Raw genomic sequence first — 144,179 nt, 5'->3', positions numbered from 1 at the left:
TAAGCCTCCCAGATGGTGTATACATATTTTTTATTTATTTATTTATTTTGTGGTATGTGGGCCTCTCACTGTTGTGGCCTCTCCTGTCGCGGAGCACAGGCTCTGGATGCGCAGGCTCAGCGGCCATGGCTCACGGGCCTAACCGCTCCACGGCATGTGGGATCTTCCCGGACCGGGGCACGAACCCGTGTCCCCTGCATCGGCAGGCGGACTCTCAACCACTGCGCCACCAGGGAAGCCCCAGATGGTGTATATTTTGAACACAAAGTATAAACAAGTATCTTTGAGGTGTCACTGGTTTCTCCCTTTCATGGTCTCTAGCCAGGAAGTCACACCACCTTGAAGAGGCACTCAAAGGGCACTGAAAGAATTTTCTAAAATCTGTATGTCAAAATAGGTTATAGGTAAGCATGTCCTTTAAACACACTGTTCCATGCTTAGAGGAAGAAAAATTCGGATGTCCATTTTAACCCCCGCACTCCAACAGCTAGCACATTAAATCAGACTCCCAGCAACCTCCGGCAGGCTGAAGATAAAACATCAAGGAAGAACCTGAGCTCAAAGTCACGACGTGCAGACACAGACATTATTATTATTATTTTTGTATTTATTTCGCAACCGTTAGGTTCAGTTGCCCAGAGTCAGGTCACCAAAGACAAATTTTCAGCCTCCCAATGAATCCCAACCAAAGTTCATGCTGTTTGGCCACTTTAGGATGGCAAGGGGAGCAGAGGCTCACCTAGGTAATCTGTACACGAGCCAGAGAAAAGACACCCAAGTTAGGATGGATCCATTTCAGGGACTAAGGGTGCACCTAACGTGAAGCACACCACGTGACCACGAGAGGCACACGCAGGGCACTTGAGCAGCCCCACCCATCCCCTCGTATTTCTCTCCAAACCAGTGCACAGTCACAATGACAAGTGACAGTGAGAGAGAAGAGCTGAGTGACACGTCTCAACTCAACAACATTTAATATTTGTTTGTTAAATAGGTGATTAGGCTTCAGTGTGGCACCCCCCAGATGTTGGGGGTTGGGGCCATTCCATCCGTTTTCCTGCGCTTTGGTCGTTCTGCTTTTCTGCAGTGGATGCCATGTCCGAAAGAACCACACTCCAAAACCCACTGAAGAGAACTGAAAAACAAAAAGAGTAACTTTCAAGATCAAGTTGCCCCCGTACAGAAAGGATTTAGAGATATAACTTCAACACCAGAGCAGTCTGCCTCCACCAGCTCCCTAAACCTAGAGCCTTGAGCCCTGATTTATAGGCTCCACAGAAGACTTCCTGCTGCAGAGGAAATGACATTTTAAAAAGTTTTCCTCTATTTCTTTGGAAACCCAATGACTTTCTCTGATACACATCCCAAAGCTACCTTCAGCCACCCTCCTTTCTCTCTTCTTTGTGACTGATCTGTGTTTGGTGCTAGAGGAGGAAAGATAAAAGTAAATATCTTTTTACATAAAAAGACATAAAAAGATTTGGAAAGTGAGAGCTGTTTGTGGTTGCTGAAACATATGGTTATACAGGGGACAATGGCAGGATATGAGGCAGGACAAACAGATTAGGGATGGATCATGGCAATCCAGGGAGTTTGGGTTTTCTTTAGACAACAGGAGGCCAAAAAAAAGTTTTTAAGTAGAAGAGTGACACAGTCAAAAGCACAATCAGATTTATAGATTTTCAAAGACCCCTATGGCTACATATAGGATGGATCAGAAGGAGGAGAAGAAGAGAGACAGAGAAACCCATCAAGCTCTTACCATAGTCTAAATGTGAGATGATCAGGTCCTGAATGCTGGGTATGGTACTGATAGGACAGATTTGAGAAATATTTCAGAGGTAGCACAGACAAGTCTTGCTGACAGATAAGATGTGGAAGATAAGAGGGAGGAATCTACACTGATGCTGAGGTTTCTAGCTTGGGTGACCAGGTAGATTTCTTAATTCATCCAATGAATATTGTTGGAGGACTCACAAGCCAGGCACCAGATACGATGAATAAGGCAATCATGGTTCTAACTCTCAAGAAACTTACAGTCCAGCAAGGGAAACTACAGAGTAAACAAATACATAAAACGTTATTTATGTAATTACGATTATAAGGTACCATGAAGGGTATGATAAAGAACCTAACCTAGTCTGAAATCAGGGGCGATGTGGGTGGTAGTGCCATTCACTGAGACAGGAAAATGAAAGAGGATCTGGTTGTTGGGGGGATGAGTTTAGTTTTGAACATAATGAATTTGAGGCATCTGTTGGTACACCTAGTTGAGGATTTGCAAGAGACGGGAACTTGGAAAAAGAGGCTAGAGATACGGTGAAATCCAGGGGAGGTTAAGGAATGTGGCAGAGAGGGGTCCCTAATGCATGGCCTTCCCCCTAAGAGAATAAGCCAGGCCTCCCTGGCGACCTCATCGGGGGAAACATCACAATCAGTGTCAGCATTTAAGCATACCATGAAGGTGAGGCTGAGGCAGGGGAGATCTGCCTAAATCCACTGGCTCTAGAAAAGGGAAAAGTTGCCAACAAAATAGCTGTGAAAAGTGGTTGGAGAAGGGTGGATGCTGTAATTTGCTGGAGTGAAAGAACCTAAAGTCCTGATTGGCCTTCTGGTAAACATGGGCTCCGGTTTCTGAAATGCTAAGGAAAGGTAGGGACAAACCAGCCCACAGGGCAGGCACTAAAGATTTATTTTCGTAAATATGGAAAGATTTGGCCCACAATGTCACCATCAGCCAGGGCTCCCTCGCCACTTCCAGGCCTAAGACCTGGGTAAGGCCTCCCTGGCCACTTCTGGCTCCCCACCACGGTGGCCCCCTGTGGCATGCCCTACTCCCTTCCTGGCCCCACCCCTGCAAACAAGCCTGGACAGTATCACCATTGCCTGATCTGGGGTGTTCCAACCAGAAGTTCCCAAAGTCATGATTCTCTTTTTAACTCAGCAAGGTCTGCTAGTCTGTGTGATGCAGGAGATATAAAGTTGGGCTGTAAAATCTGGGAAGGTAAGAACCTATCTCCATTGTTCACCAGTAGCCCAGCACCTAGCACAGAGTAGGTCCTCAATGAATGAACAAGAGTTTCCAAATAGCTTGGCAAATGATCCCAGGAAAGTTTTGAGTGCCATATGGTATGTATATAACCCTTGCTTGTTCAAAATCAAGCTTTCCCCAAATGCCTGCTGAGTGCTGGGGCTATATTGGTAAATAAATCTCTGACCTCAAGGAACCCTCAGTCTATGAAGTTATGGTTCATAAGAAAATGGCCACAATAGAGAAACATACAAAGAACTGTAGCAGAGCCCAGAGAAATAAGTAAGTAATATTACCTGGAGAAGTAAAGCAAAACTCCACCAAGGACAGAGTATCTGAAGTAGGCCCTGAAGAATAAATAGGAAGTTTCTAAGCAGACAAGGGAGGGAAAAGCATATTCCAGAACTTAAAAAAAAATCCTGAAAGATTTTGTTTATTTATTTTTTATTATTTATTTATTTTTTATGCTGCGCCTCACGGCTTGCGGGATCTTAGTTCCCCGACTAGGGATTGAACCTGGGCCATGGCAGTGAAAGTGCAAAGTCCTAACTACTGGACCACTAGGGAATTCCCTTCAAAGATTTTAAAGTAACATTTCCAGTAGTTAGAGGTAGTTTGGTACTTTTACTACTAGATCCCTGTAAGTGCACAGTGGGATAAAACAAGTAAGTACTTATGTGATAGCCCAATTCGATCATTGATGGTGTCAGTGAGAAATGAGACCCTCAGTACAGGAGAAAGGAGATATGAATATAAGATACAAGCAGTTTAGTACTGTACTAAACAGGAATTGGAAGTATCAGTATGAACTCACAACATATGTTCTATCAAGCAAACAACAATCATATCTCCTAGCTCTGAACATTGAAAAGGCCTGAAAACAATGACTAAGCCAGTTGCAGTGAGCACCACTAGCATCCAGATTGTGACCTGGAAATACTATTTCCCTGAATGGAACCAGGACTGGACTCCTTAGAGAAATGGCTCAGTCTGGGTCTGGGACAGGAAAAGTCCAAAGTGAGCCTAGAACATTTGGTCATAACAGATAACAAGGCAGTTACCAGAGACTCCTAGGGTCGTGCCGACAGCACTCGGGGGCCAACCTGAAGAGGCTCCCGGTGGCCAAATACAGGACAATTTGAGCATCAATAAGCATAGTATTTGCAACGGACTGAAACTAATTGGTTATTGCTGCAGATCCTAGTGAGCCAACTACTATTTTGAAAGCAGGTAAATAAAGAGAAAAAAATCATTTATCTTGCTTTTCTAATATAAACTGTATCACCGGAACCACACAGATGAAGGGAAATTTTTAGTAAAGAAGTATTCTAGTAAATAAATAAAGAAGAAAAGATAGAACTGAAATATCATCATTTTGAAACCCATACTGAATTAATGGGTCTAGGCATTGTTTATTAATGGCTACTAATATCAAAAAGACAGAGAGATAATTAGACATTATGAGTTTATGGATGGAAGGGTTTTACAGCACATATCAAGTAATTTTGCCAAAAGAAAAATCAATCTGAATCCGATCAAACCTTTGGATACAACCAGCAATTCACAGAAAACAGAGGACAGAGCTATATGTTAAATGATACCATGGAGAAACAATCAGCAAAATCCAAACAGTGAAAAACTATAGGATAAATGATTTTTCAACAAATAAGTGGCAAAGGGAAAGAGAAAGATGGAGTAGGACTCTATAATTTAAAAGGCATTTAAGAGGTACAACACCCAATTGCAATATGAAACTCAAACACTGAAATGTATTTGATATTAGTTATTTCTTTTTTTTAATATTTATTTATTTATTTATTTTGGCTGCACTGGGTCTTAGTTGCGGCACGTGGGATCTTTTAGCTGCAGCATGTGGACTCTTAGTTGCGGCATGCGGACCCTTAGTTGTGGCACGCAAACTCTTAGCTGCGCCCTGCAAACTCTTAGTTGCAGCACGTGAACTCTTAGTTGCAGCATGTATGCGGGATCTAGTTCCCCGACCAGGGATCGAACCTGGGCCCCCTGAATTGGGAGCATGGAGTCTTACCCACTGGTCCACCAGGGAAGCCCCAAGAGTTATTATTTCTTAAGATGTGATTATGGCACTATGGTTAGGTTTTGAAGAGTAATTTTCTTTTTTTTTAAAAGGTTGTTTTAGCCTCTTATTTTAAATATTTATTTATTTTTGGCTATTCCTCATGGCTTGTGGGTATTTTTTTTTTTTTTTCGGTATGCGGGCCTCTCACTGTTGTGGCCTCTCCCGTTGCAGAGCACAGGCTCCGGACGCGCAGGCTCAGCGGCCAGGGCTGACGGGCCTAGCCGCTCCGCGGCATGTGGGATCTTCCCGGACCAGGGCACGAACCCATGTCCCCTGCATAGGCAGGCGGACTCTCAACCACTGCACCACCAGGGAAGCCCCCGACTTGTGGGATCTTATTTTCCGACTGGGGATTGAACCCGGGCCCATGGCAGTGAAAGTGCAGAGTCCTAACCACTGGACCGCCAGGGAAGTCCCTGAAAAGAGTATCTTTTATAGATACAGAATTTAAGTATTTATGGATGAAATAATAGGATGTTCTATATTTGCTTCCAAATAATACAGGGGAAAGAGGTGGGGAATATACGGGTATATGGATGAGACAAGACTGGCCATGAGTTGACAACGGTTGAAAGTGAAAGAGGGGAGGGGTACATAGGGATTCACTATACTATTCACTCTACTTTTGTCTATGTTTAAAAGTTTCCACTAAATAAGTCAAATAAAAGAATAAAAAGTTATTGTGTTGACCCACTTACCATCCCGGGGTCTACCAATTTTCCTCAAAGAAAGGGAACAAAGAAGAAAACTGAAAAAGAAATAGCTCAGGAACTGAAAATGGATTCTCTGGGAAGGGACATTTCCCGACATGGTGTGGAAAAGAATAAGGGGCTGTAGAAAACAGTGTTAGCTATGGTGTGAGATCATGCGGTTTGGACACTGTGTTAAAGGGGATTACAGCATTCATTGAGTTAAAGCTGATTTCAGAATAAAAGAACTGATGTGTATAAACCTAGTAAGAACATTTGAAGCTTTGGCTTATAAAATGAACTCTTGACATGAGTGAGTGAAAGGATAATTGCATATAAACCCTGTGTATCGAATCAGGAGGGTTTTAATTACAAAGGAGTCTCCTGAAGCCCTCTGCTAATCCCTTATTAAAGCCCTTATCACACTGCGGTATATTTACCTGCTGGCCGTCCTCCTCTGGACAGAGCCACTTGTCATTGCCCCTGGGAAGGTAGCCCCAATCTGAATACAGTCCTTCAGATACTCCATCCCTCAAGCCAAAGTAAGACTCCCCAGGTGCACCAGGGTCCTGGCTCAGAGAAGAACTGGCATTGGCCCTCAGGTGATAAGTTAATATAAAACAGAAAGAACGAAGGAAGGAAGGAAGGAAGGAAAGAAGAAAGCCAGATGTTCTTTATAATGTCTCAATGACTTATGTAGAGGTAGCTTCCCTGATTACAAGTAATTGGAGGCTCCCTCGTGATCCTGAAGTTCCAGGGAAAGAAGGGGTTAATGCTCTCCCAGTAATCCCTTCCAGGCTAAGCCCTCCACTGCACAGATTTCCATGAGGAAAGTTATCTGTGAGATTAGAAGTCATTCTTTTCCAGTGAAAGCTGGCAGTCCACAGCTTACAGTGGGAGGCACAGCCAGCTCATAAATCTGCAGCGCTCAGGGCTCTGGACAGCCCTCTCATTGGCAAAGCGGCTGATGCTTCTGCCAGGGAGGCTCCGAAGAAACTGTTCATCACTATCTCATTTAGAGACTTGATACCCAAATGGAGACGCTGACACCCAAGTTTATAGATCTGAGCAAAGCCCATAGGTATCAAATCTGTGTAAATCAGGATGGGAGGTCTGCAAGGGCCCTAAGGGCCAGGATCTTCCAAGATGCCAGCTTCTGACTCTCTGAAGGTGTATAGCACCTGGGACACTTGGTCTGGAGACTTCATAACCAAAATGTATTAAAGGAACTGTATGTATGAAGTCACAGCCCAGGAGCAGGCTGAGAGAGCCCCTCTCCAGGTTGATGTCAGGTATTCTGAGGCAAGGCAGAGAGCCAGGCAGCTGTGGCCACTGTGTCCTCCACCTCTGTCCCTCTGCAGCTGAGCTCAGGTTTTCTTGTTCTAGGTGATGTGAGCCCACAGCACATCACTGTGTCTCAATGAACAGCCTACGTCTTCACTTTCCCAAAAGCCACGGGAAGTTGACTACTCTTTTCAGAAAAACGGGTAACTAACTGCTTTCTGCTCACGCAAGACCCCCTCTGTGAAGCCTTCCCCCGGGCCAAATGAGTCAGTGTTTCTGTGCTCCCACAGTGCCCATCAGCTCACAACTTGGCCATGCACTTCTCACACAGCCTGGCCCACCGCCTGGTCCTTATCTGGTGAGTTGTTTTACCCATGGACCAAGGCGCCTTGAGGCAGACTCTATCTGATTTTGCAGGTCCCCAGTGCCCAGCTCACAGAGGCCACAAAGTGGCCTCAAATAAACATTGAGTGAGGAAGTAAATTATGATCCAGGACTCAGTGAGCCAAGGCACTTCTGGTAAAAGCCCACATCCTGACTCTTGCCTGAATCTTACAAAGTCACCTCCACCCACGCTATTAACGAAGCACTCGCCCTGTCTGTGCTAGGCGGGTATTAGGCCAAGGCCGGGGAGTCCAAGTGAAATAAGAGTCCCTTCCCCATGGACCTCAGATGAAGATCCATCCTGCTCTGGGGCCTTCTCTGCTAACAGTCAATGGAGTCCATTTGCAGGATGAGCTGGACCAATGTGCAGACAATTCAACAGTAATGCCGACACCCTACCACGCGCTCATTCTAAGGCAGTGGGCTCCGGAAACAAGCCACTGAGGCAGTGGAAGCAAAATATTAGAACTTCTGTAATATTTATTTTTCATCAAAAAATAAGGAATTAAGCTTTAATAGTTACTATATGGGTTGACAACAGTCTTTGTAAATGCTTCAAATATAAACGTGTCACTGAAGGTGTGTGCTTGTGGCAGAGAGACTCTAAGATGGCCTCCATGATGTATATGTACAGCAAATCACCACAATGTGCACTTTCAATATCTTACAATTCTGTCAGTTCATCCTCCATAAAGCTAAAAATTTAAATTGAATTAAATTAAATTAAAAAATAAAAATGGCCTCCAATGATCCGGTATTTATGCCCTGATGTGTCCTGTCCCCTGGAGTGTGGGCAAGACTTGCGACTTGCCTCTAATCCAAAGAATACGGCAAAGGCGATGGATGTCATTTCTGTGATTACATCACATAGATGGTAACTTGCATCTTCCTAAGAGTCTCCGTTGATTATCTCCATTTGTGGTTTTGATGAAGTAAAAGTCCTCATATGGAGGGGCCTATGTGGCAAGGAACTGAGGGCAGCCTCCAGCTGACCATCAGCAAGGAGGCCATTGGTCTGGCAGGCCACAAGGAACTGAATCCTGCCAAGAACTATGTGAGCTCGGAAGAAGATCCTTCCCCAGCCCAGTTTTCAGCCGAGACCCCGGTGCAGGCAACACTTTTGAGTGCAGCCTTGTGAGAGTACTAAGCAAGGAGAAGGAGAAGGAGAGAACTAAGCAAAGCTACGCCCGGATTCCTGACTCACAGAGACAGTGAGATAATGAATGTGTGTTTTTTGAGCTGCTAGGTTTGTGGCAATATTGTTAGGCAGAAATAGATAATACAGTCCTCAAATTCTTAACTGACAGGTTGTGCAATCAAAGTAGTGTGGAGACCTCTAGATTAGCAAAGTAGGCGTGCCCCACCCCCAAAAGAGCCAAAGGTCAGTAGGGGAGCCTACAAGTTTTCGTGGTAAAAAGAACATCAGCCTAAAGAGTGGGAAAGTGGAAAAAACCTCAGGAATTGGTTCCCGAAGACCTGGGTTTGATTCCCAGCTCTGCCTCTAAGAGAGGGGTGATCTTAGTCAACTCAGACTTACTAAAGCCCAGCTTCCCTCATCCATATAATGGGGGACAACAGGGCTGGTAAGAGCGGCCAATGAGAATGATCTGGACAGTGTTTTGTAACATAGAATGTGATATACACGTTAGTTTGCTACCAAACCTGGCCTTGGGCAGGGCACTGTCCTCTCTTGGCCTCAGCTTCCTTATTGTAAAAAGAAGAGGGAAGCAAAGCACATCCCATCTCCAAGGGCTCTGACCTTCTTTGATTCTAGCATCACCTATAATGTGAAGAGAGGAAGCGGGGAAATCAGGCTCTGACATTTACAGTGGTTTCCCAGTCACGCCATTGGCCAGGATGACTGTCGCACCAACAAGGCAACCAGAGAGGCCTCTGTTTGACCAATCACATCTTGTCACCTTGCAGGGTCGGCAACCTAAATTCCTCAACTAAGAGGGAAAATCTCCATTTGTTTTACAAAAAGGAAATAAAGGGTGACAGTAAAGTGAGTAAGAACCACCAAGTTTCCGCACAGATGACTAACCCCTTTCAGAGGGGCGGCAGCTTGATTCTGTTACTGAGCACCAACTATGTGCCAGGAGCTTTTATAAACACGATCTCTACTTTCACTACAATCTTGTAATATAATACACACACATACCTCACTTCATTGTTCTTCACTTTATTGCACTTTGCAGATATTGTTGTTTTTTACACATTGAAGGTTTGTGGCAGCTCCCCATTGAGCGAGTCTATTGGCACCAGTTTCCCAAGAGCATTCATCTCTGTGTCACATTTTGGTAATTCTTGAAATATTTCAAACTTTTTCATTATTATCCTATTTGTTATGGGGATCTCTGATCAGCGATCTCTGATGTCACTACTACTAGGACTCAAAGAGGGCTCAGGTGATGGTTAGCATTTTTTTAAGCAATGAAATATTGATACTTTCTAATTAAGGTATGTGCATTGCTTTTCTAGACATAATACTGTTGCATACTTAATAGGCTACAGCATAGTGTAAATATAACTTGCATATGCACTAGGAAACCAGAAAATTCATGTGACTTGCTTTACTGCGATACTCACTTTACTGTGGTGGTCTGGAACCGAACCCACAATATCTCCGAGGTATGCCTGTAGACTGTATCATCTTCATTTCATAGTAAGTTAGCTGAGGCTCAGAGAGAGTCAGCCCCTTGCCCCAGGCACACTGCTAGTACATGGTAGGGCAGGGATTTTCATTCTGTTTGACTCTAAAGGCCCTGGTCATTGCACCACACCCTGTTGCTCTGGGAGATAGCAGCTTGGGCAGAAAGGTCAGCCCATGATTACAACATAGAGTAAAGATTTTGGCCCACAGTGAGATCATGTGCAGAGTGTGGCTTCATTCATTCATTCCACAAACATTTACTGAGCACCCGCTGTATATACCACGTCATGTGGTGGGCAATGAAGAAACAGAGAAATACCCATTCCTTGTTCTTATGGGGAGACACCCTAGTACATGGAGGACAAATGGATGAATAAATGCGTGAACAAATGGATCAGCAGATGGACACACTGACAGTGAGTGACTGGTGTTTCGAGCACCACTAATAAAGTGATGTATAATATAGGGTGTAATGGGTTCACAGGTAAGTGATGACTGCTGGAAGGGAAGGAACATTTCAGACAACTGGATCAGCAAGTGCAAAGGTAGGATGTGTTCTGGAGATGGCAAGCAGCTCAGCACGGCTGCAGGCTCAGAACACAGAGGAGGTGGAACGGGGAGGCGAGAGACCAGTCATGGAGGAACAGGGTCTTTTTCCTGTACTCTGACCCTCTGAGCTAACCACCAACAGTGGAATCATCAAAGAGGCCCAAGAACAAACTGGGCGTGAGAACTGGTAAGCTTCGGAGAACTGCATGAGTAATTCAAGAGCGGTCACACTCAGGGTCTGAGGCCAGCCTGAGAAGTCACAGAGAAACTGGAGGAAACCACTAGACTGTAATCAAATGGAACAAATCCATGCTGTGCTGCTGGGAAGGGGACAGGGAGTAGAGGAGAGGGGATGCTGGGGCCAAAAGGCAGGAACTCCTCTTACAGAAGAATCTGAGAGCTCGTGTTTTCCAAATGTATAAAGCCACATGAGTCTACTTCCCAACTGAAGCCTCAGCAATAGGGACACACCAGGGACATGCGTGTGCACACACACCACACTGAACCATGCAGACAGACAGAAGGGCCTGGCCCTCTCAGCGCTTCATGCTAACAGCAGCAGGACTGAGGCCCCTGCCCATTTTTACTGTACCTCACAGCGAGAAGATGAAACGGTGATCGCTCACTTTCCCCTTTAGCTGGACTTGGCTGCTGCAACTGTTTGGTTTAGAGCAGCTGTGCTTGTTGGGAGATGGTCCATCTCCGGTGCATCAAAAAAGTAGGCCTGCAGGAAAAGGAGACCCATGAGGGTGGTTAACAAATAATGGTCCAGGGGCGTGTCCTAGACTCCACGCTGACAGTACCTCTGGGCTCCCTACATCTCCCCCACTGCACTGGTCATCACTGAACTGTCTCTGTTTCTGTCCCTTACTCGACTGAGACTGCCTTTTTAAACTTTGCTACCATTTATTAAGCACTTGCTACCTAAGACTTAATCTTCATAACAACTCGGTGACAGATGAAGGCATCTGACAGAGGAAGAAACTGAGGCTCAGAGAGGCTGCCATTCGATTAGGTGCACGTGGCAGCAGGTGGTGCAGCCAGGACTCAATGCTTGGTCTTTCCGACTGCAAAGCTCAACCTTAATCACCACAGTCTCTCCTCCAAAGACCGTGTCCTTCTTGTCTCTGCGTCACCAGCCCCTCACACAGGGCCGGGCACACCGTGTCAACAATCAATACTTAATGAACTGAACCAAGGCAGACTGCTGCCAAACCAGTCGGCTCCCCGTAAAGACCTTTCAAAGAAAGTGCTAGGCAGGCTTCACCTCTTAATTCTTCAACTTGGAAATGAAAGGTTTGATAAGTGCTTCCACTCACCATCTACAATTTAACTATCAAAAATCAGAAGGAGGTGGAAAACGGAAAAACATCAGGGAGGATCTTCCCACCTGTTTCGGGGTCTGAGAAGCCTAACGTGAGCCCGGGAAAATACCAATCTCACTAGCCCTGAACTCGGGTTGTTCGAAGGACAGGTGAACCCGTTAGTAAATCAGGGACCACTGCCTGCGCGTGACTCGCCCCTGGAGCGGGGGCCTCAGGAAGGTAAAAAAGATAAAAAGCCACCAAGTCAAGAGCCATCTCACCAGCTCTGCTCTCTATCAGCCAGAAGGGGGCGCCAACACAACACGCTGGAGTTTCCCCCAACATAATTCCTATTTCGAGTTAAGTCTTCAACAATCCATTTCAAAAAGTTCCTAGCTGCAGACTCCCTCTAGTTTGCCACATCCCCTGGGCAATTCTAGTAGTTTTAAAAGGCTTCCTCCCCAAGGCCCCTTCCAGCAGCTGTTTTCCGAGGAAGGAGAAGAATGGTCCCTAACCCGAGCAGGGGCAGGGGCCGTGCTACTAGCGTTGGGCCCCTCCAGTTATCTTGCGTGTGCACTGAGCCAAGACGCCCCCAGGATGCAAGAACAACGACTATCTTCCAGGTTCCTGGAGGAAACCCTCACCAGATGGAATAAGCCAGGAAGCCCAGCTTCTAAACCTGGCTCTGCTAGGAACTCGCACTATGACTTTGCACAAGTCTTATCTGTTAAATGAAAGGATTGGAAAAAATAATCCACGAAAATAAAAATAATTAATTCCACAAACACTAGGGCACAGACCCTCTACTCGGCGCAGTACCACCTCAAACATAGGTTTGTGCATCTCCAAACATACCAGCCAAGGATGCAACCTCTAGTGCCTCCTTAGTCTCCCTGCCAGGTGTGTTCCAGGACCAACTTAGAGATCGTGTACAAGTACAAGCACCAAGGGACCCACAGCAGGTGCTGGGCTGTCATATGCTTCACTGCACTAAGGTGAAAACACCAATTCGTGTTCCCCAGGGGACAGTGAGAAGGCCAAGCTGTCTGGTTCAGCCAGTGCCCCTCAGCTCAAGTAACTCCCCTGTCATTTCCTCTCCCTGCCTTTGCAGTGATAGTAATTGTACATATCATTCATCCTTGTGGTAACATCTTTTACTTCTTTTTCTAAGTGAGGAGGTGGGGGTCCAGAGGGGTGAACTAATAAGCAAAAAAGCAGGTAGTGATGGAGTTGAGACAACAAAACCCCAGACCCAGTGGGCCCCTGGCTAAACAAATGGTTCCCTTCCTCGAGGAAAGAAAACTGTGCCTCCTGTCCAAGAAGCGGTCCTACACCTGCAATTAGCTGCCTGCTCCACCATCCAATCTGCCCCGCTCCCCTGAGTCCCTTAAAACTGAACAGGGCAATGTCTTTTCTCCTGCCTCCTTCTCTCCTCCAACTTCTCAACCGTGTGTGCGTGTGTAAGAAGTTCAGGAGAGAGATGGGAAGATGCCAGGGAGGGGCACCAATGAAAGGGCACTGTCCCTAGAGTTGTGGCCTGGGACCGCTCTTACTGGGGCACTCGGAGGAACAAGCAGCAGAGTGGCCCTGGCAGTTTCTGATGACACAGGGCTCGTTTAATAACTTCTTTACATCTGAAGGAACTATCACAGCATATGAAGCGCTTTCACAGCCATTTTCACTGAGTCTCACAAAAGCCCATGAAATATGAATCTCCCTGACAGATGAGGAAACCCAGGTTCTGAGTTCTGAGAGCCTAGGCTCTCAATGCTAAGCAGCATTGGGTGCTCTTTCTACTTCATTATGATGCTCTCTTTTAGAAAGTTCCGGAGTAGCAAGATGGGCAGGTAAACCCTAACTTCAGTGTCATTTACCCCAAAAGGGAGGAGTAGGCATAGGAGGTAAAAGGTCCTGGCCACAGGTACCAAATTAAACGTGTTAATAACAACAACACCTCCCTGCTCCATAGCCCCATCTGCCTTGCGCCTCTCTACTCTTTACACAACAGAACACGGCGATGCCTTTCTCCTGCCTCCTTCCCCTCACCAACTTCTTAACAAGGTACATAACACACACACACACACACACACACACACACTCAAAATTCAAAAGAGAGATGGGAAGACACCAGTGAGAGGCATTACAGCGAGAGAGTTAGTCACAGTGCAAAGCACATTCTTCCTCAGCAGACAGGAGGGTCACAGGAAGGTCACAGCAGCATTTCTAGGCATCAGCCCAGAGATGACAAGTGCCAGACATTAACAGTGTCACTCTGCTGTCTCAAGGGGTTAAAGTTTAGGCATATGTAAAATGCATGTCAACCAAGAACTTGGCACTTTTTATGAGACTTGTTCAATGATAAAGTATTGGGATCTTATTCAAGCACTTAATGAGACCATGGTTGTCTACAGAAAATATTCAAGATCAAACAGTGCCAAAGAAATCTTTACTCCTGCAAAGCCTGACCAAGGGTCTGGCCATGTGCTATGTGAACATCTTCCTGTGGGCAGCCATGACCTTAACATTCTTGGATTTGGAATTTTTAAAAAACCTATACCAGTCCTTGTTAAGGCCCTGGGCAGCAAGTTTTACACACAGTGTGTACAGAAATTACAAAGAACATGTCTCCTTAGGATCAAAGGAAAGGGATCTAATTTATGGGTATTTATGGGACAAATTCCATGTTAAGTGCTTTATATGTATTATTTTATTTTATCCTCAGAACAACCCTCTGTGACAAGAACTATTATACCCACGTTGCAGATTAAGAAATTCAGATTCAGAGAAGTTAGGTTCCCTGCCCAAGCTCATACAGCCAGTGAGTGACACAGCTGGTCTTCAATCTGGGCCTGTCTGACTCAAAAGCACATGGTTTCCCTAAAAAGATACCTAAACACATTAATTCAAACATTGTTTTACATGTTGTTCATCTTAAAGATAACTTTTTCCTATTTTGACTTCATTCTCGAGCTTTCTACCTATGAAATGCTGAATTTCAAAACTCTTTCTGAGTCTGTGCAGAAAACCAGTAAAAGCATCCAGAGGTGGAACCCCCGCCCCCCGGACCCTCCGCTCCCCAGCTCTATATGTAGACACTCATCCACCCCTACTTCCTCTGGCCAGACACCAAATCTCAACCAAACTTCAGAAGTTAGGTGAAGTCAGAGATTATAATCAAATTCTCATGACTATTATTTCTCATCTAGGACAGTCTATTTAAAACGATATTTATTTCATGGAGCCAATTTTTAAAGAACCGTGGTGCCTAACAGTTTGAGGTCTTAGCATTTGCATCGAAAGCGCACCGGAAGAGCATCGGAATGAGACCATACCAGGCAGCCCACAGAAAGCAGCATGTGAAGCAACACAATCGTCACAATTGTGGCCAATGCGATGCGTCGGTTGTCCTCACGAACTGCTGGCCAAAATGTCATTGCCAAGACAGAGCCTGAGATGCCCAGGGCAATCGTAACTAGAATCCAGCGGACCACTTTCTGGGGGATGATCCACAGTATCTGAAAGAAAAGGAGGGCGGGGAGGGCTTGGGGGAGGCATTCAGCGAGGCATTTGTTCGTTCCAGGCACACGTGTTCATAAAGGCCCAGGAGCCTGTCAGCAGCGGGGCCTTCACTGCCGCTCGGGTTTCCCAGAACAGCCCAGAGAAACGCCACCAGCGTGCAGACTGAGGGGAGCGCTTTCCTAACAAAGGGCTCAAGATCCAGGGAAAGCACTTGGCTCCCCGGCCTCCATTCCCACTAAACTTCTAAATTCAAGGGGTATTTTTCAGATGCACATCAGTGTTAGGCTAGAAATAATGATGCTGGTTGAATTTTCCGCTAAGAACAGGGCCTCACTCAGAATCAGTGTGGTACTTACCGCTGTGGGGATATAAATGAAGAGTGAATATCCGTAGACGCACACAATCTCCAGAAATGAATAGGAAACGATGTTCATAACTTTACTGTTTCTCCACACAAGGAAACCCCAGAGTGCAAGAGGAACCAGCCAGGCGTAGGCATAGATGATTGTGGCTGCGATGGACACTGAGGGTGAGAGGACACAAGTTTTCATTGCACCATGCCTTTAATGCACTGTCACGGCACTTCCGGTACCTGCTGGACTTCCTTCCTGCAGGAGTGTCCACCTGCCTCACTGGACCAGGGGATCGTGTCTTACTGGTCTCAACCCCTGGGCCTGGCACGGTACCCAACAAGCAGTAGGTGCTCTATAAATGTGCTGAATCCATGCCCCTTTAGCATTTGTGTTTGTGGTGATGACCAGTAGTCTTTCCTATGGTTTCTATAATTCACTTAATTACTAACAACTAATAGTATTAAACAACTGAATTACGCAACTGAAATACTTCCGAGGGCCACACTGCAAGTGTTTAAATACACAGAACATTTCAATCAAATACAAGTCAACTATCCCCTTGGAAGAACACATCTTCCTTCCTAATATAACAAGAGCTGACACTGATTTCTTTAGCAAATTTACGAAAATGACCTGGGTTCAGATTAACTTGTTTTACGTGCTACTTAGAGCTCCTTCTGCCTCTGAAATAGGGAGTTCCAGCTCACCGATGAATTGCTTGGAATAGTCTCCAGTTCCACTTTCTTCTTTAAATAATTCGGTCTCTGTGGTGGAAATGCTACTTAGCGGCTCCTCAGAGGAGCAATGCTCAGTGTATTACTTACTGTCCCTCCCTCCCCCTCCTCTAGCAGCACGCCCTAGAGGATTCGTCCTCCCTCTTCCGGAGTGGAGGATCATAAACGGCTCAGTCCGCCACACCAGCCCTTCCCAGATGAAAGTCACCAGGTAATCCACTGAACGCTCTTGGCAAGAACAAAGGCAGTCCTAGCAACTACAGTCAGACTCTGGGTAAGATATGTGATTGTCTAAAACATTTTCAGCTCCCAGAGCAGTTTTTTTCACACGGGGAACTCCAGCATTAAGCCAAATGTAATTCTGCTGATATACTGCCTTTTTCTTGAATAACTAACGGGAGCGGAAGGGAATTGCTACAGTGACTACAGCTGTCCACTGGGTGTCAGGCATTACACTGAGTGCTTTACTGAGAGGTAACGTTGTTCAACAGTCAGAGCTACAGACTGTATACGCAGACTCTCATCCTAGCTCTGCCACTTACAGCTGAGTAGACCTGGGTCGTGAGTTACTTAACCTTCCTGCCTCCCATCTGTAAAATGGGAATAATAATAGTACACCACCTTATAAGATTATTAGGAGAATTCAATGAGTAAAAACACGTATATTTAGAACACTGATTGATAAATAATAAATGCCCAATCAAGAATAAGCTTTTTATATTGTTAACTTGTATATAAACACATTATTTCACATAATCTATATCTTTATTTTAGAGATGAGGAAACAGGATCAGAGAGCTAAGTGGTTTGGTTAGGGTCAAATAATTAATAAGTGGTAGAAGCGGGACATGACCTTGGATGTGTGACTTATAATCTTTACATAAAATGGAAAAATATTTATTGATCGAGTCAATGACTATCTTACTGGCACATACATCCCATGACTCCCACTGGGATGCCCAGCCAAACAGGATAAGAACAGACAAGGACCCCTGACCCCTGCCCTCCCCGCTCCCCCCACAGCTTCCACACCCTCAGGCAGGGTGATTCACTCCTCTTCTCTGTCAATATACCTCTCCAGACTCCTGATATAGAAATTAACACATACCATTTATTACAGCAATATCCATTTACCTGTTTTTCTTTACTTAACCACTGAGCTACTTGAAGGCATATTGATAGTTCATGGATAACATTTATTGAGTTAAACTTAAACCAAGGTTACTTGACAAATGGAGTTGGGACTGAATCCAGGTCTGGCTCCATAATGGAGGAGAGAAGAAGGGAAAATGGGCATCGAGGGTAGAGGGGACGAAAGGAAGGCTACATGGACACACACAGGTAAATACATTTCTCTACAGACACACAGATATGTGTACATACATATATAGCAATAGTTAATTTTACTGAACTCTTTTTGTACAAGGCACTATTCTAACCTCTTTACATACATCACTTCTTTATTCTTACAATAGCGCTATAATATAGGTATTCTTATTCCCATTTCACTGATAAGGAATCTGAGGCCAAGAGAGATGAAATCATTTGCCCAGCAAGGTAGAAGCTAGTGAATGGTGGAGCTGGAGCCTGAAGCCGATGGCCTGGTTCCCGAGCCCATGCTCTTATACAGCCTTTCAACAGGAGAGCAGGCCAGAAGGGACGGAGGGAGGGAAGGAGAGAATGGAGAAAGTGGCACAGGTCAATCTCCTGCAGAGCCAAACACCTCCAACCTGGGTGGCTGACATCTGCAAATCCCTCAAAGCTGTTTGGTTTTTTTCCCCCAGCTATCCAATACTGCCACAAGAAAGGACGTTTTAAACTAAGCACGTCATCCACAAGCCCATCACTAGGACACGTTCACTTCTGCATTCTCCCTCCTGGGCCCTGACCATTTGTAAACTTCTCTTTAACAAAGCTGCTAACAGCACTGGCCTAAGTTTGTTTTTTTATTTTGTGTGTGGTACACGGGCCTCTCACTGTTGTGGTCTCTCCCGTTGCGGAGCACAGGCTCCGGACACGCAGGCTCAGCGGCCATGGCTCACGGGCCCAGCCGCTCTGCGGCATGTGGGATCTTCCCAGACCGGGGCACGAACCCGTGTCCCCTGCATCGGCAGGCGGACTCTCAACCACTGTGCCACCAGGGAAGCCCCCGGCCTAAGTGTGGATTATGAGTTTTCCATGTTGCTCTAAGTGCTTCATAATTAATGGCTACAGACCCAGCTAGCTGAGTCATCATGCCTTAAATAACAATGCCCCGATTGTTTCCAACATTTGGATAATACAAATAATGCTACAGTGGAGACTTTCACGCACACTGCTTTTTACTTATTTTGTACATTTTTCTTTGGATAAATTCCGATTGCTATGGGGCCTTGCCTTCCAGTATTCCAAAAGAGTATATGGATTCACAATATTGAATATACTTAATGCCACTGAACCATACACTCAAAAATGGTTAAAATGGTACATTGTAGGTTATATATATTTTACCACAATAGAAAATAAAAAGACTATGTGGATCTATATAGACGGATGATTAATTTTGAGCCCTTAAAGACAGAAAAAAAGGGCTGCAGGACCTACAGACAGGGGTCTAAGAGCGAACTCACGGTTACCAACTAACAGCATTTCAAATGAGTCAAGCTATTCACCAACCTTTTCGGAATTCGGGCACATAATGGTATGTCTTCCTTCCCAGATGGATTAAGAAGTTGGAAAGATTCCCACTAATTGCTATGGCAAAGACCAACGTGGCACATATCCAAAAGGGGCCTGCAAAGCAAACCAGAAAATTCAGACAAGAAAATGAAGAACCAGCTTTTAGGCTCTCACAAAATAATTTCTTATCTCCCTCACCCTATTCATGTGAGGTGAATATGAATTTTAGATGGAATCTAAAGGGAAGGGAAAATGAATTTTAGATGGAATCAGTACTCGTTTAGTGGGGATTTTCTTTTTTAAAAGGTCAAACATGCAACTCAGTAATTAGCTGCCTTAAAGACAAGGGGGATTGAAATGCACAGACCAAAACACCTTCCATGAATAAAGACACTGATTTGCTTATAGTTTCTTGTATTGGAGGATCATCAAAAAAAATTTATGGACATTTTGTTAAACCTTCACCATCAGGATACAGGAAGCAAAGGTTACTTCCTTTACATAAGTACCAAATGTTAATGCCAGAGAAAAATATTTTAAATCAGACAGGTCCTTTGTTGTCTAAATGGAAGAGTAGGGCAAGCAGAACACTTTAGGAAAGGGTTCATTTAATCTAACAAATCACCGTGTATGTGTGTCTTTATTTTTTCTTTTTTTTTTAATCAAAAAGTAATACATGCACATAGTTCAGTGTTCAAAAGGCACAAAAAGGGAATATAGAGAAAAGTAAAATTCCTTTCCTCTCTGTTTCCTAGCTATGCATTTTGCTTCCACAGAGCTCACCACTGTAACCAGTTTCTGGTGAATCCTGCCAGAGATTCCTATACACATATAAGCAAATGCATATTTGTGTGTGTGTGTGTGTGCACGCGCTTTATACAAACGCTAACAAGCATATGTATTTCCACCTTATTATGTTCTGGAGATTCTACTATAGCTATTCATAAAAATCAGCTAATTCTTTTTTAGTGATTATAAAAAATTCCGCTAAGTGGATGAGTGTACCATGCTTTGTAAATCCCTTTCATTATTTCGCTTGATTTCATGAACACCATCCTTGTTTCTCCCCATCTAGAAAAAGGACTATTAGAACAAATACAATTTTTAAATTTAGAGATTTTAATAAATTTTATGAATTTCAATTTCACTAATATTCTGCAATATCTTTTGGGATAACTGCAGGCACCTTGACATATAAAATTAAGAAAATTATTATGTTGGGGGAGATGACTAGCAGAAACGCATGAGCGCTTTTCGAAGTCAAGTTGCTTCCTTAAGGTGGGAAAGGGAGCGCAAGCACTTGGCTGGGAGGCTCCAAAGAGCCACCAACATCAGCTTCCCAAGGAGTGCCATTTACTCACTAGCCTGCAGGCGCCCTGATGTAGCCAAGGATTAGATCCTGTTCACTGTATTATTCTGAGTGACTAACACATAAAATATTTAACAACAACAACAAAAAACCCCTACAACCAACAACAATAATTTAAAAATCCCCAAAAGCTTTAGTGAACAAATGAACAAAACTGACGTGCTGTTGATGGGCTGAGACCATCAAAGCATGCGACCACAAGTGGTCAAAATATTATAGTACCCATAACTAGAAAGCAGAGACTATCGGATCCTGTCAGCCATTATTTACTAAATACTTACTATCCTCTGGGCCCTGGGCTGGTGCTGGGGACACAGTGATGTGTGACAGACACAGTTGCTGCCTCTGGTGCACTCAGGCACACAGGAAGCTTGGCCTCTAGAGAAACACAACCACCTGCTTGGCCTCTAGAGAAACACAACCACCAGGCCTGCCACAATGCTTCATTCTGTCTTCTTTCTTCCTCGTTCCTGCCAAATTCCTACTCTAATTATGGGGTGGGGTGGGGTGGGAGGGAGCATTAATTTAGTTTTTATTGTGCATTTTATGTTATAAAATATTTCTAACATACAGAAAAGCCCAAAAATGATAAAACAAACAGTGGTATACCCATCATGCCTCTTTTTCAAATCTTTCTAATGCTGTCATACTACTTATATCCTTCTACAACATGCTTTTTTTTAAATTGACTATCGTTCTGAGATGTATCCATGTTGATGCTTATAGATCACATTCATTTCTAAAACCTACAAAATTCCGTATATGAACACACCATAATTTACCGATCCATGCTCCTGCGATGAATATTTTGGTCATTTCTAAATATTTGCTATTACAAGCAATGCTGAGGTAATGAATAATCATATTCTTCAACATGCCTTCTTGTATATATGCGAGTTTCTCTAAGACTATTTATCTAGGAGTAGAGCTGCTAAGTTGTAGGGTATGAGCATCTTCAAACTGCTCCAATTTGTGGCACCAGTTACATACCCACCCACATTATACAAAAGTTCCCCTTGCTCCACATTCTTGGCAATAGTTGGTATCAATGTTTATGAAAAGCTGACTTAGAGTAGGTCATTCCTCTGTTCAGACCCTTCGATGGCATCTCACTCAAGCAAAAGCCAAAGTCTTCACTTGCTTACAAGACCCTACATGATATGCCCCTCCACACTGTCCCTCTGACCTCAGCCACTAGACACCCTTGTTCACTTTGGCCCAGTCACACTAGACTCTTCACTATTCTTTGAGCACATGAGGCAAGTTCCTGCCCCAGGGCCTTTGCACGTGCTGAGCTGTTTCAAATGCTCTTCCCTGAGATATCTATATGTATTGCTCCCAATTCCTTCAGGCATTTACTCAATAAATTTAAAAAGTTTTTAAATTTCAAATCCACCCACCTACACAAACATTTACTGTCTTTCTTCTCTGCTTTTAAATGTTCACCTTAGCATTTATCACTAGCACACTATGTATTGATATTTTACCTATTTTCTTTGTCTATTGTTAAACTTAGATTATAAACTCCCTCAGGGCAGGGATTTTTGTGTGTTATTTACTACTGTACCTCCAGTGCCTAGAAGAGTAAGTGTTCCGTGTTTGTTGAATTAATTGAACGAATGAATGAAGACAAGCCAATCTGTATGCTTCCTAAAATAATGGACATAAATAATATCCTGTTTTTTATTTCAGGTAGGGATAACTATCTTTTCCTATATTTATTGGCCATTTGGGTTTCCTTTTCTGTGAATTGCTCATTTTCCCCCAGAACTTATACTTGGTTTTATTCTCATAACCGGTAGGTATCCTACATGTACACTTGCTTTGCATCCTTTGTGGGTTATGTGCATTGAAATATTATCTCTGGTCTGTGGTTTATTTATTTTTTACCTTGCTTATGGTTTATTTTTTACCTTGCTTATGGTTTATTTTGTGGTGTAGAAATTTTTATTTATGTTTTTGGCTGTGTTAGATCTTCGTTGCCATGCACGGGCTTTCTCTAGTTGCGGTGAGCGGGGGCTACTCTTCGATGTGGTGCGCGGGCTTCTCATTGCGGTGGCTTCTCTTGTTGCGGAGCACGGGCTCTAGGCATGCAGGCTTCAGTAGTTGTGGCAGGTGGGCCCAGTAGTTGTGGCTTGTGGGCTCTAGAGCTCAGGCTCAGTAGCTGTGGCGCACGGGCTTAGCTGCTCCGCGGCATGTGGGATCTTCCCGGGCCAGGGCTCAAACCCGTGTCCCTTGCATCGGCAGGCAGATTCTTAACCACTGCACTACCAGGGAAGCCCAGAAATTTTAAATTTTAGTTTAAATGTAGTCAAATTCATCAGTCTTTCCCTCAGATTCTGCAGACTGGCTCTTCTGCCATCTTGTTCCTGACCACTTTCCTCCAACCCACCGCACGAGGCCCAGCCCTCTCTGCTAGAAAACACTTTACCGATATTGTACCTTCTTTTTTTAACCACGTCTATGGGCTCGTGAGATTAGTAGTGTTGTGGGAAGAAGGATGCTTTGGGTTCGTATCCTGGCCTTGTCACGAGAGACAGCCAAACACGGTGATGAAGAATATGGATTATGAGCTACAGTACTGATTTGAATCCTCCGCCACTTACTAGCTGCGTGATCTTAGGCCAGTTGCTAGACTTCTATGCCACACAGTGTCCTCATCTATACAATGGGGATAATAATAGTACCTACCTCATAAAGTTGGGGTTATTATGAGGATTACAAGAGTTAATACAGGTTGTTCCCTAATAACAGTGTCTGGCATATATCAAGCCTTCTATGTGTGTTTGCTATTATTATTGTTGTTGTTGTTGTTGCTAACTCTGTGACTATGGGCAGGCTGTCCTCCCCGAACCTCAATTTTTCTCTTTTGTAAGATAAGGCTACCTTGGAGCGTGGGAAATAAAACAGTGTAACACAGTAAAAGAGTGCTGAACTCCATGCTTGGCACCTGTTAGGTGCTCAACAAACGCTGGGTCCCTCTCTTCTTTCTCCTTGGGGATGGAGATCATGACTTTATCTTTGAATCCTCAGTCTCTAGCACAAAATAAGGTGCTCAAAAACTGTTTGAGTACCTACTCTGCACCAAGCCCTCTGCCAGGTGCTGACGACGTGGATTCCTCAGACACAGAGTCTGCTTCTCAAGAAGTTCTCAGGCTAGAAGTAAGGATGAATGAGAGCTAGAAAGAAATGCCACCTTGGCAACCTTTAGCTGAGAGGCCTGGGCCAAGGCAATGGTTTTCACACTATGCTCACTGGAGCTCCAGCAATTCCATGGACATCTGGATGGAACTTCTGTGTCTGTCCCTGAGGGAGGAAGCTGAGTGGAAGGGAGACTTTCCTCAACCTCCATCAGAGCTGCTCCACTTTGACTGGTTTTAAATATTGGACATCCGTGCCATTTGATGAAAAGGTTCTGTAGCTTAAAAACACCGGTCTAATAGAATAAATGGGGGCTTTTACATAAAACTGAACTAGGAGCTAGTTCTACATTTTTTTTTGCGGGGGGTGGGGGGCATGCTGTGTAACTTGCGGGATCTTAGCTCCAGGAATGGAACCTGTGGCCCCTGCAATGGAAGCTCAGAGTCCTAACCACTGGACCACCAGGGAATTCCCTACTTTTACTTTTTAACTGATGTATAGTTGATTTACAATATTACATAAGTTTCAAGTGTACAACACAGTGAGTCACAATTTTTAAAGGTTACATTCCATTTATAGTTATTATAAAATATTTGCTATATTCCCTGTGCTGCATAGTATATCCTTATAGCTTATTTATTTTATACTTAACTAGTTTGTACCTCTTAATCCCCTAGCCCTTATCTTGACCCTCCTCCCTTCCCTCTACCCACTGGTGACTACTAGTTTGTTCTCTATATCTGTGAGTCTGTATCTTTTTTGTTAGATTCACTGATTTGTTTTAGTGTTTAGATTCCACATATAAGTGACACCATATAGCATTTGTCTTTCTCTGTCTGGCATATCTCACTAAGCATTAACACCCTCCAAGTTCATCCATGATGTTTCAAATCCCAGTTTTAGTTTTCTCACATGGAAAACAGGGATAAGAGTACTTAATACATAGCCTTGTTGAAAAGGATTAAAGAGTGTATGTAGTGATTGGCACACAATAGATTCTCCTGAATTCCTTTTCCTCTTATAATCAACAAGTATAATCACTCTAAAACTTAATGTTTAGGATTGAGCATATATATTACTGAACCCCACTGAGCACCAGCTTCCTCTTTTGAAAAACGGGGATAATAATACCTACCCAAAGGTTGATGCAAGAATTAAGTGTGCCCGTGCGCACCAAGTCTTTCATACAGCACCTGCAAACAGAAGCACTCAGAGCCGCCGGCTCTCTTCTCCCCTCAAACACGGGCCACCGTTATTGGAACCCTTTCCTTCAGGATCACTGGATGGACCTCTGATCCCTTCTCGGATAGCAGGGAGGTCGGAATGACATTATCCCCCGGCCCATCCTCTTACAGACTTTCAAGGGGAAGCCAGCCTGTGCAGAGCTGGAACTCAGCACATCATGAATAAGCATGAGAGAAGCTCCTCCACATTCACCCCCACCATGAAATCCTCTAAAATTAAAATCAACGATCTCCTCTTACACAAGTGACTTAATTTGTCTTGAATTTGCAATGTCATTTGAAGACTTTCAAAGGACATACTATTACTTGTCATCAGCGCATTAATAGAACATACAATTGCATCTTCTCCAAATTCTTTCCAACAGTTGCTACCAAAGCTCAGAAGAGTCAAATAAAACACCACATGCCCCACCAACAGTGCGCTTCTCCGACTTTCCAGGCAACCCGCACACTCACCTGGGCTTAGCTGGGACATGGAAAAGAATCAAAACAGCACTACACATACCGTAGAGATCTGGGTTGCTGCGGATATACAACCTCACAAAGTTTTTTCCTGGTATTGGCAAAAGAGACCCCTTTATTCTGTCAAAGACCTGCAAAACAGCACAGCAGTTAAGTCTACTGAAGATTTTTTTTCTTAAAGTTCAATAAGTTTGCACTGCAAAACTGAAACTCAGTGATTAGAGCTTTTATTATTTATTTAGTATTTTTTTTATTATTTCATTTAGTACTTTCAAATGCTAATTGACCTTTTACTTTGAAGACCATATCCAGTACACAAAACCTTTCACGTTGCTCGATTGTTTAACCATAGAAGGAACAAGTCTGCATTATACGACAAAAGAAAGGTAAATCTGGCTTACAAACCTGGTAAGTGTCTACATCAAAGAATGTTTGATAGTATTCAAATGTCCAGAAGGGGGAGCTTTTCTTCTGTCCAGCAAGTAACTGTCAGAGGTAAAATAAAAAACGTAATGAACACAGAAGCAATTTCCTTATTCTAGCTACCCACAGAAAGAGAGAGGGTCTAATGGAAAATCAAGATGTACGAAAGACAAAACTCTTCTGCATTCATCAATCAAGTTTACCACAGCCACGCCCAATTCTCAGCCTGACATAAAAGCGTCAGTTCTGAAGACACACCAAAAGGTTTCAAATCCTGGTCCCTCCACTAGGGGATGGCTTCATCAAATCACTAGACTCATCTCAGTCTTCCTTATCTAAAAAGTACAGGTGGGCTTCCCTGGTGGCGCAGTGGTTGAGAGTCCGCCTGCCGACGCAGGGGACGCGGGTTCGTGCCCTGGTCTGGGAAGATCCCACATGCCACGGAGCGGCTGGGCCCGTGAGCCATGGATGCTGAGCCTGCGTGTCCGGAGCCTGTGCTCCGCAGCGGGAGAGGCCACAACAGTGAGAGGCCCGTGTACCGCAAAAAAATATATAAAATAATTAAAAAAATAAAAAGTACAGGTAACAAGATCTACCTTATAGGATAATAGGAAGGACTAGCTTAATTACTATGCAAAACAACATATATATGTATATACACACACACAAACATGTACCTACAGAAGGCAGTCAGTGTAAATATCTTTTCCCCTTCCTCCGCTTCAACATCCTCACTACTATCACCACCTGAATTCTCAAAAATCTGATATACTGACTCACTCTAAAGAATTAAAAACTTAAAATATACTGCTCTAACAAAAAACCAAAATTCCTATTTAGAAGAGGCGCACTAGGAGGGCCACGCCTGTACCAAGAGCACAGCTCTCTACAGAAGAATGCACGCCCCATGCCAGGAAGTGTGGCTGTCATCCTCAGATATCTGAAGAGGATTCATACAGCAAAAAGTACAGATGCACTCTAAGGACCTTTGCAAGACGAGGGAAGGTACTATAGGCAGATATTTTTTGTTCACTATAAGGAAAAATTTTCCACCATTAAAGTTTTCCAAAAGTGGTAGGGGCTGCTTTACATGGTCATGCGCAGCCTGCTCCTAGAGGTATTCAAGTGCTGTCTTTCTGACATACCACGGACAGTGTTAATATCTTGAGAGGGAAGCTGAAATACAGTAAGTCCCCTGTATACGAACAAGTTCCATGCCGAGAGTGCGTTTGGAAATCCAATTTGTTCCTAAGTCCAACAAAGTTAGCCTAGGTGCCCAACGAACACAATCAGCTATACAGTACTGCACTGTAATAGGTTTATAATACTTTTCACACAAATACATGAAAAACAAACACAAAAAATAAAGAAAACTTTTTTTTTTTTTTTTTTTTTTTGCGGTACGCGGGCCTCTCACTGTTGTGGCCTCTCCCGTTGCGGAGCACAGGCTCCGGATGCGCAGGCTCAGCGGCCATGGCTCACGGGCCCAGCCACTCCGCGGCATCTGGGATCTTCACGGACCAGGGCACAAACCCGTGTCCCCTGAATCGGCAGGCGGACTCTCAACCACTGCGCCACCAGGGAAGCCCAAGAAAACATTTTTAATCTTACAGTACAATACCTTGAAAAGTACAGTAGTACAGTATAACAGCTGGCATACAGGGGCTGGCACTGAGTGAACAGGCAAGAAGAGTTACTGACTGGAGGAGGGAGAGGAGGTGGGAGATGGTAGAGCTGAAGGATCTTCAGCAACAGGACACGGAGGGCAAGGTGCAATTTCATTCACTCCTGCCACTGATGGCACAGGTTCTGGTTCCTTGCTGGATTCAATTCTATCTACCCTCTTAAAAAAACGATCCAGTGATGTCTGGGTAGTACTGTACCAGCTGTATCACCGCTGCTTTTACGCTTGCTTCTGGACATCCTGGGCTTCATATAAAGATACTGCACCCTATACAGTACTGTACAGTAAAGCTCACAGAAGCACAAACACTTGTAGAGGATGCACACATGTGACAATGTACGCCAGACACATGAACTTACATGACTGGACATGCGAACACACGTTCGAATCTTTAAGTTTGCAACTTGAAGGTTCGTATGTAGGGGACTTATTGTAGAGGAAACTGTAGATTCTTTCCAACTCTAATATTGCAAGATACTGAACACCAGAGACCCATGTTCCATAAGCTAGGTCAAGAAATTCTGTCACTATCATAGAATATTGGTAACCTCTTCCCGATTCCCTGACAAAATTAGGATAATGGATATAATGTTCTCAGTTTTAAGATTTTTTCCCTATACATTTCTTCTTAAACTTTTGATGGCTGCTGTTGTTCAGTGTGATGGTAAATTTTATGTGTCAACTTGGCTGGGCCATGATGCCAGATATGTGATCAAACATTGTTCTGGATGTTTCTGTAAGGGTGTTTTTGGATGAGCTTTACATTTAAATTGGTGGACTTTTTGAATAAAGCAGATTGCCCTCCATAATGTGGGTGGGCCACAGCCAATCAGGTGAAGGCCTGAAGAGAACCAAAGGCTGTGAGCCCCTGAGCAAGAGGGACTCCTCCAGCAGATGCCCTCAGACTTCATCTGCAATATCAGCTCTTCCTACTTCTCCAGCACAATGCCTTTGGATTCAAATTCTCTTTCCTGAGTCTCCAGCCTGCCAGCATCCTCCATCAGATTTTGGACTCACCAAGCATCCACAATCATGTGAACGAATTTAAAAAAAAGTAAATCTCTTTCTCTACATATACATATCCTATTGATCTATTTCTCTGGAGAACCGCAACTAATTAATACACTCAGTTATACTAAAAATCATTCCTGTATCCTGAGGGTGCCAACAACTTCGATAAGCACTTAACATACACTACTGTAATACAGAGGGACTCAGAGTGCCTTGCTTTAAAGTTCCATGTGCACTTGCCAGTTGTGTGTCCTGGGGCAAGTCCCTGAAATTCTGTGCCTCCGGTTTCTCATTTACAAAATGAAGCTGAGAATAGTTCCTTGCATAGGGTTGTTTTAAGGATTAAATGAGATGATCCAAGTAAGGAACTTTAAATGGTACCTGGCAGCTATTAAACACTGAATAAATATTAGCTCTTGTGATGATAATGATGACAATAGTCAGTATACTATTTTCTTATATTTCCAATGAGGAGATCCAGGTTTAGGGAAATTAAAGTACCTTATCCAAGACCACAGAGCTATTACTACTGGGCAGACCTGGATTCAAACTCAGGCTCCTAAGTCTGAGCTCTTGCCACAATACCTAGTACACAATACTATTTAATCTGACATACACTTTGGTACTTATTTTGATATTTCATGGAGTTCCACGAAGAGCACTCGCCACTCCACTATTTCATGAGCCTGTGAACACACTGCCATAAACTGAGTACTCCTCTAGTGAATCACGATCATGATCCATTTATAAAATATTACTAGAAATACTGTTTTTCCGGAATGCACCAACAGTGTACATGCAAGTAAATTTTTGTGATCAAAAACAGCTCTGATATTCAAAATTCAACCAGATGCAGAAACCCAGAACTCTCCACAGAATCTTCCCTCTCTTCCTCACCCCTTTTCCACCAAGTCCTAGTGAGCCCATCTGCTAAACATCCGTATCCAGTTCTAGTTCAGGCCACTTCACCAGTCTCCTACCTGGTTTTCTGGCCTCTAGTCCGTCTCCCACCAACTCATACTCCACAGGGCCACTGTATCTTAAATATCTTTAAACGCATCTGGTCATATGGTTTAAAATCTTTCAACGGCTCCCAACAGTTTTCAGAATACAATTCATACTCAGGGGGTTGAGTCCTTGCCTATCTGTGAGCCTCATCTCCTGTCTCCACCTATATTTTGCTCCCAACGTACATGAAGATGGAAGATGTGCTTTCTGTACCATGTTCCGTCATGCCTCTGTGACGTCACCAAAACTGTTCCCTTTGCCCAGATCACCTTCCACACCTTCTTCCTGGGTTCACCTATTCTTTCAACAAGATTCAGTTTAAATGTCACCACCTCCAGGAAGCCTTCTGTAACCCCCTTGTCTCTGATCCCACAACCCCAGCATGCTTCCCATGGGTAACAATGGTCTGTTTGCTCGTCTGTTTCTCCCCTAAGGCAGTTTTACCTTGATTTACATGATTTACCTTCGTGTCGCCACTGCTTGGCATTCTACCTGGCACACAGGAGACAGTGAATAAATGTGTGAGCGAGGTTCTTAAAAGTTAAAAGAGTAAGCTGGGACGAAGTGAGACAGTGGCATAGACTTATATACACTACCAAATGTAAAATAGATAGCTAGTGGGAAGCAGCTTCATAGCACAGGGAGATCAGCTCGGTGCTTTGTGACCACCTAGAGGGATGGTATAGGGCGGGTGGGAGGGAGATGCAAGAGGGAGGAGATATGGGGATATATGTATGTGTATAGCTGATTCACTTTGTTATAAAGCAGAAACTAACACACCATTGTAAAGCAATTATACTCCAATAAAGATGTTAAAAAAAAAGGTAAAAGAAAAAAACAATTTAAAAGACAAGTTCAAACCTCAGTTTTGTCAGAGTCATCATTTCCTAGTAACTCATCATCCTCTTCTCTCCCTGAGCCTCCTGGGGGTCCTGGCTGGTGTTTTGGGGTTTCACCAGGATCCTCGATGCTTATTGTGGTGGCATCTGGGTTTGCTGCTAGAGAAGTAGCTGTATCACCAAATTCTGAAATCAATTAGAGTACAAGGGTATCAGTGACCTCACCCACACTGGAAATGCCATACTTTTAATTTAAAGACAAGCTGTTACAACCTCAGCTTTGCTATAGACCCTATCTGAGACAAGTGGCAAAAGGCTCTGAAAAAAAATCTCATCTAGAAATCAAGCTGACAAAGAAAAATGATTATGAAAACAACAGAATTTGAAGTCAGACCAGAATTTTAGTCCTGGCTCAGTTACTTACTAAGAATTCAAGCCTGAGTAACTTAACCTCTATAAGCTTCAGTGTTCTCATCTATACGATGGGGAGAATAATATTTATTTTCAGGAATTTTGGGAAAGTTAGGAATATTACTCAAGTAAAGCCCTTAGCAGAGTGCCTGGCCAGTAGCAGGTAACCAATCTAACCCTCTCTTCTTTGATTCAAGTTCAAAAAAACTTAATGGAAGTTATTTTTTCCAATAAGTCCTATGTAATCACTACAGAAAACACGAGGACAAAAATGAAAGTAGAGGGTTTCCCTGGTGGCGCAGTGGTTGAGAGTCCGCCTGCCAATGCAGGGGACATGGGTTCGTGCCCCGGTCCGGGAAGATCCCACACGCCGTGGAGCGGCTAGGCCGGTGAGCCATGGCTGCTGAGCCTGCGCATCCGGAGCCTGTGCTCCGCAACGGGAGAGGCCACGACAGTGAGAGGCGCGCGTACCGCAAAAAAAAAAAAAAAGTAGAAAAAACAGAATAAAAATCACTCTTAGTCCCATCCACATAAAAGCAAACACTATTAACTTTTGGTGTATTTCCTTTTCTCTATAGAGTAGGTTCATGCCAGTGATGATCATTCACTCAACAAATATTTACTGCGAGCCTACAGTGTACCAAGTACTGATTTAGGATGCGACAGTACTATGTAAACAATGTTGTACCCTGCTCCATCTGCCAGGGATTATAGAAAAAATTATTTTTTTCATATTATGTCAGTCTTTAAAATGATCAGTTATGTGGCTACATAACAGTTCATCAGCTGGAGGTGGGAAGAGTAGGAGAGAGACACCACAAGTTAACACAATTATTCCACTGTTATTGGATGTTTGGGTGCTTCTCGTTTTTCACCAGTACAAATAACACTGTAAGGAGCATCTGTGAGGAGAAAGCTTTTGGGGTTATTGCCTTAGTATGAACACTATCAGTGTGATCACCAGGTCAAAGGGTGCAGACCATCTTTAAGGCTCTTGAGCCATACTGCTAAACTGTTCTCCAAAAGAACCTCACCTATTCATGTCCACCAGCCATGATTGTGACTTCCTGTCTCTGGGCATCCTAACAAACTTTATTTAGCTGCTCTTAGATAAAATTTAGGGCAGCTGTGGAATTTGGCAGGACTCAGGAAGGAGGCCAGCAGGGCACCACTGTAACACTACAATCATGGCAGTAGGATGGGGCTCTTGGATAATCGAGCCCAATCTTACTGCCTTTCAGCTACGCAAATAGTTTTATGGAGAGAATTAAAGTGACTGAAGTTAATAAGGTGGCTGATCCGTAACAACTACTCAAGCTTCAGTCTCCCATGTTTTGGCAGCATGAGGCTCTGGAATGAGAGGGTCCTCTGTTTAAGATAAGACTCTAGCACTCCATGACCTTGGGCAAATCACTCCATATCTCTGAGTCTCTGTTTCTTCAACTATAAAAAGTAGAAAATACTTATCTCGCAGAGAGATTTTGAGGATGATATGAGATAATAAATACTGTTATTGCTATCATTTACTGACTGGACAGGGCACTGACATTTAAAAAGATGGTTATAACTTTGCCTGAGGGAATCAGTCCAAGGAAGATACATTTAAGTTTCATATTTTAAAAACAGTAGCTTACCAGGGGAAATGACATGCCAGAAGGAGGAACAGAGAGTGTCACTTTAGAGGTATCAAGTCCAAAGAGGTTCAAGAGATGATAACTCATCTAGTTGATGGGATTAGGAAAGGCTACTTGGAAAAGGTGCCGTATGAGAAGGATGGCCAGAAGCAGTGGGCATGGCATCTCAGGCAAAGAGTATGGGATGAGCAAGACCCAGAAGACAGAAAATGTGTTCCGTGTGTGAAGAACAGCAGGTGGAAAGTCTGATTTTAATGTAGGATGTGTGTACCTTGCACATGACTATTCACATATTCTGCTCTGCATTAGTTATTCTTGTCCATCTCAGTGCCTTGAGGGCAAGACTGGTATGTTTCTCATTTCTGCCACCAACATTATCTGCTTCTACATCCTACGCTATGTTTTGCCGCTGTTCCTTTCCTGACACAATGTCTCCCACCTGCAGGGCCCTGACCTTCACGTTTTCATTTAACACTACCATTTTTCCTCGGAGAAGCTTTCCATGACCCCCACAGCACCCTGTGTTCTTTTCTAAAGAGCCAAGTCTTTAACATGGTGGAGAAAGTCCTGTGTGACCTGGCTCCTGCTTCCTCTCAAACCTCACCTTGTGACAGGCCTCCCCCACCATCTGTGCTCTGGTACTCTGGCCTTCTTTTAATTCCTTGGGAAAGAAAATGAAACAGACTTCCTCCCTTCTCAAGTACTCTGCACGTGCTGTTCTTTACACTTGAACTTTCTTGCACTGTACTCCCAGATAGGATGACCAAGGAAGGCCTCTGGAATGAAGTGAGATTTAAGCAGAGCAAGGGAACAAGCCATGTGGCTCTCTGGACTAAGAATGTCCCAAACAGAAGGATGGCTCAAAAGCCCTAAGCTGTTAGTGTACCTGGCATCTAGGAGGGACAGTGATGAGGCCCATGTGGGTAGGCAGAGAGAAAGGGCTAGAGTAGCAGGAGATGAAATCAGAGGCAGTGGAGGCCTGGATCATGTAGGGCCTCCTAAGCACAGAAAGGGCTCTGCCTTCCACTCCTAGTGAGATGGGAGCCACTGGAAGTTTTAGAAGGAATGACGTGATCTGACTTGGTTTTAAAGGTCTACTCTGGCTGCAAAATACAGACTGTAGGGGGGTAAGGGAGGATGCAGGAAGACCTGAAGGAAGGTAAGGGCTATAATCCAGACATAAGGTGATGGTGACCTTGAGCACGGTGGGATAGCGGTAGAGGTGGCGAGAAATGGTCAGATGCTGGTTGTATTTTGCAGATGGAACTGACAGTATTGGCCGATGAAGTGGATTTCTCTTTAAACATCGTATCTCTTCCTTAGATAGTAGTAAGGTAGCGTATGTTGTGATGCCTGGGTTCAAACCCAGCTTTACCACTTACTATAACCTTTAAGCAAATGACTTAATTTTCCTGTGCTTCAGTTTCCTCGTTGGTAAAATAGGGAGAATAAAATAACTATTTCATAAAGTTGACATAAGGAGTAAATGAGTAAATATTTGTAAAGCACTTAGAACACTGCCTGCCATTTAGGAAATACTATACAAGTGTTTACAAGGCAAATGAACATTCGTCAATCCCCAGCTTAGGTCAGGCTCTGGGTTATGAGTTATGAACTTTTCCTCCAGCACTTTCATAGTTTATAGATATATATTTAAATGATCATTTAACAAATAAATGTCTCCCTCCCTACACTGAGAGCTTCAAAAGGGAAGAAACTGTTCACTCTTCTACCCTGGTAACTAGAACAATTCCCTGGTTCATGGTCACACTCATGAGAGATTTACTGAGTCAGTGAAGGAATGACCTGATCACATTTCATTATCATTATCTTTTTACACTTTTATCTACTCTACCAGTGTAAAAAGCTTCTCCTTTATCTTTTGATCTCCTGTATCTAGCAGAATTCTAAGCACAAAACAGGTGCTCAATAAATGCATGTTGAACTAAAGCAAGAACTCTATAAACATTTTCTGTAATCACTGCCCTAAATGTACGATATTTTCAATCTGAAGGGCTGTTTGGCAAAAAAGAACAGCTGATGTGAACAAACAGAATAACCTGAGTGTGGCAAACATTCTTCTACCAAGATGTCTGAAATAATCTTCTTTAATACATGCACCAGCATAGCAACGGAAATTCTGCTGTGACTGCAGAAATACTGATCATAAAAGGTGGGCACCCAACGGATGTACCTTCAAACTGCAAGTCATCTACAGCTGCCATTCAGCCAAGGGTCTTCTCCCAATTATTAGGAAGATAATTTACAGAGGTCTAAAAGGGAAAAATAAATAAATTTCATATGATAACATTAAAAAATCTACAAACGAATCTTATTTCAGCATTAGAAATGGTGTTGCTTTTCCTTGCGTCCTTTTTTAGTGGGATCCGATAGGTTTATATAAAGATAACCATTTAGCATCAGATACTATTAAAACTGTTATAAAAAAAAACTAATGGTGGGGGGCTCCACTGGTTCCATGCAATCTCACTGTGTGCGTGTTTAGGGGCCAGGTGCAGCCTGGAGATGGAAGAATGAGGAAGGGGAGGCTGGGGTTTGAGAGAGGTGTTTATGAGGGCAGTGGAGAGCAAAGGCTGTCAGCCTAGCCAGTGGTTAAGGGCACAGGCTCTGGAGTCGAACAGACCTGGGTTTGATTCCCGATTCTGCTGCTTCTGGCCATAAGACTGTGGGCTCCTGGGGGGCCTCAATGTTCTCATCTGTAAAATGGGTTCATAATTGTACCTACTCACACGATATTGGGTGCCATTAACTGAGGCAAGTAAGTGTAAGGCGCTTAGTGCATAGCGAAGCAATTAGTAGGCGCTGGAGTGATGGGGACCCTACAGCCTGGGGCACCGTGAGTCCAGGACGGTCTGGGAAAGAGCTACCCAAGAACCACGGACAGTGTTTTAGGAGGAGAAGCTGGGCCGCAGCGGCCCGGGTGGGCAGGAGATCCCGAGCTCCCTCAGTCCCGGGCCGGCCCCACAGACCCCGCCACCTCACCTCGCGGGGCTCGGCGTCCAGCTGGTGCGAGGAAGCCTCGGACCTCAGATTCTGCGAGCAGGCTCTGGTCCCGCCGAGTTGCCGGAAACCGGAGATCCGAGGGGCAGACCTTCTCCACCTCCTCCGGGTAGAGCCCCGCCTCCTTAAAAAGACAGCACCTCCCGGAGACGCCGCTTCCCGAGACCTCTGCGCACAACTGTACCGAAGCTCGCTTCCTCTGCGGCCCCTCGAAGGGCTAGGCTTCGGCTCTTAAAGAGGCAGGTGGCGCTGGGCGGACCGGTGGGGACGTGAGAGGGTCCGCCTTGGCTCACCTCGCTCCGGGGGTGGGGGGCGCAGAGAATTCTGGGTTTACTTTATGTTTGGTTATACCTCTTTTCTTATTGAAATATAAAGTAGCGTAACGGAAGACGATTGTGAAAAGAAAAAAATGTCATCAATCCCCCCATTCTTTTTTGGCCATAAAAATTTAATTAACCAGTGAGGGAGAACGAGTCAATTAGTTTTTGAGTGTTGAATCGGTGATCTAGGGAAGGATGATGTCTGTTCCTAGGGACACCCCCGTAAGTGAGGTAATTTGTTCCTTCACTCCTGCGCCGGTCTACCTTATGCCCTTGGAGCAGTGAGGGGTGACTGGAGATTGGCCTCGCTCCCCGCTCTGTCCCCGCCTCGGCATCTGACCACTACCTTGACTATAGCAGGGGCCCAGTAAACGACGGTGAAGTTGCACTGAGTGAGCCGGTGAGAAACATTTTGCCCCGCCGCCAGTCTTTGCTTGGTTATCACCTACACAACCCTCCAGATGTCGGTACCCTTCCCTCCTCCTAGGGAGAGCCTGCCTTCGCCTCCCAGGACTTCTTTTGCTCCCATAGTCCCCTGTGCTTGCTTAAGCCATGGCAGTTGTTATTGTTTGCCTATCTTTGCCGGCGTGGGAGTGCTTTGGGGGGAAGGATCAGTAATGACTCTGGTCTCCAGGTCCTCAAGGCAGCCCAGAACCAGGGACACGATAGTTGCTCACTGAAGGTTAACTGTAGAGCGATCAAGTTCTGGCTGTCTGAGCAGCATAAGCCAAATTCACTGCCTACACAAGGTGGAACCTTTGACTTTGGCCTCACTACACTGGGCCCTTATGGTCAATCGGAATGGCTTATTACATCTGACTAATAAAATAGTTACACACATACGGAGCGTATTTATTGAACTGACATTGTGATCAGGCTTTATACATGCAGATCTCTAATTCTCAGAACAATCCAGCAAGCTTGAGGTGATTATCCTCATTTTATAAAGAGAAAGCTGGGGCTTCCCTGGTGGCGCAGTGGTTGAGCGTCCGCCTGCCGATGCAGGGGACACGGGTTCGTGCCCCGGTCCGGGAAGATCCCACATGCCGTGGAGCGGCTGTGCCCGTGAGCCATGGCCGCTGAGCCTGAGCGTCCGGAGCCTGTGCTCTGCAACGGGAGAGGCCACAACAGTGAGAGACCCGCGTAACGCAAAAAAAAAAAAAAAAAGAGAGAGAGAGAGAAAGCTGAGGTTAGCGTATGTATGTGCAGGGTACTTTGGCTGAATGTGTACCAGGAATGAATTGCAACACATGAATTCGGTGTGCAAATGTATCAAACACTTCTTATGCCCCATGGCAGATCCTCTTGGCTTCATCAGCTGCTTATTTCACCACCACTGATCTTATTCCAGCTTCAGCAGCTGTAACCTAAGTGAGCTTCACCTCAAGTCCATAACTCGGGCTTCTCGCTTTCTGCATCAGGGCTTGTGTCTTGATACCTTGGGATTATGGGACTGCTGGAACCGTTCAGCACTGGGACAGGTGCAAGCCAGAAGTGCGGAAGTGGGGAGCGGTCAATGCCTCATGGGACAAATCTTTGACCGATGGAGTCAGTAACTGATGAATACATGCTTCTCTCCTTTTCCCCTCAGACTCTCCTCAGATATTTCATACAGCTTTCAAACTGTCTTGCAGGATCAAACAACCAAATGCCTTTGGAAGTGGCCAATTTGACTAGATAATTCTTTGTAGACCACCCTCAACAAAGAATTGCACCCTTGCACTGGCTCTCCTTCCTCCCCTCCGCCATTGCATTGCATTCACCCTTGCAATGGCTCTCCTTTCTCCTCTGTTTTACAACTCCTGTCCTTCACTCCTGATCCTTGGACTCACACTTGCCAATAAAGTACTCATATGAGATGAGGAACCCACACTAAGGCATGTTGGTACCAAGAGTGGCCCCAGAAAGCAGCCCTCAGGATGGAATTTTGGAACTGGACTGCTAACCAGTCAGATGGCAACAACAACCCCATTGCTAGTGATAAGTGTGTGTGTTCGGGCCGGGGGGGGGGGGGCGGTGATAACACCTAGACTATATATTTCTTCTCTTGGAAACAGAAGTAAAAGTTTTATTGATATATTAACTATAATGATATGTAAGTTTTGGCTCAAAACGAGACAAGAATCAAAGATAACTATACCGGTTTAACTAAAACAGCAATTCTCAACTGGGGACTATTTTGCTCCCAGGAATATTTGGCAATATGTGAAGACATTTTTTTTTAAAGAATTTTATTGGGATTTCCCTGGTGGTGCAGTGGTTAGGAATCCGCCTGCCAATGCAGGGGACACGGGTTCGATCCCTGGTCGGGGAAGATCCCACATGCTGTGGAGCAACAAAGCCCGTGCGCCACAACTACTGAGCCTGCACTCTAGAGCCCACACGCTGCAACTGCTGAAGCCTGTACCCTCTAGGGCCCATGCTCTGCAGGATGAGAATCCCACGCACTGCAGCGAAGAGTAGCCCCCACTCATGGCAACTAGAGAAGGCCCGCGTGCATCAGCGAAGACCCAAAGCAGCAAAAAAAAAAAAATAAAAACCATCATTCACTCTAAAAAAAATAATTTTATTGGAGTATAGTTGATTTACAATGTTGTGTTGGTTTCAGGTGTACAGCAAAGTGATTCAGCTACATATATATATATATATATTCATCTTTTTCAGATTCTTTTCCCATATAGGTTATTACAGAATATTGAGTAGAGTTCCCTGTGCTATACAGTAGGTCCTTGTTGGTTATCTATTTTATATATAGTAGTGTGTGTATGTTAATCCCAAGCTCCTAATTTATCCCTCCCCTGCACTTTTCCCCTTTGGTAACCATAAGGTTGTTTTCAAAATCTGTGAGTCTGTTTCTGTTTTGTAAATAAGTCCGTTTATACCATTTTTTTAGAGTCCACAGATGAGTGATATCATGATATTTGTCTTTCTCTGCCTGACTTATGAAGGCATTTTTGATTGTCATGACTTGTGAGGTGCTACGGGCCAGGGTGCTTCTAAACGTCCTACAATGCACAGGATAGCCCTTCTCAACAAAGAATTATCTAGTTGAAAATGTCGATGGTGTCAAGGTTGAAAAACTCTGAGCTCAAAATGTTCATATTTCCTTAACTCATCTGTCCAACTATGGTAAGGAAGGTGAGCCCAGCTGATGATACTAATTAGAGCTCTAACTGCTCTGCGAGGGGAATGAACCAGTGAGAGAGAACCCACCCCACCCTCACCTAGATAGAATGGGGGAAGAATGCAGGAGGAAGAGAAGCAGAGGAGCAAGTCTTGCTTTGATGGACAGGGATGGGGATGGAGGGGACGGTCTGAAAAGTATGAGCCTTGTTAGATGCTGCATGTGATCCTGACAGAGTCCCCTGGCTTTCCGCAGGGGAAAGCTGGTGACCCCACAGCTGAGCCATGCTCCAGAAAGTGTCTCCAACAGCTGCTGAGTGACGCCCATCCCAGGGAGAAGAAGGCTGCTGGCCTTTGCATCATCGTCTCAGGTGCAGTGTTAGAGAACTGCCACTGATTATTTTGGCAAATGCCCTGTTTTTATAGCGCGAGCTCTGAGTCAGTTCAAATAAAACCAAGACCTGAGAATGGAGCTTTCCAAAGGAGATGTCAGACAAGTCACATAATGACAATTGTCTGTGAATGGGACTTTTTGAAGAGCTCCAAACCTATTCTTCCCCTTCCAGTGGTTACTAAATTGCTAATTTTTGCAACAACCATGGTTGTGAAGCTGTTGTTTTTCAAGGCTACCTTGGAGCGGGGAGAGGGGAATGGGGCTAGAGCAAGTTAAAACACCACAAAGCTCACTGTTCTTACTAAGATTCAGCTGTTTTTATTGAATAGACACTTCTCTGATTATCACAAACCTTTCTTTGATTAATTTACAGAATACCGAAAGAAGTTGATTTTGACAATTTTTGCCAGTGTTCTCATGCTTTTATGAAGGAGTGGGTTTTCAGAGATTCTTATTCTTCCATTCCAGAAGTGCTGCTAATTCACTTACATTAAATGCATTTATTTTTATATATAGATATTTCAGTCATCTTTTTCACATTAATTACTTCTTTATATCTTCTTTACCTTTTTTTTTGTATCTTTATTGGAGTATAATTGCTTTACATTGTTGTGTTAGTTTCTGCTGTACAACAAAGTGAATCAACTATATGTATACATATATCCCCATTTCTCCTCCCTCTTGAGCCTCCTTTATCCCACCCCTCTAGGTTGTCACAAAGCACCGAGCTGATCTCCCTGTGCTATGCAGCAGCTTCCCACTAGCCATCCATTTTACATTTGGAAGTGTATATATGTCAGTGCTACTCTCTCACTTCGTCCCAGCTTCCCCTCTCCACCCCCCCCACCTGTCCTCAAGTCCGTTCTCTACTCTGTGTCTTTATTCCTGCGCCACCACTAGGTTCACCAGTACTACTTTTTTAGATTCCATATATATGTGTTAGCATATGGTATTTGTTTTTCTTTCTGACTTACTTCACTCTGTATGACAAAATGTAGGTCCATCCACCTCACTACAAATAACTCAATTTCATTTCTTTTTATGGCTGAGTAATATTCCATTGTATATATGTGCCACATCTTCTTTATCCATTCATCTGTCGATGGACACTTAGGTTGCTTCCGTGTCCTGGCTATTGTAAATAGAGCTGCAGTGAACATTTTGGTACATGACTCTTTCTGAATTATGGTTTTCTCAGGGTGTATGTCCAGTAGTGGGATTGCTGGGTCGTATGGTAGTTCTATTTTTAGTTTTTAAGGAACCTCCATAGTGTTCTCCATAGTGGCTGTATCAATTTACATTCCCATCAACAGTGCAAGAGGGTTCCCTTTTCTCCACACCCTCTCCAGCATTTATTGTTTGTAGATGTTTTGATGATGGCCATTCTGACTGGTGTGAGGTGATACCTCATTGTGGTTTTGATTTGCATTTCTCTAATGATTAGTGATGTTGAGCATCTTTTCATGTTCTTTCCCTTCTTTCACTAGCTATTTTTTTCTTGCTAGTTCAAAGTTATACATTCATTTTATTTTATTTTGGTTGTTGCTTTTAACTCATTTTATTTATTTTTTCCTGTCTGCTTTTTAAGCTTATTTATATATATTTATATATGTATATATATATATATAAAATATTGAACAAGTGGCTCCTAATCTGTTATTTAACACATTCCCCCCATCTTTATTTATTTTATTTTATTTTAATTTTTAAAATATATTTTTGGCTGCGTTGGGTCTTTGTTGCTGCACGCGGGCTTCCTCTAGTTGCGGCAAGCGGGGGCTACTTTTCATTGTGGTGTGCGGGCTTCTCATTGCTGTGGCTCCTCTTGTTGTGGAGCACAGGCTCTAGGCATGCAGGTTTCAGTAGCTGTGGCTCGCAGGCTCTAGAGCGCAGGCTCAGTAGTTGTGGCACATGGGCTCCGTTGCCCAGCGGCATGTGGGATCTTCCCGGACCAGGACTCGAAACTGTGTCCCCTGCATTGGCAGGCGGATTCTTAACCACTGTGCCACCAGGATGCCCTCCCCCCAGTCTTTAATTCAACAACTGTGTATTTGTTTCCTAAAACTTCTATTTGACTCTTTTAAAAATCATTTTGGGTAGCCTATTAATGCTTTTTTTTTTTAATCCAGGAAGGCAAATGATTTAATAGCTTACTGGTGGAAGCTGATCTTTGCTGTCAGGGTGCCCTGGCGCCTATGAGTGCTTTAAACCTTTAATACGTAGTTATAGCTATTTAAATAGTCTTATTGATAATTCCAATGTCTGAAATTCTTGAGTATCTAAACGTTGTTGTTTCTGCTGATTCTCACTCATGGTGGTTTGTTTCTTTGTGTGTTGATAATCTTCGTGAGCTCATATTAGTTTCACCCTAATCTATGTGAATCCTCAATATCTAAATATTTTGTCTTTTCTAAAAAGTCCTATTTGGTTCTTTTATCAAAAGTACATGGTCATTTTTGACACCAAGATACAGGCGATACCTCTTCATAGAGGAGCTGCTATTGCATCTTCCAGAAGCCAGGAGTCACTGCTGATAGGGGACCACTTCCATATCCTTTGAGGAGTTTCCATCTTAATACAGGAATCTCAGTCAGCTCTCCTATTCTACAGCTGGTTCAGGGCTTAGTTTCACAACCACAGAGCTGATACTGGCGCCTCTCAGGCCTGCTCTAACTTTTCTATTTGCCCAGGACTATTTTGCCCAGTTCCCTACTTTGGTTTTACCCAATGATATTATTTATGTTTATGTATATACATATGTGTGAATGCTTGGAGGTATTCCCTTAACTCTTATGAAAGCAGTACGTTAAATAGTTATTTCATGGAAAAGCTAACTGTTTAGTGAGCAAAAGTTTGACGTACTGCCAGAAATGAAATTCTCAACTAACCTTTCTGGTACTCAGAATTCCAAGCATGCACAAAAAAGTAACGAACAATATAATGAAATCTCGTATACCATCATCTATATTTACTTATTGCAATTTTGCTATTGATCCCCCTTTTCCTTCTTTCTTTTTATGGTTTTGTGAGGTCACTTTTAAAACTTAAACACATTTGTTTTGAAGAGAAACTTCTATTGACTCCATGAAATGGAAAACCATGATCTCTTGCCAGTAATAGAATGTAACCATAATAATAAATAAAATGAAAATCAAAGTTATTAAAAATTAAGAAAATAAACAATAAGATATAAAAGTAATAATGAATTGATTTATACAAATACATACCTGAAAAGTTTTTCAGTGAGAATAAAGGAATAACTTATGATCAATCAGTAATGAAGATATGTATATTAAACTCATTGCCTCTTCATTTAAAATAAGGATTAGTTTCTAGAATAATAAAATGATTCTTTCCTTTGGTTTTGATGTTATAGCACCAAGAATCCCAACTCCCAACACATATCTGCAATTGGAAAGGAAGGGCAAAACATATTTAACCACTTTTTAGATTTCAGTTATACATATTTATAACTACTTTGTATTCTAAACAATTGTCAGCTTCCAAAGTGATGGTTGATGTACTGCTGAAAATAACAGAATTACTGGAGTTTTGAAATATTTATGGGTAGCCTGTGTAACATGGTGTATCAGAGGTCCACCCCAAGGTCCAATGATTTGTAGGAGGTCTCAGAGAACTTATAGTCATACTCATAGCTATGCTTTAACAGTGAAAGGATACAAGAGAAAATCAGCAAAGGGAAAAGGCACATGGGGCCAAAGTCCAGGGAAAACCTGGCATAAGCTTCCAAGGGTTCTCTCCCAGTGGAGTCACACAGGATACACTTAACTCTTCCAGCAACAAGCTGTGACAACATGGGTGAAATATCGTCTACCAGGGAATCTCATCAGAGAACAATGCCCAAGGTTTCTACTGGGGGCTAGTCACATGGTCATCCTCTGTCTAGCATGTACCTAAATTCCAAATTCCCAGAAGGAAAGCAGGTTTTCACAGTAGCTAAAATGTGAAAGGAACCCAAATGTCCATCAACAGATGAAGGGATAAGCACAATGTTTTTTGTTTGTTTGTTTGTGGAGCACAGGCTCCGGACGCGCAGGCTCAGTGGCCATGGCTCACGGGCCTAGCAGCTCCACGGCATGTGGGATCTTCTTGGACCGGGGCACGAACCCGTGTCCCCTGCATCGGCAGGTGGACTCGCAACCACTGCGCCACCAGGGAAGCCCAGAAAAATGTTTTATATACATACAATGGAATATTATTCATCCTTAAGAAAGAAGGACATTTCACAGTATGCTACACATGGAAGAAACTTGAGGACTATGCTAAGTGAAATAAGACAGTCATAAACAGACAAGTACTGTATAATTCCACTTATATTAAGTATTTACAGTAGTCAAAAATCATGAAGACAGAAAATGTAATTGTGGTTGCTAGGAGCTAGCAGGAGGAGGGAATGGAGGATTATTGTTTAATGAGTATCATTTCAGTTTTACAAGATGAAAAGAGTTATGGTGATAGCTGCACAACAATGTGGATGTTCTTAATGCCACTGAACTATACACTTAAAAATGGTTATAATGGTAAATTTTATGTTATGTGTATTTTATCACAATAAAAAAACAAAAATAAAAAAGTAATAGGGCCAGTGATTGCAGATGTAGATCATATAGTTCTAATAACTTTACATAACAACTCTTTGCAAAAACAAAGGTAAGGGAATAGAAGAAGATACACTATGCTAACACTAATCAAAAGAGAGCTGGAATGACTATATTACTTTCAGACAGAGCAAACTTCAGAGCAAGGAAAATTGTCAGGGATAAAGACATTTTATAATGATAAAGGGGTCAATTCTCCAAGAAGGCATATGCTTTAATGTGTATGTGCCTAACAACAGAGCATCAAAATACATGAGGCAAAAACTGATAGAACTGAAAGGAGAAATAGACAAATCCACTCTTATAGTTGGAGACTTTAATACCCCTCTGTCAGAAATGGATGGATCTAGCAGGCAGAAAATCAGAAAGGACATAGGAGAATTCAACAGCACCACTGGTCAACTGGATGTAATTAACATCTATAGACCACTTCACCCAACAACAGTGGAATACACATTCTTCTCGAGCTTACATGGAACATTCACCAAGATAGACAACATTTGAAGCCATAAAACATACCTTAACAAAACAAACATAAATCAGAAATCATACAATATATGCTGTCAGACCACAGTGGAATCAAACTAGAAATCAATAACAGAAAAATACTTGGAAAACTCCAGAATACTTGTAGATTAAACAAAACACTTCTAAATAACACAGGGCCAAATAAGAAACCTCAAGATAAATTAAGAAATATTTTGAACTAAATGAAAATGAAAATACAACTTAACAACATTTGTGAGATGCAGCAGAAGTAGTACCTACAAGGAAATTAATAGCGTTGAAAGCATATATTAGAAAAGAAAGGCCCGGGTTCAATCCCTGGTCAGGGAACTGAGATCCCACGAACAGTGCAGTATAGCCAAAAAAAAAAAAAAAAAAAGAAGAGGGCTTCCCTGGTGGCGCAGTGGTTGGGAGTCCGCCTGCTGATGCAGGGGACACGGGTTCATGCTCCGGTCCGGGAAGATCCCACATGCCGCGGAGCGGCTGGGCCCATGAGCCATGGCCGCTGAGCCTGTGCGTCCGGAGCCTGTGCACCACAACGGGAGAGGCCCGCATACTGCAAAAAAAAAAAAAAAGAAGAAGAAGAAAGAGAGAGAAATCTAAAATCAATAATCTAAGCTTCCACCTTAGCAATTTGGGAAAAGAAGAGAAAATTAAATTCAAAGTAGTCAGAAGAAAATAAATTAAAATTAGAGCAGAAATCAATGAAACTGAAAACAGGAAATCAATAGAGAAGATCCATGAACCAAAAGCTGGTTCTTTGAAAAGATGAATAAAATTGATAAACCAGGCTAAGTAAGAAAAAAAGAAAGAAGATGCAAGTTTCTAGTATCAGAAATGAAAGAGGGACATCACTACCAATCCCATGGATATTAAAAGGATAATAAAGGGATACTAATAATTCTATACCCACACATGTGATAACATAGTAAAATGGACCAATTCTTTGAAAGACACAATCTGTGTAAACTTACACCAGAAGAAATAAACAATCTGAATAGGCCTGTATCTTATTAAAGAATTTGAATAAATAATTAATAACCTTCCGAAACAGAAAAAGTACAGGCTCAGATAGGTTCACTGGTGAATTCTACCAAACAATTAAGGAAGAAATTATGCCAGTTTTCTACAATCTCATCCAGAAATTAGAAGGAGAGGGAATACTTCCTAACTCATTCTGTGAAGCCAGCATTACCCTAATATCAAAACCAGACAAAGACATTACAAGAAAAGAAAATTAGAGGCCAATATCTTTCATGAATATAGATGCAAACATCCTCAACAAAATATTAGCAAATTGAATCCAACAATGATAAAAAATATTATATATCATGACCAAGTGAGATTTATTCCAGATATATAAAGCTGGCTCAACATTAAAAAAATCAATTACTGTAATCCATTACATAAAAAGCCTAAAGAATAAGAATCACATGATCATATCAATACATGCAGAAAAAGCATTTGACAAAATTCAACACCCCTTAATTATAAAAATTCTCAGCAAACTAGGAATAAAGGGGGAACTTCCTCAAGTTGATAAAGAACGTCTACAAAAAACCTACAGCTAACATCATACTTAATGATGTTATAACTAGAAGCTCTCCTGCTAAGATCAGGAATAAGGCAAGAATATACCCTGATGGTTTGTAAACTGGCCCCCTTACATGGAAGGCAGGGAGAGACCAAAGAAAGAGGTGGATCACTCCAGATTGGTAGGTGGCAGGATGGCGTTTTAAATAAGCAAGGGGATTTACGAGGCTTGTCTTGGGCAGCCACAAGACAAGTAGATCTCTGAACACACCCACCATTATCTTAAAAGTTTATACAGAGGACTTAACTGGGTTCAGTCATATATACCATCCAGATGGTCTCAACATCACATTACTATCTCAGGCTGCATACTTGGGTAGCTTCTAGCATGGGGAAGGCAAGCAGAACACACATTCCAAAGACAGGGGAGGAGGTGAGGAGCTTCTGATTGCCCAAGTCCAGCTTACAGGTTAACCAGTGGTCATGTCCTCTCAGTAATCTCTTCCAATATCCCCTCTCACCACTCTTTCAACATCATACTGGAAGTATGAAAAGGAAATAAGTGTATACAGATCAGGAAGAAATAAATAAAGCTTTCTTTGCTCATAGATTACACAATTGTTTATGTAGAAAATCTGAATGGGGCTTCCCTGGTGGCACAGTGGTTGAGAATCCACCTGCCAATGCAGGGGACACAAGTTTGAGCCCTGGTCCAGGAAGATCCCACATGCTGCGGAGCAACTAACCCCGTGCACCACAACTACTGAGCCTGTGCTCTAGAACTGGCGAGCCACAACTACTGTGCCCGCATCCTGCAAGTACGGAAGCCAGCGTGCCTAGAACCCGTGCTCCGCAACAAGAGAAACCACCACAATGAGAAGCCTGCGCACCGCAACGAAGAGTAGCCCCCAGTCGCCGCAATTAAAGAAAGCCCGCGTGCAGCAACGAAGACCCAACACAGCCAAAAATAAATAAAATAAATAAATTTAAAAAAAAGAAAAAAGAAAATCTGAATGAATTGACCAAAAGACTACTGGAACTAATAAGTGATTATAGCAAGTTTGAATGATACAAGGCTAATGCACAAAAGTCAATTGCTTTCCTATATACCAGCAATGAACAATTGGAATCTGAAATTTAAAATCATAATACCATTTACATTAGCACCCCCCACACTGAAATACTTAGGTATAAATCTAACAAAATATGTAGAAGATCTATACAAGGACACCTATAAAACTCTGATAAAAGAAATCTAGGAAGAGCTAAATAAATGGAGAGATATTCTATGTTCATGAATAGGAAGAGCCAGTTCTTCCTAACTTAATCTATAGAGTCAACACAATACTGACCGAAATCCAAGCAAGTTATTTTGTGCATATTGACAAACTGATTTCAAAGTTTATACAAAGAGGCAAAAGACCCAGAATAGCTAGCACAATATTAAAGGAGAAGAACAAAGCTGGAAGACTGACACGACTTGACTTCAAGACTTAATTTAAAGACATAGTAATCAAGAGAGTATGATATTGGCAAAAGAATAGACAAATAGATCAATGGAAAGAAGAGAGAGTCCAGAAACAGACCCACACAAATATAGCCATGTAATCTTTGACAAAGGAACAAAGGCAATACAAAGGAGAAAAGAAAGTCTCTTTGACAAATGGTTCTGGAGCAACCAGACAGCCACATGCAAGAAAAATGAATCTAGGCACAGACCTTACACCTTTCACAAATATTAACTTGAAATGGATCTTAGACCTAAATATAAAACACAAAACCATAAAACTTGCAGATAACACAGGAGAAAAACTAGATGACCTTGAGTTTGGTGATGACTTTTAGATATAACACCAAAGTCACAATTCATGCAAAAAGAATTGATAAGTTGGACTTCATTAAAATTAAAAACATCTGCTCTGAAAAAGACACTGTCAAGAGGCTGAGAAGACAAGCTACAGACTGGGAGAAAATATTTGCAAAAGACATAGCTGATAAAGGACTGCTATCTAATGTAAACAAAGAACTCTTAAAACTCAACGATTAAAAAAGGAATAATCTGATTTAAAAATGAGCAAAAGATTGGAACAGACACTTCACCAAAGAAGATATACAGATGGCAAATAAATATATAAAAAGATGCTTAACATCATATGCCACTAGGGAATTGCAAATTAAAACAAGTGAGATACCATTACGTACCTCTTAGAATGGCCAAATTTCAGAACACAGACACCATCAAATGCTGGTGAGGATGTGGAGCAACAGGAACTCTCATTCATTGATGGTGGGAATATAGAATGGTGCAGCCACTTTAGAAGACAGTTTGGCAGCTTCTTACAAAACTAACCATGCTCTTACCATAAGATCCAGCAACTGTTCCTTGCTATTTACCCACATGAGTTGAAAACAAGTCCACGAATAAACCTCACACAGATATTTATGGCAGCTGTCTTAGTCCATTCAGGCTGCTATAACAGAATACCATACGTAGACTGGGTAGATTATAAACAACAGAAATTTTTTTCTCACAGCTTTGGAGGCTGGGAAGTCCAACATCAAGGGATCAGTAGATTTGGTATCTAGTGAGTGTCCACTTCCTGGTTCCTAGGCAGCCACCTTCTTGTTGCATCCTCACATGGTGAAGGGGCAAGGGAGCTCTCTGGGGTCTCTCTTATAAGGGCACTAATCCCATTCACTAGGGCTCTACTCTAATTACCTAATCACCTCACAAAGACCCCACCTCCAAATACCATCTTTAGGGATTAAGTTTCAACATATGAATTTTGGGGAGATACAAGCATTCAGGCTATAGCAGCAGCTTTATTCATAATTGCCCAAATTTGGAAACAACCAAGATGTCCTTTATTAGGTGAATAGATGAACTGTGGTACATCCAGACAATGGAATATTATTCAATGATAAAAAGAAATGAGCTATCAAGTCATGAAAAAACATGGAGGTGGGCTTCCCTGGTGGCTCAGTGGTTGAGAGTCCGCCTGCCGATGCAGGGGACACAGGTTCGTTCCCCGGTCCAGGAAGATCCCACGTGCCGCGGAGCGGCTGGGCCCGTGAGCCATGGCCGCTGAGCCTGCGCGTCCGGAGCCTGTGCTCCGCAATGGGAGAGGCCACAACAGTGAGAGGCCCGCATACAGCAAAAAAAAACAAAACATGGAGGTTTCTTAAATGCAAATTACTAAGTGTAAGAAACCAATCCGAAAAGGCTACATACTGTATAATTCCAACAATATGATATTCCAGAAAAGGTAAAACTATGGAAACACTGAAAAGATGAATGGTTGCCAGGGGAGAGGGAGGGATGAACAGGTGGAGCATAGAGGATTTTAGGGCAGCAAAACTGCTCTTTATGATACCATAATGGTGGATACGTATATATCACATATTTGTCAAAACCCATAGATTGTATACCACCGAGAGTGAACTCTAATGTAAGCTATGGACTTTGGGTGATAATGATTTGTTAACATAGGTTCATCAGTTGTAGCAGATGTACTACTCTGGTGGGATATGGACAGTGCGGGAGGCTGTGCATGTGCAGGGGCAGGAGGTATACGGGAACTCACTGTACTTTCTGTTTAATTTGCTGTGAATCTAAAACTGCTCAAAAAATAGCCTATTTAAAAACAAACAAAAACAGGAAAAAACAAGTGACACCAGGGATATAAGATTGCTTTGGACCTGGCAAAATGCTACATACACATGAGGGTTATTATGGCTTGAAGAGGCAGGTGCCTGCACTTTGTGGGCACAGCATGTGGCATTTGCATTGATATGCTCAGAAAGAGAACATCTTTTGGAGACGGTTTTTCTTTCTCTAAATAAAGTTTGTGTGCTAGAGGCCAAGGTTGACACTTTTTAGAGGTGACAGGCACTTTCCTGTCATTCTTCCTTCTGCCCTAACACACAGCTATGTAAATGTCTCAGGAGGGGTAAACTTAAACTTTGTGAATTAACTCCTTAGAAATTATTAATGGCAGAACTGGCCTGAGGCCACTTCCCCTCTCTGGGCCTCAGTTTCCCTGCTTAAAAAAGAAAGTGGTTTTCGATGTTTTCTAAGACACTTTCCCTCTCTGAGCTTCTGTGATTCTTCTCTCAGTTTCTCCAGAGAGAGCCAGGCTCTCTCTAGCTTGTAGTTCTTTGGACGTGTGGCTCCTTCCACCAGGACCACTGACCCCACTTGCCTGGTTTACTGCTTGCTCTTCTGTCTTTCTGGTTTCAGCATAGACATCACTTCCTTGGGGAATTCCTCTTGACCTCTCTAAACAGAATAAGCTGCCCCTTCTCCATGCTCCCATAGCCCCCACTCAACCTCCCTCTCTGTACTTAACACACTAAATGGTAATTTTCTGTTTACTTGACCCTTCCCTGCTCTACACTGCACCCTGCCGAGAGCAGAGTGTTGTATTTATTACTCTACCCCCAGTGCTAAGTGGAGGCGCAGTTCCAGATTTCCCAGTTCTGTCTACCTGGAGAGCTTCCAGACCCAGATCCTCTGGGAAGGGTTATGCCTCCAGAAACTCTCAACCACCAGCTAGAAGCTGTGAGTGGGAAAAGCATCCTTCAGTAGGAAAGAACAATTGACGTTATTAAAAGACTACTTAACATTAGAACTTACTTATAGCAGAGCCTTTCTAAAGAAACACAGAGTCCCTCTAAGTGTGACCTTTTAAAGTGTTTGTTTTTAAAATTTATCAGAGGGAGAATTTAAGATCTGAAGTTTCCCGGTCCAAGTATCTCTCAAAGGCTAAGGCAAAGAATCAGAAATGATCATTAGAACAGACCTTTAGCACCTGGCTTGGAATTTTCCATTCCACTGACAGGAAGGCAAACACCTTCTGTCCTGGCACCTTCTTCACATCCGGGTTGGCTGCTGCTACCCTGCACCTTTGTTCAGCTCCACCCCTTGTGGCCCGGCGGTTTCTGCTCTGCCCACCAGCCTCAGAGCCAGCTCTGGCTCTGCCACAATGGGGCTGCCCCTGCCAGGGCTGTGGCTGAAGAGGCTCTGGGTGCTCTTTCAGGTGGGCCTGCACGTGGCCATGGGCAAAGTGCTTCTGACACTGTTTCCCAGGAGGGTCAAGCAGAACATCCTGGCCATGAGTGAGAAGACTGGCATGGCCAAGAATCCCCACTTCTCCTATGAAAACTGGATACCCACTTTCTTCAGTGTCCAGTATTTCTGGTTCATCCTGAAGGTCCGTTGGCAGCGACTGGAGGACATGACGGAGCAAGGGGGTCGAGCCCCAAACTGCCCCGTGGTCCGCCTGTCAGGACAGAGGTGCAACATCTGGGACTTCATGCAAGGTCAGGAGGCTGGTCCAAGCTTGAGAGGTGCTTGGATGGGGGTGCTTGATGGGGGTGGGCAGGTGGGTTGGAAAGCCTGAATGCTACTAATCCAGCTGCTTCTTTTTTGGCTTCCTGTCCTCTTCCCACTTCCTGAAACTAGCACCTCTCCTGGGTTCTGTTCTTCTAAGTGGCATCGTCCCCTTCCCAGGCAATCAAACCGCAAACCATCCACACTGGCTGTCAGCTCCTTCAGCACCTCTCTTACTGCACAGTCACTCTGCCTGGGATGCTCTTCACTGCCGCCCCACCCTACCCCCCACCCCACACCTGGTCCACTCTTGCCCAGTGACACTTCCTGAGACAAGCCAACCCCCGGTCCCCTGGCCTACTCCCTCTTCTATGCTTAACATCCTAAACTTTTCTTTATCACACCCATTGTGGTTTGTAATTATGTGTGGGTATTTGATTAATGTCTGTCCCCTTCACTAGCCTGCAAGCTCTGTGCAGGTGGAGGTCATGCCTCTAACTCACTATTGGGTCCCCCTGGCTGCTGCTGGCTCATGGTAGTTGCTCAGTAAATATCTGTTGAAGATTCTCTCTCTCTCTCTCTCTCTCTCTCTCTCTCTCTCTCTCTCTCTTCCAGGCAAACCAGCTCTATTTGGGTTCTTAAAGGCCTCTCTGGTCAGGTTTCCCTTTTTGTCCTTCCTCCTCCCCGTCTTGCCATCTCTTCCCACCGAACTTGTGGATGGCTGCCAGCTTCCCCTTCCACAAGCACATTCCTGGATGACTGGTGCCCCAGCTCACCAACCTTCAGCAGCCCCCATCTGCATTTGGGATGAAACCCAGGCTCAGCCTTGTGCTGAAGGTCCTTCCTGATCTGACTCCAGCTTTTCTTCCCAACTTCACCTGCAGGCTTCCCCTCAGGCCCACTGCCTCCAGATGAACTGCTGGTTCTTTACATCCCTTGTGCTTTCCCTTCTCTTTGCCTTTGCTGGTGGTGTTGGCCCTTCCCCTCTGTCACCAACATTCCTCATCGTCAGGGTCCTGCTCTCGTGCCTCTCCCTGTGAAGCCAGCTCAGATCCCTTCACTGAGGCCTGCTCTCCCTCCCTTCTGAACTCATGGATCTCTGCCTGCACCTCTCCTGGACATTGATCCTTCCTACCCAGCACCCGGCTACCGAAGCTCAAGTGTCATCCTTCCGCCCAGTGGGGAGGCTTGGGACAGGGCTGTGTCTGATTCATCTCTGAATTCTCAGGGTATAGACACAGCAGAGTAGAGAAGGCCCCTGAGGCAGCTGGCTAATCTAGTGATTTTCAAAGCGTGTTTTTTGGAACCCAAATCCCACACATGTGCTTTACTACATAGAGTTCCCTGGTCAAAATAGTTTGGGAAACACTGCATACTATACTCTCCTCCTGGAAGTTCATCGTGCACATGGACATATAAAAGGCTCCAAGACACCCTGAAGCTTAAAAACAAACCAAACTTGAAAAAACTTTAACACGGCACTGACTAATTTTCCTAACATACACATACAACTCCCCACTCTCCACCAGAGGAAAATCTTATCATCATCATATTGGTTCCAAAGAACAACCTCTGGGAAAGGCTGACCTGATCCAATGTTTTCATTTTAAAACGGAAATGGAGGAAACTGAGAGCAAAGGTTACAGGGCCAGTGACAGACCAAGTCAGACCCAGAATCAGGGCTTCTTCACCCTGTTTTCTCAATACACCTCAACAGACATTTGTGAGCGTTCCCTAGGAGCCAGACCCTCAGCTAGATGCCAGGGACTCAGAGCTAGGAAAGAGCTTGCTGTTTTGCTTGAGGAATGTATGGTTCCACGGAACAGACAGATGTAATAAACAAATCCGTACAGTTCCGTGAGGCGGGCAGACAAAGGTATGAACTTTGCCTGCAGGGCTTGGAAGATTTCCTGGAAGAAGTGGCTTTGGAGTTAGGCCTTGAAGAATGAGTAAGATTTTTATAGCTTGAAAAGAGTGTTGCAATCAGACGGAAGGGGAAGAGTTTTTTGCTGATGACTTTAAACCATTGTGCTGAAATGACCTCTATTTATTCAATAAACATTCACTAAGTGACCACTGATAATAAGAGCAATGAGAGTAATAGCTAATCTTTACTGTGCGTCTACCTCGTGCCAAGCGCTGTGATAGAACCAGGCCAATTTGCTGACTTTTGACGGTCTAGTGATCGGTTCCATGAAAGCCAACTTGCCTCACGGCCAATTCACAGCATTCACTTGCTTATTTTAACTGTTTACCTTCCAGTGAGCCAGTGTACGTTTTGTTTTTTTCCAGTGTACGTTTTAAAGACTGTTCTATTTGTCTCTGCTCCCTGCTGCTACACCTGAAACTGAAGATGGAGAGAGAAGGAGTCTGAGAGACAAAAGAAAACTCTATTTATAAAATAGAGTTGGCTTTCAGCACATTGGCCCAGAGTCCCCTGAAATAATAGATACTGACAACACAGAAATCAACACAACTGAAGATCTCATGACTCACAGAGGGAGATGATGGAGTGGGAGAGGGGACCCAGCAGTTCTGGGAGGAGTCAGGTGGGGTAGGAAGGCGGCCAGGGGAAGTTTTCCTGGAGAAGAGGATGGTGAGCTGATGGTCTAGGGACCGAAGCCTTGAGGTGGGTGAGGAAGAGGAGAGTGGTGACCAGAGCCACGCAGAGGGGAGGAGCAGCAGAGGTCTGATATGTGGAGGGGCTTCAGTCAGTTTGGCAGAAGTGGGGTGTGGGAGGTATGAAGGGGTGAAGAATGAGGCTGGAGACATCATCAGGGATCAGAGCTGTGGGGCCTCATGCGTCTTAGCAAAGAGGGTATCCTTTATCCTGTATTGGTGAGTTCTAGAAAGATTTTCAAGCAGGAAGTTAACATGATCAGTTCTGCTTATTAGAAAGACATCCTGTATGTGTTTTGGAAACCCACCAGTTCACTAAAAAGCTCTGTTGTATGCTTTAGGTATAAATATGAACTCATTTGAGAGCCACAAACTGGAAAGTCTGGAAAACTCTTTACAGATAATCTAAAGCAACCTTTACATTTTTCAGATGCAAAGGCCCAGGAAGGTAAAAGACTTGCTCAGAGTCACACAGAGAGTTCTTGTAGAGTGAGAACCAGACTTGAGCCTTAGGACTCTCAGCTAGTGTACATTCTGTTGTTGGATAAAACAACAGAGGCTCAGAGAAATTCCCAGCCACCTCTTATCCTCTGCATGTATGTGCACACACAAGACATACACACACTCTCAGACACACATGTACCGCAAAACATTAACTGGCACGTTGGGGTAGAAGGCAAGTCCGGATGATTTCTTTTCTTGGAACCTAGCAGCTAATCTGAAACAGGATTTATTTCAGCCCCCATTTAAAATCTTCTAGAATCTCTCCAGGTATACTTATGAAGGGTCAACTATAAACTAGCTTTCTCTGCTGAGAGAGCCTGGCGTAGAGAGTTGATTTACTGGCTTGGGGGTCAACCAGTAAGCTAACCAATGGTGGGTTCGAGTCTAGTGCCACCACAGAGCCGTTTTCCCACTTATGCAAACAAACTGGACTTGCCAGTCTTGCCTGATGTTCTTAAACTGGTGTCCTCTGCACTGCAGCCTGTGGACATGGGCAGGCTGCCAGCCCCCGGTACAGCCACCCACTTGCGCCCATCCTTCCTCTCTCTGCTAGCAGGAAAGCAGGGAACTAAGTTTAAACTTTGCCCTCACTACTGGCCATTGCACCCAGACACACTATAAATAATTAAACAAATGGCTCTGCTTCTTCCAGTGTCCTAACCAGTGGATGGTGCATTTTTTTTATCCAATTGAGAACAAAATTCCAGACAGCTCACGTTTTGCACAGGTCCTGACCTTAAATCTCCTCTGTTCTTATCTGAAGGGTGACTCCCTGGGGTCACTGGAGGCCAGTGGCCGGCCACTTGGCCATGACTGGCCTCTGAGCCTCTCCTGCTGTGACCTGGGCAAACCCTGCACATGGGTGAGGATGCGACCAATGGAGGCCCTCTCAATGCCTCCTAGGGCCTCCTATGAGGAAATCTGTGAGACAAGGACGAGGAGAGCTTTGTATCTCCAGAGAAACTGGCCTACTTCCTCCTCAGGTACTGAAAAATGAGGAATATATAAGTAATCATGTTTCTCCTTTTCCTTGGCCACATGGAAACTCGGAGTCAAATACTAGCTCAGTTATAATGAATGCGTGAGACCTGTTCTGTGCCTCTCAGAGTGCCATGGTTTTTTTACATTTTTATTTGATATTTTATTATCATATGTATAAATAAATAATTTTATTTATTATATGTATAAGCTGCTTCAAATCCTTTGCAGAATGAGGTGAGGGAATAACTAACCCAATAAACCACAAGTGAGTTAAGATGCCCTCTACTCCCCATCCATCAACAAGTCCTGTCAGTTCTACCTTTTCCCCTTCCCCACTGCACACAGACTAGCCCAGACTCCCATTATTTCTCATGTGGATTCCACCAACCCCCCCTAACTGCCTCCATTCTCACCCTCAGTCCTTTTGCCACTGAGCAACCAGAGTGATCTTCAAGCGTAAGCTGCCCACTTTTCACCTCACAGCCTACTGTAGCAGTCAGAGTTCTGCCTTGCAAGCAACAGAAACTCACTCTGATTTTCTTAGTCATACACATTTACACATGTACAAAGTGTATTTGAAAGATGCTGCAGGCTCCCCAGAATCAACCACAGCTGGAGCACTGGGCCTGGACCATCTTTTAGCATCAACAGTTGGGCCTGGAAGCTGCTGTCACTGTGATTGCCATGGGAATTCGTCACCACTATAGGACTCCACCATCCCTGACGGGGCGCTACCACTGGGCCGTGGAAGAATTCTACCATCTCAGTAACTCCAGAATCAAAGAGCTATGTGAGAGAGTCCAATCAGCCTGGGTCACTGCCTGTGCCCTGGCTGCTGGGAGCGAGAATGGACCTGGCCCCCCTGCCTTCTACAGAGCAAGGCTGGGCGCGCTCCCTCCATTAATAGTGCACAAAATATAAATTCCAAGGAGGAAGGAGGGCTAGAGACTGAGCAGCCAAAATTGCAACAAATATCCAGCATCCTTACTTTATCTCCATGATGTCCCCTTGTACCTGGAAGAAAATCCAGCTGCTATACAAGGCATAGGAGAGCTTGCCTGCTTTGGCCCATACCTACCTCTCCAGTCACGTCTCTCATTGCCCCTGGCCTGGTTCCAGTCACAGTGGCCTTGCAGGTCCTTGAACACACCAAGCTCTGTTCTTCTTTGGGCCTTTGGACATGGAGCCCCTTTGCCTGGAATGCTCTTCTCCTGCCTTTGCCCATATGTAGCTGGCTCTTTCCTGTTTCTCAGGATACATGGCATCTCCTCAGAGGCCTCCCCTGACCCACCTGTCTTCAAGGAGGTCACTCCTTTAGAGTCTCTTTTGTGTCACTTATCACAACTTGAAATTACTTCATTGATGCTTTTGCTTGCTTCCTGCCTGTCTCCCCATTAAACAGAACCCCAACTGCATGCAGGCAGAGACCTGCTGCTCTCGCTCTCTGCTGAACCCCCAGTGTGCGGCAGAGAACCTTGCGCATTATGAGCGCTGAGTAAATGCTTGTAATGCAATGAGAGTGTGCTTGATGTTGGGGACATGAAGAAGAATGAGGGACAGGCCCTACCCTCAGGTGCAATGAGTAGCCTGGGGGATACAGACACAAACCGGCCATGTCACACTGCGGGACCTGCCATGCTCTAATAGGTGCACGGTAAGGGTTCAGCGATGTCAGCTTTGGTCATAAGTAGCCACAGGGTGCTAGCAGCTCCCTAGAGTTACCCCCAGTCTAGACTGGGGGAGTTACAGAAGACTCCCACCAGGGCTGACTTCATGGGCGCGGGACTAATGAATCATACAGGGTGCCATGTTCAGAAGGGCCCTGAGCTTGGGCTGAATGCTCTGCAGTAGCTGTCTTGAAATTCTTAATAGCTTTATCTTTTTTTTTTTAATGTATTTATTTATTATTTTTTTATTCTTTATTTTTGGCTGTGTTGGGTCTTTGTTGCTGCGTGCTGGCTTTCTCTAGTTGCAGCGAGCAGGGGCTACTCTTTGTTGCGGTGCACAGGCTTCTCATTGCAGTGGCTTCTCTTGTTGCGGCATGCAGGCTCAGTAGTTGTGGCTCACGAGCTTTAGAGCACAGGCTCAATAGTTGTGGCGCACGGGCTTAGTTGCTCCGTGGCATGTGGGATCTTCCCGGACCAGGGCTCAAACCCGTGTCCCCTGCATTGGAAGGCAGATTCTTAACCACTGCGCCACCAGGGAAGTCCAATAGCTTTATCTTTAATTTGCATTTTGTAAGAGAAGACTTTTCCACAATGGAACATGCCCTGGACACTTGGAGCCTTGGCTCACACAGGCTCCTGCTTCCCACAGCCTCCCTGCCCCCAACACGTTCTCTAAGGCCTACTCCTCCGCTCCCAGTGCCCCAGCCTATCCAGCCTCATTCCTGCTCCCACCCAGTGACTGCTACCACCTTCTGGCCCCAGAGGGGGCCTGGACCAAGGTATGGGAAAGGTTAGGGTCAGGTATGGGCATCCCACCGCATCTCATACTAGGGCGTGGAGGTGGTCATCCCTAGCCTGGGCTGACAGCGCCATGAAGCAACTTGGCAAGTGACTGGGGGTGACTTGGCGGGAGAAGCTTTTTGCCCCCTCTCCCCTCATCAAGGTACCTAGCATGTCCCTGCATGGAGGTTGCAATAGTCTGTGGGTTGGGGTGATGGCAGGTAGGAAAATGATATGTCTGGCTCAGTTTCTGTGCTCCTGGCTGGGGCATGGTGTATTGGTCTGGTGGCTGGAGGGAAAGGAAAGCTGGTAGCCAGCAGCCACAAGCACACATACACACGTGCACAGAGTTTGGGGGCTCCTGGGTGACTGTGAGAGTCTGCATTCGCCCTATGAATATCCCTGTGTCCAGGGGAGCATGACATTAAACAGCAACTGAAAAGCAGCATGCCAGGGCAAGAGAGATACTGCACAATAAAACTTTATATTTTAATGTATTTAACGGCACTTTCTCCCACTTTTTGAACAAGGGACTCTGCATTTTCATTTTGCCCTGGCCCAGCCCATTATGTGGCCAGTCCCCACGCTTCACTCCCCTTTGTGGAGTCTCCTCCATGGCTCCCCACTTCACAGGGAGGAGATGAGAGCTAAGAACATAAGAGCTTACATTTATTGAGCACCTACTATGGGCAGGCACCATTTTAAGCCCTTTTCTGTTTTAACTTATTTAATCCTTAGAACAATCCTATAAGGTAAGCTGATTTACCTGTGGGGTCAGCGCTGCTCAGTCTTTAAAGTGCACTTAAGTCACCTGGTGATCTTATAAAGATGCAGAACAATCCTGTAAGGTAAGTATTATGTCCATTTGTGGGTGAGGAAACGGAGGTGCTTTGAATGGAAAGAGCACCAAATTGAGAATCTAGAAGCCACAATGTTAATTCCATCATTGACCTGCTGTGTGACATGGAGCCAGGCTATAAACCAGGGGAAAAAAATCACCCACCTTGTAGTATACTGATTACATCAATGAGAGAATAGATGTGTGCCTGCCTTCTAAACCGCATGAAAGGGACTCTCCTTGTCCTTATTTTAATTACCACCCAGTGAGCGCAGGTGGTCTGCTGAGACCACCTGATAGAATCCCCTCATTTTGGAGTGGAGTAAACTGGCTCCAGCCTCTGCTAAATCACGCGCTCCAGGCTTCCATCCCGCACTGTGCCCTGGCTCCATCTTAGAGGGGAAATAAAGGTAATAGAATGAAAGCGGGAGTGAAGATGGTGCTTGCAAAAGAAATGCTGTGTGTCGATTATTGGGTGATCGTGATTCTATTTGTTTCAGGCAACAGGCCACTGGTGCTGAATTTTGGAAGTTGCACCTGACCTTCATTTATTTTCAAGTTTGACCAATTCAAGAGACTTATTGAAGATTTTAGTTCCATAGCAGATTTTCTCATCATTTACATTGAAGAAGCACACGCATCAGGTAAAAAAGAAAGATTGCCTGCCTCCACCTCTTCCCTCTCTCTCTCCCCCCTTTGCTCAAGGTTGGGGGTAGGGAGAAGAGGAGGAGAGAGAGAAAAAGCCGCTATTTGTTGAGGACCTACCATCTCCCAGTCCCTGCTAGGTTTACCCACCACTCGCTAACTCCACAGTCTGTGCTCTCAACTAGGCACACAGAGCAGAAAACCTGGAGCGACAGGTCTAGCTGGGAGAGCATCTAACATTCTGAATGGATAAATAGGGAAACCAAGGGAGAGGAGCTAATATGAGCACAGTCACAAGGAATTTAGACCTGAAATGTCACAAGTGAAATGGCGGCTCTATAGCAACCTGTGAAATCCATTCCAAGCCTCTCCAAGCTCAAAGGGACTTTGTGGTTCATCTCAGACAGTGGTTCCCAAGCGTCAGTGAGCACCAGAAGCGCCTGGAGGGCTTGTTAAAGCAGACTTCCGGACCCCACCCCAGAGTCTGAGTTAGATCTGGGGTGGGGCCTGGGAATTTCCATTTCTAACCAGCTCCGGGTGACACTGAAGCTGCGGACTGGGGACCACACTTTAAGGACCACTGCTCTGGGCCAGCTTCTACCTGGGGCTGGGATCCTTTCTTCAGCCCCTCATAGGTGATGACTCATCTTCATTACCTCATGGGAAATCTTGTTCCTTTGCCGCACAGCTCTGTTTGTGAGAAAGTCCTTCCTTACGATGGGCAGACATGTCCCTTCCTGAAACTTCTACAGCTTGGTCTAAGCCCCTTGAACTTTATAAGATGGTCAGACACATCCCTGTCTCCCTGATTTTCATGGGGACTGAACACATGAGTTTGGCCCAAGTCTCAAACCCAGAGATTGGAGAAGGCAAGAAGGCTCATGTGGCTGAGGGGGTCGAGTCATTTACTCACCCATCTCCCCACAAGATGAGAGGCTGTTTTGATCATCTGCCACCCAGCACCTGGCACAGTACATGTCACAGAGTCAGTGCTCAGTAATAGTTGGGTGAATAAGTGAGCATTTAGGCCAGTATTAGCCTTGCTGGCTTATCCACGTGTTGTAAGTGTAGAGATTGCTATTGATTAGTTTTCAGCAAAGCTGGTCCAGCAGCCCTTTCCCCAGCGTGGTCCTTAGATCCCTCATGTCTGATCCAACTGGGTTGCTTGTTGAAAATGCATATTTCAGGGCCCCACCCTAGGCCCACTGCATATTAATTCCTATGCACCCAGAGGTTGGAGAACTGCTTTCACCCTAACACTGTGTTCATTTAGCAGCCCATTTCTATCCTCATGTAAGGCTTTGGGGCAACTTAAAATATTAGCATAGGGTAACAGGTGCATGGAGATTCATTAAACTGTTCTCTCTACTTTTATGTATATTTGAACGTTTCCAAAATAAAATTCAAAACAAACAGCATAGGTATCAGGAGAGCAAAGGCAAGCACAATGTGCCTCTTTGTTAAATACGCTTTGGGAGAGCAGCTGCCGTCAAGTAAAGAAAGAGAACCTGGGCACCTACAGGTGTCTGTGGTCTCCACCGTTGAGAAGAGGCGATGCCTTGATGTTCTCATAGCTGATGGCCAAAGCGCTGCTGAAGCTGATTTACCTGTGGGGTCAGCGCTGCTCAGTCTTTAAAGTGCACTTAAGTCACCTGGTGATCTTATAAAGATGCAGATTCTGGCCCGGTGGGGCTGCGGAGGGGCCTGAGACTTGGCATTTTTACACAGCTCCCCAGGTGGTGCTGAGGCTGCTAGCGCAGGGACCACACTTGGAGTAATAAGGTGGTAGAGGATCCCGCTTTGGTCTCTAAAAGTACACATTGCAACAAAAGGGGTTGGATCCTCCCAGAAATTGTTTCTGGTCCTGATACCTGTCTCCTCCCCCATTCTCCTGGAATCAGACTAGCAGGTTTAACCCTTTCCTGGACCCAGGGCTGTCCACCTCAAGCCACTGAGAAATTTCTCCTGAAAGCTGGGTTTCCTAGGGGAAAGGTACTAAGCAGAGAGGACTCGGAAGCATGGAGCAGGTGGGGCCAGTTCTGCTGATGGACTTCAGCAACTTATATTACCCGGGGAGGCAACTATTAGTATAAATGCAAGCCACGTGGCTTCTGAAAGAACCTTCTACCCAAGTAGAAGGGCAAGGCCAGTAGCAGTTTATGGTTATTTTTTCAACCTGTGGGCCCATTAGCTAATGAGTACCCTCTCTTTAAGTAGGCAGATGGGCACCTCGCAAATGAGGCCAATTGAAAATCCCCTTCCATTTAAAGTGAAGCAGCTTAAATGGGTTTGGTTTGGGGGTGGGGGTGGGGCATCTCCAGAGCAAAGTAGTAGAATACCTGCAGTATTGAATGAAAACTGCAAAAAAAAAAAAAAAAAAGAAAACCAGCTTCTTTCCCACCCGTCTGCTATTTGGGGGCAGTGAGGCAAAACAAACCAATATCTTTCAAGCATCTACTATGAACCAGGCAGAGTACTGGGAATTCTGCAATGTTCTCTCATGTAAGCCTCACAGCCACCTGCAACGTAGGTTCTGTTAATCCCATTTAACAGATGGGAAAACTGAGAATTTAAAGAGCTCGCCCAATATCACACAGCTGGGTGTGTCAGGGAAGGCTTCCTGGAGGAGATGGTGTTACAGCAGTGGTTCTCAACTGAGGGTTATATTTGTCCCGCAGGGGATATTTGATAATGTATGAGACATTTTTGGTTGTCACGAATTGAAGGCAGGGGGACGCTACTGACATCTAGTGAGTAGAGGCCAGAGATGATGCTCAGTGCCTTACAACACACAGGACAGCTCCCGTATCAAAGAATTATCTAGCCCAAGTTGTCAATAGTGCCAAAGTGGAGAAGTCCTCCATCTGCAACCCTCAGTTAAAAGTGTGTGTGGCGGGGGTGTATTTGGCCGGCAGGAAGTAGGTGCCATGCCTGTGGGGCTGCTGTCCGGCCTTTCTCTTACAGATGGCTGGGCTTTTAAGAACAACGTGGACATCAAGAATCACCAGCATCTCCAGGACCGCCTGCGGGCAGCCCGCCTGCTGCTGGACAGGAGCCCCCAGTGCCCCGTGGTGGTGGACACAATGAAGAACCAGAGCAGTCAGCTCTACGCAGCGCTGCCTGAGAGGCTGTACGTGCTCCAGGACGGCAGGATCCTGTACAAGGTGGTGACCGGGGGCAGGGCGCCAGGGAGGGCGAGGACAAAGACAGGACTTTGTATCAACGCTCAGAGAAGGAAACTGCCTTGCCCAAGGCCACACTGCACAGGCTCTGATTTCAATTCCAAATCCTCTGGGATGGGATAGGAGTGGCAGGGTTTGAAGCTGCTAATCCCTGAGACAGGCCTGAACGTGGAAGGGGGTATAGAGGCCAGAAGAGAACCAACTCTGCAGTTAGGAGCTGGAAATGCTGAAGCAGGAATTCGAGACAGGCATTACGTCCAGGCTTCTTTTCTGGTGATTTTGTCACCACCCTTCAGTGCTTCCAGCCTGGCGAGGGTGAGGGGAGTAAGCATAGCCTCCAACCCTGTGGGCACTGGTAGCCTCCCCTGAGAGGATGGAAATTAAGTTTTATAGCTGCTGAAGGGATTCAAGCCTTGGCAAGCACATGCAGCCCAGTCACGTGGATGCTCCTCTGCCCTTTGTAATGGAAGTGCCCCCGATTCTCCATTCACACCCTTCGCGATCATGCCGCAGTGCAACTGTTTTCACTCACCATGTTCACGTGGTCGGACAGGCCCTACTCACACGGGTGAAACAAGCAACAACCTGCAGATGAATCCTCAGGGTGCTAAGGGTCACAGCATGAGGATTCAGGTCCTTCTTCCTTTCCTCTCTCCTGTGACATGGTAGTAAAGTGGCACGATTGAGGCAAGCTAGGTACCGAGTCCCTACCCTGGAAAGCGCTGTAAACACAAACACAAATTTAAAATGGCCCACATCTTACTTCAAGGTGCTCACAGTTGAGGTGATAAGGAAGACACAAATAGAACGTTAACTTGGCCCGAGTGCTGTGAGACTCCAGAACAGGGATCAGCAAAGGTTTTCTGTAAAGGGTCAGATAGTAAATATTTTCAACTTTGTGGGCCAAATAATCCCTGCCGACATGGTTCAGTTCTGCTGTTATAACACAAAACCAGCACAGACAATATGTAAATGAAAGGGTGTGAGACATCAGGACAGATTTAGCTCTCAGACTATAAATTTTCTGAATGTCGGGGAAAGGTAGGCCTTTCAGAGGAGGTGACAACTGAAGCCAGCCACGTGAACATGGTGAGTGAAAACCATTGCAAATATAGGGGAGAGGGTGGGGAGAGGCACTGAGACACATTAGGGAAGGGCGTGAATGGAGAATCAGGGACACTTCTGTTACAAAGGGTTCATTCTGGACCAAGGAGTTTGGCCTACATCTTAGGGCAAAAGAGAGCCACTGAAGAGTTTTGAGCAGGGGAGAGGCACAATCAGATCGGTACTTTAGAAAGATGATGGCCTATTGGGTGAAGAATGGACTGGAGAGAGCAGGGGCTGAGGACTGGGGGTGGGGGGAGGTGTGGCAGCTGCCCAAACAGAAGATGAAGAGGGCTGAACTGGGGCTGTGGGACTGGAGAGGCAGAGGTAGTTTGATGCAGAGTGGGCAGAACTTGATGAGAGGTGGAGAAGTAGATAAGGCTGGTCTGAAGGTCTGACTGTGGAAGAGGAGCTTATTTGTATAGACCCCTTTTCTCCTTTTAAAACTATTCACTTTACCTGCTCTGGTTTTCCTCCTGCTTCTCTGTCCAGTCTTCCCATTAAGTGTTGGTGCCACTCCACACGGGTGATCTCAACCACCTCATGGGTGCCTGCCTTGACTATACCATCCTGATGACTCCCACATGTATATCACCAGCCCAGATTTCTCAGTTAAGCTCCAGACCTACATATTCCTGCAAGGTGGAAATCTGGAAATGCTGACTCATTTTTCTTGCAGGGTAAACCTGGCCCTTGGAACTACCGTCCAGAAGAAGTTCGTGCTGTTCTGGAAAAGCTCCACAGTTAATCTGGACAGATCCCCCAGTTCTAGGTGCTCAACAAGAGGTCTTCTCAAGGCTTGGCTTGCCCCCCATCCCAGCTGACATTTACCTCTTGACCTGTGTCCCCAGCGGAATCACTAGCCCAGATTTTTCTTATCCAAGCAAACAACTGTTACAATGAGAAAATGAAGCTGCAAGTGAGCTGAGTGTTAAAGAAGGTACAACTCCACACTGCGCCCACCGTGGAGACCTTGTTCATTGCACAACGTCTCAGCGTGAGAGCAGGCGCACTCCCTGGGCTTCCTTCTGAACATCCAGCCACTCCACTATGGCATTCCTTAAATGAAGTAACTTCATTTTACCAAATTTGCCATTTATGGAATTGATAATTTAATAACTAGATTGGTTTTTAGAACTAAGCATGGGGATAACTCCAGGTGTTTAGAGAGAGATGAGGAATTTAAAGAGAAAGGAGTAGGAATGGGAGCAGACAGTACAAATGGGAACGCTTCCCTTGCCAAAAGATTTAAACCAGAAAGTGGTGGGGGTGATGAGAGGTGAGTTTCCCTGGTAATATGTCTTCAATTCTACTGTAGAAGAGGCGGGTACTCACTTTACCATCTTTGAATATATTTCATAGACGTCTGGCTCTCCATACCCGGGAATCTTCTACTATCTTCACTTACCAAGAGCCACTTGTGGGGAGGACTGGCTTCCTAAAAACATTATAACCTTGACCAAACTAGACCACAGGCAATACAGAGCTGTCATTCAGTTATGCAGAAGCTCATATCTGAAATTCTGCTTCTCTGGTTTCTTCACAAGTCTCCTAATGGTCATTTGTGTTAGATTACATCAGACTAATGAATAACCATTGGTATTGATCTGTTTTAACTCTGCCTCTTTTCATATTTGTTTATGATGGCCACAGCCTAAAGTACACACAGCTGTGACTTGATTTGAAAGAAAATGTTTTAAGATGCAGCAAGCTAATACAGAATGATTAAAAAATATCAGGCTAGTTCAGATGGCTTCAGTGCGATATTTACACTGTCTTTTCTAATGTGTGTCAGCTTGTTCTAGCTTTTATTATAGACCAATGTAATCTGATTAGAAAAAATAACATATGTTGGAAGGCCCTCCTTTGGAGGGAAGAACACTCAGTCTCTATGTGTTACCTGTCTAACATGGTTTTGTCTTGTGAGCTCCTTGCCAGAGAACATCCATGTGGGAGTCATATTACGTTCACATGACATAACAGAATGGACTTGGGAAGCATTTTTTCTAACATGAAAACACATTCTCCTTGGCTCTGCCTTAGTTGCCACATGTTATTATTAATGTCGTTATTTTACTTTTTAAAAAATAGTTGTTAATCATCTATCAGGCACAGGCACTTTCAGATACGTAGTCTTATTTAATATCTCTGTATATTGCAAAGAGGAGATTATTAGCCCCGTTTTAGAGATGAGGAAACCAAGGCTCAGAGTTAAGTAACTTGTGGAAGGTCTCAGAACCAGTAAGTAACAAGCTGAGATTCAAACCCCATCTCTAACTTCAAACCAGAGTCCTAGCTGTGCTCCCTGCTGGCTGTGTGACTTTGGTTAAGCTGCTTTTGTATCTTGAACTATTACAAAACAGGGTATCAATAGGGCCTACCCCACAGAGGACTCATAAATAAAGCACTCAGAACTGTGCCTGACTTGGAGAAAATGCCATCGAAGTGTTGGCTCTTATGGTTACCATCATTATTGTTCCACAACTGCCTCCTTGGGCCCCCTTCAATTCACGTCTATAAGTGCATAGAAATATCCCGGTTTTAAACAAATAGTAGCTGGAACTGAGGAGTTTTCAGAAAGCTAAAATAGATCCCAAACATTCCAATTCAATTCTCTTCAATGTAATGCTTCAGACATTAATTGAGCACTGATTCTTTTCTGGGTGCTGAGTGATGATGCAAAGATGACAAAGTCCAGCTTTGGTCCTCCAGCAGCTTAACCTCCTAGGGCAGGGGGGATGGGGGTGGACATGCACTGCAATAACCATAATTCAAGCTGGACTATGATGGGTTAGAGTGAAGACTAAAGCTCAGAGAGCACAGAGGAGAGAGCAGCCCTTCTGAGCTAGGTGCGTCTAGGAAAGCTTTGTGGGGGTGGGAGCCTCTGGGCTTGGCCTTCTAGAATCCCTAGGACTTCTATAATCTGGGATGGGAGGCTGAAGAGTATGGGAAGGGAGAAGAGCATTCAAGTGGGCTAAACAGCATGGGCAAAGGTGGGAAAACAACCTGCCCAGGAGACTGCAAGAGGTTTGAATTCAGTTCTAATTCATGATCAAGAAAGGGCTTTTCTATTTGAAGGTGACCTCTCTGGGTCTGGATAACAAGAATGATCTTGTTATCCAGAGGAAGTAAAAGAAGCTTGTTAAAATGTCTTGTCCCACTCTGAGTACAGTTTGCATTCAGAACTTCAACTGATTTGAAGAATCTTCTTCAAAATACCATGCCGGTCTGCTTTCAGTGGGAGGGTTTACGTTTTTAGTTCACTTGTTCTCTAAGGGTGATGACCTTTGTGGTACCTGGCTTTATGTGGGACTCTGAGCCTATACCCCATTCTAGCTGATGCAAGACATTGCCTTATGTGCCTGGCAGGAGGCCCAGGAAACTCAGGCTCTGACTCTCAGAAATTGGCAGATGCCCTCGGAGTGGCCCAGTGACTTTAATGCTTGTTCAACTCCCCAGAGTCAGGCTCTCAACTGGTTCCTGGCCACAGAAAACTTTATTTCTGCTAAGTTCAGCCATTAACTTCAAAAGGTGTATTAAAATATTTTATCCAGCATTGTTAGATGTTCGATTCCAGGATATCCAATTGGCCATATAGATTACATCATTGAAAGTCTCAAGTATGCAGTTTTTTGAAGACGGGCTCGTGGATCCTGTATTCCCTGAAGTCTTACATGCTTCTAATGACCAGCTGTTGTCCTTAAGCCTGAAGGATATCTGGCTGGGTTTCAGATTCTTATGTTTCAGTCTCGACCTCAGAGATCTGTGGACATTGTTCCACTGTTGTCTAGCTGTCATGAGAGGAAAAGTCTGAGGCCAGCCTCATTTATTTCCCCTGGCACTTACTTGCTTTTATTCTGCCTGGAAACTTGTCAGATTCTTTCTTCATATTTGAAGTTCAGTAACTTCACCAAGACGTAGTCTAGTGTTGGTTGTTCTATGTCACAATTTACTCTGCTGTGGTCTGAATGTTTGTGTCCCCTCAGAATTCATATGCTAAATCTTAAAGCCCAGTGTGATAGTGTCAGGAGGTGGGGCCTTTGGGAGGTGATTAGGTCATGAGGGTGGAGTCTTCATGAATGGGATTAGAGCTGGCTTGCCCTCTTCCACCATCTGAGGATACAAGAAGTCTGTAACCCTGTAAAAGGGCCCGCATCTGACCTTGCTGACACCCTGATCTCAGATTTCCAGCCGTCAGAACTGTAGGAAATGTTTCTGTCATCTATAGGCCACCCAGTCTATGTTATTTTTGTTATAGTAGACCTAAAGGACTAAGGTAAATACAATATCCTCTTTTGATCTTAAGATTTCTTTTTTTTTTTTTAATTTCAAGGACATTTTTTGTTGCCTTGAACATCTTCTCTGTTGCTTTTGTTCTATTATCTTACTCACGGACTATAATTATGGGTATGTTGTATCCTTTTTTCTTCCATAACTATTATCTTCTCCATAACTTTTAAAATTTTTGTTCTTTTCGATTCCATGTTGTGATTTTTCTCAAAATTTTTCCTCTGATCCTGATTCTTCTTAAGTTGGGTTTGTTATTGTTCCAGATACGGCTTGTTGGTTCTCACTCTTTCCTACTCTTCCACACTCTCCTCTGGGTTTCAGGAGGTAGAAGCCTGAACACTGCATTTTGGTTAGGTTCTGCCAATGCAAAGCACTGGTGGAGATCGAAGGTGGGCAGAAGGCAGAAGTCATTTTCTCCATCTCTGGCTGCAGGGATTGCAGGAGACTGTGCATGGTAGCTGCTTTAGGATCACCAGCCATGGTGGTGGAGTGGCTTCTGTTCAGAGGCAGTAATGGTGCTTCCATTGATCAACAGTGAGTGTGGCCCATGGGCTTCAGCTCTGGGTTACATTCTCATCTTCTGTTTGTTTTCCCAGACTTTTCAATACTTCGTAACAAATTGCCTGCATTATTTCCTTCCCAGCTTTAACTAAATATCTAGATTGATTTCAGTTTTCCTAACTCAATGCTGACTGCTACAATTATCATCATCATCCCTTTGCTTCTTATGTGGCTTTCACCTCTGAAACAGTTTATTTTTCTCTTCCACTTCTTTTCTCAGCTCTGCCAGCTCAATTTTCATCTTCTGCATCTTCTTTTTCTTTAAATCTTCGTACCTCTTTGAGCTCTCTGTCTTTTTTTTTTAATTAATTTATTTGGCTGTGTTGGGTCTTAGTTGCAGCATGTGGGATCTTTCGTTGCGGCTCATGGCTGTTTGTTGCGGCAGGCAGGCTTCTCTCTAGTTGTGGCACGTGGGCTCTAGAGAATGCGGGCTCAGTAGTTGTGGCACGTAGGCTCTCTAGTTGTGGCGAATGGGCTCCAGAGCGGGCGGGTTCAGTGGTTGCAGCACGTGGGCTTAGTTGCCCTGCAGCATGTGGGATCTTAGTTCCCCGACCAGGGATTGAACTCTCATCCCCTGCACTGGACCACCAGGGACATCCCTCTTTTTGACTTTTTGAGAGATAACTATAGGGTCTCCATTCTTGATGTGTCCTTTGTGTAATTTCTGTTGCAATGAGTGTCCTGTAACTGCCTTATTTTTCTGGGCCCCCCTCCCATCTTTTTGTCTTATAGTTTCTAGTCATAGGTCCCTATAGCACAATGGTTCTCAAACTTTGACATGCATCAAAATCACCTGGAGGGATTGTTAAAACAGATTCATGGGTTTCCCCCGCCAGAATTTCTGATTCAATAGATCTGGCGTTGGGCTAGGGAATTTGCATTTCTAACAAGTTCTCCGATGAGGAGGAGGTTGCTGTTCCAGGGACCACACTTTGAGAACTATTGTTACTATAGATGCCGTCAGTGTTCTGCCCAGATCCCTTTTCCACATCAGTGCATCCATCTGCCAGCTGCTGTGAGTGTTGGCTGCTAATGGTTCACAAGTGTCTTTTCTCCTGAGAATTGCTCTAAGTGACAGGAGCTACAATGCCTGAGAGGTTATGTTCCCCTGAGGGTGGCCCATGGCCAATGACTGATGGATTTGAGAGCACAAAGGCCTGGTCCCTTGCCTCCAAGTTGGAGAGCATACCTCTCTGGTGTCGTTCATGCTCCAAAGCTCCCTGTGGCATTAGGCTGAGGCCAGACTTCAGCTGAAGCCATCTTTGATTAACTTTCTCCCCTGACCTGTTCTGCTTCCGGAGAGCACTCCCTCAGTAAATCACTCTTGCAACCATTCCTCTCTAAAGCTCTGTTTCTAGAGACCCTGACCTAAAGCAGTCCTCTTCTGGATCTTTTCTGATTGCTCTTTTTAAATAGGGCTTGTTATTTGCTGAAACATAATATAGAAAGAGGAACTGTAAGCTAGGGCAATCTGCAACTTTGATTTAGATTGGTTGTCTTGAATACTCTCGTTATTTCCTTTGCAATGGGGCTCATACAGCCAAGGTGAGCTGCCTTCTCACCACCTGCTCTGGACTTAATTGTGCCCTTCCCCCACCCCCATTCATATGTTAAAGCCCTAAGCCCCAATGTGACTTTATTTGGAGGTAGGACTCATTCAAGGTTAAATGAGTTCATGGGGTGGGGGGGAGGCTGATACGATAGGATTAGTCATTATAAGAAGAGACACCAGAGGGACTTCCCTGGTGGTCCAGTAGTTGAGAATCCACCTTCTAGTGCAGGGGACGCAGGTTTGATTCCTGGTCTGGGAACTAAGATCCCACATGCCGCAACCACTGAGAACGTGGGTCACAACTGGAGAACCCACATGCTGCAACCCACATGCTACAGAGCCCACATCCTCTGGAGCCCACGTGCTCTGGAGCCTGCACATCACAACTAGAGAGGCTGTGCACTGCAACTACTGAGCCTGCGCCACAGCAGGAAAGAAGCCCGCATGCCACAATGAAAGATCCCACGTGCCACAACTGAGACTCGATGCAGCCAAAAATAAACATTAAAAATGATACCAGAAGGTGCTCTCTTTCCCTCTCTCTCCCTCCCTCCTTCCCTCCCTCCCTCCCTCTGCATTTGCTCCAAGAAGAGGTCATATGAGCACACAGCAAGATAGTGGCCATCTACAAGCCAGGAAGAGACATCTCACAAGAAATCCACCATGCTGACACCCCGATCTTAGACTTTCAGCCTCCAGAACTGTGAGAAAATAAAGGTGTGTTAAGCTGCTCAGTCTATGGTATTTTTTACGGCAGCCCGAGCTATCTAAGACGCCTTCCTTCACCATGCGGTACCTCCAGCAGCCTCCGCTGGTGTATCTTGCCTGGCTCCTCCTTCAGCTCCACCTCCTCCGCCATTTTGAATGATTAACCTGAGCCCTGTGGGGACATTCTCCATCCTGAAGCTGCCTACAGACCAAGATCGCTTCAATCTAATCAAAGGATCGTTGGATAAACCTTTCAGAACTGTGACACGTTTAAGAAAGTGTCTAGCTCTGGGAGAGCATGTCAAGTCTCATCTTCCCCCTTCACTGAATCCTGATTTCACAGTACTTAGCGAGTACGCTTCCCAGTTAGAGGTTGTACCTACTTCCTTGAAGAGAAAATTTTTTCTTCCTCTTTATAATCTTTTTTGTTGTGAATGACTTTTGAGGAAGAGTGGAGTAAAAATCCCTTTACTCTACCATCTTTAACCAGAAGTAACCATTCTATATTTATATATGATTTATATCCCATTATAAAGTATGATATATGATATCTGTACATATCATACTTACTAATGTATGGATGCAGAGTCGTTTCCAGATTCCCATTTTATAAACAGCATTGCTAGACATCTTTGTCCATTTGTCACTTATCTGATTATTTTATTAGAATAGATTCCTAGAAATGGAATTTCTGTGTCAAAGACTATACACATGTTTAAAACTTTGATGCATTCTGCCACACATTAGATTTTAGAAGGCTTGTTACCGGGGTCAAGCTACAAATGGCTGTTGGAACATCACCTAGAAGGGGAAGGTCCCAAAAGATGCCTCACACAGAGAGGCATTCCTGAGATATAACTCACAGCACACTGCTTTTTAAAACAGTCTGTATAAGTAAGTGATAGACACAATTTTCATCTGTATAATATTTCTTTGCCTTGCTTGAGTACATGGTTAAAAAGCTATTAGATTTTTACTTTTTTATCCAATCCTTTAAATAAATACTGATTGGTTGTTTAACTTTATGCAAGGCATTGTGACAGGCACTGGCCCACAGTAAGTGATCCAAACATGTATATATTATTAGCTAGGTTTATTAAAAATTCCTCAAGGATTTTAAAGTATAAAGAGATAAAGACATGCAAATAAATGAACAATGTTCATTTAGTCGACAAATATTTATTGAAAATCTGCTATGTGCCAGGCACTTTTCTACGTCCTGAGGATACAGTCGTGATCAAAAACAACAAAACTCCCTGCCCTGTGGAACTTACATTCTAGTGAAGCAGAGAGACAATAAACATGATATACAGGATAAGTAAGACAAAATAGATAGTGATGAGCAGGGCTGTCCCTAAAAGGGTATGGAAGCCAAGGGCAATTCATTCAGTTGAGCCCCCGACCCAAGATATTCACGCTTGAAAGGAGGCTGCACTGCCCTCTTTCATAGTATGCTTGGGATATCATTAAAGGAAAAAGAATCTAAGTTGAATTTTAGAAGTAGTGAGAAAAGAGGAATAAGGTACAAGAACGCTTGAAGCACAGGACACAGGCTGGCTACCTCAGCTGCCTAAACCCATGGGCAGGGGGGCAGGGTTGGGGGTGGGAGTCTGGTGGTGAGGGTAGGGAGGCTCCGTAATTTGTGAGGAAGGCCTCACTGAGAAGAAGATTTTGAGTAAGGATCTGAAATAAATGAGGAAGCTAGCTGTATAGATACCTAAGGAAAGAGCTTTCCAGGCAGAGGAAACAGCAAACTCAAAGGTCTGAATCAGGAGTTCCCTGGTGGTCCAGTGGTAAAGAATCCGCCTTCCAAAGCAGGGGAAGTAGGTTCGATCCCTGGTCAGGGAAATAAGATCCTACATGCTGTGGGGCAACTAAGCCCGTGCACCACAACTACTGAGCTCAGGCGCCTCAGCCAGAGAGCCCCATGCCTCAAACTACAGAGCCCACTAGCTCTGGAGCCCGTGCGCCACAACTAGAGAGAGAAAACCCACATGCCACAACTAGAGAGAAGCCCGCGTGCTGCAACAATGATCCCGCCTGCCGCAACTAAGACCCGACGCAGCCAAAAAAATAAATTTTAAAAAACCCCACAAAGGTCTGAATCACAGTCAGGAGTTGGTGGGCAGGTGGAGACAAGGCCAAATGAGGGGGATAGAAGCAAGCCAACTGGGGACAAATGAGACTTTAAAAAGATGATGGGTTCAGCAGTGAAAAACAAAAGGTAAAGCCACATATTATTGTATCTATTGCTTGAGACTTAGAGTGGTTTTATCAAGTGAAAATGAGTTTTTAAAGCCTAGGAAAATGAAGGTGAAAGGATGCTGTTTTCAAATATCATAATGTGGTATTACAAGCACTGCACTGAGAACTTCTTCTCTGCATTCACAGAAGAGAGAGACACAGAAAAAGACTTAAAGATAATTTACTAGGCTTGTGCCAAAGAGATGAATCAGATAACCTCTGGAAATCCCTTCCAGCAATCTGTAAGCCTAACACAGTCTAACACAGTATTTCTTTTTTGTTGTTGTTATTTTTTTTAACATCTTTATTGGAGTATAATTGCTTTACAATGGTGTGTTAGTTTCTGCTTTATAACAAAGTGAATCAGCTATACACACACACACACATACATATATACATATAATCCCCATATCTCCTCCCTTTTGGGTCTCCCTCCCATCCTCCCTATCTCACCCCTCTAGGTGTCGATGGACACTTAGATTGCTTCCATGTCCTGGCTATTGTAAATAGAGCTGCAATGAACATTGTGGTACATGACTCTTTCTGAATTATGGTTTTCTCAGGGTATATGCCCAGTAGTGGGATTGCTGGGTCATATGGTAGTTCTATTTTTAGTTTTCTAAGGAACCTCCATACTGTTCTCCATAGTGGCTGTATCAATTTACATTCCCACCAACAGTACAAGAGGGTTCCCTTTTCTCCACACCCTCTCCAGCATTTATTGTTTGTAGATTTTTTGATATGGCCATTCTGACTGGTGTGAGGTGATGCCTCATTGTAGTTTTGATCTGCATTTCTCTAACGATTAGCGATGTTGAGCATTCTTTCATGTGTCTGTTGGCAATCTGTATATCTTCTTTGGAGAAATGTCTATTTAGGTCTTCTGCCCATTTTTGGATTGGGTTTTTTGTTTTTTTGATATTGAGCTGCATGAGCTTCTTGTTTATTTTGGAGATTAATCCTTTGTCAATTGTTTCATTTGCAAGTATTTTCTCCCATTCTGAGGTTTGTCTTTTCGTCTTGTTTATGTTTTCCTTTGCTGTGCAATAGCTTTTAAGTTTCATTAGGTCCCATTTATTTTTGTTTTTATTTCCATTTCTCCAGGAGGTGGGTCAAAAAGGATCTTGCTGTGACTTATGTCATAGAGTGTTCTGCCTATGTTTTCCTCTAAGAGTTTTACAGTGTCTGGCCTTACATTTAGGTCTTTAATCCATTTTGAGTTTATTTTTGTGTATGGTGTTCAAGAGTGCTCTAATTTCATTCTTTTACCTGTAGCTGTCCAGTTTTCCCAGCACCACTTATTGAAGCGGCTGTCTTTTCTCCACTGTATATTCTTGCCTCCTTTATCAAAGATAAGGTGACCATATGTGCGTGGATTTATCTCTGGGCTTTCTATCCTGTTTCATTGATCTATATTTCTGTTTTTGTGCCAGTACCATACTGTCTTGATTACTGTAGCTTTGTAGTATAGTCTGAAGTCCGGGCGCCTGATTCCTCCAGCACCGTTTTTCTTTCTCAAGGTTGCTTTGGCTATTCGGGGTCTTTTGTGTTTCCATACAAATTAACACAGTGTTTCTTAAACAAAGAATTACTGACATTCCAGTTTAGGAAGATGGCGAAAGGAAAATCCTCAGTGTTTGATTTTATTGAACATGAACACAATTGCTCTAAGTCACCTTCCTTTTCAAAAACCTTAAATGGCTCCAGTGTTATGGGAAAATATCTGAAAGCATTAAAGGCTCTTTCTGATCTGGCTGCAATGTCTGGTTTTAGTCTTCTCCTTTGCCCTAGTCAGACGTATGTATTCATCACTCCCTAAATACGTTTTATGAGAGTACTCACCTTCATATCTTTGATGGCACCGTTACTCTTGAAGTAGCTTTTCTACTCTCCTCCATTTATTTAAAACTTACGGTTCTGAGAGTAAGTAAATCTGTGCAACAAATCTTGTTAAGCAAATTATCAGAAAGTATCAAAAGCCTTAAAACTGTTCCTAACTTTGTCTAATTCCCTTCTGGGAATCTCTTCTAAAAAAATGATCGGTGGGACTTCCCTGGTGGTTCAGTGGTTAAGGCTCTGTGCTTCCATTGCAGGGGGCATGGGTTCGATCCCTGGTTGGGGAACTAAGATCCCACATGCCGCAGCATGGCCAAAAAAAAAAAAAAAAATCATCTGAGGGGTAGGCAAAGATTTATGCACAGAGATATCCTCTGTAGCATTATTTATTGTTATTTGTCTATTATGAAGAATTTCAAGCATACATTAAAGTAGAAAGACTAGTACAATGAAGCCCCATATATCCATAACCTGGGTCCAACAATTTATTGTTATATTTATTCAACGAACACTTTTTCCTTTAAAAAAATATGTTCAAGTATTTTAAAGCAAATCCCAAATACCATGTTATTTTACCCTACATACTTCTAAATGCATCTCTGAAAAATATGGGCCTTTTCTTAGATAAGCTTAATGCCAGTATCACACCTAGCAAAATGAACAATAAAACCCAGTCCATAAGCAGATTTCCCCAATTATCTTTAAAATGTTTTTTTCGGTTGGTTTGCTCAAACCAGCATCCAAATAAAATCCACACATAGCATGTGCTTTTTGGGGCTCTTACATCTCTCTGAATCTAGAGTGGATCCCCTTCCTTAATTAATTAGCATTTTTCATGCCACTGACTTGTTGAAGAAACCAGGTCACTTGTCCTGTAGGATAAGCCATATTCTAGATTTGTCTGTATATCAGCCAGGATAGGCCAGGTTATGCTGGGGTAACAAGCAGCTCCAAAGTATCAGTGACTTGGGAATTCCCCAGTGGTCCAGTGATTAGGACTCTGCACTTCCACTGCAGGGGGCCCAGGTTTGATCCCTGGTTGGGGAACTAAGATCCTGCACACGGCCAAAACACACACACACACAAAACAAAAAAAAACAATGAAGCTTTATTTCTCCTTCTATGTGTACCTCAGATTGACTGGGACCTCTGCTACCTGTTATCATCAGTCTCACTCCCAGACCTAGAATGATGAAGTAGTTACTGTGGAGAATAACATTGCTGGTCATTGTGGGAGAGAGAAAAGAGTTTTGAAGGGTCTCTTGAAGGCAATTAAATGCTCAGCCTGGAATTCAACTACCCTTCATCTCATTGGCCAGAATTGGTCTCATGGCCCTACCCAAAGAAGGCCAGGAAGTATATCTTACCATGGGCAGAGAAGGCACAGATCTGGGCATTTCACTGAGCTGCATTAATGGCTACAAGTCTATTTGCTTCCTTGTGGTGTCATTTTACTTGTTCCTCTCTCTCTTGAACTTCCTGAAAGTGAAAGATAACTCTAGAACTTGATTTGATTCAGGCTCAGTAATTCTGGCAAGAGCACTTCATAGGTTGGTCTATACGCTTCATATTGCGTCATATCAGGAGGCACCATGTTTAATTGTAGTAGATTCTAGCAGTAGTGGCTACCACTTCCTCCCCACTCCCAATTTAGTCACACCTCCTTATATCCATTCCCTTGGGTAGACCCCTCTTGTTCTGACTCTGGGCTTGGCCATATAACATGATTTGGGAAACAGGACAATAGCAAATATGATACAAGCAGAGACTCAAAGTGTTGGCACTTTGTGGCTGTCCCTCTTTTGCTACTTTTTTAGAATGCTGAGACTGGTAAGAAAGTATCATGTGATAACAAGAAAGCTGGCAAATCCAAAATTTGTAGGGTTGGTCAGTGACCCAGGGAGGAGCTGATGTTGCAATACAAGTCTGAAGGCCCATCTGCTGGCAGAATTCTTTCTTGCCCAGGGGAGGTCAGTCTTTGTTCTACTAAGGTCTTCAACTGATGGATAAGGCTCACCCACATTATGGAGGGCAGTCTGCTTTACTCAATGTCCACCAATGTTACTGTCATCTCAAAGATACCTACACAGAAACATCCAGAATAGTGTCTGAACAAATATCTGGGCACTGTGACCCAGTCAATATGATACATAAAATTAACTATCACATATATATTTCACTAAGACTGTGTTGTGGCTTGAACTGCATCTCCTAAAAGATATGATGAAATCTTAACCCCTGGTACCTGTGAATGCAACCTTACTTGGAAACAGGATCATTGCAGATGTAATTAGTTGATGAGATAATACTGGAGTAGGGTGCACCTTTAATTCAATATGACAGTGTCCTTATAAGAAGAGGAGAAGACAGAATATGCATTGAGGGAAGATGATGTGGAGAAACACAGAAAGAATGCCATATGACGATGGAGGCAGAAACTGGGGCTATGGTGCCACAAGTCACTGAATGCCAAGGACTGCCAGAAACACCAGAAGCTAAAAGAAATGCATGGAACACATTCTCCCTCAGAACTCTGATAGGAACAAACCCTGCCAATACCTTGATTTCCAACTTCTAGCCTCCAGAACTGAGAGAATAGATTTCTATTGTTTTAAGCTACCAAGTTTGTGGTACTTTATTATAGCAGCTGTAAGAAACTAACATACCTGCGCACCGCGATTAAGAGTGGCCCCCACTTGCCGCAACTAGAGAACGCCCTCGCACAGAAACGAGGACCCAACACAGTCAAAAATAAAAAAAATAAAAAAAAAAAGAGACTAACATAGACTGCATAGATAAAATACTATATTCTAATGCCATTTTTTTTTTCCTGTGGGTTTATCAATTGTAACAGAGTTAGGTTCATGCATTTCTGTTGTTTTCAACATTCTGGAATTGCTCTTTAACTTTTGGCTATATTATTTATTTATGTTTTCAAATTCAAGTTGTATAATATGTTCAGAGAAGTCTTATATCCCCACCCGAATCTGTCGTATCCTGTTCCTTTCCTTCCCAAAATATAAAGAAAATCAAATAATATCAATAATGGTTGTCTCTGGGAAGTAAGATTATATGTTTCCTAACTCTTCTCTGAGGTCTTGAAATCAAAACAAAATAAAATAAAGAGAAAAAAATAAAATGATTTGTCCTACAGGGCCCAGTTCAAGTTCCATGACCTCAAAGAAACCATCCCATAAATACTTTCTCTTTTTTGAACTCGTACATTGTTTATTTTCCATATTGCTCCCTTAGCCCTTTGCATCAATCAATCAATAAATTTAAAAATTAATGCACTGATATCTGAAGGGTACTATGTTAGATACTGTGGGGACACAATGTATTATCAGTTGTTTTCATGTATAGTCACGTCCTTGATTAAGCTGTATACCGAAGCAAAAGCTTTCTTATGACCTACACGGTGGCCGTCACTGCTGTCTGATGAACCAAATTCCTACAAAATGTTGAAGAGAAAATAAATAAAAACTGAAACAGATTGATACAAATACCTTTAATAATAACAACTTCATGTTTAAATAAATATATTGTTAAAAAATAGTGCAAGAGTATTTTGTTATAATTATTAAGAAAGATTTGAGACTGCTATTCCCTCTGCAGAAACACTATGCACAGATGCAAAATGATCAAAGGCTGATACAATAATGAATCTCAAGTAAGTGGCGTGGCCATCATGTACCTGTAGCGGAAAAATCAATATAGATGATTTAGAATTCTAGTTAACTGTTAAACAAGCAGTTAGCAGAAGAAAGTGTTTGATGCAAGAATAATATTCTAAATATATAATGATTTATAAGATATAATGTTCAGAAGAGAAGCCAGCCACATGTAACAGTACAGTTATTCTGATATGTAGCAGCCAAATATCAGCCTTGGTTTGAGGAAGAATAGCAGGTGGAGCTAAAAATTGCACTGTACAATTCTGATTAATTTTTTTAAAGTAATTTATTTTATTTATTTATTTTTGGCTGCATTGGGTCTTTGTTGCTGCACATGGGCTTTCTCTAGTTGTGGCGAGTGGGGGCTACTCTTTGTTGCGGTGTGCAGGCTTCTCATTGCTGTGGCTTCTCTTGTTGCGGAACACGGGCTCTAGGTACACGGGCTTCAGTAGTTGTGGCACAAGGGCTCAGTAGTTGTGGCTCACAGGCTCTAGAGTGCAGGCTCAATAATTGTGGCACACGGGCTTAGCTGCTCCGTGGCATGTGGGATCTTCCTGGACCAGGGCTCGAACCTGTGTCCCCTGCACTGGCAGGCGGATCTTAACCATGTGCCAGCAGGGAAGCCCTGATTAATTTTTTTAAAGTGTTTTTCTGAAGTATTTTTCATAATAAGAGATTTCATTTGTTGGATGATGCCTCAGAATACACTACCCTGAATATTATACTTTTACATTTATATAAAAATGTAAAAAAAGTCTCCGAAAAGCAATCTGGCAGTATATATAAGAAGCTATAAATATGTCTATACCCATGGACCCAGTAATTCCATTCCTTGAAATTTAATTTTAGAAAATAATTAAAAAGGTGAACATTGTGGTAGCAGGAACAGGCATAAGATGTCCGCTGTAGTATTAGTTATAATGACAGAGAGAGGAAAAAGGAAATCAGTTAACATCTATCTGCATACATTTAATTTTAAAATTATAATTATGAAGCTTTTGATACAATATTAAATTTTTAAAAGTTACAAATTTTTTCATACATACTATTATAACTATGTAATGCATTTGGTTAACAACTAGAAGAAAATAAGTATAGTAAAAGCTGTTGTGAGAGGGTACTAAACTTTGGGTGATTTACAGCCTTCCATTCCCCCTTACTTTTCTCCAAATGCTCTATGATGCTGCAACCCTCCCTGATCCACAGTGAGTCCTGAAACAAAATACTCAGCAGAGGCTTACTAACCATAACCCATTAATAAAGATGGAGAAAAACAGGAAGATAAAATTCAGTCTAATTAATCATTTTTCTGGCCCCACTGGCCTCCCCAGTCATTGGGCACACTTAGGTGGTAGAGAAGATAATTAACAGGATTCAAAAACTCCTAGAGAATCATTTGAAACACCGATTTCATAGCAGCTGCCAGTAAGTTGTGAAGAAGGAAACCTAATGGACAAGGTACCTCTTTAACCCTTATTTAGAGACACCTTAGTTAAATAAACACTACTACCTAAAAAACACATATTCACAGTTGTTTGGCTTTTTGTGTTTGTCTAAAACCAGGGCCTGACAAACTAGCAGGAACAGAGAAACTCCTGATGAGGCAGCAGCTTCCTCATCAATGGGCATTCATTCCACTTGACAAGCAAAGCCCAATGGAATGTTGTTGGAAACTGCTGGTTCTCTTTTCACCTCATCTCTCTTTGGCTTATTTGTTGCTGATCCTATGCTCCAGTTCCCTTATCTGAATCTCCCTTGTCCTTTCATACTTAAATTAACATCCGATTTTGGCATCTCAACCTTTTTTGATTCCTATTCTATAAGGCCTACAGAATCAAGTGAAAGGAAAGCAAGTACATACTTCAAAATAAATGAATAAACAAAATAAAACAAAAACAAGTGAATTCTGTTCTATCCTTGCTGTCATATTATTATTATACTGTCATATATTATTGAGAATAACCATCTCTATTGGTTGATGAGACACAGAACCTATAATATTATGAGGGTATTTATTAACTTTATGACTATGGAGTTAGGTGTAAAATTTAAATATGCTGTGCTGGCTAAAGATAATGTTTATCTCTTCAAAGTATATTTACTTACCATAATTTCTTCATTTTGAAGCTGCCCCTCTGTATGTACCAGATCTAAAACACAAATTCAACAGAATTGAGGTAGGGCTCAAAATGCATGAGGACATATTGAAATTTATATTCAGCAACACACGATATCTGGTAAACTATAGTCAGACCAGATTTACCAGTGTTTGGGGGTTAAAATTCAATATAAAAATAGAGATATTTGATATAAAAGGTATGAAAGATAAACTATGAGCTATAAAATATCTCTAGTGAGTATAAATAAAAGTAAATGTAAATTACAGTAAAGGAATATAAAGTGAAGAATTGATAAAATGTGAAAGTCCTTTTTAAGGATCAAGTTACTAAGAGTAATTGCAGGCCTGAAAGGAGCCATCTTACCATTCTCATGGGTACAGACTAGGGCTCAGTTTCTCACAATGAATTTTCACTATGATGCTGAGTTATGCCACCCACGAATTGATCTTTTCTGGTGTCCAGCTTTAGAAAACCTTTAATTGTGTAATTTTAGGACAGATTATTTTATTTGGTCATGAGTTAATCACATTAAACATTCTTTTGGAAACATGAAATATTTAATTGATATAATAATGTCGACATTATTTAGAAATTAATTTTGTTTGTATCAAAATAGTGTACATAATTTTAAAAGGCATGTAGTACAAAAAGGGAAGTTTCTGGGAAGTAAGATTATGTATGACTTTCTGTTTCCTAAACTTTCTCTGAAGTAATGAAAAATAGTAATTCCCTGCTTGATCCCTTTTCCTCCAGTCCTGCTCCCTAAAGGCAAATGTTTTCAACACTTTAAGCTGTTTTTCCTAGAATTATGTTTTATACTCCTTTTCTTGATTTATAAATTTTTTACTGACTTTATATTATGGTAGGTAAAATTTATGTCTCTTGGACCAATATCCTCTTCCTCCTCCTCCTGCAAATTTTCCCTCCTGCCATCCTCTCAATTTTGAAATCAATACTTGATGGTTATACTATTATCTATCTAAACATTATTTACTGCTGAAATAAGTAATAAATTGTGACACATTTTCTTTCTTAGACAACTCCTTCTCTACTAGAAGTTAATAATAACCTCTTCTTTCATTTGCTTCATTTTTTTAAATTATGAAAAATTGGAAAATCTCAAACATACATAAAAAAGACAGGATATAACTCCTATATATACCCATAATCTTGAATTTGCAATTACTAAAATTTCACCATACTTGATTTATCTAATTTTTTTTGCTAAAGTATTTTAAAGAAAGTCTAAGACATAATTACATTTCACCTTTAAATATTTGGTTATCTATCTCTAAATAAGAATATTTTCTTATATAACTACAATGCCATTATCATATTACAATAAAAAATGCTTTAATATCCAGTCCATATTCAAATTTCCCCATTGTCCCCCTAACTGTCTTTTTATAGTTGGTTTATTCAAATCAGAATTAAGTCTCTTTTAATCTTGAACTGCTTTCTCTCCCACACACACTTTTTTCCCACACCATTGACTTACTGAAGAGAGGAGGTCAGTTGTCCTGTAAATGTCCCTCATTTTCTCATATTGCCTCCTCGTGGTTTCATTTAATTTGTTCTCTATCCCCTTTTCCTATAGATTGGAAATAGAGCTAAAGGCTTGATTATATTGAGGTTTTAAGGCCTTCATCATATGTCTGGTGATTTTTGGCTTCTGTTACTCATGAATAGATCATTTGAAAAATGTGCATGAGCCAGACTCGTTGACTACTGGACTTTGATAGGGTGACCAGGAATGAGCTAGCCTGTGTCAGTATCCACAGATCTTCTGGGACCATTCAGTTTCTCCAAAGATGAATCCTCCAATCTCCTGGCTGGGGCTATATTCCTGGTCGCTGAGCAGAGCACAGGAAGGAGGCTGGAGTTCCCACCACTCAATATGTACGCTTCCACTTAAATCCCTTGTTTTCTACTCCGTGTCTCACTCACTCTCTTTACTATGCCTCGTCTCCTTGAGTCCTGAGCCTCAACATTCAATGTTCCTAGTCACCTCTTGGGGGTGGTTTGTGGGAGGAAAGACTGGTCACTAGCTTTATAGGGGAGAAGGTACCTAGGGTCCTTTTAAATATATATATATGTATGTCACAAGTATCATTCAAGTCATCTTTTTTCACCAAAATGCAGCCCAGTTGGAAATACAGAGTAAAGGACAATTCTCTACTTCTTCATGATCAGAACAATGTTGGTGAAACAGCACATACCTCTTTCAATCCACTGCTCAAAATCAACTGGCTCTTTAGAAGTGCTCTTTTCAATCCTCAAGGTCCGTACTGACATTGTAAAGAAACAAAATAAAGTGTTAATATCTATCTAATTCTATGTTGCTGTCCTGTATTCCTTTTTTCCTTTGTCTGAGACCGTCAGGCATTGGTGGGACTGCACAAAGTACTGGGATCAGGAACAACATGTTCTGAAAATCACTCACTCACTCCGTTTTTCCGTAAGTCCCTACAGTAAAATGCAGACTGTGTAATTGTAATCTTACAAGTGTTTGCAAGCATACAACACAAAGCTAGTAGGGCCTTTCTGCATTTGGAATTATCTAGATTTTTGTTTTTGTTTTTTTGTACACTGGTAAATAATACCATTAGTGGTCTTGATCATAAAACTTTATGGAGAAACTACTATGAGTCAGACATATTCATTGACTCTTGACTTCAATCTTAGGAGAAAGGTATTATTAACTTACTTTACTGATGAGGAAACAGGCTTAAAGAAATCAGGCAACTTAGAGAAGCCAGGTGAAGTGTTCAATGATATAGAGCTAGTAAGTGCTAGAACTGGAATTCAGACTTTAGGTCTGACTCCAGAGCCTTCGCAATTAATGACAGAAGAGAAAATGCAGTCATCTTCCTTCTGCACTGTTTTTTCCTTTACCCCTAAATCAGTTCCCTTCACCCCAAATCCATTCTTCCCCTTCTGTGTTCTGTGCCCTGTGGGGAGGACCCCGGGGGACTGCATCACCTGGACTCACTTGCCCACTGACTACTGGTTGGATTTGGCCAACTGGAGGCACTGGAAGGAAACTGAAGAGCAGTGGGGAAGTGACATCAGGTTGTATTTTCTCCGCGCCCTTCCCATTTCAGTGCCGTGTCTGACAGTTGTTATGTCCGTTCATTGGTTACAGCTCCTGTTGGGCAGGCTCTTATGCATGGGCTCCAGCACTCACTGGGCTCCAGCAATACTATTTCCTTCCTTTGGCCCAGGGGAGGTAATGGCTTACTGCTGTAGCCACTTTCTGGGTGTCTCACCATCCCTAGTTGTTCCCTTAACCCAGGCCATAATTCTGTAAGTAGTCCCATCAATAATGTCTCTTCATTTGAGTCATCTGGGGTATATCCTGTTTCCTGCCATGATTTTGTCTGACATACTTTATCCTTAAATAAACATAAGACAGGATTAGGATGATGTTCCAGTGGGAGATAGTCTTCCTGAATCCCTCAGAAAATGCCATTATTAATAAAAGAATCAAAATTATCAAATGCAAATAATCAGGATTATCAGATTGTCAGAAAAAATTTGACAGAGAACCCTTAGCCAAAAGAATCTGGAATAAAGATGTCAAGAAACCTAGTGTTCTGGCAAGCTGGCTTCTTACATTCATAACACGGTCTTTTGCCAAAGGCTTTCACGTAGTAAATTGCATGGAAATTATTATGTGCTTTGGAAGGGTTTCAAATTTGCAGTTTCAGAGAGGCTAACTGTGCTCAAGGCAGTTAACCCATACTCCCCACCCATCAACCCCAGCAAGAAAACTGGATTCCATGCGGTAAAAAAAAAATCAGTGTTTTGCCAAAAGTTTACATATGTGCCTTCTGCCTATGAAAAAACTGAAAGATGATGAAAATTAATGAAGTGAAGTGAAATGAAAATATCATGCTTACCAAAGTAACTCTGGATTAAAAGCCTTTCAATCCTTACATGTTTGTGAAAACAAATAATGAACTCTTGGGGAAACATTCCTGTGGTGGTCCAAAATGTTTCTGGATTTCTATTGTTAATTTTAAAGAAAAAGAGAAAAAAATAGCCAAATGTTTAGAAATGTTTAATCACAAAATTCTAGTGAATAACTATTTAAAAAAATAAACGACCACCAGATTCTTGCAACCCCTTTCTTTTTTTTTTTTTTTTTTAATATTTATTTATTTATTTGGCTGCACCGGGTCTTAGTTGTGGCACATGGGATCTTTACTTGTGGCATGCGGGATCTAGTTCCCTGACCAGGGATCGAACCTGGGCCTCCTGCGTTGGGAGCACAGAGTCTTAACCACTGGACTACCAGGGAAGTCCCACAACCCCTTTTAACTGTTCATTCTGCCTCTAATCTCTCCCCAACTTTAATAATTCTTTACTACTACCAGATACATTTTTAAAAAAATGGAATTGATGTCACTCTTGCCTAAAAGCAGTGACCCCTTACTGCCTATGAATCTAAACTCCTTAGTATGGAATTTTATGACCCTGTACAATCTGGTCCCATCATTAAGTATATCGTCCCCCATCGTGATATCATCTCCCATTATTGTAGTCACGTTGGACCAATTAAAATTCTGCAAACACGTCATGTAGGCTCATGCCTCTGTGCCTTAGTTCATGAGGTTCTCTTGACCTAAAAAAGCCCTTCTTCCCGTGCAAAAGTTTATTCACTTTTTGGTCACATCTCTCCAACCCCAACAAATCACAATAACTTTCTCCCTCCTTTGCACTCACCTCACACACAGCATCCATTTTTACATTAGCACTTTCCTCTTGTGTTTTTATTGCTCCAACTACACCCTCTATAAGTCCAGCCACTTTCTCTTAGTCACCTTTATATCCCCAGCAACTATCACAATGGCTGACCCACAGCAGATACACAACAGATGTTTGTTGAAAAAAATTAAAACATGCACTCAATGTTGGTCATATACTATGTAAAATTACATATATACCTAGACACACACACACATATATAGTATTGACTACAGAAATAATCACTTCTATTTTAATTATATAAGGTTTTTCTTTCTCTTTTGGAGGTAAAATTTACCTACAGTGGAATTTCTCTTAAGTGCAATTCAAAGTTTTGATAAATGTATATGCTTATGTAACCAATATCGCAAAGGTAACCAATACCCTAATCAAGATAAAGAACATTTCCATCACTCTAGAAACTTCCCTTCTCTTCCCTCCAAACAACCTCCCTTATGCAACCACTGCTCTGATTCCTATCACCATAGACTATGCTATAGTTTGTTTATTCATTTTTTGTTTGATATTTTTGTTGAATATTTGAATTGCTTCCAATTTTTTACTATTGTGAGTAAAACTTCTATAAACATTCTTGTACAGGTGTTTTTGTGGATATGTTTTCATTTCTCTTGGATAATTACTAGGAGTGAAATTGCTGAGTCATAAGGTAAAGGTATGTTTAATTTTATAAGATGATGTCAGACTTCCAAAGTGGTTGGAAGTCGAGCCCGGACCAGGGCTCGAACCCATGTCCCCTGCATTGGCAGGAGGATTCTTAACCACTGCACCATCAGGGAAGCCCTGTGTCTTTATTAAAAAACCTTTGCCTACTTCATTGTCACAAAAGTACTTTCTTGTATTTTCTTTTAGAAACTTAATTATTTTAGCTTTGAATTGAGTTCTATTATCCATATTGAATTAATTTTTGTGTTTAGTATGAGGCAGGGGTTGAGGGTTTTTTTTAATCCACATGTTTATTCAGTCATTCCAGCACCATGTTAAAAAGACTTTCCTTGGACTTCCCTGGTGGCGCAGTGGTTAAGAATCTGACTGCCAATGCAGGGGCCACGGGTTTGATCCCTGGTCCAGGAAGATCCCACATGCCGCGGAGCAACTAAGCCCAACTACTGAGCCTGCGCACCACAACTATTAAAGCCCGTGCTCCCTAGAGCCCACATGCCATAACTACTGAGCCCGTGTGCTGCAACTACTGAAGCCCGTGCACCTAAAGTCCGTGTTCCGCAACGAGAAGCCACCACAATGCGAAGACAGTGTACCACAATGAAGAGTAGCCCCTGCTCACCACGGCTAGAGAAAGCCTGCACACAGCAATGGAGACCCAATGCTGCCAAAAAAAAAAAAGAAAAAGACTTTCCTTTTCCTATTGAATCACCTAAGTGTCTTTTCCTAAAATTAATGAACTGTCTATGGGTGTATGTACTTCTGCCCCTCCATTTTATTCCATTGATCTGTTTCTGTATCTTTAGCCTTTTGTCAAAAAGTAATTGACTTTATATGTGTGGGTCTATTTCTGGGCTCTCTAGTCTGTTCCACTGATCTATATAGATCTATCTTTACAAAAATGCCATGTTGTTTTGATTACTGTGTATTTATTTTAAATCTTGAAATCAGATAATTTAAGATTTCTTCTTTTCAAAATTAGTCTGACAAGATTAGTTTGCATTTCCATACACATTTCAGAATCAACTTGTTAATTTCTATGTAAAAGTCTATCGAGATTTACTGAATCTATAGGTCATTTAAGGGAGAAACAGCCACTGTAACAATATTGAGTTTTCCAATCATGAATGTAGTATATCTTTTCATTTACTTAGTTCTTTCATTTCTCTCAGCAACGTTTTATAGTTTTGAGTGTAAAGGTCTTGCATGTCTTATTAAATTTATTTTTAACTATTTCACGTCTTAAATGCTAATGTAATTGGAATTTTTTAAAATTTCATTTTCTAAATGCTTCCTACTAGTATATAGTAATACAATTGATTTTTGTGTATTGACCTCGCTAAATTTACTTATTAGCTCTAGCAGTTTTTTGCAGATTCCTTAGGGTTGTGTAGATTCACATAATCTGCGAACAAAGGCAATATTTTTTAGTGGCCAATAGCTCTTGCTTTATACACACACACACACACACCTGGAGAAACTGAAACTCAAATAAATATTATGAGTAGTTCAAAAGGCTATTTGGTTACAAGATATGTAAAGAGGACTCATTCCAAAGCTTATTTTTCCTTGTTGCCATCTGGAAGGGGAAGGCTCTTTGGGGAAATACCACAAGGGTGCATTTTGATCATTATCCTCATTATGTCTACTAATTTTCTTAAAAAAATTTTTTTTAATTTTATATAATTTTAAAGGTTACTTTGCATTTACAGTTATTACAAAATATTGGCTATATTCCCCATGTTGTACAATACATCCTTGAGCCTATCTTACACCCAATAGTTTCCCCCTCTCCTCTCCCCACTGGTAAACACTAGTTTGTTCCCTAGATCTGTAAGTCTGCTTCATTTTTTGTTATATTCATTAGTTTGTTGTGTCTTTTAGATTCCACGCGTAAGTGATATCATACTATACTGAACAAAGATAATTTTGCTCTCTTTCCAATCTTTATGACTTCTATGTCTTTTCTTGCCTTATTGCATTGTTTAAGACCTCTAGGACAATACTGAATAGAAATGGTGAGAACAAACATCCTTGATTTGTTTCCAATACTGGAGGGGAAGCATTTTTTTTTAACCGAACATAGTTGATTTACAATATTATATTAGTTTCAGGTGTACAGCACAGTGATTCACTACTTTTATAGATTATACTCCATTTAAGGTTATTACAAAATAATGGTTATATTTCCCTGTGTTGTATAACAGGGGTCCCCAACCCCTGGACCACGGACCAGTACTGGTCTGCAGCCTTTTAGGAACCAGGCCGCCCAGCAGGAGGTGAGCAGTGGTCAAGTGAGTGGAGTTTCACCTGCCACTCCCCATCGCTTGTGTTACTGCCTGAACCACCCCACCCCCACCCCCTGGTCCGTGGAAAAATTGTCTTTCACAAAACTGGTCCCTAGTGCCAAAAAGGCTGGGGACCGCTGCTGTACAATATATCTTTGTTGCTTATCTATTTTGTATGTAGTAGTTTGTATCTCTTAATCTCATACCCCTATCTTGCCCCTCCCCATTTCCCTCTCCCCACTGATATCCATGAGTTTGTTTTCTATATCTGTGAGTCTGTTTCTGTTTTGTTATATATACTCATTTGCTCTATTGGGAAAGCATTTATTATTTCATCATTAAGCTGAAAATTTTTAGTAGATGCCTTTATCAAACAGAAAATTCCCTTCTCTTTTTAATTTTTTGAGAGTTGTTATCATGAATGGATGCTGAATTTTGTCAAATGATGTTTTGGAATGATCATATTTTTTTTCTCCCTTGTTCTGGCAATATGGTAAATTACACTCAATCTGTATTCCTGTGATAATGTGGTGAATATGCCAATCTTGCATTCTTATGATAAACTCCATTAGCTGAATTCAATTTATAAGGTTTTTTGGGTCTATGTTTACAAAGGATACTGTTCTTTAATTGTCCTTTCTTGTAAAGTCTTTGTCAGGCTTTGGTATCAGGGTTATGCTGTTCTCATAAAACAATCTGGGAAATGTTTCTCCTCTATTTTTGAAAGGGTTTCTAAAAGACTGGTACTATTTTTTCTCTAAATATTTTACATAATTTCTACAATTGATATAAACTATTAAAATTATTAAATTTCATCTTGTGTCATTTTTATAGGTTGAGTTTTTCAAGGAATCTGTCCATTTCATCTAAATTGTCAAATTGATTAGCCTAAATCTGTTCTTGATACTGACTTACTATTGTTTTAGAATCTGTAGTGATATTGCTTCTTTCATTTCTGGTACTAGTAACTTGCATTTTCTCTTTTTATTTTAGTCAGTCTTGCTAGAGGTTTATAACTTTTATAAACCTTTTCACATAGTCAACTTTTGGCTTTGATAATTTTTTCTGTCTATTTTCTATTTCATTGATTTCTGCTCTTACCTTTGTCATTTATTGTCCTCTACTTTCTTTTGGTACAATTTGTTCTTTGTTATCTAGCTTCCTAAGGGAGAAATTTAATTATTGTTTTTTGTTGTTTTGTTTTGTTTGCGGTACGCGGGTCTCTCACTGTTGTGGCCTCTCCCGTTGTAGAGCACAGGCTCCAGATGCGCACGCTCAGCGGCCATGGCTCATGAGCCTAGCCGCTCCGCGGCACGTGGGATCCTACTGGACTGGGACACGAACCAGCGTCCCCTGCATTGGCAGGTGGACCCCCAACCACTGCGCCACCAGGGAAGCCCTAATTATTGGTTTTAAAACATTCTTTTTTTTGGGGGGGGGGCTGTGTTGTGTCTTTGTTGCTGCGTGTGGGCTTTCTCTAGTTGCGGCGAGCAGGGTCTACTCTTCATTGTGGTGCGTGGGCTTCTCATTGCAGTGGCTTCTCTTGTTGCTCCGCGTCAGCTCTAGGCGCGTGGGCTTCAGCAGTTGCAGCACATGGGCTCAGGACTTGTGGCGCACGGTCTCTAGGGCACACAGGCTTCAGTAGTTGCGGTGTGTGGGCTCAGTAGTGGTGGCACGGGGGCTCAGTAGCTCTGCATGTGTGATCTTCCTGACCAGGGATCGAACTCATGTCCCCTGTGTTGGCAGGTGGATTCTTAACCACTGTGCCACCAGGGAAGTCAGAATATTTATTTATTTGGCTGTGCCAGGTCTTTGTTGTGGCATGCAGGATCCTTAGTTGTGGCATGCGGGATCTTTTAGTTGTGGCATGCAGAATCTTTAGTTGTGGCATGTGGAATCTTTAGTTGTGGCATGCGGGATCTTTAGTTGCGGCATGCGGGATCTTAGTTGTGGCATGTGGGATCTTTAGTTGTGGCTTGTGAACACTCAGTTGCAGCATGTGGGATCTAGTTCCCTGACGAGGGATAAAACCCGGGCCCCCTGAACTGGGAGCGTGGAGTCTTAGCTACTAGACTACCAGGGAAGTTCCCATCTGTCAGTTTTTGCTTTATGTATTTTTAATAACGATTATGAGGTCAACGTACATTTAGATTGTTATTTCTTCTTGAGGAATTGATATTTTAACATTATAAAATGTCCCCTTTATATCTGGAAATACTCCTTATCTTATATTTTACTTTGTCTGATATGACTATAGCCACAGCCACCTTCTCATGCTTACTATTGATAGGGTGAATCTTTTTCATCCTTTTATTTTCAAACTATTCATGACTTTATATTTAAAGTACATCTCTTGCAGACACCATATACTTGGGTCTTTCATTTTTACCCAGTATAACCCTCTCTGCCATTTAATTGAAGTGTTTAGAATACTGGCATTTAATATAATTATTGATATGGTTGGGTTTAAGTCTTGCTATTCATTTTTATTTGTCCCTCCCATCTATTTTTTCTTGTACCATTTCTCCTTTCCTACCTACTTTAAAATATATATATATTTATTTATTTATTTTGGTTGCACCGGCTCTTAGTTGCAGCACGTGGGCTTATAGTTGAAGCATGCAGACTTCTTAGGTGCGGCATGCAGAATTCTTTGTTGCAGCATGTGAACTCTTAGTTGCAGCACACATGCGGGATCTAGTTCCCCTACCAGGGATCGAACCCAGGCCCCCTGTATTGGGAGCGTGGGGTCTTACCCACTGGACCACCAGGGAATTCCCTCCTTTCCTATCTACTTTTGAGTGAATCAACAAAAGTTTTAATGCTGCTTAATTCCTTTATTAGTTATTTAACTATACCTCTTATTTTTAGTGGCTGCTCTCAAGGTTATCAAACCTCATGACAGTCAATTTGCACTGAACTCCACTTTTGTGCCATTGTTTTAATATATTTTATACACACATATATAATAAATCCCACAATACAAAATGTTTTTTGCCATTAAGTGGTTAGCTGTCTTTCAAAATTATTAAAAGAGGGCTTCTCTGGTGGTGCAGTGGTTGAGAGTCCGCCTGCTGATGCAGGGGTGCGGGTTCATGCCCCAGTACGGGAGGATCCCACGTGCCGCGGAGCGGCTGGGCCCGTGAGCCGTGGCCGCTGGGCCTGCGCGTCCGGAGCCTGTGCTCCACAATGGGAGAGGCCGCAGTGGTGAGAGGCCCGCATACCACAAAAAATTTTAAAAAAATTATTAAAAGAAAAGATAGTCTTTTATATTTACTGAAATATTTACCATTTCCAATGCACTTACTTTCTTCCTGAATGTTTGAATTTCTATCTAGTATTTTATCATTTCAACCTGCAGAACTTTCTTTAGCATTTCCTGTGATGCAAGTCTGTTTGTGGTAAGTGAAAAGTCTTTCTTATATCCTATATTTTTTAGTGATATTTTAACTAGACACAGAATTCTGGGTTGACAGGTTTGTTTGTTTCTCTTTTTTCTCCAGCATTTTAAAGATATGATTCCATTGTCACCTGAATTCCATTGCTTGTGATGCAAAGTTGGCTGTCACTGGTACCACTGTACCCCTGTATGTAATGTATTTTTTTGCTCCAGTTGTTTAAAAATTTTTTTCTCTATCTTTGTTTTTCAGCAGTTTGGCTATGATATGGTCTGTTATTCATCCTGCTTGGGGTTTGCTGAGTTCCTTGGATCTGTGAGTTGGTATTCTTTAATAAAACTGGGGAAAATTCAGCCAAAAAGTAGAAACAATTCCGATATCCATCAATTGATAAATGGGTAAATAAAATTTGCCATATACATACAATGGAATTATTTGGCAATAAAAATGAATGGAGCACTGATACATACTACAACATGGATGAGCCTTGAAAACATGTAAGTGAAGGAAGGCAGTCCAAAGACAACATATGTATTATTCTATTGATATGAATGTCTGGATAAGCAAATCTGTAGGGACAGAAAGTAGATCTGTGGTTGTCTAGGGCTCATGGGGATAGGGGATGACAATGAAAGTGTGTGAGGTTTCTTTTTGGGGTGCTGAAATGGATTGTGCAAATGGCTGCATAACTCTGAATATGCTAGAAGCCACTGAATTGTATATCTTAAATGGTTGAATTTTATGGTATGAGAATAATATGTCAATAAAGGTGTTACAAAAAAGAAAAAAACAGAATCCAGGTCTCTAACTCACAATTCTTGATTTTTTTATACTATGCTTACTATTTCACAATTTCTTTTTATTTATATTTATATGGTTTAAAATTTTATTTATTTAAATAAATTAAACAATTTTTACTTGCCCTATGTTTTTTCTTGGGTGCTTTTAATGAACATGATCAAAGTAATAACATAAAGATATATAGAGATGCACTTGGATTTTAAAATAACTGAATTCCTATAATTAAGTAAAATGAAGTCATCAAAATAGTAGTTTCCTTTAAAACAAGGCCTTATAGCCATTCACTGTTCAACATCTATCATCTCATGTGATAATAAAAAAAGTCATGTAATTTTTTCACAACTCTGAGGTAGTCAGGGAAGGTGGTATTATCCCCACTTTTCAGACCAGGAAACTGAGGCTCAAAGAATAACACATATATTCTTAGCCCAAAGTAACACACATAGTTCACTTACCCAGGAATTTTAACTGTAAATCTCTCATTCTTTCACATTATGCCAAAGGAACCAATTCTCTCTCTCTTCTACTTTTTCTAACTCATTTTTTTTGTGTAAAATTTTTCTCCTTTTTCATTGACATGTTAAATACCAGGGGTCAAAAGTAGAGTCAAGAGGAAGTAGAAATATAATCACTTTTTAAAACTCTATTTCTGAGGAAATTGAGAATTGGGAGCACTATCCATTAGGGGCAAATTTATAGCACTGTTTTCTCCAAATAATTCTATTGTTATTTCCATTTAGATAAATCAACTTATGAGCAAAGAATAAATTTTACTATCTACTATATAAAATCTAATTGTGTTTGTTGGAAATGCATATGAATTAAAAGTCTCTGATGTGCTCTGTTCAGTTTATCGGGTCAGTAACTACTTTACTCCATATAGTTTTCTGTATTAAGGGTTTTGGTCTAATCTAAAAAATATTATGTACTTATTCATTAGTATGGACTGATAAAGTCTAAAGTATTATGTTACATATAACAGCCAATTTTAATGATCTATAAACATATTCCCTTGAAAGAAAGGTCACCAAAAGGGTGTAAGGTAAATTGATCTTGCCTTGAAAATTTGATTTATCTCCAATCAAAGACAAGGAGTATTTTTGGAAAGATCTCTATTTCTGGCAAATGATTTAAGGTACATCTCTATAGGTCTGTGATCCTCATAGCAGTTCCCACATTTATATCTCTACTCTAAGGCAGAGTGAGATAAATAACTATTACCTGAATTTCAGGAAATAAAAAACTAAGAAGGATTAAGAGGCACATATATTAAGTTTTTTGTTCAAACCTTAAGTTTTAGAAACTGGGAGTTAGAAGACATGAGTGTTAGTTTTGATTCTGACACTTGCTTATCTGTATGATTTTGAGTAAGTCACTTTACCTCTAATCATTTTTTTCATCATCTTTATAATGAGGGTGAAAATACTTTTTTTTGGCCTCTTACTCCCCAAGCTTACTTTGAGGGTCAAATGACATAACATCTATAAAACTATAAAGCCCTATGCAAATATATATTAACAGATGCATACATGTATGTATGTATGTATATGTGTACATGTTTGAGTGTATATATGACTAATCTTTGATGGTCTAATTCACAAGCTACTCCACAAATATTTTAAGACACTGTGGAGTCAAAGATGAAGTCATAGTCTCTGACTTCTAGAAATTTCCAGTTGAGAGGGGAGACATACATTAAAAATAAATAATTATATAATAAAGGAATAAATAAGATAATAGAGGTATATATATCAAATTCTACTGGAGCCCACCAAAAAGGGAAACTATCCTACCTGAAGGAAAGGGACAGATGTCAGTCAGAGAGGAGGTAAGAACTGGGCTTAAAGGAACAGGTCCAATTGCTAGAATTTTATACAGATACGTGGACCTCACAATAGAACACAAAGAGCCACGAGATCTACGTTACAATTGGCTCTGCCTTCAATAGTTAAAACTAGTACCTGACCTCTTTAGATCTCTCTTACCACAAGTCTAAATGAAAGGTTTCAATAAGATGAACTCATAAGTCCTTCCAGCTCTAAAATTATATGATTCTATGAGTCAAACTCAGATCACTGTACAAATACCAAGAAAGAGAATTCAGGAGGGTAATAAAATTGCCAGAACTATTAAAAAAGGAGTTTTTCTTGGGTGGACTTGGAGGGTATTTGCTTAATGAAATAAGTCAGACAGAGAAAGACAAATACTGTATACCACTTATATGCAGAATCTAAAAAATAAAACTAGTGAATATAATAAAAAAGAAAGAGACTTACAGATAAGGGGAAAAAACTAGTGGGGAGAGGGAATTGGAGAGGGGCAAGGTAGGGCTGGGGGACTAAGAGGTACAAACTACTATGTATAAAATAATTAAGCTACAAGGATATATTGTACAACACAGGAATTATAGCCAATATTTTATAATAACTATAAATGGAGTATAACCTTTAAAAATTGTGTATTGCTACAGCGTACACCTGAAACTTACATAATATTTAAGAAAGCCCGCGCTCAGCAATGAAGACCCAACACAGCCAAAAATAAAGAAATTAAATAAAGAAATTAAAAAAAAAAAGGATCAAAACCCTAAATATACACAACTGAATTAGCTCCAGGAATGGTACTAAAGTAAAGCAACTATACTTCAATTTTTTAAAAAAATTTTTTGGCTGCGGCATGCGGGAACTTACTTCCCCAACCAGGGATTGGACCCGCGCCCCCTGTAACGGAAGTGTAGAGTCTTAACCACTGGACCACCAGGTAAGTCCCACATACCTCAATTTTTTTAAAAAAGAAGTTCTTCCATTAACTACTTTTTTCCTGGAATTTAAAAGTCTGAGAATGATATCTATCCCTACCTAGAATAAGCTCTAGCACAGTGAAGAGTGGTGACTGGAATATCAAGAAGCTGAGAACCAAACAATGCAGGTGGATAGCAAGAAGCGAAGCATTCAGTTCAGCAAAGATGTTGCTTAGACCAGAAAGAAAATAGGCAGTACATAGTAAGTCATACTGTTTATATTCCTATTTACCAAGAAAAACTTGGAATAAAACCATAACCAGATATTAAAATGTATACTTCCATAAAATGAGGTAGCTGTTGTTTGAAGTTTTGCCTTGTTAGACCACATCTTTAAAAACTATTTTTCTAAAAAGTTCAGTTTAGGAATTCATAAAGAAAAGGATCAGGGACTTCCCTGTTGGCACAGTGGTTAAGAATCCACCTGCCAATGCAGGGTACATAGGCTCAAGCCCTGGTCAGGGACGATCCCACATGCCGTGGAGCAACTAAGCCCGTGCACCACAACTACTGAGTCTGTGCTCTAGAGCCCACACACCACAACTACTGAACCCGCGTGCCACAACTACTGAAGCCCACACACCTAGAGCCCGTGCTCCGTAATGAGAGAAGCCACCGCAATGAGAAGCCTGTGCACCGCAACTAAGAGTAGCCCCCGCTCGTCACAACTAGAGAAAGCCCGCGCACAGCAATGAAGGCCCAACACAGCCAAAAATAAATTAAATAAAGAAATTTTTTAAAAAAAGGATCAAAACCCTAAATATACACAACTGAATTAGCTCCAGGGATGGTACTAAAGTGGGTAGTCAGGTAATTTAGTTCACCAGACATTTATTAAACTATGTTTAACAGTGCTAGTTGTTGTAAAACACATAATCTCAGTACTCAGGGGGTTCACTGACTTAATATTAAGACTTTAAGGAAGAAAGAACAGTAACTCTTACCCATCAATTATATTTTCAGGTGGGTGTTTTTCATCACTTGATGTAGCTAAAATCACTTCAGTCCCTTCAGAGCTCAAACAAACATCAATGTTTCTCATCTTAAAGTATTTAACCTGCAAGGAAAACAAAACAGAACAACAAAAGCAATCTTTTTATTCTCTGAATTTTATCTTGAGCAAAGGAAGAGAGAGAAAGCCTGTTGCCTAGCACAAAGCTTACCAACCAAATTATTCAACAAGTGGGAAGGACTCTTAACATATTTACTTAGGTAAACTTCTGACCTCTCCCAGGGATAATCTGTGAGATATGAGTATTTGCACTACTCTACTCCACAAAAGAAGTCCCTGACACCAACATAATTTTTCTGTTTCTAAAATTAAAACCCTCAACAATTATATGGAAACAGTTAATATGCTAGAGTGACATGACTTAGTAGGTAAGTTTTTAAAAAGTGTTTATATAGTTATAATTCAGAAATTTAAAAAAATGAAGAGTATAAAAACAGACGCTTTGTAACTATTTATCCATACACTTATCAATTGAAATAGCAAGCAATATTATTTAAATCTTAAAAAATACTTTATGATCGGTATTTTTTTTTTGAGCAGAAATGTGAAATGAGAGAAGATAACTTTTCACTTATTTTTAAAGTCTAAATCAGTCACTTGGTTCATGAACTTAAACACATTTCTGTTGCAGAGTAATATTTTAAGTCTGATAAAAAGCATATGAAAAGATATTGTTGAGCTCTACTAGGAACCCTGGAGGGTAAGACACAAGGAAGACCATAGAAGATTACATCAGAACTCACCCTTCTCCTTGATCTACTGGTGATAAGGCACAAACCAAAATATAGATGCAAAGTGATGGGGAAAGCTGTATCTATAAAGAATTAAAAGATGAAGAGTGTTTGGAAAAGGAAGAAAGGCTTCTAATACACCTCATAGCCTAGCCCCAGTCTAACTTAAAAAAAAAAAAAAACTATTTCAAATAAACAAACAAGGTAGAGCGAATATTACACTTACTAAACAGCTGTGTACTGACTTCCCAGATTTGATGTTAACATTTTTCCATAGGTACTTTTTTTTTTAAAGAAATAAGTAGCCCCTTACTGTCCTTATTCTCTTCCTTGCCCAGTGGTAACAGCTATTCTGAAATTGGTGAATAACCTTCCTATATTTTTATTTATTTATTTATTGGCCAAGTCACGCAGCATGTGGGATTTTAGTTCCCCAACCAGGGATTGAACCCACCCACTGCAGTGGAAGTGCAGAGTCTTAACCACTGGACAGCCAGGGAAGTCCCTGATTATAGTTTTATACTTTTACCATATATGTATCAATATGTACTGTTCTTTTAAAACTTAGATGTTTTCACAGTGTATATACCCCTTGCTACTTGCTTTTTTCATTCAATATTATGTTTTCAAGATTTTACTATGTTGATACATGTAAATCTACTTTATTCATTTTAACTGCTGTAAGGTATTTCTCCATTTCTCTAATGATGGATATTTAGGTCTGTTTCCAATTTTTTGCTATTATAAACAAATTTGCAATGCACATCCTTGTGCATCTATCCATTGGCAAATGTAGGAGATCTTTATAATAAAGAGTATCTTTCTTTGTAGAAGTAGAATTGTAAAAATTTAGAATCAATGTATCTCCAAGTCAATAATTGATCTATTTGATCTCTAAATTATAACAATTTAAATTACCATTAGCAGTGTATGAAACTTTCTGCTCCCTCATATTCTCACCAACTTGATATTGTTAGACATTTTAGCTTTAGTCAATCTCATTGGTGTGAAATGGTATCGCAATAAGGTTTTATTTTTCTTTTTAAAATAAATTTATTTATTTTTGGCTGTGTTGGGTCTTCATTGCTGCATGCGGGCTTTCTCTAGTCACGGCAAGTGGGGGCTACTCTTCATTGTGGTGCGTGGGCTTCTCATTGCGGTGGCTTCTCTTGTTGTGGAGCACAAGCTCTAGGCACACGGGCTTCAGTAGTTGCAGCACGTGGGCTCAGTAGTTGTGGCTTGTGGGCTCTAGAGTGCAGGCTCAGTAGTTGTAGTGCATGGGCTTAGTTGCTCCGCAGCATGTGAGATCTTCCTGGACCAGGGATCAAACCCATGTCCCCTGCATTGGCAGGCGGATTCTTAAACACTGTGCCACCAGGGAAGTCCTCAATAAGGTTTTAATTTGTATTTCCAGGATTACTAGTGAGGCTGAATACCTTTTCATGTTTATGGGCTATTCAGGCCTCTTCTTCTCTTATTTGCTTTTTCTTATCCTTTGCTCATTTTCTATTGGGTTGCTTTTTCTCCTTCTGTCCTTTTCTTTTTGATTTGTAGAAAAATTTAAAACAAAATAACCTGTATACAAGTCCTTTGTTATAGCATTGCAAATATCTTCTATTCTATAGCTTGATTTTTCTTTTTAACTTTGTTTTTTTGTGCAAGAGCTCCTCCCCCACCATACACACTTTCTTTTTTGTTTTTGAACTATAACACACATAGAGAAAAGAACACAAATCATAAGTATATGGTACAATAGATTTTCACAAAGTAAACACACCCAGGTAACCACCACCCAAGTAAAGAGACAGAACATCACCAGCATTTGAGACAAGCCCTTCTTACGACCCCTCCTAGTCACTACCCCTCTCTCCTTCCCAAAGGTAGCGTGGTTCTTATTTCTAATCTACAGATTAATTTCACCTGAACTTCATGTACATGGAAATAATACAGTTTGTACTCATTTGTATCTGGCTTCTTTCACTCATCATTATGTGTTTGAGATTTATCCATGTTGTTATGTATAGCAGAGTTGAAGTGCAACTAAGTAACCCAGCCCCCACCCAGCTCAACTCTTAATCAGATCAAGGAAATCAACCCCTAAGTGGAGTTTCACAGGAAACTGGGTGTGAGCTAAAAAGCAAAGAAAGATTTCTATGGTCTTGGGTACTTAGATCCCAAAGCCCTGATGAAGGAAAGAACTGATCTCACTCTCAAATATGTGAAATCAGAGGTAAACTGAAACAATTTAAATAAAACTACAACTCATTACAATCCCAGCATAACCCCTAGTTGGACTGAAATGATCTGCCCCTTATCCTAGCTAGCAGACAAAGAAAATCGTGTGTTCTCTCTGGGAAAAAAACATTATCTACTTCAGTGTCTACCATTCTTTTAAACACAATGTCAAACATGCAAAGTCATCTGAATAGCACAAGGAATTATAGCCATTATCTTTTAATAACTTTTAGTGGAGTATAATCTGTAAAAATACTGAATCACTATACTGTACACCTGAAATTAAGATAATATTGTAGAGAAACTATAGTTCAATAAAAAATTTAAATATAAAAACTTTTTAAAAATTAAAAACTTAAAAAAAAGTCATTTGAAGCAGATCTACAGATGACCCAGGTGCGGGAATTATAAATTGATTAAAGAATTCAGTGAAAAGATGGACAAAATGGGTGAACAGAAAGGGAATTTTAGCAGAGAAATGGAAACTATAAAAAAGAACACAGTAGAAATTCTACAACTGAAAAATACCAAATCTGAAATAAAGAATTCATTAGATGGGTTTAACATCAGATTGGACACAACACAAGAAGAGGTCAGTGAATTTAAAGATAGGTCAATAGAAATAATCCAAAATGAAACAGAGGGGAAAAAAATGAAAATAACAGAGCATCATATACCTGTGAAACAATATCAAACTAATCTGAAATACATGTAACTAGAATCCCAGAAGGAGAGGAGAAAGAGAATAATATAGAAGGATAATTTAAGGAGATATGGCTGAAAATTTTCCAAAATCTATGAAAGACATAAACCGACAGATTCAAGAAGTTCAGTGAACCATAAGTTGCATAAGTACAAAGAAGATCCCACCTAGGCACACCTTAGTCAATTGTTGAAAATTAAAGAAAAAAGTTAAAAGCAGTCGAGCAAAAAACACCTTATATGCAGAAAAACAAGAAGAATCAAAACTGACTTATCATTAACAGTGGAAGCCAAAAGAAAATGGAATGATGTCCTTGACATGCTGAAAGAAAAAATACAGAATCCTATACCCAGCAAAAATATCCTTAAAAAGTGAAGGCAGGGACTTCCCTGGTGGCGAAGTGGTTAAGAATCTGCCTGCCAATACAGGGGACATGGGTTTGATCCCTGGTCCAGGAAGATCCCATGTCCATGGAGCAACTAAGGCCGTGCGCCACAACTACTAAGGCTGCGCTCTAGAGCCCATGAGCTACAACTAATGAAGCCCACATGCCCTAGAGTCCGCGAGCTGCAACTACTGAAGCCCGTGCACTCTAGGGCCTGCCTGCCACAACTACTGAGCCCGTGCGCCTACAGCCCATGCTCTGCAACAAGGGAAGCCACTGCAATGAGAAGCCCGTGCACTGCAACAAAGAGTAGCCCTTGCTTGCCGTAACTAGTGAAAGCCCGCATGCAGCAACGAAGACCCAACACGGCCAAAAAAAAAGATGAAGGCAAAATAAAGACAAACAAAAACTGAAAGTATTTGTTACCAGTAGACCCACAGTACAAAAAATATTAAATGAAGTACTTTAGGCTGGAGGGATATGATTACAAGCTGAATCCTGGATCTGTGGGAAGGAATGAAGAGCACTGGAGATGGCAAATATATTGCTAACATAAAAGAATATTCTTAAAATTTATTTAAGAGGCTACTGAGTAGGGGACTTCCCTGGCAGTCCAGTGGTTAAAACTCTGCACTTCCACTGCAGGAGGCACAGGTTTGATCCCTGGCCAGGGAACTAAGACCCCACATGCTGCGTGGTGTGGCCAGAAGAAAAAAAAAGAAAAAAAAGACTACTGACTAAAGTGAAAACAATATCAATGAATGGTAGAAATTTAATAGATGTAGAAGTAATAAATATAATAACACAAAAGGCAATAAAAAAGTAAATGACACTGTTTTCTGTGAAGTACTTTTGCAAAGTTCTTATGTTGAACATGAAGTGATATGCTATTAATTCAAAGTAGAGTAAGATAGTAAGGATGGGGCGGAGTCAAGATGGCATACTAGGAGGATACGGAATTCGTGTCTCCTCACATCTAGGGCACTTACGAGGCACCAGTGAGGGACCGTGGACACCTAAGGGGATGGGAAGAACCCCCAGCGACTGGCTTGCGGGATCTTGGTCCCCAGGCCAGAGGTCAGGCCCATGCTCCTGTGGTGGGAGCTCTGAGTCCAAACTGCTAGACTAACAGAGAACCTCAGACCCCAGGGAATATCAATCGTAGTGAGGCCTCCCGGAGGTCCTCATCTCAGCACCAAGACCCAGCTCTACCCAACTGCCTGCAAACTCCAGTGCTGGATGCCTCAGGCCAAACAACCAGTAACACAGGAATACAGCACCACCCATCAAGAGAACAAAAAAAATGAAATGACAAATAAATACATTACAGATGAAGAAGCAAGGTAAAAACCTACAAGACCAAATAAATGAAGACAAAATAGGCAACCTACCTGAAAATGAATTCAGAGTGATGATAGTAAAGATGATCCAAAATCTCAGAAACACAATGGAGAAAATACAAGAAACATTTAACAAGGATCTAGAAGAAGTAAAGAGCAAACAAACAGTAATGAAAAACACAATTACTGAAATTAAAAATACTCTAGAAGGAATGAGTAAGAGAATAAATGAGGCAGAAGAACAGATAAGTGAGCTGGAAGATAAAATGGTGGAAATAACTGCCAGGGAGCACAAAAAAGAAAAAAGAATGAAAAGAATTGAGGAGAGTCTCAGAGATCTCTAGGACAACATTAAATTCACAAACATTCGAAATATAGGGATCCCAGAAGAAGAAGAGAAAAAGAAAGGTTCTGAGAAAATATTTGAAGAGATTACAGTCGAAAACTTCCCAAACATGGGAAAAGAAACAGTCACCCAAGTCCAGGAAGCATAGAGAGTCCCATATAAGATAAACCCAAAGAGAAACATGCTGAAACACATACTAATCAAACTATCAAAAATTAAATACAGGGCTTCCCTGGTGGTGCATGGTTGAGAGTCTGCCTACCGATGCAGGGGACACGGGTTCGTGCCCTGGTCTGGGAAGATCCCACATGCTGCGGAGCAGCTGGGCCTGTGAGCCATGGCTGCTGAGCGTGCGCGTCTGGAGCCTGTGCTCCGCAACAGGAGAGGCCACAACAGTGAGAGGCCCGCATCCCGCAAAAAAATAATAATAATAAAAAATAAAAATAAAATAAAATAAAGACTGTTACAAGAGATAAGGACACTACATAATGATCAAGGGATCAATCCAAGAAGAAAACATAACAATTATAAATATTTATGCACCCAACATAGGAGCACCTCAATACATAAGGCAAATGCTAACAGCCATAAAAGGGGAAATTGACAGTAACACAATAATAGTAGGGGACTTCAACACCCCACTTTCACCAATGGACAGATCATCCAAAATGAAAATAAATAAGCAAACACAAGCTTTAGATAACACATTAAACAAGATGGACTTAACTGATACTTATAGGACATTCCAACCAAAAACAACAGAATACACTTTCTTCTCAAGTGCTCATGGAACATTCTCCAGGGTAGACCATATCTTGGGTCACAAATCAAGCCTTGGTAAATTTAACAGAATTGAAATCGTATCAAGTATCTTTTCTGACGACAACACTTGCTCTGATACTAAATAATAATTACAGGAAAAAAAACTAAAAAAATACAAACACATGGAGGCTAAACAATACATTACTAAATAACCAAGAGATCACTGAAGAAATCAAAGAAGAAATTAAAAAATACCTAGAAACTAATGACAATTAAAACACGACGACCCAAAACCTATGGGATGCAGCAAAAGCAGTTCTAAGTGGGAAGTTTACAGCAACACAATCTTACCTTAAGAAACAAGAAACATCTCAAACAACCAACCTAACCTTACACCTAAAGCAATTAGAAAAAGAAGAACAAAAACCCCCCAAAGTTGGCAGAAGGAAAGAAATAATAAAGATCAGAAATAAATGAAAAAGAAATGAAGGAAACAATAGCAAAGATCCATAAAACTAAAAGCTGGTTCTTTGAGAAGATAAACAAAATTGATAAACCATTAGCCAGACTCATCAAGAAAAAAAGGGAGAAGACTGAAATCAACAGAACTAGAAATGAAAAAGGAGAAGTAACCACTGACACTGCAGAAATACAAAGGATCATGAGAGATTACTACAAGCAACTATATGCCAATAAAATGGACAACCTGGAAGAAATGGACAAATTCTTAGCAATGCACAAACTTCTGGGACTGAACCAGGAAGAAATAGAAAATATAAACAGACCAATCACAAGCACTGAAATTGAACCTGTGATTAAAAATCTTCCAACAAACAAAAGCCCAGGACCAGATGGCTTCACAAGCGAATTCTATCAAACACTTAGAGAAAAGCTAACACCTATTCTTCTCAAACTCTTCTAAAATATAGCAGAGGGAGGAACACTCCCAAACCCATTCTATGAGGTCACTATCACCCTGATACCAAAACCAGACAAAGATGTCACAAAAAAAGAAAACTACAGGCCAATATCACTGATAAACATAGATGCAAAAATCCTTAACAAAATACTAGCAAACAGAATCCAACAGCACATTAAAAGGATCACACACCATGATCAAGTGGGATTTATCCCAGGAATGCAAGGATTCTTCAATATACACAAATCAATCAATGTGATACACCATGTTAACAAACTGAAGGATAAAAACCATATGATAATCTCAATAGATGCAGAAAAAGCGTTTGACAAAACTCAATACCCATTTATGATAAAAACGCTCCAGAAAGTAGGCACAAAGGGAACCTACCTCAACACAATAAAGGCCATATATGACAAACCCACAGCCAACATTGTTCTCAAAGGTGAAAAACTGAAACCATTTCCGCTAAGATCAGGCGCAAGACAAGGTTGCCCACTCTCATCACTATTATTCAACATAGTTTAGGAAGTTTTAGCCACAGCAACCAAAGAAAAAAAATAAATAAAAGGAATCCAAATCAGAAAAGAAGTAAAACTGTCACTGCTTGCAGATGACATGATACTATACATAAAGAATCCTAAAGATGCTACCAGAAAACTATTAGAGCTAATCAATGAATTTGGTAGAGTAGCAGGATACAAAATTAATGCACAAAAATCTCTTGCATTCCTATACACTAACAATGAAAAATCTGAAAGAGAAATTAAGGAAACACTCCCAATTACCACTGCAACAAAAAGAATAAAATACCTAGGAATAAACCTACCTAAGGAGACAAAAAACCTCTATGCAGAAAACCGTAAGACACTGATGAAAGAAATTAAAGATGATACAAACAGATGGAGACATACACTATGTTCTTGGATTGGAAGAATCAACATTGTAAAAATGACTATACTACCCAAAGCAATCTACAGATTCAATGCAATCCCTATCAAACTACCAATGGCATTTTTCACAGAACTAGAACAAAAAGTTGCACAATTTGTAGGGAAACACAAAAGACCCCGAATAGCCAGAACAATCTTGAGAATGAAAAACCGAGCTGGAGGAATCAGATTTCCGGACTTCAGACTACACTACAAAGCTACGGTAATCAAGACAGTATGGTACTGGCACAAAAAAGAAATATAGATCAGTGGAACAGGATAGAAAGCCCAGAGATAAACCCACACACATATGGTCACTTTATCTTTGATAAAGGAGGCAAGAGTATACAATGGAGAAAAGACAGCCTCTTCAATAAGTGGTGCTGGGAAAACTACAGCTACATGTAAAAGAATGAAATTAGAACACTTCCTAACACCACACACAAAAATAAGGTCAAAATGGATTAAAGACCTAAGTGTAAGGGCAGACACTATAAAACTCTTAGAGGAAAACATAGGCAGAACACTCTATGACATAAGTCACAGCAAGATCCTTTTTGACCCACCTCCTAGAGAAATGGAAATAAAAACAAAAATAAACAAATGGGACCTAATGAAACTTCAAAGCTTTTGCACAGCAAAGGAAACCATAAACAAGACCAAAAGACAACCCTCAGAATGGGAGAAAATATTTGCAAATGAAGCGACTGACAAAGGATTAATCTCCAAAATATACAAGCAGCTCATGCAGCTCAATATCAAAAAAACAAACAACCCAATCCAAAAATGGGTGGAAGACCTAAATAGACATTTCTCCAAAGAAGATTGCCAACAAACACATGAAAGAATGCTCAACATCACTAATCATTAGAGAAATGCAGATCAAAACTACAATGAGGCATCACCTCACACCGGTCAGAATGGTCATCATCAAAAAATCTACAAACAATAAATGCTGGAGAGGGTGTGGAGAAAAAAGGAACCCTCTTGCACTGTTGGTGGGAATGTAAATTGATACAGCCACTAGAGAGAACAGTATGGAGGTTCCTTAAAAAACTAAAAATAGAACTACTATATGACCCAGCAATCCCACTACTGGGCATATACCCTGAGAAAACCATAATTCAAAGAGTCATGTACCACAATGTTCATTGCAGCACTATTTACAATAGCCAGGACACAGAAGCAACCTAAGTGTCCATCGACAGATGAATGGATAAAGAAGATGTGGCACATATATACAATGGAATATTACTCAGCCATAAAAAGAAATGAAGCTGAGTTATTTGTAGTGAGGTGAATGGACCTAGAGTCTGTCATACAGTGAAGTAAGTCAGAAAAACAAATACCGTATGCTAACACATATATATGGAATCTAAAAAATAAAAATGGTTCTGATGAACCTAGGGGCAGGACAGGAATTAAGACACAGACGTAGAGAATGCACTTGAGGACACAGGGAGGGGGAAGGGTAAGCTGGGACAAAGTGAGAGAGTGGCATGGACTTATATACACTACCAAATGTAAAATAGATAGCTAGTAGTAAGCAGCCGTATAGCACAGGGAGATCAGCTCAGTGCTCTGTGACCACCTAGAGTGGTGAGATAGGGAGGGTGGGAGGGAGACGCAAGAGGGAGGAGGTATGGGGATATTTATATATGTATACCTGATTCACTTTGTTATAAAGCAGAAACTAACACACCACTGTAAAGCAATTATACTCGAATAAAGATGTTAAAAACAAAAAGACAGTAAGGATACATGTTATAATCCTAGACTTAGGATAAAGCAACCACTAAAAAACATAAAGAGTTATATAGGAAGGAGGCCAACAGAGAGGAAAAAATGGAATACCATAAAATACATGGTAAATTTGAAAGAAGGTAGAAAAGGAAGAAAAAAAGAATTAAGTCAGTTAGGACAAATTGAAAATAAAAGCCAGAAGACAGATTTAAGCACAAACACATAGATTATTCCATTAAATGTTAGTAAACTAAACACTTTAAGACTGAAGAAAAAAAAAAAACTAAGTACTCTTTTCAAGAGACACACTCTAAATATGAAACTAAAAGGATAGAATAAGATAGAATAAATCTTAATATCTGGTAAGGTAAATTCCCCTACTTAATTTTCAAAAATTTTTTGTTTTATGCTTTATACTTGATTATTATAGTTTTGTTAAATTATATTAAAACATTTTCTGAGATGTTAATTATAATTCAATTCCGTTATAGATTAATTGGGAGAGAAGTGACATGTTTATAATGAGTTTTCAAATCCATGGATCTGGAGTATCTTTTCATTAACTTAAGACTTCTTTTAAGTCCTTAAGTTGTTTTACAGTTTTCTAGGAACATATCTTCGCCTCTTTCATTAGATTCACTCTTAGATACCTTATCATTTCCATTGTTACTATAAATGAGATCTTCAAAAAAAATAACATTATTTTTTTTAAAATCTTATTCTTTATAAGGAATATTTCTAACATTTCACCATTAAATGTGATGCTCAGTGAAGGTTTTGTTAGACACTGTTCATTGGGTTATAGAAATTCCCTTCTCTTTAGTTTGTTAGCTTTTATTTTTTAAGCACAAATGAACGTTGAATTTTATCAAATGCTCTTCTAACATTTACTAAGGTGATCACATAGATGTTTCTACAGGTTAATGTGATAAATTAAATCAAGATTTTCTAATGTTATAGCATCCCCAGTTCTCAGCATAAACTCTATCTACACAGCCAAGGTGTACTGGTATTTTTATCCATAGTTGGATTCAGTTTGCTATTATTTTTAGAAATTTTGCAAATATATTTCTAAGTGAAATTGGCCTATAATTTTTTCTGTTGTTATTTAGTCTATGTCTGGATTTGGAATTTAGACTGTACCCTGAACATAAAGAAGCTGGAGAGCTTCCCTTATTTTTCTATTTGCTGGGTCATTGGATCCTATAAGCCTAGTAAAGTGTTTGTACGTAGATTTTTGACCATTTTCAATTCAGTAGTTCTTTTCAGGCTTTCTACACTTTCCTGAGTCAATTTTGAAATCTGTATTTTAAGAAAATTCTTTCTTCCTAGATTTTATATTTATTGGCACAAAGTGCATTTTCTATTGTAATTTTAAAATCTAGTATTGATAGTGTTAAAAGCTGTGGTAAGATTGGTCAAGTGTTAAAAGTAGTGGTTCAGAAAAAAGTATATATTCGAATATGCTTTTATTTTGCCTTTTTTCTTGCCAATCTTACTACAGCTTTTAATACTACTGATACCAGAGAACAGGTGTTATATGAACACTGTTAACATTTAGTTTGAAGACAAAAAAATACGGTGAATTCCTGGAAATAGAGGTTGATGCACTTGGATGTGAATTTTCAACAAAATTCTAAAATTACTAAATTTCATTATTATTAAAAGGATAGCTTTGAAAATCTAAACAAGAAAGTAGTAAAATTGGAAAGCAACAGTACCATTAATTCACAAGTTATACCAAACCTACATATTTCTTTTTGTTTGTTTGATAGAGTTACTACCTATTAGGGATATTCCTGAACATTTCAACAAAACTTCAGACAAAGCATCCCAAGATACCCTGTGGATGAGATGAATAAATATGGGATGGGTGATAGGCAGTACTTTAGGTAGATATTTATAATTCTTGGAATGGTAATACTAAAAGAATGGTGATTAATGGAACAAAATGAACTGTGTAAGACCTCTACCCTTATCCCATTCAAGATTATTGTTAATTAAGGAAGGAAAAAATATGTTTATCAGTTTTGCAGATGACACAAAGCTGTGATGTCAGCTAATATACTGGATGAAAGAATTAGCACACAAAAAATCTGAGCAAGCTAGAAAGATAGGTTGCAATAAGATATTTAATATACTCAGACTTAAAAAATCAATCACACAAGGAACGGCCTAGATCAGGGACTGTCAAACTACTGCCTGTGAGCCAAATCTACCCTGACACCTGTTTTTGTATGGCCCATAAACTAAGAACGTTTTTTACATTTTAAAATATGTTTTCAAAATCAAAATATTTTGTGGCACATGAACATTATATGAAATATGAAATTCACAGTTCAGTGTCCAGGAATAGTTTTATTAGAAATGGCCACACTCATTCATTTATATATTGTCTATAGCTACTTTTGTGCTATAGTGACACAGCAGAATAGCTGTGACAGACTATAAGGCTCATAAAACCTAAAATATTTATTATCTAGCCCATAAAAAATTTGCCAACCTTTCATCTATAACATGCAGAGGATTAGTTGATTGCAAAGTCACTATAAGGCAAGAGTGTACTATATCTGCCCCCAAAGGTAAAGGAATGTTATTTTAAATTACATTAATGTAGCTAAGAAGGAACTAAATTCTACCAAAATCTGTGAAAACCAACTAAGGGCCAGGCACTGTGCTAGTAATGCAAAGACACTACGTAGTAATCTTTGACTATGTAAACCTAAGACAAAGACGGTGACTTAAGAATTGTTTCTGCCTTTAAGTTCAGAGTCAAGGAGAATGGACAAACATGAAACTAATAATTTGTTATGTGCAAACAGTGTGATCCACATCTAGAATACTGTGTTCAGTTCTAGGTAGTATAATTTAAGTAGGACATTATCAGGCTTGATATTGTTCAGAGAACAGAACGTTCATGACGATCTATAAACTATGTTACATGGAGGGAGTTGAAAGACTATCGTTTAAAGAAGAGATACTTTAGTGAGAGAAATATGACAAGTTTTAATATCACAAGTCTTCACAAATGGAAAAAGGATTTAACTGGACTCAACAAATACGAACTGTAAGCAGGAAGACATCATAGATGTAAGAACTTTCCAGCAAAGTAAAGATTTTTAATCTTTTCCATCCCTGAAAGTGTCCAAGAAGAAGACTAGGTGATAACCTACGGAGGAAACCAGAGAAAGAACTCTTGCACTGGGGTTCTTTTAGCCTGAATGAAATTCTAGGAAAGGTAGATTAGGAACAGATAATGAAAAAACTTGAAAGCCAGGTAAAGATGGTAGGCTTTAGCCTGTAGTCCAGTAGTTCTCAATTGGACTGGGGGTGATTCAGCCCCCCAGGGGACATTTGTCAATGTCTAGAGCCAGTTTGGCTGTCATACTGGGGGTGGGGGGGTGATGCTATTGGCATCTAGTGGGCATTTCATGATGCTGCTAAATATTCCACAATGCACAGGACAGTCCCCCAAATCAAATAATTATCTGACAGAAAATGTGAATAGTGCAGAGGTAGAAAAACCCTGTGGTAACCTACTTGGCAGTGGAAATGTGGAGGGTGGAGACTTAAGGACAGAATTTGCTTTAAAAAAGTAATATGTTTTAGGGAAATATATCTAGCATTGATGTGTAGTAGATAAATAAGAGCATGTATTCTCCAAATGTTCAGTTCTTTTCTGACGTCACATTCTTACCACCTAAATTATCTGAAGGAAGCAAATATGTACTTTAATACAAAACTCATTTCATACCTCCTATAGCCACCAATACCCTTCCTTTTTCCTGTGTTGGATGGAATTATTTAAATAACAAGAAACGGCAGAATTTGGGTTCACTTTAAGGTTTCTTTGTTGCGCTTAATGCGAAAGAGGCACACCAATCCCGAAGAAACCCATAACACAACTCAACAGGTATGTTGCTTCCTTAACTCCAAAATGCAGGTTCAGGATGTAATCTAACCCCCCATCCTGGGATGCCTTACCTAACTCACACGTGTTCACTCAGGGCCTCAGTTCATCAAAGGTGGTGCACTCTGGGGTGCCATCCTCTGCATTTTTAAAACTCCCTGACCCTGGACTTCCCTGATGCCTTATCCTCCTCTAAACACAGTGCCACTTACCCAACCCTTTCACCTCCAGTTCACGTAACCTTTCTTTCCAAAAAGCTTTCTGCGCCAAGCCTTCAGTTCACTTTCTTCTTGTGGTCAGGAAAGAGTACCCCTTGCGTCTGGTACTCTTAGAACCAGACTCCTCAAACCCTTTCCCATAACATCATCCACTGGGAACTTTTGTGTAAATTAGAAAACGGCCATCCTCTGCCTCCCCAGGGCCAGGGCCTATAGCTTGGTATCACTTGAAAGGCAACCAGCCCTGACACTACCCTTTCACCTCCGTCCCACACCCTTTTACTCAGTTCAAGACCATTTCAATAGCTCCAAGGGCCCTAAACACATACTTTTGGACGCCCGGCCCAAATTACATAAAATATATGAACCCACATCCTACATCAAATATAATTCTTAAGTATATGGGTTACGTTCCAGTTAATAGGTTACATTTGGATACATTTAATAATTTCTATTTGGAACTGATTTTCCCTTTTGGGGGTCAAAACATTATTTCTGGCTTCCAGAAAGTTCGTGGGCTGGCACTAGTGTCTCTAGGACTCAGGGGAGTGAACAGACCTGCGTCATGCGTCAGTCTTCCACCATCCCGGTCACCTCACCGCCCGCCCACCGTCCGCCTCCGCGCCGCGCGTCTCCTCACAACCCCAGCCACGCTCGCTCTCTCCCTCCTCCACCAGCATCCCCCACCTCCGTCGGCCTCGCCCAGCCAGGCTCCCACCTCCCCCGGTGCCAGCCGAGCCCGCCGAACCACCGTGCTCGCCTGGGCCTCCGGTTAGCTCTAAGCGCGCAGATTGTCGGGCCTCGAGGTCTCCCTACCGCCCCGCCCCCTTCCCTTTCCGCAGGCCTCCGCGGAGTTCGCGGGCGCTTAAATCCTACTCCCGGATCTTCGCTCCACCCCGCCCACAGGCTCTGCCCCGTCCCGCCCCACCCTGCGCAGCGCGCAGGTCCCCAGCTCCGCCCCGCTCCCGCCCAGCCTCCTCCGAGATCCCAGTCGCGCACAGCTGTACTCCCGGTTGTACGCGCCCAGTCTCCCTCAGGCCCCGCCCCCAGACCACGCCCCCGTGCTCTTCCTTACTGCGCGGGCTGAGCTCCGCAGCCCCGCCCAAGGGCCTTTCCCTAGGCAAGCGCCTGAGCATACGCTGCTTACCCTCCCCCAGCTAAGCTGGCTCCCTGGGGCTTCTGAGACCCACGGGACCCGCCCTCGCAAGAGCACGCACGCGCAGTCCCCACCTCTCCCTGCTCAGAGCCCTAGGCCCTCAGGTCGCCAGCCCCGGGTCCGGCCCCGCCTCCAAGCGCGACCCCGCCCCTCATGCCGGGTATCGCGCAAGCGCGCCTCCCCTGCCCAGCCATCCCCCCGCCCCCGACGGCCCCGCGGTCCCAAGGCGCAGGTCGCCCCCAGCCCCCTCCCTTCCCCCGCACACTCTCTGTCCCACCCTCCCTAGCTTTGTGCCGGGGGCGCGGAGCCGCTTCCCCCTTCAGCCGCGCCGCGGGAGGAGGGAGCCGTCAGCGAGGAGCTGCTGCTGGCTGCCCCAGGCAGGGGCACAGGTAGGTGGCGGCCGCGGGCTGGGCCGCTCACCGAGCCCGGGGCTGCGAGTAGGGGCGGGTGTGAGGTTTGAGGGAGGGGTGGAATGGGGGGAGGGGAAGACCGAGAAGGACGGGGCTGGGGTGTGGTTGGGTGAAAGGTGTGAGGGTCTAGGGTTGTCAGAGACGGGTTTAAGGGTGGAGTTGGGGTGCTGGGGTAGTGTATGGGGGCGTGTGAGACTTGGGGTTCGGGGCCTGGGTGGGAAAAGGGAGCAGGATTAGCTTGGGTGGATTTGGGGAGGGACATGCGTGGGAATTTAGAGAGAGAGGGAGAATTGCAGTACTGGGGAGGGGGAAAAAGTGGGATTAGAGGAGTGCAAGGAGGAAAGGATCTAGGATGGGAATAGGAGAAGGGGTGGGGTTTTGGGGGCAGGGAGAAGTTGTTGGGGCTGTGAAGTTGGGCATAGTGAGCGTGAAGGATTTTGAAGGTTGAGGGCAGAAGACAAGGAAAAAGATGGAGAGTTTGGGGTCCTGGGAGAGGGAATCTCAGAATGGGAGGAAGGGAGGAGTACATGGTGAAGGACAGAGGAAGAGTGCATGGGGGTTAGAGAGGGCGCGGGTGGAATGGTGTGGGGGGGAGGAAGGAGAGCCAGGTGGAGGTGGGCTTGCAGCTGGGCGACAGGGAGCCGTATTTCAGAAGGGATGGAAGGATTGGAAGGGCGTGAGGTTTGAGAGGTGGGGGCAGGGGAGCTGGGCGTGGGTGAAGGGGGTGGATTAGGAATTTTGGTGTGGAGATTGCATCTTGTGTGAGAAGCTTAGAGTTGGCAGATAGAAAAGCTGTGAAATGTCAGGGTGTAGGAGAGATTGGCCTGTTCTAAGGGGAAATAAGGAGCTAGGTATGGTGAGAAGGCAGGTAGGAAAGTGCAAGTTATAGGACAACAGAAATGAGTTGAAAACTGGGTAATGGTGGTGACCCAGAACAATAAACTTGAGATTGTTAGTTGGTTATTGGTGGTTTGGAACTAGTTTCTGTTCAGGTTTTTATGTTAGAAACTTTCTTCAGAATACTGCATTTTCAAATAAACCAAGGGTGTCTGCAGCCTTGGGATGACGGCCATGGATTGACAGGTGTTTTCCTGGTGTGTGGATTTGGGTAATTTCTGCCCTGGCAGAGGAAGGAGGGGAGGCCTCAGTGTAGCTCTGTCCTGGCTCTGTTCCCACCAACTCTTTCCTCAGTTGTCCACTGTTTTTTTTATCTCCTCCCTCTCTCACCCCTCCCCCCCAGCTTGAGTCAGTGAATACCAGAGGGATCCAACAGGTGGGTGAGATTAATTTTTAACATTTTTTTATCCTTAAGGCTGATGTCATATTTTTATTCTTGAGAGACAGCATCATGCAGTGGCAAGAGCTTGAGCTTTGGAGTGATACAGCCTTGAGATTGAATTCTGGCTCTGCCACTTATTAGTTCTGTTTCTTAAGTAAGTTACTTTACGTCTCTGAGCGCCTTCATCTGTTAAATGGTGATCCTGACTTCATAGGATTGTTGAGAATTACAGGAATCATTTAATATAGTGCCTAACAGTGCTTGGCAACTCAGTGGTAGCTCTCACACCCACTATTGTTATCATCATAATCTTACTATGATTAATATTCCTGGGGGATTGTTAACTTACTTTACCTACTAAAGTTAGGCGTTTTCTTCTCTTTGTTTTCAAATTAGGTATCCATAGACTCAGCTCACAATTTTAATTGTCTGCTTCCCTGACTCTGTCCTTCCAGTCCACTTGACTGGATAGTCATGAGTCTTGCTTGGCAAACTGGCTTCAAGATCTAAAAAGCTGTTTAGTTATCAATTATTTTATCTTGCCTCTTATTCAAAGAGGCTGAAGAGAACTGAGTTTTTAATGTAGTAAGGCTACATCTTATTCATTTGATGAAATGACATGCTTCATGGTAACTTTGGCTCATTTGTGGTGACCAAATACTAGAACATGCACTATTGTAATAGTTTTCTATGAGGTTTTATGGGTTACAAAACTCCCTCTCTGGAGACAGGCTTAGAGGCTATCAGAATGCCCTGTTACTCTGTCTCTCTAATATGAAGTATAGCTAATACAGATCTCCACTGGACATTGTTATTCTTTCACATACCAATTACTTAAATTTTCCAGTTCGTGTAGTATTTGTGCCATGGTATAGAATAGGCCCTGTCTCCTGAGGGGCTCCCTTATAATAGACCACTCTGTGTAACAGCCAGGCACAAGCAAAGTCAAGTTACAGAAGCTTTGTTTGGAATTTTCTCACCTTTATGGTTCTTAACCTTGAAAGGCTTAAACATTAATTCAATTCTTAGATCATTTTATAGTACTTCACAAACTCTCAGGAAGCTCCTTATTGTGAGAGTGCAAGATGCACAAATTTAGTAGTAGAAATCAAAGGTCACCAGGATTTCCTGACCATGGTCAGTTCCTCAAGTATCATAGTTGAAGAACAGAGAGCCCTTGGGGTTTCTGGACAGATGATGTGGGCTTACTCTTCAGGAAATATTTGATTTTTTTCATCGTTTAGAAAGAGAACTAGCATTTGATGAGTAATTTAAAAGTAAAATATAGCCAGAACTGTGCCGTTTTTGAAAATGATCCATGGAAGCCGGAGCTGCCAGGATTTGGGGCAGCCTGGGTAAGTGTCCTCACTTTGGTCCCAAGCTGCCTGTGCCCTCTGCTGGATGGAATCAGATTTTTCTGATTTTCACCGGAAGTGGTCATCCATTCATGCATTTGTCCATTTTACTCCAAAGTTTATGGAAGACACTATTGCAGGTGATGGTTAGGGGTACTACAGATAGGCAGACCCTATTTCGTTGCCAGGAAGTTTACAGTGTGCTGATTACTTATAATATGTTATCTTCCATGGAATTTGTCTTTCTACTTTTAAAATTAAGTCATTCTTGTTTGGGGCCATATCTGGTATCTACTTTCTGGTCTACAGGTAGAGTAGGACTCTGAATGTCCAAATCCAGAGATAAAGACCGAAAGGGATCTGCTTTATCTCCTTATCAAGATTAAACTCTGTGAGACTGAAGGGGCCAGGTGCTTACCCCTGGAAGAAAAGCTTAGAATAAGTGAAGTATCTCCTCGGCACCAGGCACTGAATACTGGCGAGAGTATGGGTTATGAGAGCCAGCCAATTTTTTTTTTCTGGTTTTTAGATATTTTTTTTCCTCCCTGGTAGTACCAGTAGCAATATACTCCCATCATCCTCTTTGCTTCTACCACCTGCAAAAGGGTCTGGCGAGTGGGGGAGGAGTCTGCAGCTGTTGCCTGGTAGAGGAGCTGGCTCCTAGCAACAGTATCAGCAGGCCTTGCAGCTCAGAGTACTAAGTCTGTCCCTTTGAGGTCTCACCCTTCCTCTTCATTTGGTTCAGCAAATATCTGTTGAGGACTTATTCAAGCTAGGCTCTGTGTTGGGCCTGGAAAAGAAAAGAGAGATGAATCAAGTTAAGTGTCGTGTACTCAAAGGGCTCACAGCTTTGGGAATATTAGCAAGTGAACGGACAGTACACAGTGCGAGGTGCTATGTAAAAAGAGACATTGGTGCTCTGGGAAAACCAGACAGATGTGTGCACTAGTGCAGGGGTTAGGAAGTTTTCTCAGGAGAGGGATGGTGGTTGAGCTGAGTGTTAATGGTAACTAGGAGTTAGCTAGGTCAGGGAAGCAGAGAAGGATGTTCCAGCCAAAAGGAGCAGGATGTGCAAGGGCCAGTGAGACGAGAACACAGCCAACTTGCCTGGGTCGTATGGCTTAGCCAGAGAGTAGGGCATAAGGAGATGAGCAGGGAAGAGTGAGGCTCTCGGGCGTGGCAGGGCCCTCTTTTCTGATGTGCTTTTATACACATAATTATCCTCAGGAGAAACATGGATCATACTGATACCCACAAACAGGATCAGTGTTTGATCTCCAGAGACTCAGCATTTTTGATCACTGACTTGATTGATTGTTGACACTTTTAAGTAGGTTCAGAGCTACATCGTAGCCCTGCATTGATGCAGAAGAAACTGGGTTTGTTCACTCTAAAAGTCAGTCAGAGTCTTTTAGAGATAATAGCGGCTTTTTGACCTATATTATATTAAGTTTTACCTAAAAATTGTAGCAATAATAATCATATACTTTCATTTTATTTAACTTGGCAATTTCTCGAATATTTTGAAACCTCACAGTTCCTCAGGAAAGCAAGTGTTTATTTCAGTTAGCGCTTGGACACAAAATGTCACCCATATGATTGCATAAATACCCTGCTGTTTTTTTTTTTTTTACCCTGCTGTTTTTGATATGTTGCCTTACTTCGGAAGTGCCAGCTAACTGAAGAAGTTAAGGCACAAGAGCTAACTAAAAGCTAGTTTAGTTAGCTAGATGGTGGAAGCATCACACCTTAATAGCTTTTAGTTAGCTCTTGTGGTGGAGGTCTTTATTTGTGGATCCAAAAAACCATGTTGCTTGTGGTCTGTGTAAAGTTTAGCAAAGGAGTAAACTTTAGTTCCATGAATATCTACTCAGGGACTATTACATGCCAGAGCACTATGTTGTTAGGGTGGATGAATTAAACATGATCCTTGCTCTCAAGGAGCTCAAATCAGCAGAACACGCCCAGAAATAAATCAGTAGCAGAACTGTGAGCCAAATGCAATAAAGAAATGTGTGGAAGGTGCCAAGGTAGCAAGGGAGTTATTAGTTTCTAGCCTTTGTTCTGTGTGTAAACATGTTTTAAAAAACAGAAATAGTTGGACTTCCCTGGTGGCGCAGTGGTTAAGAATCCGCCTGCCAATGCAGGGGACACGGGTTTGAGCCCTGGTCCAGAAAGATCCCACATGCCTCGGAGCAACTGAGCCCGTGTGCCACAGTTACTGAGCCTGCGCTCTAGAGCCTGCAAGCCACAACTACTGAGCCCATGTGCCACAACTACTGAAGCTCGCCTCCTAGAGCTCATGCTCCGCAACAAGAGAAGCCACTGCAATGAAAAGCCCGTGCACCGCAACGATGTGTAGCCCCCGCTCACTGCAACTAGAGAAAGCCCACGTGCTGCAGTGAAGACCCAATGCAGCCAAAAATAAATAAATAAAAATAAATTAGTTAAAAAAAAACAGAAATAGTAAATTCCACGTGTACAATTTGTAATTTGCAAATCAATAAAAAATTTTATCATTTTAATGGCTGCATAACATTCCATGGTATGGACGTATCATCATTTATATAATAACACCCTTGTTGAACATTTAGGTTATTTTAGGTTGTTTTGCTAATATCAGCTGTGCTGCCATGACTTTCCTTGTAGGTGACTCTTTGACCACTTCTGTGATAACTCCCTTAGAGTGAATTTTAGAAATGAGATTTGAGCTGGCTTTTGAAAGATAAATAAGAGTTCACCAGATAGACAAGAAAAGGGGAAGCATAGGAAAGGGCTTCCAGGTCGAGGTAATAGAGGTAACCTCCAGTGCCATAGTTCACAGGCAACTGGTAAGCTTTGATTCCCCAAATCAGCTACAGGGCCTGCCTGGAAAGCTCATAAAGCTCTGGGCACAGCAAGATGAAGTTACACGTTACAAATGGCATTTTAATTGGATTTGATTTCCTTGTGCCTTGCTTTTACAGTTGCAACCAAGGCAATGTCTTACTACCTCAACTCAGAAAACCACCTGGACCCAGGGCCTGTCTACGTGCGAGAAAATGGGCAACTGCACATGGTCAATCTGGCCTTGGATGGTGTCAGGAGTAGCCTGCAGAAGCCAAGGCCTTTCAGACTGTTTCCCAAAGGCTTTTCGGTGGAGCTTTGCATGAACAGGGAAGATGATACTGCACAGAAAGAGAAGACTGATCATTTCATCTTCACATACACCCGGGAGGGGAATCTTCGGTACTCTGCCAAATCCCTCTTCAGCCTCGTCCTGGGCTTCATCTCTGACAATGTTGATCACATTGATTCCCTTATTGGCTTCCCTGAGCAGATTGCTGAAAAGCTGTTCTCTGCTGCTGAAGCCAGACAGAAATTCACAGAGCCAGGTGCAGGGCTCAGGGCTTTACAGAAATTTACAGAGGCCTATGGAAGTCTGGTGCTTTGCTCCTTGTGTTTGCGAAACAGGTGGGTGTTCTGATTACGATAGTGAGTATTTTATTGGGTGTGTGAATTCTGTCAAGCTATGGGGCTTAGTGGGCTTGGGCACTTTCCCCATCAAACAGCCCTTGAGTTCAGAATTTCCATACACGAAGTGGTAGGCCATTTTGAGAAAAATCATTGTCTTTCTCCCTTACCCTCCCAGACAACACTTAGGTTTATTTTGTAAACACTTTACAAGGATTAGTTGATTGCCACAGCTCCTCCATTAGGTAGTAAATACTCCTCTACCAACTTTTCTAGAAAGAGAAAATAGAAAAGAAAATGTGATTTGCTAAATATCTCTTGGTATGCTCTCGGGAATGTGAAGATTAGTAACCAAAGTTCCTGTCTCTATTCCAGTTTTCAGACCACTAGATATTGAGCATTAGATAAAAAGCAACTTTAGAAGAATAAGTGATTAAAATTTCAAGTGTCTTAAAGTTTGGAAATTTTCAGTAAGGTCCCAACACCAGAACCAGGGTCTGTCTATTTTCTAACAAAGCAGATGTTTTCTCTTATCACCTGCCTTTGCTCATATACTTTTATTGATTTATTTAAAATTTTTATACCACCGTCGTGTAAAATGACTTTCAAGGCATCTACTAATTAAAAAGAAAAACTTGAAAAAATACACAGAAAATTTAAACACAAACACAAAAAGGTATAACGTGGAACATAAGCCTCCCTCCCATCTCTCTCCTGTTTCCCTTCCCCAGAGGCAACTACTGTTATCAATTTCTTTTACATAATTCCAGAGATAATTCTGTACATACACATGCATGTATAGCTGTCCCCTTTGTTATACAAACGGCAGCACACACACAGTGCTCACACTGGTATGCACTTTGCTTTCTTCACATATTTTGAAAATCATTTTCCATCAATATGTGTAGATTTTTAAGATAGCAGTATAGTATACCATTATATATATCTTTATACATTTGGGAATATACTCTATCTATAAATTGTATTCTGTTTTTTCCTCCACGTACCATTATACCTTAAGTATTTCTCACAATAGGGAAGATGCTTTTTATCCATTTGTGATGTCTGCACACTGTTCCAGTGGTCAAATTGGATGAGAATAGCACTTCCATTCACATTTGATGAGCACATAAATTAATGTAGCATTTCTGGAAAGAAGCTTGGCAATATGTATCAAAAGCTTTAAAAATATTCATATCTTTTGTTTGACCCATTAATTCCATTTATTAAGAGTCTGTTCTAATTTCTAATGTAATAATCAGATATGAGAACAAATACTTTACATAAGGGTGTTCATTGTAGTACTATTTGTTATAGTGAAAATCTGAAAGCTGAATATCCAACAAGAGGAAATTAATTAAATAAATTATGGTACATTCATATAATGAAATAGTGTATAACTTTTAAGATAATATCCAAAGATCATTTAAAATGGTGTGGTAAAATGTTCATTATATAATAAATGAAAAAAATAAAAATAATATGTATGATCCCAATTTTGTTTGTAAAAAAAATAGGAAAATTTACATGTATTGCATATATAGGGGGGGAAAAAAGAGAAGCCCACTGAAATGTAATTTAGGTAATGAGATTGAAGTTGGTTTTAATTTTCTTTATAGTTTTCCAGATTTTCTTAATTTTTTTCTCCAAGGAATGTGTATTACTTTTATAATCAGAAAAATATAAGAAACATTTTTAGCAATCTTTTGGCTCATATTTTATTGCAACAATTACAAATAAGACAATGCTGCCTTATTCAGATATAAGAGTAAGATTTTTCAGTTGTGATCAAAAACTTTCCTTCTTTTGAATTCTCAAAGGAAAATAGAAAGAAGGCAGGAGATTTGGGTTTGCATTTGCAATTCTCAGCTGAAGCTGCAGCAGCAAAGGTTTTACCAGCATGAAAGGGTTCAGGTCATGGGGAAAGAGCTTGAGAAAATAATTGAAAAATAAGATAATCGTGTAGGTACAGGCACTTGCTTTGTGGGGTTGGGTCACAAAGCTGCCTGCCAAAAGGAGAAGCCAGTGCAACTGGGTTTCAACCCTACAAAACTGTCTCCTCCCTGTGATTTTTAATCCCACCGGTGGTCACAGGGAGGCAAGTATTTGCCTTAAAATATCACCCTGTGTAACCGAAGTAATTATAATAGCTACCATTTAATGAGGGCCTATGAGATGCCATTTACTTTTGGAACATTTTTTCTGATTTTCTTAATAGTCCTTAAAGGAAGTGATCATCAGCTCCATTTTCTAGCTGGAGAAATTGAGGCTCACAGAGGTTAAGTAAGCTTCTTACAATCATACAAGTAATTAGCATTGCTGGAACCCAAACTCAGGTCTGACACTAAAATATCTGTGCTGTTTCTGTTGCTTCTCCACTATACTCTTCTGAACTTTTTAAGGGGCAAGTTGTAAGACTAATTTTGAGCGAGACCCTAGAGCTTCAATTACGTCCTAGATAAGCATGTAGTAGTGTCTGTGGTTTTGCATGTTCGTTTCTCAGCTTTGATTTTTGTAATGTTTGTTAATCATGTTATACGTTTTTGTGTCCTTCCCAGATAACCCTTGTTTCAGAATTACTAAATATCTTTTGGTTAACTGATCAAAGGATGTGTGTTTTCCTTTCTGTAATTGCCAGTAATTCCCCAAATTCCCATTAACCCACTTCAACTCTGTGATTGGAAGATGGAAAACAGCAGCTTTATTTACAATGCAATTAAAATATGTCTGAGTAAATAAGGCTCATTTGTGTACCCAGCTGAGCTCAGTCACCAGGCAGCTTAGAGGGGGTATCAGTGCCCCAGGCCATCTGTACCTAGCAGTCAGGCCAGCGATCAGCTTCAGTATATCTTATTCTGATTGGAAGTAGGAAGAAAAGAGATCTAACTCCCTTCTTGTCCTTGGATTATTCAGTGCTGTTTTTGGTAATTATGATTCTGGCAACAGTAGAGAAATGTGAACACTTTTAAGTATAACCCCACTGATCCTAGCTTACCATCTCGCTGTGGAAACTTCTAGACATCCATGAGAAAAGTGGATGAGAAAGGCATGCTCTTGCCCACAAGCATTTCCCTGTTCTCTTAGACTCCTCTCCTGTTTCCTGTCTCTTCTAATCCCTTTTCATTTTTTCTCACTGACATCATATGAAATAGATGGACAACTAGAAAGCAGGGTGGAGGCCATAGCCTGGGCTGTGCAGTGTCTTTTTGATCTTCTTTTCCTCTCCAGAGGCCTCCTGATACTTCCCGATAGCAGATTGGCAAGGTGCCCCAGTGTAATTAAAGTGTTCATGCTCACAGGTTTGCCTTAATAACCATCTAGTTTAGAGTGAGTTCTTATAATAGTCATGCTGCACATACTTTTGGAGTAAAGTTAGCAGGATAACAGTGGCACAGTGACGTGGGCAGCTACTCAAACTTGTGTTTGAATAGAAAAGATAAAACCTGACTGTCAAATATATCTTGGTATGTTCTTGGGGATGTGCTGGTTAGAACCCAGAATTGTTGGCCTGTTCCAGTTTTCAAAGCACTAGATACTGAGCATTAGATAAAAAGCAACCTTAAAGGAATGAGTGATTAAAATTTCGAGTATTCTAAAGTTTGGAAATTCTCTGATGAAATCCCAGCACTGACACCAAGGTCTGTCTGACTTATAACAAAGAAGATTTTTTCTCTCGTGTCCTGCCTTTGCTCATATGTTTTTATTTATTTATTTAAAGTTTTTATTCCACCATCACATAAAAAGATTTTTAGCTTAAAAAATTCAACCTGTGCCTACATAGTAATCAGTAAAGTCTGCTTATTACATAGTACCTTGTCCTGATGGAATGTTGATGTGTCACAAAGCCACAAATGGTGATGTTTTAAAAGAAGGAAAAGAAAAGCTGTTGATTGCTCTCCACGCCCCACAGATATCTGGTGATTTCAGAAAAACTCGAGGAGATTAAGTCTTTCCGGGAGCTGACCTGCCTGGATCTATCCTGTTGCAAGCTTGGAGATGAGCATGAACTTCTAGAACATCTCACCAATGAGGCCCTGTCTAGGTATTGACCTGCCACCATTTGTAGATGAATTGTTTTGTTTCTTTTTTTAAAGGATGATCAATTGGGATCATCTTGAAGAATGTTGATTACTTCCCAGTCCTGTGTTTATTTGCTAATTCTCTTTTCTAAAACGATTCAATCTTCATTTACTTGGTACAAGCAGTATAGATTGGACAACTCTTAGGAAAGTAAGTCACTAGGTTCTTTACCTCAATAAACTTTATTTCAACATATAATACTTGACGCTACCTGTGTTGAAAAATGATTTTGCCGTGGTTTATTCTAGCAAGAGATGAGAAGTTATACAGTTTCTACAATCATTATCATTTTCTATTTTAACTGCTAATGAACTGTAAATTATTTAAAATGTGAACTATTAAAAGACAGCCAAATAAATCCTTTTCAAGAACCTTAATTTAAAGAAATCATCCAGTTCATACCATTCACAAATAGTCCGACTGATCTCAGTATGGCCAGCAGAGACAAGGCAGATGGATTCCTTTGTGGTTTAATAAACACCCAGAAGGATAACAGTACTACAAACCTGAGTCTAACCTGTTTCTTGGGGCCTGCCTAGGACAGTGACACCTACCTACTGCCCTGTACAAAGGTTTTTTTTTTTTTTTGAATTTTATTTTTTTATACAACAGGTTCTTATTAGTTATCTGTTTTATACATATTAGTGTATATATGTCAATCGCCATCTCCCAATTCATCCCAGCACCAGCACCACACTCGCACCCCCGCCACTTTCCCCGCCTCAGTGTCCGTGTGTTTCTTCTCTACATCTGGGTCTCTATTTCTGCCCTGCAAACCGGTTCATCTTGTACAAAGGTATTTTTGTACAAGGTTAGTAAAGGTTCGGATTTCTTGAGTGTGGGACAGTGGAACACATTAATAACACCAGTTACAGGTTAGCTGAATGGATTGGGTTATGTCTGTACCTTATAAACCCAATCTGAGAATTGGATTTATAAAATAATTAGAATGAAAGAATTGTGCTTTGCATAAAGAATTCTCATAGGAGTTCTTAGCAGACTTTCCCAGTATATTTAGAGTGGTTTTGGTTTTCACACAGCATTTGTCAGGAATGCAGCTTTTGTGATAAACAAGTGTATTTATATCCTTAATGCAGTCCCTGTTTACCTCATTCCATCATATACCTTTAGTGCCCTCTGCCATCTGAGACTAGTACTACATGACACTTTGATCAGTAAGTTAACCCTCACTTAGCAACTGAAGTAGCACCAAAATATCTTTAACTTTATTAAATGCATTATGTATGAAATAGCAGAGGTTAGGAGATATATTTTTGAATGAAATTTATGAAAGTATGTTCTCGTGACTAGACTTTCTCAAATGCTCTTTAAGTAATTTACTTATGGACTTTGTTTTCTAGTGTAACTCAACTCCACCTGAAGGATAATTGTTTATCTGATGTCGGGGTGCGGAAAATGACGGCACCAGTTCGAGTGATGAAAAGAGGCCTTGAAAATCTAACATTATTAGATTTATCTTGTAAGTTTTATTAGAAGTTATAGATGATTAACGTTGGAAGAATGGACTTAGAAATCATTTAGTTCTTCCTCTTTGTTTGAGAGGTGATAAAATTGAGGGGAGGTGACTTTCTTAGGTGCCACAACAAGTTAACGGCAGAGCAGGACCTAAAGCCAGAGGCTCTTGACTCCTGGCCAAATACCTTTCCTGGCATGGTGCCACCTCTGTAAGGTAGTAAAAGACCTTACAGATTCACCCATGCCACTTACTCTCTGCAGACAGGGCAACCTTTCATCATATTCACAGCATATATGAAGGACGTTTGGCTCATTTTTACTTTCTTTGAGTTGCTGATCTATAGTGTCTGTCAGCTAGGTCATTTTTTATCAATAATTGCTTGGTGAAAATCAGGATGAAATTCACAGTTTTGATAACTTGCACAGAATGAACCAGTTATTGACTCCAGTAGTAGAAAGAGGGTAAGATCATTTATGATTTAACTGAGCATTTATTAAATATGTGGCAGGATGGTATGGTGTCAAAAAAATAGAAAGAGCAGGGGTTTGAGGTCAGAGGACGCTCCTTGCTCTGCTACTGTGTGCCCTTGTGCAAGTTATTTAACCTCTCTGAGCCTTGGTTTTGGCTTGTGTGAAATGAAGATAATAATGAATGCCCTCCCTTCCTCCCAGGGAAGTCTATTCATTTAACAAATATTTTTGGAGTGTCTACAATGTGCCAGGCACTGTGCTCATGGTCTTTAGGACTCAGTGCTAAATGCAGTACTCTCTGATATGAGAAGGTGATATGTAAGAAAGGATTAAAAAAAAATGCAGGTTAGTAAGACATTAATAGTCTTTGTGCCTCAGTATCCTTGAAAATCTTTTTAAAAGAAATCTTTTACTTTGGACGTAAAACGGCTGTGAACAAAGTCTAATATACCATTCTAATACATGTTTACGTATGTTGTTTTCATGTGGTTCCAAATTAAACCCTTTGGAATAACTATCTGGTTCATTAATTTTTCTGCTAACCCCCAGCTCCTAGAAAGTTAAAGCTGTGAAGGATGTTAAGGATCATCCAGCGTAGCTCCTTCACATTACAATAGGAAAGATAAGATTTCTACATTCAATTTACTCTGAAAAGCTTGTTCACTCAGTATTTTCTATTTTATCATTGTTTGGCCTTTTTTCCTGAGCTTATTGTTGGCATTGTAGCAATACTTATAACTATAACAGAATACTATCTATGTTTTGACATTTAGGTAACCCTGATATCACAGATGCAGGAATTGGATACCTCTTTTCTTTTAGAAAACTAAACTGCTTAGATATCTCTGGGACGGGACTCAAGGTAAGACTTCTACTCCCTTCTCTTGCTTTTCCAGACTTACAATTTGATATTTTGCTTCTGCTAATCGGCATTTAGAAAGGACTGGGATCTGTGATGGTGTTTATTTCCTACTGAAGGCAAGTAGGAGTTAACCAGATGTGTGTGCATTAGTGTTCTGGTTTTCCCTTACTAGGACGTCAAAGCTGTCAAACACAAGCTTCAGACCCACATAGGTCTCGTTCACTCCAAAGTGCCTTTGAAGGAATTTGATCACAGTAACTGCAAGACAGAGGGCTGGGCTGACCAGGTAAGGCAGATATTTTCTCCTACAGTTAATGTGGCTTCATTTTAATTCCAAGTGTCTTATTCAACACTTGAACAAATGTTAATCCTCCTGGTATTCCTTGGCTGAATTGTCATCTTCAGTCGAATCCGAGATACTGATGGCCTGGTAACTAACCCAGTTACTTAAGAAAAGGTGTTAGGTGCCAGTCCTTAAATCACATGCTCTGGTTGCTAGATTGTGCTTCATCCGTATGGGACCTGGAAGAAAACGCCTTCTTATAAATGACTCAGAAAATAAATGAATTCTTGCTTGCTATGCAAAAAAGCAGTGTGAACCAACTTCACAGGACAGATTCTCTTAGCAGTGTGTGTATACTGGAAGGAGAATAAGTCACACTGATAAGAATTCAAATCTAACTCTTTCCCTTTTGGGGGGCAAATTTCTTAACTCTTAGTGAAGAAACCTTTTTTTATCCTGAGCTCTCCCATTTTCTTTCTTTCTTTTTGAAGTTTTAAATTATGTACAAAGAACTAGGACTGTTTGGAAAGGTAGATGTCCTGGATGAACCATTCAAGGAAGTTCACTTAGTCCAACTCAACGAAGCCGATATCCTCCAAGTACTGGCAGAAACACGGGTGACACATATTGAGGCCATATTTCCAGATCAGACTATGCTAGTTTGAGCACACTGAGCCCTTCCATATTCAGCTTCTTAGCTGAACTTTGATGCTCTCTTGTCTTTTTGATGGTCTTCCTTAAGTTGGTAAAGTACAGACTTAAGTAGAGAGTCAGAAGGTAACCAAGTAGTAGAGCACCAGTAGATGCCAGCCTCCCTGTGGCTGGTGCCTTTCTCCTTCAGATGCTTTAAACCAATGTTTATTGCTGGAGGCCTAGAGGAACCACCAAACTTTTTGATCTGGATCCCTCCTTGGCTCCAAGCAATAACGCATGGTTGTGGACCTATCCAACCACCTGATTGTAGCATCACCTCCCTATAAGTAAGCAAGAAGGGGTCCTGGTGAAGCACTTTGAAGTTTGTGAAAATGCATGCTGAAATAATTACAACAGTTCATTGCCAGACAAAGTTTATAGTGCTGGAAGAATCCTAGATACATCCAGTAGACTTGGGGCAGGTGTGGGATGGTCTTACAAGGGCTTGATGTAGTTTGGTTATGGTAGCAGGTGACATGGTGGAAAGAGCATAGGCTGTAGGGTCAGAGGCCTGAGTTTGGGATCCTGGCTCAGCAACCCAATAGGGATATGACTTAAGGCAACTTTGAGTCTCTGTTTATTTATCTGTAGAATGCAGAAACCAACACCTTTCTTGCAGAGCTAAGGATGAAGTAAAATACCTAACAGCCTGGACTGAAAGCACCGTGCAGTCTCAGCTGGGCCCTAGGACTTGGCAGCAGTGCTTTATCTATCTTTTGTTGATCCTTATTGAAACTGTTTCAGGCTGACTCCATCCTCCTCCTGCCTCATTCTCAGAAGGTGACACAGAAAAATGAGGCCATCTAACAGGAGTCCTTTACTTCCCTCTGTCTCAAAATTTCTACAATTCTGCAACATACCCCATTTCCCTCCTATCTAAGGGAACAGGTATGCCTCTTTTCCTTTCAGTTCTGTTCCCTGAGATCTCCAGCTTACTCTGTGATATTTTACTAATAATTATTTCCCTCTACTGCCCCACCACTACATCTTCAATCTCACTGTCTGTTGGCCATTTTCTTTATGTGTATAAACATGTTACTTCTATTCTCACATGTTCGTTATCCCCCATTGCGATTGTGAGCTGTTTTCTTTTCTTATCTTCCCACCTCCTCACTGCCTACTCAGTTCTTAATCCCTTGTAAACTAGTTCTGGCCCTCACGGCTCTGCTGCAGGTGTCGTCCTGAAGGTGGCATGTGATCTCATTATTCACCTTCCTTGGCTTTTCTGCAGTTCTGATATAAACATGCATGCCTTATGCTTTTTCTCTCTGGCCTTCCTGCTCAGTATCCCCTAACTTTCTCACTTCTCCCTTTAGCTCTTGCTGATTCCTCATTTCCTCTTCTCTTCTATCTCTACCCACTCTCCTGGTGATCTGAACTGTTCTCAGAGCCTTTACTGTCCCTGCGGGAATGATATCACCTTCTCTTACACGTTAGACCTGTTCCTAAATATTCTCCATAAATCTCTGCCAGGCACCTCAAATTCAGCTTGTCCAGAACCAGGCTTGTCTTCTTCTTCCCCATCCCCAAACAGCTCTTCCTAATTGACATTCTTATTTCTGTTAGTAGAAGCACAGTTTTCCTTATTGTCCCCTGAGCCACCAGATTCAGTTCATCTTAGCATTCTTTTAGATCTGTCCCCATTTTCCATGCTCAGGGAGGTATCATAGAGGGGCTGACAACTAAGATTTATTGAGTGCTTCCTATATTCCAGACACTGCTAAACCCTTCATGTATGTTAATCTCATTTAATCCTCACAACCGCCCAGTGGGCTATGTACTATTATTAATCCCGATTTTACGGATGAAGAAATTGAAAGACAGAAATTAAATCACTTGCCAAGGGTCCCCTGACTAGTATTGGTGGAACTAACTCTGGAACAATATTCTTAAACTATGTGTTGTGCTGCCTCTGTGACCTGAAAATGTTTGTCTTGACTTTCTTTTATGATCATTTCATTGCATACCATGAGAAGTGCTGAATTTAAAGTTCTTGCTACTTGTGCTATATGTGAAACAATTGTTTACTTTATTTATGTGTAGTTTATACTAAACCAAATTTTCAAAAGAATTTATAGTAGCTTATAATAAAAATACATTTGTAGCAGTTTAAAAAAATGGAAACTGATCATGAAGTGTCATGAGAATATGGAAACATGGTCATTTCACACACGTACAAGAGTGAGTTATAGTTGGTATAGTTTAAGGCTTGAAAGTGAGTCTAGGAATGTGTGAAAAGTGTTATGACTAAGATTTTAAATTTTAGTATTTAGTTTAAGGATATGCAGTTTATTTCTAGATTGGAATAGAGATGAAAATAGGGAGTCAGCTTTGTAGATTTTTTCTGAGTCATGCAAGTATGTATATCCAGCATGTTTGTATTCTGACCAACTCATGCCTTAAAACAGAAAATCCAGACTTGACTTGGTTCTTCTTATCACCATCATCTGAAGTAAGATTACCATGGGGGTTTGTGTTTATGGAAAGAGAGGGGTGGGGACCAAGGAAAGCTTGAGACTTTGTTTGGATTCAGATCTTTCCAAATACATTTTAGATTGTTCTGCAGTGGGAGCGTGTGACTTCGGAAGCTGTGAAGCCACGAGAAACCTCGGAGCCTGGAACAGCTGCTCAGCATTTCTGTGAGAAATTCCCTTTCCTTTGGAGTGTTTTGCCCTTAGGTTATTTGCCCTTAAAGCACTTAGCTCATCTTCACTCAGTGGGAAAATTAATTATGATAGTATTGACTTAATTAGATCACTGAGACTTGTATTCTGTCAACACAGCTTACAGTGTAAGTTCACACTTAGCTTTGAGTACCAGCACCAGGAAAATAACTTATTAAATGTATGTATGTATGTACATATGTGCTTATTGACATCCCATCTTGTTCCAGAAAAAATTTGCAGTGGTACAAAAGTAGATGGATATAGAACATTAAAAAGGAATTAAAAGTGCAGCCAAAAGGGACAAGCAACCCAAGTGTCCATTGACAGATGAATGGGTAAACAAAATGTAGTATTTACATACAATGGAATGTTATTCAGGCTTAAGGAGGAAGGAAATTTTAACACATGCTATAACATTGCTGAAATTTAGAGACATTCTGCTAAGTGAAATAAGCCAGTCAAAAAGACAAATGTTGTATGAGTCTTCTTATGAGATTCCTAGAGTGGTCAAGTTCATATAGACAGAAAGTAGAATGGTGGTTGCTGGGGACTGACTGAGGTGAGGAGTGGTAGGGAGTTACTATTTAATAGATACCAAGTTTTAGTTTCCGGATACCAAGTTTTAGTTTCTCCAAGCTGAAAAAGTTCTGGAGATGGATGGTGGTGATGTTTGCACAACAATGTGAATGTACTTAATGCCACAACTATACACTTAAAAATGGTTAAAATGCTAAATTTATGTTATGTGTATTTTACCGTACTTTTTTTCTCTAAGGAGTTAAAGGATGAAATCGAAGTGAAGGAAAAATAAAGGTAGAAAAATAAGAAAAATTCAGGGCAAACCAAAAAATATAGGATAAGGTTGTATCATTTGCTAGAGTTGTGCCGCAAACTTGGCTGTTTTTAGAAGACAGAGTCAAGTCCAGATTTTGAGTAATAATAGCTGACGTTTTTTCAAGCTTTTACTATTGTGCCAAGCATTGTGCTAAGCCCCTTATGTTACTTTATCTTCACATCACCCTTATGAAATAGGTTTTATATCCCTCTAAAGATGAGGAAACTGAATCTCAGACAAGTCACTTGCTCAAGGTCATTTATGCAGCAAGTGGCAGATCTGAGATTTAAATCCAAATCTGTGATACTCTCATGTGAGTGCATACCTTCAACCTGTGCTGGTGCATTTGCTGTAAGTTACTTTACAGGGCACTCAATAGGGAATAAAATTAATCCAAACCTCACCCTGTTTGGGCCTCTTATCACTTCCCTTGGATCATCTTTCTGGACTTAGGCAGCCGTTAGCAGTGGCATAGGAAAGCTCATTGCCCTTCCGTTTGTCACCCTTACAGATGGGAAGCGGGCTCGAACAGAAGCCCCAGTGAAGTGTCACCTGGCAGACGCCCACATGAATTCTTCTGAGAAACTCCAGTTCTATAAAGAGAAAGCCCCAGATTGCCATGGACCACTGTTGAAACACGAAGCCCTCTCAAGCCAGGAGTCAAAGAAGAGCAAGAAGAGAGCTTTCGAGGAGCCAGAGAAGGAACAGAGCAACTCTTCACAGTCTTCAAAGCAGAAATATGTGTGTCTTGCTGTGGAAGACTGGGACTTGTTAAATTCCTATTGATTGGCGGATATAAGTTGACCATTTTTCCCTCCAACTCTAATGTACGAAGAAAGGGGGCTGATGATGTTTTCCTTTTCGTTTGAATTTACCTATGGCATTAGCATAGCAAGCGGATATTTCTACTTTTGTGGTGGGGGAGGGGAATGCTATGGAAGTATGTAATAATTTCTAATGTATATTTTCAATACATAGTAATTTTTTCAAATAAACGTTTTTGCTGTCCTTAGGTTCTCCTTGTGAAAAATAGACTGGAGCCACAGGAAGTAACACTTTGGTTTGGGACAAAGGCCATGTGAACTAACAAGGCAGCTTAGCGTCATTTGTTACTACTCCGGTTTGGCCCAGCCTCAAGTTAAGTGAGTTGTTTAAGGTCCGGAGCTTATAAGAACCAGAATTTATATTTCTTTCTGTCCAGCTGTAAAGCCCACTCTATTACATGGCCTTCTTAAATAATAGTTACCATTCATTAAAATCTCAAATATTAGTTCTATTAAGTAAACCACCAATTATCTTCACGATAGTCCTGCCAAGTAAGGATTATCACGTCCATTTATCAGATGAAGAACCTGAGACCAACGACTCACTTTAGACCAGTGCTTCTCAAGCTTTATTGTGCATGCAGATCACCTGGGGATTTTTTTTTTTGTTTTTTGGCCACACTGTGTGGCATGTGGGATCTTAGTTCCCCAACCAGGGATCGAACCCACGCCCCCTTCATTGGAAGTGAGGAGTCTTAACCACTGGACCCCCAGGGAAGTCCCCTGGGGATCTTTTTGAACTGTAGATTCTGATTCAGTAAATCTGGAGTTGGGCTTGACATTGAACATTTCTAACAGGTTTCCAGATGATGCTAGCGCTTCTAATTTGTGGGCTACACTTGGAGTAGCAAGGCTCTAGACCTTCATTGTCCAGTACCGTGGCCCCTACTCACATGTGGCCCCTGAACACATGAAATGTGGCTAGTCCAAATTGAGATGTGCTGTAAAATGCATACTGGATATCAGATATCAGAGTCCAAAAGTATGAATGAAAAAATCTCCATTTTTTTTTTTTTTTTTTGCGGTACGCGGGCCTCTCACTGTTGTGGCCTCTCCCGTTGCGGACCAACAGGCTCTGGACGCGCAGGCTCAGCGGCCATGGCTCACGGGCACAGCCGCTCCGCGGCGTGTGGGATCTTCCCGGACGGGGGCACGAACCCGTGTCCCCTGCATCGGCAGGCAAACTCTCAACCACTGCGCCACCAGGGAAGCCCAAAAAATCTCCATTTTAAAGTATTGATTACATGTTAAAATGGTAATTTGGGGGTTAAAATATTAACTTCATCTGTTTTTATTTTTCTGATGTGGCTACTACAATATTTACGTGGCTTGCATTCGTGATTTGCATTATATTTCTGTTGAACAGTGCTGCGCTAGACCATATTCCATCCATAAAAGGTGAGCTTAAAGCAAGACTTACTGGCAAGTAAAAGGAAGGGAGAAAATGCCTCGAGGAATTGAGAGCATCGTTGTGGTAGATCTGACATCTGGAAATGCTCTGGAGTTTAACCAGGATTTTAATAAAAGTAGATCTTGGATCTGATATGTGTTCTATTTGCTATTCAGAGCTAGTCAAGGTGCTACTCTGTAAGTGTGGCCTGTTGCCCAGGATCATCTCAGAAGTTCTGATTTTTGAAATTTATCCAATGAAAAAGCAGATTCAGTGAAGATTGTTTTTTGTTGTGGAAGTAGGGTTGAGCTTTAAAATGTCATTTGGGTGAACAGGAGCACAGCTTGCCAAATTCCTAGTACAGGCAGCCTTACTTGTCAAACTTAGCATATATTGTTAGTCAAACCTGAGTCTAATTTGATCACCCCCCACTATCACCACCCCCTTGTTGCTGTGGTGCAATGCTATGTCAGAAAGTGGCATCTGATTACTCTTCAAACATCCCACCTGTTCTGATCATTTTGGAGGGCAAATCTTCCTTCAAAGCAACTTATGATTCTCTTTTATAAACACAGTATACTTTTGAAGCTAAGATTTCATTTTCTTTAATCCTTTTTTTCTTTCAAGGTTCTCATTTTCCTCTGCTGGTGAGTCCTTTAAGCAAATATTTCTTGTTTGATCTGAACAATTCATTGTAGTCATTCAGATGGAGTTATGAAAGTCTAGTCTTTGTTTTAATGATTGAAACAAATGATGAAGATCAAGAAATTATGACTAGTATAAAATAGATGAGGTAATCTGTGTGTGTGTGTTTAACTTACATGTAAGATTAACTTTTTTATTTTTTTAATTAGAATTTCTTGTTTCTTCTTAGAATTCACTTTCTGACTCATTATGAACTTTGGGCAAGTGACTCAGTTCTGCTAACACTCAATTTACCTGTTTAAAACTAGGCCACCTACCTACATAATGCTTGCAAGAATGAATAAATCAGTGTTACTCAAAAGTATGGTCTGTGGACCCCTGCCCCAGAGTCTCCTGGGGTATTTGTTAAAATGAAAATTCCTGTACGCCACCCATATTTACTGAATCAGAATCTTTTAGTTTGTTAGAATTACGTAATAATCTGACATTAAGCCAAATTTTCTTTTCATACATTTATTCCAAAAAATGCTGAGCCATTCATTTGAAAAAGTATCCATTGAACATTTAACCTGTGCCAAGTGTGGGGGATTCAGCACTGAACAAGACAAAAGATGGTGTATGCCTTCAAGGAGCTCCCATTCAAGGGAGGTGAGACAGACATGTAAGTAAACAGGACAGTAAGTCTGCAAGCTAAGTTCACATAGTGAAAAAGTGGAGCTGGTAATGAGATACTGGGGGACGGGGATGGGGAGAGTTAGGTTTTTAATTAATTTAGGGGGTTGCAGAAGGCCTCTCTGAGGAAGAGACGTTGAGCTGAGAAGTATGACAAGAAGGAGCTAGTCATGCGAACATCTGGGTCTGAGGAAAGGAAAGAACAAGTGCAAAGCCTGAGATGGGAAATGCTTGACACATTCTAGGGACAGAAAGAAGAAAAAGAGTGAAAGCCAGGTGGCTTGTGCATAGTGAAGAAGTCGTAAAAGATGAGTTTAGGAGAGAGACAAGTGGCAGATCATCTAGGCCTTGTGGGTCATGGAATTTGAATTTCACCTTAGTCTAACAGAAAGCCACTGATTAAGCATACATCACATATCATCTAACTTCTCTTTTGAAGAGTGAACCTTTGCTGCTCTATGGACCCAACATGTAGGGCATGGATCACAGTGGGGGCAAAAGTAGAGCAGGGAGGTCCAATCAGGACCATTAAAGAAGTCCAAGTGAGAGACGATGGCAGCTAGGACTAGATAGTAGCGATGGTAGTGATGATGAGAGGTTGGATACAGGGGCTAATTTGAAGGTCGAGCTGACAGGTCACGTTGATGCATTTGGTGTCAGGGAGTAAAGGAACAGAGGGAGTAAAATCAAAGGTGACTCCTTCCTAAGGTTTTGCCTGAGCAACTGAATGGATGGTAAAATGCAGGAGAGGAGTAGGTTTGGGGTGGGTGGGGAAATCAAGACTTCTGTCTTAGACAAGCTTGAGAGGCCTAATGAGATGCACAAACAGGCAGTTGGACACATGACTCGAGCTCAGGGGAGTGATCAGGACTAAGATATAAAGTTGGGGTTCCGCAGTATAGAGTTGATATTTGGAGCCCATGACTGTATACGATCACCTAGGGAGAGTGTAGATAGAAAAGAGATACGGGGCCTTGGGCCTTCCCACACTTAAGATCATGCGAAGGAGGAATGGATGTTGAAGACAGAGGTAAAACCAGGAGAGTATAAGCCTAGAAGTGAAAATGTTACGGTAAGGGAGTGGTGAGTTGTGTCAAGTACTTCACATGGGATGAGGACAGTGATTTGGCAATTTGGAGGTTGGTTGTGGCTTTGATTAGGTTTGGGGGAGAGGTGAATGTTAAAAACCCAACCGGAGTGGATTAAAGAGAATGGGAGATGAGGAAGCGGAAATAAGAACCACAGAAAAAATTCCTCAGGCCATGTCTCTTTTCTATCCGTACTATGTAAAGGAGTATAAATTCCAAATTCTTGTAGTAACTGGGGTCTTGGGGTCAAAGAAGTATTTTCTTTTGTAGATTTTTATTCAAACATTTAAAAGTAGAGAGAATAGAGCATGCTTGTTACTCATTGTGATAGGCGTATAATAGCCCCCAAAAAATGTCCAGGTCATAACCCCTGGAAATACGTTACTTTACATGGTAATGGGGACTTTGCAGATGTGATCAAATTAAAGATCTGGAGATGGGGAGATTATCCTGGATCATCCAGATAGGCAATGTAATCACAGGGGTCCTTCTAAGAGGGAGGCAGGAAGATCAGGGTAAAAAGCAGGAGTTGTGACGACGGATCCAGGAGGTTGGAGTGACACAGTGAAGGGGTCACAAACCAAGGAAGACAGGCGGCCTCTAGATGCTGAAGAAGGCAGAGAAATGGATTCTCCCCTGAAGCCTCCAGACAGAGGGAAAATACATGAGAATGAGAAACCATGAGGAGTGCTCAAGAGCAAGGAATTAGCTCTCCTAATAATGGAAGTGCTTGGGACACTTAGCTTCTTGGCAAGTCTTGCAGAGTTAGCTTGCAGCTTTCTTTCTGGTCTTGAGATTCTCCCCACTGCCTTTTAGTGTTAAACTTAGCTTTGATCTTCTAGAGTCCTGTAAGTAATACCATGTCAAAATAAATAGAACATCTTACCAGAAGGCCTTGCTCTGTTTCTAGTCCTTCCACTGAAGGTTTTTCCATACCTTTGAGGATAACATGAAGGCCTAACTTTGCAATAGATTTATACGAGAATATTCTGGCAACATTAAATGCAGTATGACTTCTGGGTAGTAAAGAGCAGTGACACAGCTTTTCTGGCCACCTTTAACCATGTGTCTTTGGCCATCCTTATTTTTTGAAATTTATCCTAAAACCTGAGTTAGTTCTTGATATATCAGTGTTGAGCCCTGGCCATACCTGTATCCTCTCAATTGGAGAAGAGAAATTATATCCTGGAATTCCTAGATTGGCCTGACCTGGATGATTTTGACATCCTGCTGTTACGGTCTCGCTCTCAGTATCTATAGCAAAAATTTCCCCTCTGCTTCTGCTTCAGCCTCTTGTTCCTGGCAACTTCCTCTCTCTATCAACTCTCAAAGATGGTTCTTTGGGCTGTGAAGGATCAGCTCTAGACTAGGAGTCAGAAAACCCAGGCTCTAGTCCATGTTCTGTCGCTTACTAGCAAATCTCTTCCCTTCTCTGGGCCTTGATTTCCTCATCTGTGAAAGAATGTAATAAACTTACTTGTTTGATAGGATTGTTATAGGAATTAAATGATATAATGTGAGTGAAAGTGCTTTAAACTATAGAGTCTAATTCAGATGTTATCTAATTATTTATTTCTTTGTAGAATCCTAAAACATTACCACAGCTCTTCATGTTACAGATAGGGAAGCTAGGGCTCAGAGAGAAGAAACTTATTCATTATGGCGGTTAATTTTATGTGTCAAGTTGGTTAGGCTGTGATGCCCAGTTGTGTGGTCAAAACCAGTCCAGGTGTCACTGTGAAAGTGCTTTATAGATATGATTAACATTTAAACCAGTAGATTTTTAATAAAAGAGATCACTCTCCGTAATGGGGATGAGCCTCATTCAATGAGTTGTAGGCCTAAGAGAAAAGACTGAGCTCCCTAGAATAAAATTTTCTCTCTCTCTCCATCTGTTTGGGAATACACATATACACATACACACCCTACTGGTTCTGTCTGTCTGGAGGACTCTTACTAATATATTCATTCTTTCATTCATATGACAAACAGTTATTGGGTATCTACTGTGGGTTTTGTTAGAGCAAATAAGACAGGGTCGCTGCCCTCAAGTAGGGAGCAGACTAGTGACTTCCCAAGTACAGTTTAGTGTGATCATTACTGTGATTTGGGCGTGCTTTGGGAGCTTTGGGACCACAGTGAAAGAATGCTCAAATGGGTAACCAAGACCTGTGAGGCAGGAGATGCTTCCTGAATGATGCTTGAGTGAGTTTTGAAGGATGAATATGAGTTAGCAAAGAGAGGGACCAGGCATTTCGGGCTCTATAGAGTGTGGAAAAGAGTGACAACATTTCCACGTGTGAGTCCCTTAGGAGTTCTGGGCGGCTGGAGCAATGGGAGTTGGAGAGAGTTGAGTGATGAAGCCAGAGCAGTGAGCAGGAACCATTTAGGGGAAAGCCTTGATCCTGAAAATCATAGGGAGACATGCAGGGATTAAAGTAGGGTGACAGGGCTTCTCTGGCGGCGCAGTGGTTGAGGGTCCGCCTGCCGATGCAGGGGACATGGGTTCGTGCCCCGGTCCGGGAAGATCCCACATGCCGCGGAGCGGCTGGGCCCGTGAGCCATGGCCGCTGAGCCTGAGCGTCCGGAGCCTGTGCTCTGCAACGGGAGAGGCCACAACAGTGAGAGGCCCGCGTACCGCAAAAAAAAAAAAAAAAAAAAAAAGTAGGTTGACAGAGGTCTGTGTTTTAGAAAGATGCCTGTGGCTACTAGGTGGAAGCTGACCAGGAGGGGAAGTCCAGTGAGAAGCCGAGAGAGACCTAAGGCAAGGCGTAGGGATGCAGCCGTGAGATGTGATCATTCACTCAATACATACTTGTTGAGCATCTGTTCCGAGCCAGGTATTTTGTTTGGCGATGGGGATCCATAATGGACACAGACTCTGCTGCTGTGGAGCTTGGTGTGGAACTGAAAGGGTTTGGTACTGACTTACAGGAGAGGAGGGGTCAAAGAGGACTTCAAGGTTTCTAGCCTGAAGTAAGTAACCACTGAGATGGGAACATTGGAGCAGGAAGAAGTTCGTGGGTCAGATGAGTTCAGTTTTGGAGCTTGTAGAGTTTGAGGTGGTACAGCCAGATGAAACTGTCCAGGAGACTACTGATCTGTTATTCTGCAGGGCAAGAGAGCTTTGGGCCTGGGAGAAAGATTGGGAAGAAGCTGGGGGTGGGAATGAAGTCACACAGGAAGAGCAGACGTCAGGTTAAGAACCAGGAATTGTAGGCAGAAATGCTGTGTGTTTGGATCATGTGGGCTTCCCCCCTCCCTGTGCAGTAGATCCATAGCCGTCATGACAGTCTCAAAGGGGAGAAGACGTGTGCTTCCCCCTCACCCTCCCGCCAATTATGAACCACTGAGATAATGCATTTTAATTAAGCAACACATCCCCACCCCTCCCAAGAATCTGATGTGGCAGATCCCAGGACTGTCTTTGAGAAACTGAATGAAGGTGTGGAATGAGGGTAACAAGGATCCTCCAGGTGAAGTGCTCTGTAATTTCAGTGTGCTTTGCAGATGGGAAACTAGTCTCAGAGGTATTGGGGCTTGCTGGGAAAGTCAAGGTGTAATCTCAGACTGACTCTCAGGTTCAGTATTTCCCCACGGCATTGAGCAGGCTAAATGGAGTTTTGCAGGCCTTAATCTCATTCACTTCCACATTCCCATCTGAAGAGAATAGAATCTGCAATGAGATACCACTTAACACCACTTGAGTCATTGCCTAAGTCTCCCAACCTTTAAAATGAAATAATGATGGTTGGACTCTGTCTTCTCAATGAAGGACGTAGAACAAATCTGGACACTCTGGGAAAGTGTCTCCCTCTGCCTTGCTCAAAGGATTCAGAAAGCAGCCACAAGGCAGTAATGGGACCAGCTTTGCCTTTCTGCCTGGAACAACCGAAAAACCAGGCAGAATATATGAAGCGTCAGTTTAAAAACACTGGACATCAGGCAATAAAGGACAGTCATCCCCAAGAGACAGGAAACAAAGTGAGCCCTACGACTGCTTCAGCTTACTGCCTAGAGAGAGTTCCCAGGCTGCAGCACAAAGACAGGGAATCCAGGCAGAGCCTAACAGAATCCATGCATTGAGGAGTTGGAACTTAGAGTTCAGGGAACGCAAGGCAGCTAGAGTTCACAGGACAGAGTAGTAGAGAGGAGAAAGCTGCAGACACAGAGAACTCTGGAGATATGCAGAGAGCGCCCCTCCAGTATTCAGTAGAGTACTGATCAGCACATGCATGTAAGGAAACTACCTCAGGTCAGGGGAAGAACCACCCAGAGGGATTAGAGAAAACAGTGCTTGATGGCCACACAGGGCTGGGAATACTGGAGAGCCTCATTATCCATGGGTATTGAATTCAGAGAAGTCTTACCTCAGTAGTGGAGAATAATTAGTCATAAATAGTAATTAGCCTAGACTAAACAGCTCTAGTCCTGCCCAGTAAGTCTTAAAAGCAAGACCTTAAAGGATCAAGTGTTACAAGTAACTTAACTGCATCCAAGAGCAGTATCAAGAATATTTATAGGAAATCAAAAATATCTAACAAACACCCAACAAATTAAAATTCACAATGTCTAGTATCTAATAAAAAATTACCATATATAGTCTAGAAATAAATCCTCAATTTACAGTTAATTGATTTTTGACAAGGGTGCCAAAATAATCCAATGGGGAAAGAATAGTCTTTTCTACAAATGATGTCAGGCACCTGGATAGCCACAAGCAAAAGAAGAAAGTTAGATCTTTCCTCATACCATATACAAAATTTAACGAAAAATGGATCATAGACCTTAATGTAAGGGCTAAAACTGTAAAACTCTCGGATGAGAATATAGGCATAATCTTCATGACCTTGGGTTAGGCAAAGTCTTCTTAGGTATGACACCAAAAGCACAGTCGACCAAAAGTAAAAGATAAAGAAGACAGGTTAGACTACATCAAAGCTAAAATGTTTTATGCTTCAATGGGCAGCAGTGAAAAGACAACCTACAGAATGGGAGAAAATATTTGCAAAGCATGTGTTTGATAAGGATCTAGTATCCAGAATATATAAAGAATTCTTACAACTCAGCAATAAAAAGTTAAATTACTAAAACAAATGGACAAAATATCTGAGTAGACATTTCTCCAAGCAAGATATACAGATGGCCAATAAGCACATAAAAAGATGCTCAACGTCATTATCAGGGAAATGCAAATCAAAATCACAATCCACAATGAGATACCACTTCACATCCACTAGGATGGTTATAATCAGAAAGAAACAATAGCAAGTGTTGGTGAGGATGTGGAGAAATTGGAACCCTTGTATATACTCTACTGGTGGGAATGTAATATGATGCAGCCACTGTAGAAAACCATCTGGCACTTCCTCAGAAGGTTAAACATAGTTACCATATGACCCAGCAGTCCCACTCCTAGAGAAATTAAAATGTTCATCCATACAAAATCATACATGAATGTTCATAGCAGCATTACTCACAGTAGCCCAAAAGTAGCAACAACCCAAACGTCCAACTGAGGAACTGATAAACAAAATGTGATATATCCATACAATAGAATATTACTCAACAATAAAAAGGAATAGAGTACTGATACATACTACAACATAAATGGACCTCAAAAATAATTAAGTAAAAGAAATCAGCCACAAAAAGTACATATTGTATGATTTCATTTATACAGTATGCCCCAAACAGGCAAATCTATAGAGACAAAGTAGATTAGTGGTTGCCTAGGGATGGGGGGTCGGGGAGAAATGGGGACTGACTGCTAATGGGTGTGGGGTTTCTTTTTCAGTTGAAGAAAATGTTTTTAAGGTGATTATAGTGGTGGTTGCACGACTCTATAAATATACTAAAGACTATTGTACACTTTGAAGGAGTGAATTGAATGGTATATAAATTATACTACAGTATAGCTGTTACAGTATATGAAAATAAAATTACCAGGCATGAAAAGAAGAAAGAAAATATAATCCATAGTGAGGAGAAAAATCTATCTAAATTTACCCAGAACTGACACAGATATTAGAATCATCAGAGAGGGACATTAAAAGTCATAATTGTGTTCCATGTATTGAAAGAGTTAAGTAGAGACATGGAGAATACAGAAAAAACCCAAGTCCAGCTCCCAGGGATGAAAATAACATTGTATAAGATGAAAAACGCATTGTCGGCATTAATGGCAGTTTAAAATTGCAGAAGAAAGTATCAGTGAATTTGATGACATAAAAATAGAAACTATCCAAAACAAAATATACATAGGGAAAAATAACTTCAAAAAGATGAGCAAAGCAGCTTCAAGCAGCCAATATGTGTGTAATTGGAAATCCAGAAGAAAAAGAGAAAAGGGGACAGAAAAAATGTTTAAGGAAATAATGGTAAAAATTTTTGCAGATTTGATGAAAGGAGAGCCAAGAAGCCCAATGTCCCGTAAGCACAAGAGACGTGAAGAAAACCACACCAAGCACCATATCATAATCAAATTGTTCAAAAGTAATGATAAAATCTTGAAGCAGTCAGAGGAAAAAAAGTGCCTCATACACAGAAGAGCAAAAATAAAGATGACAGTAGGTTTCTCATGGGAAACAATGCAAACAGTGGAATGACCTTTTTAAAGTACTGAAAGAATTTATCACCAGCAGACCTAAAGTACATGAAATGTTGAAGGAAGTCCTTCAAGCAGAAGGAAAATAATATGAGGTGGAAATATGAATCTACACACACACACAAATAAGGAGCACATGGAAATAACTACATGCTAAATACATAATGGCTCTTTCTTACTATTTAAATCTCTTTAAAGGCAATTGGCTATTTAAATGAGAATAACAGCAATGTATTATAAAATGTATGACAATAATTGCACACAGAGGTCAGGTGGGGAGAAATGGAATTATACTGTTGGTATTATTAGGTTCTTAAAAGTGAACTGGTGGGCTTCCCTGGTGGCACAGTGGATGAGAATCTGCCTGCCAATGCAGGGGACACGGGTTCGAGCCCTGGTCTGGGAAGACCCCACATGCCGCAGAGCAACTAGGCCCGTGAGCCACAACTACTGAGCCTGCGCATCTGGAGCCTGTGCCCTGCGACAAGAGAGGCCTCGACAGTGAAAGGCCCACGCACTGCGATGAAGAGTGGCCCCTACTCGCAGCAACTAGAGAAAGCCCTCGCACAGAAACAAAGACCCAACACTGCCAAAAAAAAAAAAAACTATAAAAAAGAAAAAGTGAATTGGTTTAAAATCACTTAAAGGTAGACTGTGCTAAATTAAAGATGTATACTACATACTCTAAAGGAACCACTAACATAACAAAACAATTTTGTTTATAAACCAACAAAGTAGATAAAATGGAATCATAAAAAGTATTTAATCCAAAAGAAATCAGAAAAAAAGGAAAAAGGGGAGAAAGAACAAATGGGGCAAACAGAAAACAAATAGCAATATAATTTCAACCATATCAATAGTCACAATAAATGTAATGTAAATGGTCTAAATATCCCAATTAAAAGGCAGAGGAGACTGTGAGATTGAATAAAAAAGCAAGACTCAACTATATGTTGACTAAAGGAAACACATTTATATTTAATATTTAATTTAAATATAAATACACAAATAGGCTAAAAGTAAAAGAATGGGAAAATGTACCTTACTGACATTAATTAAAAACAAAACTGGTCAAGAGGGAAGAGATATGGGAACATATGTATATGTATAACTGATTCACTTTGTTATAAAACAGAAACTAACACACCGTTGTAAAGCAATTATACCCCAATAAAGATGTAAAAAAAAAAAGAAAAAGAAAAAAACCAAAACAAAACAAAACTGGTATGGCTAAATTAATATCAGACAAATAGATTTCAGAGCAAAGAATATACCAGAGATAAAGAAGATCAGTTCATAGTGATAAATAGGTCAGTTCATCAAGAGGATATAACAATCCTAAATGTTTATGCACCTAATAACAGAACTTCAACATGCATGAGGCAAAAGCTAATAAACCTGCAAGGAAAATAGACAAACGCACAATTCTGGTTGGCTATTTCATTACCCCTCTCTCAATAAATGATAGAACAAGTAGACAGAAAATCAGCAAGTTTATAGTAGACTTGAACAACGCTATCCACTGTCGACTGAAAAAAAGAAGCAGAACTTGAGAGCTGTGAGTTAAGTTTTATTGACATTTGGGGCAAAATAAGGACGGCAGCCTAGGAGACAGCATTACTGATAGCTCTGAGAAACTGCTCCAAAGAGGTGGGGGGGAAAGTCAGTATATGTGATTTTGGAGAAAGGGATGCAATCAAGCACATATTTTTTTGCAGAAGGTTTCTGCTAGTCTCGTACAGGTTACTGCTAGTCACAAGGAGCAGACGTCACCATGAAGGATTTTAGTGCTTTTCTAGATATGAGGAGATGCAAGAATCGGGCTTATAAAATACTCTCCTAAAAATAACTATCTGAAGACCTGTTCTGCCAGTTTTTCCCAGAGCACAGAGTGCCTCATTCCTGATCTCCACCCTAAGCTCCTTTCAGGGGGTGTTGAAGGTCAGCAGCTTCAGCGGCTCATAATTTGATCCTTGTAGAGGTAGATGGCAAGTGCCAATTTGTAAGTAACACCACCAACCTGATTTACAGAATCCCACAGCAGCAGAATACACATTCTATTCAAGTGCACACAGAATGGTATATTTCTACCAAGATCAACAAAAAAAGAGAGAGAGAAGACATCAGTAAAAGTGATAAGCCTCTAGCCAAACCGATCAGGAAAAAAAGAGTGGAGACACAAATTACAATATCAAGAATGAGAGAGGCAGTATTACTACAGATTGTACAGCTATTAAAAGGATAATAAGGGAGTATTACAACCAACTTTATGCCAATAAATTCAACAACTTTGAAGAAATAGATAAATTGCCTGAAAGACATTACCAAAGTTCACTCAAAAAGAAATAGCTAATCTGAATATTCCTGTATCTATTAAAGAAGTTGAATTTGTAGTTCAAAACCTCCCCAATTCCAAGCCCATATGGCTCCACTAATGGATTTTACCAAACATTTAAGAAAGAAATAATACCAATGCTACACAAACTATTCCAGAACACTGGAGAGGAGGGAACGCTCCCTACCTATTCTATGAGGCTAGTGTTACTCTGACAAAGACATTACAAAAAAAGAAAAATGCAGGCCAATATCCCTCATGAACACAGATGCAAAAATTCTTTTTAAAAAAAAATTTTATTTATTTTTTATTGAAGTATAGTTGATTTACAATGTTGTGTTAGTTTCAGGTATATAGCACAATGATTCAGTTATATATATATATATGTATATATATATATATATATATATATAGTTATATATGTATATAACTGAATCTTTTTCAGATTCTTTTCCCTTAGAGGTTATTATGAAATATTGAGTATAGTTCCCTCTGCTATACAGTAGATCCTTGTTGATTATCTACTTTATGTATAAGTAATATGTATATGTTAATTTCAAACTTCTAATTTATCCCTTCCCACCCTGCAAAAATTCTTAATAAAATTTTAGCAAATTGAATCCAACAATATATATAAAAAGCTTAATACATTGCAACCAAGTGGGGTTTATCCCACAAAAGCAGGATTAATTTAACATTTAAAAATCAATTTATGTAATTCACCACATTAACAAACAAATAAAACATAGGTCATCTCAACTGACACAGAAAGAGCATTTGACAAAATATGACATCAATCCTGGTAGAAACTTTCAGCAAAGTAGGAAAAGAAGGAAAATTTCTTACCTTGATAAAGGTCATTTATGAAAACCTACAGCTAACTTATCCTTAATGGTGAAAGACTGAATGCAAGTCATCCAGATTGGAAAGAAGAAAGAAAACCGTCTTCACTCATAGATGATATGATTATATATATAGAAAATCTGATGAAATCTACAAAAAAGAAAATC

At 41.7% G+C, this 144,179-nt stretch overlaps 4 protein-coding genes across 14 annotated transcripts; 2 read left to right on the top strand and 2 right to left on the bottom strand.

Annotated features, from left to right (window-relative positions):
• Window positions 1-924: 924 nt before the first annotated feature.
• Window positions 925-35,568, bottom strand: YIPF1 (Yip1 domain family member 1). Of its 2 annotated transcripts, XM_082673824.1 has the most exons (11): window positions 35,486-35,560; window positions 35,127-35,199; window positions 34,677-34,755; window positions 30,460-30,623; window positions 25,878-25,958; window positions 25,516-25,603; window positions 19,254-19,370; window positions 15,868-16,034; window positions 15,325-15,507; window positions 11,281-11,412; window positions 925-1,135 (listed from the first exon to the last, which is right to left on the bottom strand). In XM_082673824.1, the coding sequence occupies exons 3-10, from the start codon at window positions 34,705-34,707 to the stop codon at window positions 11,323-11,325; spliced, it is 921 nt and encodes a 306-aa protein (XP_082529950.1). In that variant the 5' UTR covers window positions 34,708-34,755; window positions 35,127-35,199; window positions 35,486-35,560; the 3' UTR covers window positions 925-1,135; window positions 11,281-11,322. The 2 variants fall into 2 exon arrangements, with proteins under 2 accessions (XP_082529950.1, XP_082529951.1); XM_082673825.1 differs by lacking the exon at window positions 35,127-35,199 and having other exon boundaries at window positions 35,486-35,568.
• Window positions 35,569-50,965: 15,397 nt separating this feature from the next.
• DIO1 (iodothyronine deiodinase 1) lies at window positions 50,966-66,028 on the top strand. The gene is made up of 4 exons (XM_082668723.1): window positions 50,966-51,321; window positions 59,221-59,364; window positions 62,330-62,529; window positions 64,331-66,028. Exons 1-4 carry the CDS (start codon window positions 50,985-50,987, stop codon window positions 64,397-64,399), a joined length of 750 nt encoding a protein of 249 aa, XP_082524849.1. The 5' UTR covers window positions 50,966-50,984; the 3' UTR covers window positions 64,400-66,028.
• An 11,999-nt stretch (window positions 66,029-78,027) lies between these two features.
• On the bottom strand, window positions 78,028-111,464 carry IFT25 (intraflagellar transport 25). Of its 10 annotated transcripts, none has more exons than XM_082658890.1 (7): window positions 111,308-111,431; window positions 97,109-97,179; window positions 96,298-96,410; window positions 84,539-84,645; window positions 82,856-82,924; window positions 80,623-80,666; window positions 78,028-78,293 (listed from the first exon to the last, which is right to left on the bottom strand). In XM_082658890.1, exons 3-7 carry the CDS (start codon window positions 96,393-96,395, stop codon window positions 78,186-78,188), a joined length of 426 nt encoding a protein of 141 aa, XP_082515016.1. In that variant the 5' UTR covers window positions 96,396-96,410; window positions 97,109-97,179; window positions 111,308-111,431; the 3' UTR covers window positions 78,028-78,185. The 10 variants fall into 10 exon arrangements, with proteins under 10 accessions (XP_082515016.1, XP_082515015.1, XP_082515009.1 ...); XM_082658889.1 differs by lacking the exon at window positions 78,028-78,293 and adding an exon at window positions 78,342-78,536; XM_082658882.1 differs by lacking the exon at window positions 78,028-78,293 and adding an exon at window positions 78,545-79,419.
• Window positions 111,465-111,955: 491 nt separating this feature from the next.
• LRRC42 (leucine rich repeat containing 42) lies at window positions 111,956-130,616 on the top strand. Its single transcript, XM_082659042.1, has 8 exons — window positions 111,956-112,134; window positions 117,756-118,242; window positions 122,153-122,284; window positions 123,684-123,802; window positions 125,043-125,131; window positions 125,304-125,417; window positions 128,662-128,746; window positions 130,120-130,616. The coding sequence occupies exons 2-8, from the start codon at window positions 117,770-117,772 to the stop codon at window positions 130,392-130,394; spliced, it is 1,287 nt and encodes a 428-aa protein (XP_082515168.1). The 5' UTR covers window positions 111,956-112,134; window positions 117,756-117,769; the 3' UTR covers window positions 130,395-130,616.
• The last annotated feature ends 13,563 nt before the right edge of the window (window positions 130,617-144,179 follow it).

Source organism: Grampus griseus (genome assembly GCF_964374135.1).
Source record: "Grampus griseus genome assembly, chromosome: 1".
Lineage (NCBI taxonomy): Eukaryota > Metazoa > Chordata > Mammalia > Artiodactyla > Delphinidae > Grampus > Grampus griseus.
This window is presented reverse-complemented; position numbering and strand designations above follow the sequence as displayed.

Excerpts from the sequence above, each read along its gene's own strand:
- IFT25 (XM_082658891.1), bottom strand. The coding sequence starts at position 96,395 with ATGAGAAACATTGATGTTTGTTTGAGCTCTGAAGGGACTGAAGTGATT. Across the intron at positions 84,646-96,297 it reads CCTGAAAATATAATTGATGG|AAATCCAGAAACATTTTGGA; the intron begins GTAAGAGTTACT and ends AATTAACAATAG. Across the intron at positions 82,925-84,538 it reads TTTAATCCAGAGTTACTTTG|TACGGACCTTGAGGATTGAA; the intron begins GTAAGCATGATA and ends TTACAATGTCAG.
- YIPF1 (XM_082673825.1), bottom strand. The coding sequence starts at position 34,707 with ATGGCAGCTGTAGATGACTTGCAGTTTGAAG. Across the intron at positions 15,508-15,867 it reads TCATTTATATCCCCACAGCG|ATACTGTGGATCATCCCCCA; the intron begins GTAAGTACCACA and ends CTTTTCTTTCAG. Across the intron at positions 11,413-15,324 it reads TGCTTTCTGTGGGCTGCCTG|GCCTACTTTTTTGATGCACC; the intron begins GTATGGTCTCAT and ends CTTTTCCTGCAG.
- LRRC42 (XM_082659042.1), top strand. The coding sequence starts at position 117,770 with ATGTCTTACTACCTCAACTCAGAAAACCACCTGGACCCAGGGCCTGTC. Across the intron at positions 118,243-122,152 it reads TCCTTGTGTTTGCGAAACAG|ATATCTGGTGATTTCAGAAA; the intron begins GTGGGTGTTCTG and ends CACGCCCCACAG. Across the intron at positions 122,285-123,683 it reads ACCAATGAGGCCCTGTCTAG|TGTAACTCAACTCCACCTGA; the intron begins GTATTGACCTGC and ends TTTGTTTTCTAG.